The sequence below is a fragment of the Atractosteus spatula genome, chromosome 9 (genome assembly GCF_055471065.1).
Source record: "Atractosteus spatula isolate fAtrSpa1 chromosome 9, fAtrSpa1.hap1, whole genome shotgun sequence".
NCBI classification, from domain to species: Eukaryota; Metazoa; Chordata; class Actinopteri; order Semionotiformes; family Lepisosteidae; genus Atractosteus; species Atractosteus spatula.
In genome coordinates this window covers 27943836-28088014 of record NC_142714.1, presented here as the reverse complement: position 1 = coordinate 28088014, position 144179 = coordinate 27943836, and the positions used below count along the sequence as shown (strand labels likewise).

Sequence of the window (144179 nt, the reverse complement as noted above, 5' to 3'; positions counted from 1 at the left end):
TTTATTAATAAGAACTAACAATTTCAAACTGCTACTGTACTGCCACTATTGCTAATTATAAGTAATAATGTCATTATTACTTATAATAAATATTATCGACACTATATTGAATTTGTTGGTATTTCTAAATATCACAAAACGTTCAAAGTTCACATCCTTATGAAACAATCATGACGTTCTCATGCAATCTAAGGTTTGATGATTTTTTGTTTTGAAACTGTGATTTTGACAAACTCGCTCAGAGCGCCCTACATTATAAACTTTCTTTGTGAAATTTATTAAGTTAAAAAAATGAAGGAAGAAGGGTTATTTTTACAATTGGCACTCTGAGATTCTGACTGATTTAATTTCCCTCATTTAACTGAAACGGATAAAGAAAGCATGCAGTAGTTACAGTAAGGGAACAAGAAATAGGTTTATTCCATGATGAAAAGAGAAGAGATAAAACACAACGTTTCGGCTGTGAAGCCCTCTTCAGATATTGGCTGGTCAGTATAGTACATGTTTATCTGTACTATTTGTCGGGACAGACAACGTACTGCACTGTAGCTTTGGTAAGGAGATGGACTATGGCCAAAATCAAGAAGACTCTCTCACACCAAATAATGAAGATGAAAAGAAATGGAAAGTTAACAAGAGAGAGCTTGTGAAAACTGGGAGAATTTTAGCTGAATCCCCAGATTTAAATCCAATAGAGGTGGTATGACTCAAACAAGTGTTGTACGTGGGTAATAGCATCCCAATTAAATAATGTGCTTATAGCACAAATCCTGCTAAACTAAATATTAGACACAAGAAGAGTATTATTGGACAATGTTGTGAGGCTCTTGTGGAATTTCTCTGTAAACTGAAGAGTTATAGAGGAGACATGTTGTGTATCGCCTCTTTTTACACTTGTAAAAAAGAACATTCCAATGTTGATGCGACACGAAAGATATTATTAATAACGTAGTGCTTTCTGGCTCACGTGGGTATGCACCCAACACCGCTAGAGGATCGAACCTGGGCCTCCGGCATCACTCAACAATTAACCAGCCAGTTGAGCTAAAGGGAGATCTCCTCTCAGCCATGCGGCTCAGGTCCCTGCTATTCACAGGGAATGGCAGTGACATCACCACACTGGCAAGCTGGCAGGCCAGTTCGCACAACCTGTAATTACAATAACAATTTTAAATCTCTGCGTTCCTATGGTCATATGTCGCACAAACTCGTATTAAGCAGTATTTATCGCATTTGTGAACGTAGGTACACAGCGGTCCTGCAGTGTTCCAGTTAGTGTGTAATTACGCCTTGATTAAACTTTTTTATGAGGTTTACATAAAGACAATTAGCTCACTGATAGTTTTATGTAGAGGTTGTGAAGATTTTCACAAGTCGAGGTCTTTAAAATTTCTTTGGTTTGAAGGCTTTATGTGTTTCCCTTGTGAAGATATAGACATAAGACTATTTGTGTATGGTAAAAAAAATGACGTAAAAACGACAAAGTGAAGGCTGTGAAAACATTCACAATCTACTTTATACACAAAGCAAGTGTTTTCGTAATTCTAGGAGGTTTTATGAAAACACTACAAGCGTGCCAAAATTGTTTTCGAACTTCAAGCTAACTTAATCGCGGTCGGTTTTCATAAGCTTCGCTTATTAAAAAGCCTGTTTATGAGACACGATGCATTATGCATCAGTTGAAGTCTTCTGAAGTCTCTCAAAAACATAAATTTGAATGGTATGCTTCAGGGACTCATTATAGTATTGTAGCGAATACAATTCGCGCAGGAAAATCAAAATACCGTCCTCCCTCCCAACCGTTTATCACCGCCCCCTGTTCCAAAGGTGTATGGTTTCAAAGTATGTGTGAAATATTTTTTCTTACTCCAGTTATTAATCGAATCTATTTTTACTCATCCAGCTATGTAAAAAATATAGCCAAAAAGGATCGCAGTAAAAGTTTAAATTCGAAGCTGAAAAGACAAGACTCAACTTGTCTTCTCTATCTCTGAATTTGTTTCAACGTTATTAATAATATATTCCATATTGCATTTAAATTGGAATGTTTTTACAAATATAAGAAGATACACTACGTGTCTACAGAGAAATTCCGCCAGAGCCTCACAACATTGTCTAATAATACTCTTTTTGTGTCTAATTTTTAGTTTAGCAGGATTTGCGTGATAAGCACATTGTTTAATGGGGATGACATTACCAACGTACAACACTTGTTTGAGTCGGGAATGCCATACCATCTCTATTGGATTTAAATCTGGGGATTCAGCTGGAGTTTTCACCCAGTTTTCACAAGCTCTCTCTTGTTGACTTCCCGTTTCTTTTCATCTTCATTATTTGGTGTGAGAGTCTTCTTGATTTTGGCCATAGCTTACCAAAGCTACAGTGCAGTAATTTGTCTGTCTCGACAAATGGTACAGATAAACGTGTACTATACTGACGAGCTAATATCTTAAGAGGGCTTCACAGCCAAAATGTTGTGTTTTCTCTCTTCTCTTTTCAGCATGGAATAAAGCTATTACTTGTTCCCTTACTGTAATTACTGCATGCTTTCTTTATCCGTTTCAACTAAATGAGGGAAATTAAATCAGTCAGAATCTCAGAGGGCCAACTGAAAAATAACCCTTCTTCCTTAATTTGTTTAACTTAATAAATTTCGCAAAGAAAATTTGTAATGTAGGGCGCTCTGAACGAGTTTGTCAAGATCACAGTGTAGTAGCAAGGCTTATCAAAGTACAAGAATTAAGTTTTCTGCTCTCTTGCCAGTCCCTCTCTCCTTCATCTCAGTGGTGTTTGATACAGAGAGGCCATTCCATTTGGTTCACAATTAAGGTGTTTTTCTAGCTGATAGTGTCCTGATAAGGAACAACTCCCAAAGCTGAGACACATCAACCACCCTAACAAATGGTCATCTCTAGCGCCTTAAAGTCTGGGATTCCAAGGGAGAGTCTTATTCAAAGTTGGTTTACGACTCTAAGGTCAGAGGGCATGGTTACTCATCATCAGCCAATCAGAAACTGGTAGGGCAGGTTAACCCCACGTGGGTCTTGAATGCCCATGAAACTTTCAACCAATGAACGACCGGTAGGTCCTCCAGGTTAAACAGGCAGCGCAGAGCCCCTCAGAGAGCCTGCTGGACATTTCATCAGACTCAGCGTGCGCCTGCTGGACATTTCTCAGACTCAGAGCTCCTCCTGGACTTTCTCAGACTCAGCCCAGACCACCACATAATGGCCAGTGTGTCTGAGTGCAGGACTTTCCTTTGTTCTAAGAGTCGAGAACGGAGGTAGCCAGCGTGCAACCAGAGGATCCACCCGAGGTTAGCCCTCGTGAACCCACCGTGAAAGCTCACCTGATCAACAAGTGAACTACGGTCGGAACTGTGGACAGCTGAATATAAGTATTTAGAACTAGAGCTTCATGAGGAATGAACCGGTCTTCTTCCTGACCTACTGGGACCCGCAGTCACTTTTCTCCTGTGCACCAATTCTGCTAGTTTCAGCCAACACTAACTAGCTGGTCTTCAGAGAGCATCAGCAGCACATCGCAGTAGGAATCTCTCCCACCACGTCGCACGCAGCAACAGCACTGCCTGGCACGGAGCCAGAGAGCACTGATTGGACAGCAACAAGCCTGCCACTGTTCTTTGTGTCCGCAGGAGATCTGAATCCACACAGATTGGATAAGTATTCAACATTCTGCATTACTGCTCGAGAATTCAATTGTTACCTTAACCTGAGTTGATATCAATTTAATTCCTAAGAGTGATGTACTTGCTTTTGAGTATCTAGTGTAGAAGTTGTAACCAAGTTAATTTACAAAATGGTCTAAATGAATGATATACTGAACATATGTCCCTCTTGGTATTTGTACAGATGCAGCCATTCAAAGTGCGCGGCACAGACACGTACCGGAGGTAATTGGCTACGGCCTCGCGCATCGTGACACGCGATGACGCAAAATACCGCGGTACGTGATTGGTTGACCGACAGGGGCACTCGTGGTGTGTTGGTCAATCGTAGAAAGATTTAAATGTCTTTACTGTGCCCGTTTTAGTATTGAATATTTATATGGAGTTTTACCACTGAAGGGAAATCTTAGTAGCTGAGCATAAAAAGAATAGGAGTGTAGCGGCGAGGCTTAATAATAAGAAAGAATTGAGTGTTTCTGAGCTTCCCAAATGAGGCCCCATTTCTCTGTTCATCTCTGTGGTGCAGCCACAGAGAAACTATTCATGCAGGCTGATTTAGGATGTTTTTTTTGATAAGGTTTCCTAGGACAGCTCCCAAAGGGGGGTGCACTTAGCTAAGTCTGGCTATCATGATCAATGGTCATCCATTGGCGCCTATCTGTCTAGGGAGTGCCAGATGGACATCTGGACTGCATTCCTAGGTGTCAGGAGTAAGTGACTCATATCTCACCTTGATCAACCAATCAGGGACTGGTAGGGCTGAGTAACCCACGTGGGACTCTGATGCCCATGGAACTTTCAGCCAATCGACGAGCTGAAGTTCCTCCAGGTAAAAACAGGCAATACAGAGAGCCTGAGAGATTCAGAAAGATTCAGTAAGATTCAGTGGACTTCTGTGGACTTTTCTAAAGGGAATTCAAAGGAGAATTCCAGGGCAGGACGGCCCAGGAGCAGAAGGCTCCCAAGGGCAGGATATTCTCGCAGCGCGCCTCCTGACCATCCTGAGACTCAGCCCGGACAACCACGGAACGGCCAGTGTGTCCGAGTGCCAGAACTTTCCTTTGTTCTAAGAGTCTAGAGCGGAGGTTGCCAGAGAGTAACCAGAGGATCCACCCGAGGTTAGCAGCAGCAGTCTTCGTGAACAGGTCGGAACTGTGGACAGCTGAATCACTATTCAGAACTAGCGCTTCATCAGGAACGAACCGGTCCTCTTCCTGACTTGCTGGGACCCACAGTCATCTTTTCTCCTGTGCACAAACTTTGCTAGTTAAAGCCAACACTAACTAGCCAGTCAGTGAGCATCAGCAGCGCACCGTCGCAAGCCGCACAGCACAGCCTGGCACGGAGCCAGAGAGCGCGGATTGGACAGCAACAAGCCTGCAGCTGATTGTTTGTGCCTGCAGGAGATATGAATCCCCAGAGATTGGATGAGTATTCAACTTCAATGCATTACAGCTCGAGAATTCAATTGTTATCCCAACCAGTTGATATCAATTTAATTCCTAAGAGTTATGTACTTGTTTTGAGTATCTAATGTAGAAGTTATAACCAAGTTCATTTACGAAACGGTCTAAATGAATGATATACTGAACGTATGTCCTCTTGATGTGTAACTCTTCGTAACTGATTGAATATATACCTTTTGTATTCTGATAACCCTCACGATAAGATCTGTTAGGTTTACATGCATATTCTATGTATTAATAAATGTATCCTCGTCTATTAGTACCTGTGTGTGTGCGTTGTTTGAGTTATGTCGCATGGTTGGATTCTAAAGCCATCAAAAGAATCAACTTTGTGATTTACTGCTACAATTAATAATTGTCTCAGTAAATGCCCAAACCCTACAGAACTGGTGCCTTCAGAGAGCCACTACATTACATTTTGGCTATGGCAACGTTACATATTTGGCGTCCCTGAACGGCTATGAATCATTACAGGAGCATACTGTAACGCGTGTAAAGGCCATAAACTATATTAATTTTGGAACATAAACATACAGTATATGGCTGGTCTCGGTACTTTAAAGAAAAAATACACACCAGTATTCCATTTCTCCCTAAACATTTTAAGCATCGAAGTCTTTAACTAACGTGATACCGGAGTCAACATGCATACTTTTAGAATTTGATTAAAAGGGAATATAATAAGGAATCGCGTATCTAAAGAAATTAATAACGATATAATTATATTCATGTACCGCAACACAAGAATAGTACATGCTGTACGATGTCTGTTGATAATGTTTCTGTAGGGCTTTTTCAACAGTCCTCATATGACCTTGCCGGTGGCGCTGTGGGTTAGGTTCCTGACTCACACATCACACGTTGGGTGTTTGAATCCAGCCGGAGCCATGACTTTTTTTTTAACAAACATTTCTTTGAAAAAATAAAATGTTTCCCTGGGTCAGAGATTAAATAAAACTTCACTCGCACCAAACAAATTTATATTTCTAAATATCACAACATGATCGAATTTAAGTCATTTTAATAAAAATGAATAGTCACCTATGCGTTACAATATAAACATTTATATTGATTTAAATCGCGTTTTGATTTAAATTGCAAACGCGTGTTTAAATATATGTGTTTTTTGATTCACAATCAGACAAATGCAACATAAATTGATATCTTTGTCTTCTAAGTATCTTAATAAACTTTCAGCATAGCTTTCTCCCCGTTTAGATTTATTTTTCTTGGGATCTTGGGATCAAACGTGGAAAGATTAGATTGTAATCGTTTTTATTTTTTAAATACATTTTAGAAAAGTGTAATCTATACTAAAAAGCTGTACACCACCTGCTATAAAGATACATATTATAATACTTTCGGGTTCAGATAGGACGGACACAAGAACTCAGACTAAAGAGTTAAAGCAAGTTAAAGCCTTGATTTTATATATCACCTTTAAAAGTGGCATCTCAAAGCAATACAGTAGATGTAAAAACAGTTAAAAGGACCACAGATTACAAAGTAAATACCCAACACTAATTCTACCCATCTGTCATGCTAATAAAGCACCTTGAATTGAATTGAATTGAATTGAATTGAATTGAATTGAATTGGGAGGGCGAGCGAGAGAGCACAGCCAGGACAGGCAAATAAGATACACTCCACAGACATTCACAACAGCGACATATCATAAAACTTTTGCACATATTGTTAAATTATTACTTGTTTTTCAGGAAGTTAAAAAAACACTTGAATTACTTATCCAGTCTCTCGAAATAAAATTATTTTTCAAGCAATGCAACTAACGTCAGGCAACGTGTTTTGTTTAATCCAACATTGACAGCCACATCTTAAATCTTGTCAGTCAGTTCTTTTTTCTCTATTTGAATTGTGGCGATTCAAACAACTTGGGATAACAAGTGGTCTCAAAGTCACCGAGCTCACAGAGCTTCAACAACAGATGACAATTTCCTTAGTCCTTCTTTAGTCTCCCTGAAATTGTCAGAGTGAATAAAAGCATTTTATTAAAAACACGTTTGCGTTTGTTTGGGAGCTATATTATGTATTTTTCATATGTAAGATATAATGATGTGTTTCTGCTTACACATCGCACGACTTTAAAAGCTAGAAAAACAGGTTTCAATTCACATTATCTTGTTTTGTCAAAGGACAGCACACTCTCTCTCGCTTGCCCTAAACAGACAATACACAGGGGGGAGGGCAAGTGAGGGGGGGGGGGGGGGGGGTGATATGTGAATATGATAATGTGAATTCCATCAAGTCAGGCACCTGTGAATTTGTAGTATTCCCAGAAAGAGCCACATCCCATCCACTGTTCCTCCAGAAAGCTTATGCAGAAGTGAAGGAATTAAATATGGAATTAATATGGAATTTAATATGGAATTAAACCGGTTTCACAGGTATTTTCAAAGTAGAAGGGGGTGAGATTTCCAGCGAAAGACACCTCCCCCCCCCTCCAAAACCCAGTAAGTACAGTAGTTACTAGTTAAGAAAGCTAGGTGTTAGCATAAATTATTAGTAATCAATAATATTAAATGTAGCACTGTAATACAATTGTGCTAATAATAAATTCTATTCTACTCTGAGAATGTAGGGGGAGGAAGAATGCCCGTGGTCTTTTCACTTACTGCAATATTATGGACACTCAATTGACTTTAAAAAAAAAAAAAAAACTTTTTTTTGACAGCTGGTACAGCACCTCACCGCGCCCATGCGCCAGCATTATATTCTCATGTACGGGTAGAATATGTTCATTATCTTCCAATGAAAGAAGGGTTCCTTTCGCCGTAGTCAGGAGACATTAGAAGCTTGCCACGCCCGGACTGTTACACCAACGCATTAGCATGTTAAAGCGATTTCATTGAGGAGCCTAGCTTTCTTAGCTAGTAAGTACTGTACTTACTGGGTTTTGGAGGGGGGGAGGTGTCTTTCGCTGGAAATCTCGCCCCCTTCTACTTTGAAAATACCTGTGAAACCGGTTTAATTCGTCACAGCCAGCACTCCTGCAGAGAGGGGGGTTGTACTTGCAGTGCATCAGTATAGATGGGAAAGCCAGAGCCGACCGCTACGCCGCCCCCGTGTTTGCGGTGCTTATAATTCTCAGTGCATAACAAGGAAGATTAATAAACATAAACATAATCTCATGGTTAAATAGTCAAGTCTAGCCATGTGTGAGTCTAGTCTCACAGAGCTTCAACAGCAGATGACAACTTGTGCGTTCGATTAAGAATGAATAAAAGCATTTCATTAATAATGCGTTTGCGTTTGTCTGGGTACTGACAAAGTAAAAAACAATTACTTTTTGACAATGAAGAATGTGTGTGTCTCTCTCTCTGCTGGCGTTTGTAATCGTTTTTATTTTTAAATACATTTTAGCAAAGTAATTTACCATAAAAGTATTGTGAGACGTATTTGGGTTAACATGTTCAGTGTTCAGTGTGTGGTAATTTGTTTGGTGCGAGTGAAGTTTTATTTAATCTCTGACCCAGGGAAAAGTGTGGTGTGGATGGCTGAGGAGAGAATGCAGGCTCGCGCTGTGTCAGTTATTCTTTTTGTCTTCTTCTGGCTTGGTCGGATAGTTTTTGTTTTTGTTTTATCAATAAAGTTTGATAATCGGCCAGTGAAAGCTCTGTTGTCCTTCACATGAATGCCTGAAACATTGTATTGAACCCAGAATTTTACAGTATTTTTTCTTTAAAATACCAATAACAGCAACATACAGTTTACATAATATGTTGATGTTCCAAAATTAATATCGTTTATGACCTTTATGACCTTCGTTATGCTCTTCGTTAATGTCTAAGCCGGAACACATCATTATATCTCATTTTGTATTTCTTTAAAAAAATAAATAAAAATAATTTGCCCAGCCTAACAGTATTGTTGTTATTGTTTTTATCCTGTAAAGCGCTTTGAGGAGCCACCTTTAAAGGCGCCATATACAATAAAGTTCATTATTATTACTATTGTTAATTTGCTGGACAGAGAGGTGAACATTATTACGCAGAAGACAAAATATTCAATACTAAAACGGGCACAGTAAAGACATTTAAATCTTTCTACGACTGACCAATGCACCACGAGTGCCCCTGTCGGTCAACCAATCACGTACCGCGGTATTTTGCGTCATCGCGTGTCACGATGCGCGAGGCCGTAGCCAATTACCTCCGGTACGTGTCAGTGCCGCGCACTTTGAATGGCTGCATCTGTACAAATACCAAGAGGGACATACGTTCAGTATATCATTCATTTAGACCGTTTTGTAAATTAACTTGGTTACAACTTCTACACTAGATACTCAAAAGCAAGTACATCACTCTTAGGAATTAAATTGATATCAACTCAGGTTAAGGTAACAATTGAATTCTCGAGCAGTAATGCAGAATGTTGAATACTTATCCAATCGGTGTGGATTCAGATCTCCTGCGGACACAAAGAACAGTGGCAGGCTTGTTGCTGTCCAATCAGTGCTCTCTGGCTCGGTGCCAGGCAGTGCTGTTGCCGCGTGCGATGTAGTGGGAGAGATTCCTACTGCGATGTGCTGCTGATGCTCTCTGAAGACCAGCTAGTTAGTGTTGGCTGAAACTAGCAGAGTTTGTGCACAGGAGAAAAGTGACTGCGGGTCCCAGTAGGTCAGGAAGAAGACCGGTTCGTTCCTTATGAATCGCTAGTTCTGAATACTTATATTCAGCTGTCCACAGTTCCGACCGTAGTTCACTTGTTGATCAGGTGAGCTTTCACGGTGAGTTCACGAGGGCTAACCTCGGGTGGATCCTCTGGTTACACGCTGGCTACCTCCAAACAGTATCAGCTTTATTTATGGGTTTTAAATAAAGGCGATTTAAACGCGATTTAAATCAATATAAATGTTTATATTGTAACGCATAGGTGACTATTCATTGTTATTAAAATGACTTAAATTCGATCATGTTGTGATATTTAGAAATATACATTTGTTTGGTGCGAGTGAAGTTTTACTTAATCTCTGACCCAGGGAAACATTTTATTTTTTCAAAGAAATGTTTGTTAAAAAAAAGTCATGGCTCTGGCTGGATTCATTAAATATACATATACATACTGTATACAGTAGAGTTTGCATACAGTAATATGTTTATGTTCCTAAATCAATCTCTTTTATGAGCATGTGAAAGGCATGGTGAAACGGAGATTCTCAAAAATTACTGTACTTTGCATGATTGGAAACAAATGCGTGATTGCGAAATGCTGTGGTGTTACTTTTACAAAGACGGTCAATGAAAAAAAGAATGTGGACCAGAGCAATACTTTGAGTTTACAGCTTGTCCAAGGTCATTCATTATTAATACTATTAGTAATATCTTCGTTAAAGACTTTGATGGCGACAGCTCAAACATGAGAGGTTGAGCTTTATTAGCTCCACCTTGCGGAAATTCCGGATACTATCATTTTACTTGCGGTACCACGTGGTATTATGAGGTACTATACGAGAATTTACGGTAACTCACAGTAGGCTGCGTCAAGCGCACCACAAAATAATGCGGTATCGCCCGCTTGTTTTGAATGGCTTCATCTGTAACTCTTCGTGACTGAATATATACCTGTTGTATTCTGCTAACCCTCACGATAAGATCTGTTATGTTTATATGCACATTTTATGTATTAATAAATTTATTTTTGTGTATTAGTACCCTGTGTGTGCGTTGTTTGAGTTATCCCGCAAGGTTGATTCTAATAGCCATCAGAAGAATCATTTTGTGACTACAATTAATAATTGTCCCAGTAAATGCAAAAACCCTTACATTTACTGGTGCCTCGTGAGAGGATGCCTACAACGGTTTCAAAATAAAAAAACATCAAACCTTACATTGGATGAAAACGTCATGATTGTTTCACAAGGATGTGAACTTTGAACGTTTTGTGATATTTAGAAATACCAACAAATTCAATATAGTGTCGATAATATTTATTATCAGTAATAACGACAGTAGTGGCAGTACAGTAGCAGTTTAAAATTATTAGTTGTTATTAATAAATCACTTAGCTTCGAACAAGTTGTGATATTTAGAAATATCAAAGATATCAATATAGTGTCCATAATATTTGCTATTTTAATTTTTCAAAGAAATGTTTTTTTGTTAAAAGAAATCTCATGGTGACAGCTGGGTTCCAACCCCAGACCTCAGGCATGCAAGGCACCCGCTTAAGCCATTACGCCACACACGTGAGAGAAAGCTAAACTGATGCAGACATTTCCAAATAAAATTGTACTACTGTGATAATTTGAGCTATAGTATATTAATATAATCATATCATTATTAATTTCTTTAGATACGCGATTCCATATTATGTTGCGTATTAATCACATTTTGAAAAGTATGCCTTTTTTTACTGCGATAACAAGCATATTTACAGAAATGGTTAAAACATTATAACTTTTTATGAACTATATAAACTTAATATAGTCAGAAGGAGCACCTAAAAACTTTTCCAAAATAACCACTAAATAACCACAAACAAAACAACCACATTAACTGAATGAAAGACTTGGATGCTTAAAATGTTTAGGAAGAAAGTGGAATACCGGTGTGTATTTTTTATTTAAACTATGAATACCAGCCATGTATAGTTTACATAATATGTTTATGTTCCTAAATTAATATCGTTTATGACCTTCAGACGCGTTATGCTCCTCTTATTTTTATGCTCAGCTACTAAAATTTCCCTTTAGTTGTAAAATTCCATATAAATATTCAATACTAAGCAGATTAAAACATGCACAGTAAAGAGATTAAAGTATTATATAATTTCACTAACAACCAATGCACCACGAGTGCCCTTGTCGGTCATTTTGGCCAGCCAAATTACGTACCGCGGTACAATGCAGTGAACTGTGGGTAATTTCAGACGGTATGTGATTGTACCGTGCATTTTGAATGGCTGCATCTGTATGATGTTGAAGTTTCTCAACATATCCATAAAATGTGTGTGCTTCACTCTGTAGTCGGGACCAATTTTTTTTTAATTAGAAATGTTCTAATGTTGGAAAGGTGTTGAAAATAGAAGCATCTTGTATATTTTGGTTGCCCTTTCTAAGTGGACTGTTTTTGTTCTGTCTGCTACAATTCTACTAACTTGTCCACAATGCTTAGTATAACTATCTTCCAGCATCTTCCTGTGTAGATCACTTTGTAATTGTCAATGTTAAATTTTATTTATCATGTGAATGTTTAATTCCTGATTTTGTCAAAGTCAGTTTATAAATACCTTACCATTTCTTCTGTGTTTTCTCCTTCCTTATTTTACTAAATGTAACTATTTTGTTAACAAGACCACACTCATATACACTCATATACAGTATATATACACAAGAGCAATGGGCCAAAAAAGAACAAACTAATTTTCCGCCAGACATAAGTATGTCAATATTAACTAAAACATCAAGTGACTCTTAAGGGCTAAATAAATCAGACAATTAAATAAATTTCATTTATAAAATTGAAGGAAAAATATTTAGTCTAAACTAGATATCCTAGTTGGTTTCAATTACACACACACACAAAACATCACCCACTTCATAATGTTTTGCACCATCAAAACTCTCTAGCTCAAATGTATGTGTGCTTGTACTATTATTGAGTTTCACAAGATTTGAACACATCAAGAAACATTTTACTCATATACTGGAACTCTTTAAATCATTTTGGTTTTGGTATGGTATATGAAAAAAAGAGCAGATGGACACTTTAGACAGGTAAATTAGATAGATCTTGGGTGTGTAACTCCTGGAGAACCTGAAAATGATTGTTTTTGCAACAACCAAGCTCTGTTACATAGTAGCTGTAATATTTAATCTACAGAATATTTTAATATACTACTTCTGTCCTCTGAGGTTCATTTTAAAAGTAACTGCCTTAAATGAAGTGAAGGTTTCAAGTAATCAACTGTAAAGGAGCATCAGAAAAAACTTCCGAAGTGCCTTCCAGATTAATTTAATGAAATTAATTAAATTAATTTATGAGATTAATGAAACTGGAGGAAACATAAAAATGACTTGATTGGATAATGTTCCTTGATTAAAACAATTCTAAAAAAACTTAATACTGTATTCATAATAGTCCTGCACAGAGAAAAGTCATATTTGTAATAAATCAAAGACTCTATGATCACAATGATTTACACTGCTAAATAATCTAATAAATAAAACCCAAGAACAAATACACAATTACATTTTGCTAGAAGTGCAAAGGTAGGAACTGCAGCTATATTGATGCCTCTGAAGATTTGTCTCCCTGGATGTGGTGAATGTTGACCCCTGGGCCACAATATGCAACAGAGCCTACATATCATCAAATTATGATCACATGTTTGGGTGGAATATCACTTTTTGGCTTGCAGAACCCCTCTAGCTTCCTCTGATATACTGGTTATCACCTTTTAAATAAGCTTGCTCAGTTCCAAAATAAAAACAGTTATTCACTTAGAGTCATTAATAGCACCATCCAATTAATTCTTATCTTCCCGCAGAAGAGTTCTTTGACCATAAAGAAAAACCTGACCTTCTCTTTCCAGGACATCTGCCACAGTAAACTGGCCTAACTTACTGTATTTATGACCAGTCCTTCAGTTAATCAATTCAGAAGCGTGTCCCATTCTCCAAAGAGTCATACTGTAATGGTGCAATTTACCAAACTCAACCATTGGCATCCAATTGCCAACTATAATCAAGTACTCTACAAAGACTTAGAAGTAATCTAGAAATACACATCTAAAATATCCTTAATTCATTTTGGATCCATTCTGGATCTCTAATCCTTAAAACCCAGGGGTCATAACCTCTCCAATGTTAGCAAAAGCCTCAACAGTTCATATTGTTACTTTTCACTTTTTAATAAAATGTTATTGATACAAAGACAATGACAATTTACAGTATTACAACATTCTACATACCCTCAAAAAAATAAGAAAAAAGTAAAAAAAAGTGAAGAATAAAAACACTCTAAACTCCTTGTGAAAGGAAATAGGCATCACATAATAACCTACAATAATCTAACCTAACCTGCTAAAACATAACTCCGACACATCACAAACTGATTGCAATATACTTGGGTCATAAAGCCAACTTCCAAAACCTCTCAGTTTCTCTCTCCCCAGATTTTCTCAGATGGATAAGGATGTAGTCCCTCAAATAGAACAAAGAGTTCTGCATCACTTATAGAGGCGATATTTTTTCCATTCTGTACACCAGCTTTCCATAAGGCCCCCCATAGGCAACAAATGCCAGGCTCTGATTTCTTCCATTTTTGTTAGCTTCTCCAGTCTATGTCCATAGAGCACTTTCTGGGAGTCACACAGTTCAGAAAACACCTATTGGCCATTGTCCATACCTCTTTTGCAGCTCCACACTCCCATAGCATGTGATGCATGGTTTCTTCTTATTCACATCCATCTACTGGGCACCTTGATATCTTCTCCATGCCCCTGGAGTGAATCACAGCCCTTGTTGGTAAATCCCCATACACACTCTCCCAGGACATGTCTCTGTGTCTGTTCATCAGGTGAGGGTGACCAACTCTTTTCCAAATATGGGTGCAGCGCCCAGCTATGAGGCCACAAATTAGACACACTTGCTCCCTGCCCTGCACAACTAGTTCCTATCTCCTTGCATCTGTCATCCAGTGTCACATTTTCCAAATTCCATTTCTTCGGAAAGGTCTCTATTATGGTATACGAATATGGGAGGTTAAAAGCAACAGGTACCATTGAAGGAATCTCCAAAACTTTAATTGTCTTCAAATAAAAAGTACACAGAAAATGAGACATAAAGGATACCTACCCCCTATTTCCCACAGCTAAAGACAGAGGCATCGACATATACTTGTACATTACGAAACCTCCCTAACTTCCCTCCTCACACTCTCCCACTTTGACCTCTGAAAAATAAAAAAATAGCCCTCTTTTAAACCAATAAAACAGATCTTGGTGCCATAAAGGCAACACCAATAAACTATAATAAGGGTAAAATTATATCTTTAACTACCAAATCGTACCCTCCATAGACAATTTCTACAAACTTCACAGTCCAATCTTCCTTTTGACCTTCCCCACCACCCCCTCCCAATTCCTGCTTTCCATCCCATTACTGTTAAATTTTACTCCTTTATTTCATCTCTACGAACTGTAACTCCCACATGTTCCTCTTCAAACCAGTTTCTGAATTGCTTTAACTCACATTTACTCTTATTCAGCTTAGCCACTGATGCTCTGCCGAACTCATTTGTTACATCCAAAGTTTTCTTAACCTCCATACAATCTGTACAAAAAACATTTACATCATCCATGTACAGTACAGTTCTCACCTCTGAAGAAAGATGTGAAGACAGGTTTAAATTAAATCCTTTTCTGTATGAGGTTTAGACTTCTAAACAACAAGCAGGAGTTTATGGCAGGAAAGGGGGTTAACCGATAAGGATTCCAGATGCGAGCTAAGAACCCCCTGGGGATGTAATCTTAAACTGACCATTTGGCCAGGGTCTCTTAACTGGCCAAATACCATGACCCCCCTCTTTACCATAAGACCGAGTGACGTCAGAAGCAGAAAGAAAATACTATATAAACTAAAAGTTTGTACCGGCACATTGAACAATACTTCGGTTTTGTTGTTTCTTGCGGGAAACAAGACTTCGGCTTTATTGTTCCTGGCATGCAATAAAATCATCTGTTTAACTTCATCTCGGGATCCAGAACCTTATTCTTTCTGTTACAACAATTTTGGCGTAGTCGGCAGATGCTCCAGAAGGCGCAGCACGATCAGCGTGCACATTACTAAAAGGTAAGGACTCCTCTTTTTAAAAAAAAGTCAAGACTCTCTCGTCTGACCGATTGGCAAGTCTCTGCTCCCTGCGAGAATCGCCCAAGATCACGAAGTAAACGTGAGTTCCTGGATTCCTCTGGCCCAGGGAAGACACCGGTGTATGTAATGGGTGGTTTGCTGTAAGCCCAGAATCTTGGTCTGGCAGGCAGTCCGCGGTATTGTGCACAAGCGTTCGAAACTGGTGTATGCCTTAATTGCGTGTGGAGTTTTTGAACGGGTTTGGACTGTTACCACGGAGCTCAGAACTGGGTTGGGCCTTAATTGTGCACAGGAGTTCTGAAGCTGAGTTGTGCCTTAAGGTAGGCACGTAATCCAGAACTGGTTTGGCCTTAATTGCGTGCAGGAGTTCTGGGGCTTAGGACTGGGTTGGGCCTTGTGTGCCCAGGAGTTCTGAAGCTGAGTGGTGCTTTAAATGCACGAATAATTCAGGACCGGTTTGGCCTTAATTGCGCTCAGGGGTCCTGAGATTAGCTACGTCTTGATCGTGCACGGAGTGGCGTGGCGTGGTTTTTTGTTTTAAAGGGAACAGGAGAGAAGTAGATGATATATATATGTATGTTTTTGGTATTTTCCTTGTTTGTGAATACATATACACACGCACGACACTAACATAAACACACCTCATAATAAAAGAGCAAAACACTAAGTAGCAGGATTTAAAGGACACTGAGATCCAAGAATAGCCCTGATTGAGCTCAGTGCTTAAGTCCACCCCGGGGCAAAAGCAGCGATGCTGGCATTCTAGGGATGGTGAATTACTGATCAAGGAAGGGAGTTCTCGAGGTCTCGTTTCTTGCCTGTGAACAGTGCTGTGTAAGTCCTCTCTAAACACTCTGAGAGGCATTTAGATCTGGAGGTAACAGACGCCTTAGCTGAATGAGTGCAGGAATGCACAGGATATCCAAAGTGAAAGCATCCCCCTACTGTATGAGCTGTTACCTCACACATGACAAAGTAACTCTTAAAGAGACCGAACATGTGTGCTAACTGATGGTCTGAGAAAGTAGTGTAAGGGTCCGTTTATATATCGGAAAAATGTAAGTTGACGGAAAAGAAGGAGAAAAATATGGGAAAAGCTGAGTTTGGCAGAGGGAGTTTGGGGCGAAGACGCCTGTAAAGAAAGCATATGAGTATTGGCAAAAGCACAAGCATGTAGCTGCCACCCTGGTGCACGGCCTGCATCAGTGGTGGCAGATACATGAGAGAAAAAAGAAAGAGAAATTGGAATGTGATTACTTAAAAGTGTGTTTACAGGAGAAAAAAAAACCCGAAAGAAAAGATACTTAACTCGCTACAAAGAGTATAAATCTTAGAAACAAATAGACAGGCTGACCAGGGGAAATCTCCGGTTTACAATTAGTGTAAACAAGAATATAAAATTATTTATTAGAATATATAATTAAAAGAAACTGCAGAAAGCACATGCAAGATGAACCCTGTGGTTTAACTGACAGGGAAGAACAGTGAAAAATGTATTACCCTTCTAAGAGTTCTGTCTGGGGAGAATAAACAGTCTTGTGAGATTTGTTTATCTAACGATTAGATCCTGTAAATCCCTTGTAGCCTCCCCAAGTCTGTCCCAGTCCAGTGCATAAAAGGAGTTAAACCTAAAATGTACTGTAAATGGGGTGTCAGTTTCTCTGTTATGGGATACTGGAGCACTACTGTCATGCTTGTTTCACTCCTCTGTTCAACAGTGTGCTATAGAGTGCTATAGATGGGGAGACGGCAGGAGGCCACAGGAGTATTGAGGCAGCGAGTTTTACTTGCAGAGTACCAGATTTTAACATTGATTTTAACATTCACGTGCACTTATCACATGAATGTGGGTGGTTTTATCCCAGATCTATTGGATTGAGATGTTATGCAGCATTACAAGGAATGACTATCCAGAACAGGGTAACACGTGGCTTCAACTGACTGTGATCACTCAGTATGTTGATGGTATTCTGAGTGCTTCCCCTGATGAGGAAACCCACAAGTCTGAGTTGCTTCAGGTTTAGAGTGTCTAATATTAAGCAGTTATGATAAGGCTCTTTTGTGTCTAGCAGTGTGTAATTTTAACAGGGCCTGGGTGCAATGTTTTTACTGGGTGAGCACAACTTTTAACAGATCTGCTTAAGGGGGGAGTGCAGTACAAGGACAAGATTGCCTTGGTTCCAGCAGCAAAAGCAGTAATAATTTGAAACAAGCTCTCTTACAGGTGCTGAGACTGGGGTTTCCTCAGATGGATCAACCATTCCTTTGTATGTAAGTGTGGAAAAAGGGTTCTGGGCAGCTGTGCTGATGCAGGAGCATGGAGGTAGGCACTATTATACCATTAGATGCTGTAGACAAAAGGTGGGGGACCGTGAAAATTTTACAAAATGTAATACTGTTTACTGATGGGTCCTCTCTGGTGCATGAGGGAGAACAGAGAACAGGCTGAGCTGTTACAACAGAATTCGAGGTGCAAACGACCGGAAAATGCCCCTCCACTGCCTCAGCGCAGCAATCCAGTTTAGAGCCCTTATGGAAGATTGTAAAAAGAAAAATGTTAAAGGGTTACTATATATGTACTGTATATAATGTATTTGTTGCATGTAGGCCACAATTCTGGATGGCTGGATCTCTTACAACGGCAGGGACTCCAGTTAAGAATACTGGGCTTGTCTCTAAACTGATTTGTAGTTTTGCAGCTGCCGACTGAAGTAGCTGCAGTAAGGTGTAAATAACACAATAAATGAAGAATTCCAGTAACTCAAGGTAACAACCATGCAGATGCAGATGCCAGACGAGCGGCACTAGGAGAGCAGGAGTCTGAGACTCCTGTGAAACCTCTATTGGGGAAAAGGGAGAATTCAGGTTGAGGCCTTTAATAGATGTTTAATAGTGGTTAGAAAAAATATGTAAAGAATGTGGGGTTGTATGATGATGGGGTGTGGGCTGGCGGATACCCAGGTGTATGACAAAGATGATCCCATGGTGCGGACTGCCCTGCCCCTTGGATACTCATCTAGGGCCATACTACACTGGGAAGGTGTGCCAGGCTGTAATCGCCTCACTAGGGGTGAGGTGGAAATTACATTGCCCCCATCACCCACAGTCTAAAAGACCAACAAAGGAAATATCAACCGAAGGAACACCGTGGGTAGATGCTCTACCTGCAGTCCTGTGCAGTCTGTGGGCTGGGGAAAACGGAACTGTGAGACTAAGCCCATTTGAGATCATCACGGGCAGCCAAAAAAACTCCCTGGAGGCCAAGTTTGGCTAACGGACTGTTGAATTTACTAACTCTCTATTACAGTATTGTAGGTTTGTTAACTGAAGCGGTGCACAGGGCTCGTGAACAGGTGCTGGACAATTGGGGACCTCCAGTAACAATACCGGATACCTGGCGAGTGGGTGTAGGTGAAGAAGAGATACCCTGCCAGACGTTGCAATTCTGCTGGGAGGGACCATATCAAGTGCCACTAACTACTGACTGTGCCATCTGAGTGACAGGATGAGATCGCTGGACCCACGCATCGCACTTTCACCAAGCCACGGCACCAGAGTCTGAGTGAACAGAAAGAAGGATGTTGTTACCATTTCTGTGTCTGATGCTTCCTAAGGTGGACCAACAGTGTGCTTGTTAGGCCTGAGGAGCATTACTGGGGATATGGTATCAATACATTCCAGGCGTTGGCATATGTATCAGCAAAAAAATCAGCGTTTGGGTCCTGGGGTGGAACTTCATTACAGTGTTTATTTGTAGGAATAGTATTGCTCATATGTATGATTGTAACCATCACGTGCACAAAAACATGTATCACATCTTGCTATAATCGTGGAACACACAGTGTCATGGCAATGCATGCCTGTTCACCTAGAAAGGAAAGATCTGCCCTGACATTGTTTGTGTAAAAAAATAGGCTGCACTGACGTATGCCATATTTTATAAGGGGGGAATGAAGAAAGATGTGAAGACGGGTTTAAATTAAATCCTTTTCTGTATGAGGTTTAGACTTCTAAACAACAAGCTGGAGTTTATGGCAGGAAAGGGGGTTAACTGATAAGGATTCCAGATGCGAGCTAAGAACCCCCTGGGAATGTAATCTTAAACTGACCATTTGGCCAGGGTCTCTTAACTGGCCAAATACCATGACCCCCCTCTTTACCATAAGACCGAGTGACGTCAGAAGCGGAAAGAAAATACTATATAAACTAAAAGTTTGTACCGGCACATTGAACAATACTTCGGTTTTGCTGTTTCTTGCAGGAAACAAGACTTCGGCTTTATTGTTCCTTACATGCAATAAACTCATCTCTTTAACTTCATCTTGGGATCCAGAACCTTATTCTTTCTGTTACAACACCTCTAAACTCCCTCTCCCAGGAATCTTAATCCCATCAATCCCATCCTCCATTCTCAAGGCCTGTGCCAGTGGTTCTATACAACAAACAAAAAGGAGCGGAGATAACGGACAGCGTTGATAGACTCCGCAGTTCACATTTACAGCCTTTGACTTAAGTCTGATAACCATTATCCTACTTTCTATACCCTCATGTAAAACCTTACCCAAGCAAGAAACCTGGATGAATCCCCCATCTTTTGGGGTACTCTAAACATACTCATGTGAGACACAGTCATAAGCTTTCTCAAAATCCAAACTTAGAACAGCTAACCTAATGTTCCTCTCCCTCGCATAACAAATTAGATCTTTGATCAGTATCAGGCTGTCCGTGATCTTCCTCTCTGCCACACCACAAGCTTGATCTGGATGAATGACCTCCTCCAAGACAGATTTCAATCTAACTGTTAGACACTTAGAAAACTATCACAATTCAAGGGAGTTATGGATCTCCAGTTAGCCAGGCCTGTCTGATCAATTTTTTAAAATAATAAAATTGTAACCCCTGTTCTAAAACTATCTGGCAGACCATCTGAAAACACAAATTCTTTAAAAATATCCAAAAGATCCAATCCTAAAATATCCCATAAAAATGCATAGAAAACTCAATGGGTAAACCATCTAGCTCTGGAGTCTCCCGTTTTAAAAGTCTTCAAACTTTCTATTATCTCATCCACAGAAAAAACCTTTGAAAGAATTAACTTACACTCTTTAGAATCACATTCACAAATATTTCTAACTCACTTGACACTTGTTTCTTTCCAAACAATTCCCCATAAAAATCCTCAGTTACAGTCAGCATGTCTTCTGTCGAAGAAGACGTCCCTTCCCTTCAATTCTGTCATTAGACCCCCCTCCACAACAAATTTCTTAAAAAATAATATTTTTAATTCTTAAACATTTTAAGAACATTTTTTGCCCTCCTCTAACTCTTTCACTTTGCTTCGAAACATGATTTTCTTAATATTTCCATAGATTTTCAACAAGTCACTCTGTAATTCTTTCATTTCCTCACTGAAGTCCCACCCCATCCATTAATTTAAAATACCTCTGTAATCTCTTTTACAATCCTTTTTCAACCCTCCATAACCTCTCCCTTTGTTCTCTCCCCATCTCTATGAAGAAAGATTCTGTGCTCTCCTTCACCTCCTCCCACCATTGTACTCTTGTATTCTTCCTGTTGTTTTTAAAAGGTAAACCACACTCTTGTAACAACACAATATCAGCATTCAAATAACTCAGAAATGATAATATACTGTAGTCATTGCCCTTAACTTGGAGAGAATGCTTCTCGCATTTATTGACACAATATAAGAGCCTTAATTAAAACAGGATTAAGGGAGACTAAACCCTCTGGTGTAATCCTACAATCAACAATGACATCTACTATTCAGGGCCTTTTCTTTTCCCACTTTCTTTCTCTTTCTCCACTACCCAAAGCACAGCTCTCTACCTGCCCTCCTTCAACATCTGGCCCTGTAACCTGGTCAGCAGGACTACACACATATGGGTCCTCCGACTCCGTGAGAGAACCTGCCATGGATTTTGGATTCTGGATTCCAGACTATTCTGCCAGCTATCTTGCCTCACTTGCCTCACATTCCCACTTGGTAGTGAATCTTTTTCTAAATCTGATGTCTCAGCCGGATCTTTTAGACTGCACCTTATGTTCTGTAGTTTCAATTTGCTCCCCTTCAGTCACCAAAGATATCTATCAGAAGAAATACCACCAGTCAAATCCAATTCCACCTCACTTTCCACATCACTACTATCCTTTTCATCTACATTCTTTTCCCCCTCACCACCTCCTGAACTCTTCACATCCTTTCCATTCTCACTACTGTCTCCATCATCTCCCACCACCAATTCCTGTTCTTCATCCTGTTCCATAACCACTATTCCAGTTCTCAATGCTTCTTCAAACAGGTCCTCTGACCTTTCCAAGCCTTATTTTGGCTTATTTGGTGAAACCTCTTTTAGTTTTTTTAATGATTTTTTTCAATATGGCACAATTAGACATGCGATACACTGGGATAATGGGGTCTTCTTCATGACTCAATAGCTTTTTAAGCACAACACCCACAGTATTGCAACTAATTGTTTTACACTCTAGACAGGCCCTCTGACCTTTCACAACCTTGTGTTGGTTTGTGAATCTTTTCTGTGATGTTTTAGATTTTTGGAATACTGCACCATTAGACAGGCAATACACTAGCAAGTTACAACATCAAAGAGGCTAAGGAATTTCTACGGCTGACAGCTCCACATAATCTTCCTTTTATAACTAACCTCATTAGATCTCTCAACTCTAAACTCGACCAGTTTCTCACTACAGAGAAGGACAAAAAACTCATCTACAGAAGAAACCATCTACACCCAAAACACCTTCACCAATCCTAACTTTGTTGTCACTATACCCGACCTTTCCCTCTCACAGGATGAGCGATCCCTCCTCAGCAAAGGCCTCAGTTGTGTACCAGTTCCCAGGAAGCTGGACATCCCCCAGACCAATGTCGACCACAACAGCTTTTACCGCAGGATCCGTCTCAGAGCACCTTTTGCTGACGATTCCTCTTCACAGGCAGCTGACAACAATCCGGTTATTGATGTCATTAACAACATTAATCCCAAACAGAGCTGTTGGACTCCCCCCTCTGGCCGTTTTCCACCAGTCGATTATTTCATTAACCAGTGCACCAGTCAAGCTCCCAAGGCACTCTCTATACCCAGTAAACACAGGTCCAACCTCACCGAAGGAGAAAATCAGGCGCTCCAGTCTCTCCGCAACAGAGATGATATCGTCATCAAACCAGCAGACAAAGGAGGTGCTGTTGTGGTGTGGCGTAAGGACCTATATATCTTTGAAGCCTCTAGACAACTAACTGACACTTCTGCCTACCTCACTCTCCAACAGGACCCTACCACTGACTACCAAAAGGAAGTGGTATCCACCATTTCCTTTCTTATCAGCAGTAATGAGCTCCCCCAGGAGGCGAACCGGCTCATCATTGAACATCTGCAGGTATCTCAATTTTACCTCCTCCCCAAAATCCACAAACCGGACACCCCTGGATGCCCCATCGTATCAGCATGCAACTGTCTGACTACTTACATCTCAGCCTTTCTCGACAGCCTCATGAGACCGCTGGTTGAAGGTCTTCCCTCATACATCAAGGACACCAACCACGCGCTCCAACATTTTAATGATTTCCAATTTCAGGGCACCAAATGCTACATTTTTACCATGGACATCACATCTCTTTACACCGTCATTCCCCATAATGACGGCCTTACAGCTCTCAAGCACACGCTGGACAAACGCACAGTGCTTGATCCACCCACCCACACCCTGGTAAGCCTTGCAGAATTGGTCCTCACACTGAATGCATTCTCCTTCAATAATCTTTTTTACCAACAGGTGAGTAGAGTTGCCAAGGGCACCAGAATGGGACCCACCTACAGTATGCAAATATTTTTGTCAGCTGGGTAGAAGAACGCTTCTTTGCTTCCTACACTGGCTATATCGCTGACCTCTACAAGCAATACATTGACGACTGCGTCGGTGCCGCCACATGCTCCAGAGACCAGCTTGAGTGCTTCCTGCATTTTTTCACCGACTGTGTTTCAAATGTTTGATTAAAAAGTAAAAAAAAATTACAGCTTACACAAAGATTCTAAGATGATCACAAGGAAGTGTACTGCATGTCTAATGGTCTAACCCCATTACCCCCATTTTGATTAAAAGTGCAAACACGTGTTTAATTAACTGCCTTTATTGATTCACAATCTGACAATGCAATGTAAATCATCTTTGTCTTCTAAGTCCTTTAATAAACTTTGAGAATAGCTTTCTCAGCATTTAGATTTAATTTTTATACCATCATTAAACAAAGCAGGAGCATATTGTATTTCCTCAGGGGATCACACGTGAAAAGATTAGATTGTAATAGTTTTTTTAATAAATTTTAGAAAAATCTATACAAAAAAGTTTATTTATTTAATACCAACTTATAGTTATATTAATAGAGATAAGAATTCAAGTTGTATACTGTTCAGACTGTATTACACTGTATTACAGTTCAAGGTGTATTTACATAGCTGATAGTATTACTGTATTAAAAGATACAGTATACAATTGGAGTGAAGGCCGTGAAAACATTTGTCAGTCTGTCCGTGGGGGGAAGGGGGACTGTCTTTCATTGGAAGGTTCACCTATTCTACTCTGAGAATGTAGAGAGGGAGGAAAAGTCCCCGTGTTCATTTTTTTCACTGACAAAGCTGTGTTGTGTTAACAAAAACTAACAACTGACCTTCTAAACTTACGAGACTATTTGGTTTATGTTCAGGTAGATCCAGATTCAAAGCTGATCACGAGGAAGAAAAATCACCCTTTTTTCGCGCATAAAAAGTAACTTTTTTCTGTGTTTTCTCACGATTAGGGTTTTAATAAAACATTAAGAAAGTGGAATACAGTAATACTGCCAGCTATATAAATACATGTACAGTATTTAGATCCTTAAATTAATATTGTTATAATTTCTTTAGATACTAGATTCCATACGTGTGTAGCGGCAATGCTTGTTAATAAGACAGAATTATTAACAATAATAATTGTGGTGCTTTCCCAAATGAGGCCCCATCTCTCTGTTCATCTCTGTGGTGCAGCCACAGAGAAACTATTCATGCAGGCTAATTTAAAGATGTTTTCTTTTGATAAGGGACAGCTCCCAAAGGGGGATGCACTTAGCTAAGCCTGGCTATCATGATCAATGGTCATCCATTGGCGCCTATCTAGGGAGTGCCAGATGGACATCTGGACTGCATTCCTAGGTGTCAGGAGTAAGTGACTCATATCTCACCTTGATCAACCAATCAGGGACTGGTAGGGCCGAGTAACCCACGTGGGACTCTGATGCCCATGGAACTTTCAGCCAATGAACGAGCTGAAGTTCCTCCAGGTAAAAACAGGCAACACAGAGGGCCTGAGAGAATTCTGTGGACTTTTCTAAAGGGAAAAAAGGAGAATTCCAGGGCAGGACGGCTCAGGAGCAGAAGGCTCCCAAGGGCAGGACATTCTCGCAGCACGCCTCCTGACCATCCTGAGACTCAGCCTGGACAACCACGGAACGGCCAGTGTGTCCGAGTGCCAGAACTTTCCTCTGTCTAAGAGTCTAGAGCGGAGGTTGCCAGAGAGTAACCAGAGGATCCACCCGAGGTTAGCATCAGCAGCAAGCCTCGTGAACAGGTCAGAACTGTGGACAGCTGAATCACTATTCAGAACTAGCGCTTCATCAGGAACGAACCGGTCCTCTTCCTGACCTGCTGGGACCCACAGTCATCTTTTCTCCTGTGCACAAACTTTGCTAGTTAAAGCCAACACTAACTAGCCGGTCAGTGAGCATCAGCAGCGCACCGTCACAAGCCGCACAGCACAGCCTGGCACGGAGCAAGAGAGCGCGGATTGGACAGCAACAAGCCTGCAACTGCTTCTTTGTGCCTGCAGGAGATCTGAATCCCCAGAGATTGGATGAGTATTCAACTTCACTGCATTACAGCTCGAGAATTCAATTGTTATCCCAACCAGTTGATATCAATTTAATTCCTAAGAGTTATGTACTTGTTTTGAGTATCTAATGTAGAAGTTATAACCAAGTTCATTTATGAAACGGTCTAAATGAATGATATACCGAACGTATGTCCTCTTGATATGTGTAACTCTTCGTAACTGATTGAATATATACCTTTTGTATTCTGATAACCCTCTCGATAAGATCTGTTAGGTTTACATGCATATTCTATGTATTAATAAATGTATCCTCGTGTATTAGTACCTGTGTGTATGCGTTGTTTGAGTTATATCGCATGGTTGGATTCTAAAGCCATCAAAAGAATCAATTTTGTGATTTACTGCTACAATTAATAATTGTCCAAATGCCCAAACCCTACATCTAATTTGGTGTGCCTGGGTGGGCGTGACACTACACGTGATACTAGATCTTGTTTATATTAAAGTTATATCACTGGGCAGTGACTAGCCTCAGAAGAGGACAAGGACAAGCTGTAAGCGATTCGGGCACAGAGGGGTTACAAAGAGATCAGACAGGCAGAGGGAATGGGGGGGGGGTGAAACTGTTACCTGTCCTGGATAAAGAGTTAAAAGCTTTTAACTCTACTTCAGACGTGCACATCTCCATACCTGCATGTAAAGATCATGGTTCATGATGGGTGAATGAGTCGGATTAAAAATAAAATGTGTTTACAAAGAAAGCAGAATACAGTAATCAGCTGGGGATTCAAACCCTGCCCTCCAACGTCACTGCCAGCTGTGTTAGCCAGCTGAGCTAAAGGAAGAGCTCTCCTCAGCCCTGCAGGTGAGGTCCCTGCTAACTATTCAGAGGGAAAGGCGGTGACATCACCGCGCTGGCAATCCAGGACTTTAGATACGAGCGAACGTATTCGCAGAAAAGGTTAAAACATTATCACTTTTCACAAAGTATATAAACTTAATATGATCAGAAGGAGCATGTAAAAACGTTTCCATAATAACCACATGTAAGACTTTGATGCTTAAAATGTTTAGGAAGAAAGTGGAATACTGGTGTGTATTTTTTCTTTAAAATACCAATACCAGCCATATACAGTTTGTAATGTATGGATTTCTATATTTATGTCTTTATTTAGTGGTTACATTAGTGACAAATGCTAAACTTTTAGCTTCAGTAACGCGTACGCTGTATGGCCGACATTACATACATGTTTGTAATGACAATATAGTGTTGATAATATTTACTGTCAGTAATAATATCAGTTGCAGTTTGAAATGATTCGTTGTTATTAATAAATGACTTAGCTTCGAACATGTTGTGATATTTAGAAATATAAAAAATGTCAATATAGTGTCCATAATATTTGCTATTTTAGTTTTTCAAAGAAATTTTTATTTATTAAAAGAAAACCCATGGCGACAGCAGGGCTTGACCCACAGACCTCAGGCTTATAATGTACACACTTAAGCCATCGTTATTAATTTCTTTAGATATGCGATTCCATATTATATTCCCTATTAATCAAATTCTAAAAGTACGCTGTGTTTACTCCGATAACGAGCGTATTTGCAGAAAAGGTGAAAACATTATCACTTTTCACAAGGTAATATAAACTTAATATGGTCAGAAAGAGCATGCAAAGACGTTTACAAAATAACCACATGTAAGACTTTGATGCTTCAAATGTTTAGGAAGAAAGTGGAATACTGGTGTGTATTTTTTCTTTAAAATACCAATACCAGCCATATACAGTTTACATTATATATTTATGTTCCTAAATTAATATCGTTTATGATCATCAGATGTGTTATGCTCCTCTTCTTTTTATGCTCAGCTACTAAAATTTCCCTTTAGTTTTTTTCTTTTCACTACCGACCAATGCACTATGAGTGTCCCTGTCGGTCATTTTGGCCAGCCAATCATGTACCGCGTGACGTATGACGTGAGTAGTTGCGTGCAGTACGGGTTTGTACTGAGCACTTTGAATGGCAGCATCTGTATGTTGGGCATAGAAAGGTGAAGCTCATATTCAGAAAACACTCATGCCCATTGAAATATTGTAGTTAGTCTATTATGCTTTGGCCAGGAATGGACATTCCAGGATGACAATGATCCAAGATATTCATCCAAATCAACAAAGAGATAGTTTATTGCTATCAATATACTGCAATTAACCAATGGCAATAACCATTGCCATTAACATCCCAAACTCCAGACCTCAGTCCAGTCAGTTGTTTGTAAATAAAACTGAAGGCGGCAGTTGGCAAACAGAAACTATCAAGTTAATCCATATCCACAAGAGGATTTACAAAATAAATTTTTATAAGTATAAATTATAATAAATATAAATATGTATCTAATATTTTTACTTAAATTATGACACATTACTTTTCTCTGTGCAATATTATTACAATTACAATAGAACATTTTTTCTATTATTCCAGCATGATATTATCCAATCTGTCAGTAAATTGGTTAACTAACTACTCAGTCTACAACACAAGCCAGAAGACACTAGACCATCCAGGAATTAATTGAATTGAGACTCCTGAAGCTGGAACTTTAAGCCTTAAAAATAGAAAATAATTCTTCTATTTTTTGTGGTGGTCAACAGTAGTGCTGAATTTGGATTATCTTCTGATTCAGTATTTCTATACATTGTTTACTGCACATAAATTTATTTTGAATACCAGAAATTATGAATACACATTTCATTCATACCTTTATATTTCGTATGTATGGATTCATCAGTTTTTGTAGCCCAACACAAAACTCTTCATACTGTTGGAAGATGCCTTACCAGGTTTTCTTGTGCTCGAGTTGTTGACCAGCTGCTTAATCCACAGAGTTGGAGCAGTGATCTCTGCTAAGAAAAATGATTTTTCAGCACCTGTATAATTTTTAACCCAAGGAGACCATTTTCAAAATACAACAGGTTATTTAGTTATTTAAATGTGCAGAAGTTTAAATTTCTGTTTTCTTCATCACAGAATTTGTAGTGTTTTTAGACAACCCATGGCAAACATCCAACTGATTTAATCAGCTTTGGGGGGTGTCCCATGACCCGAAGTAAGATGGCTTGAGTTTGAGCCACGCTCCACCATTTCTTCATTTTACTAATTTCCCTCCATTTTATTTTACTTTATTACTAATTGTACGACTTATTCCTAACATGTCAGTGATGTAGAAGGTGCAGGCTTTTCCTCTATTTTCTAATGCATGAATGCACAGGAGCTCCTCAAAGAAAGAAAAACTTCCCACCACGGGGAAAGCCCACTGCCACCCACAGGCACTGGATCTCGTACTGGTTGAGATCAGGGTCATCTGCTCACGTTTGAGCACCATTGATGGTCATCTCAACTCAATCAATGTCTCAATGTATGCATTGCATGGGTCCATAACTATCTTAACAGAAAAAGCTAATAGAAATGAGGCATGGGTGGAAGAGGTGGAAAATTGGATTTCTACAGAGCATGATGCCAGATGAACCCATGAAATTCAACTGAATTCAACAAATGAGACAGATGCAAGAAAAATCCAGCTTTTTCTACCATAATTTCTTTAAGGTGGTCATGAGGAAGTGATGGGAGTTTGACCCAGTGAGGAAAACTCTTGACCATATCCAGAATATGTTCAGAGGTTTTGCTTTTCCTGGCTAGACTATGCTGTATTCACAATAGTATTTATTCACCTCTCCAGCTTCTATGAAAAACTTTATTTTCTTATTTATTTTTATTTTTTATTTCATTTTCAAGAATCAGTGGATTAAGGTAAATGGAAGAAATAAATTAGAATATTGTAATAGTATATGAAATGATCAAGCTATGCATTACAACATTAATAAGAGTATAAATCTTCTGCTTCAAAATAGTACAGTATCATTTACTTTTAATATGGTGTAATTTGTTATTACTTTAGTATGCTTAATATTTAATTAGTATTGCCTAGGGCCTGGTTATTAGATCTCTATTTTGTTTATGTAGCGTGGGAGTGTATTCATCTTTTGCACCATCATTTTTTGTGTGTTTTTTTGTGGGTTGTCAATGTGCACTGTTCACATATCTGTTAGTTTTTTTATTATTAGTTGGGTTTAATAACCTGTTCAGAACTGTGCATGCCCAGTCAACTGTGGACAGGGCTTGGGGTGTGGTATACTTATTTCTTTTTTTTTAAATGCTATTCTATTCTCATGTTTGCAGCATCATCAAAGCTTTTATATTAACAGATTAATCAGCATCTGCAGGCATGAAACTTAAGTGAGAATCTTGTCCTATGGTATAACAAAATGAGAGGAAAAACAGGACACTCCTACCTTCGCTATCAATGACATCATGGGCCTCCATGGTAGGAATCGGTCTGAATCCATCATCTGGAAGAAGGGCAAAAAAGAAACGAATAGGAACTACCATTATTGAGGTTAATACAATCTACTCTCTAGCACTGTTGAATGGTTTGGATTTGCAAAGGACTTGGCCAAGAGCAGAGAGAGAAAGATAAATAGATAGGTAAAGAGAGGAGGGAGGCACATAGGCCTCAGAGCGCACCATAACAATCCCCCCACCCCACCTTTCTCCCCATTCCACACACTGCCTTAGCCAGTACCCCAGAGCAGCCCTGAGCTTCTCTGGTGCTTCACACCGAACAAGGAACCATTTCTATATAAGCTGCATAATCAACACAGTGATTCGTCTACTGTTGCACCTCAGCTGCAACACCATAAACAGTGAGTGTAAACTTCTCATTTCTACTTTTTCCTGCATGGTTTTGCTGAGAGTTACCAGTTTATTCAGCAGTCTGAAATACAGACCAATACTAACAGAGTTACAGAGAATATAGATCAATACTAACAGTGTAACATACTCTATTAAACTAACTCTAGATTCACTAGATTATTTACTGTATATCCCAAGGCTCTTGTTCTTGCAACAACTAGATATAGACAACTCATAAATCATTTTTATTTGTTGAAAGCACATCATACAGCTCCAAAACTATTCAAAGCATTTTAAGTACTGAGGTTCACAACCACTGACTGAAGAAGCCTGCCATGTGTAACAGGGGTTAAAGAAATAGTGCATACTACAAAGAATGTGCATAAAGTCTTGATATAAATCCACGAATAATTTCAAAGAGAAGAAGTTAAAGCTCTGGAACAGTCAGAGCTCTGGAGTCATCACACTTGATACTAGCTCCCAAGAATAAATCTGTAGTCTGCAGGCATTCTCATTGACACTGCAGGATTGTGTTATCATCAGATTATTAATGTCATGTAATGTCATTTGCCAAACCACTTTATACCATACGGTGTCGCGGGAAGCCAGGGCCTACCCGGCAAGCAACGAGCGCAAGGCAGGGTACACCCTGGATGGGGCGCCAGTCAATTGCAGGGTAAGTGCAAGCCAGTCATACATGGGGACAATTTGGAGGCCACGGTAAAGGCCGAGGGGGGAAATTTGGCCCGGACGCCGGGATAACTCCCTACTCTTATTGAGAAATGCCTGGGGATCTTTAATGACCACTGAGAGTCAGGACCTCGGTTTAACGTCTCATCTGAAAGATGGCACCCACTACAGTATAGTGTCCCCACCACTATACTGGGGCATTAGGACCCACACAGACTGCAGGAAGGGCACCCCCTGCTGGTTCAAGTAAAACCACTTCCAGCAGCAACCATAGTTTCCCAGGAGGGGACTGGAGGTGTTACTGTACACGTAACAAAATTAATACATCTAGTAATCATGATAAAACTAAAGCTTTGTTCACTGGCTCTGTATTTTACAGTATTTACAGGATGGGCTTTGATCTCTGTTATACTGCACAATCTCTTTGTAGCACATACAGGTATGAAGAATGGCCTCTTGTTGAACTGGAAACATTGACCGAAGTGACAATAGTGCTAAGAGCAGGGGCCACCACAGACGTTATGCAAAAAGCTGTAAATTTGGTTTATAAATAGTTCACTGTTTACTAGAAGCAAGTACTAACTGGGGGTAAGTGTCAATTGGCTAGAATACCGAAATTGTCAAATGGGGTTGTGTGTATAAAAAATGCCATTGATTAATTTTGTTACTGAGCAAGCAGATAGCAGATACATTATAAACTGCAGTGATCACAAGAGCAAAATGCATCTATCTAGTGGGGCACCAACTGTTCCTTTAACAATTGTTTAGGGTTTTATTAATTTATAATTATAATATTATTTATTATATAAATACAGGTTTTTGGTACTGGATCAAAAAGGCTTACTGTCCTTGAAAATTACATCTATGGAATCTTCCATATCTATAGCATAAGCATAAAGTGCTCCTTACCTGGAGAGGCAAACCTGTATGCAAAACAAAAGGTCAACTATTAATTTCTACCACAGCTATACAGTATAATGCTTCTATACTTACAGGCATGCTGGAGCTACTGTTTCAAACCGTAGAAACTACAGTAGAAACCACACTTCGTTTTAATAAAATCTGCCTTAAAATATTTATCATGTATAAGCGGCTAAAACAATTTCTCAGAAGAAATTAACTGTTAGCATCAAAACATTGGATAACAGGATTAGAAAACCAGTGCCAATTAATTGATAAAAACAGACTGCAGGAAAGTACCTACTGTATACTGCACGGTAGGGCTGCCAGGTATTAGTAATAAAATACCTACCCTAATAAAATAAAATGTGGTACTTGTTTTCATTTATTAAAGTTCAGATTGCACAACAGCCACTTAGATTTTTAATTACCTGACCCTCCCAAGAGAAACTTTAAAAGAGGATTTAAAATAACCCTCGATTTCTCTTCTGCAGCCTGTCTCTCGTAACTTCCACTATTTGTCTATGAATCCAAAGTGATATTTTTTCCACTGAATCTGGAATACCATTTTTAAAATGTTAAAATGTGGTCCAACTCTGAAATTCTCAAATTGTTAATTCCACTCACTGCTATATCTACAAAATATTACGGATGTGGTCTGCAATCAGTGTCGGGTTTTGAAGTAGACCGTATGCAATGCGATAAGAGCTGGAGAAAACAGGATGCGTGGTACAGGAAAACATACAGGGTGCACAAATGGTGCACAAAATAACAGTGGCAGTACGTGAGACGGTGAGCGGAGACAAGAACGGCATCCAAATCCGAGCAGGTCCGAAGGCAGGTCAGGGCACAGTCCAAGAGTCCATCAACAATTAATCCACCCTCTGACGCGACAAGGTTAAAATCCCCGGGAAGAGTGAAAACACGAACACATGCAAAACATCGAGGTCCTAGGATGACAGGGTGAGTTCCTCCAGGAAACGGGAGATGTCGGGGATGAGGTTTATTCCCTCAGGAGACGTATGTAGGGTATCCTGGTGCTTGCAACATCTGCACCCAAATGTTTAGCCCCGAGGACTGGAGGAGCTAGTCTTTAAATAGCCGTACACATAACAGGGTACACCTGGGGAACTTAGCAACAATCACGAGACTAATGACAGGAGTAGTAAAGCGCCCTCTAGGGGAGGAATGTCGGGTGTGACATAAAAGAGGTATAAGCCATATGCATTATTTGTCCAAATAATGGGCCATCATTGAAGTACTCCCCAACAGGTTCTGCAGGGTGCTGATGCCACTACCCATATTTGAAGTAGGCAGGTCTGGATTCTAAAATATGGCTTACACTTTGAATGGATGTCTTTACCAATAAATGCCCTGGAAGACCAAAGCTTAAAAGATTAAAAAAGGAACAGTCTGGTGTGAGTGAAAATGATTCACTCACACCAGACTGTGCCTAACTTTATGCTTGACCATAAATTAAACTTTATCTTGCTAAAAAATAATAAACACTTAAATACATAATATTTTTCTTATAAAAAAGAAGCAAATGCAGAAGATAAAATCTCTAGTTTCCACATTTCATGCTATAAATTTATTCAACATCTTCCTGCTGAAATACTGTAACTGAAGGAAAAAAATCCTTTTTTCAATTTTTATCAACCTCATTGTGAACTGAGAAGAAAATCATCAAATAAAATTGTTGTTATTTGCAGATGCTTTAAAACAAAAAGAAGTCACTGCCCATGCCTGACAGAAACAGTGTATATATTTTCATGTTACAGCTATGTGAAAGATCCCCCTTTCTGATAGTGTGGCAAGTGGTCGCACATGAACTGTAACCGTATCTTCCCCAGATAGAACCTCTCTCGGTCGATTCCGGTTGGCCAGGTGCGCTCTTTAACCAGCTTCTTATTTACTGGCGTCCTGACTTGAAAAACTACAGAGGCTGCTACCAATATAAGCTTTTTCTGATTTGTTGTACCAAACGAAAACCTTTACCTCCGAATCGTCTTTTAAATGCTCACTGTTTTACTAAACCATTTGTAAAAAGATGACTTCTGACTGCCTCAGGAACTGCTTTTATAGGGAGCTCCAGGTGCAGCTAAATCAGTGAGAATTTGAAAAATATGACTCATCTAAATGAGATAACCCAGCCCTTGGTGATTCACCCGTGCTCGCAACACCTGCTTTGCTACAAGCTAGCTTTCATATATAAAATGCCTTACCATGCATATTCTGGTACATTATTCGATATACCATTGTCCACACTGGAAGTTCTAAAATCTCTCTGTGACATTAAAGTTTCCTGTAAACTGTGCTTACACTTTGTTTTTGAAACTTTAACTTCATTTGTTATTTATTATTTTTAGAGTAAAATGGTAAGCCATTACTAGTATGGCAGATTCTTACAGCATAGGTCTTAACGGTCTCCATTTTGCCACAGTCAATAGGAAATTCTAGCAACCATTAATGAGGCTCTGAAAGACCCAAGTGTTCTTTCATAAGAATAAAAATATTATCCAAAAGCAAGACAAATGAACTTGGGTGTATACAACCAGCACATTTCTGACATCTTTCTATGAAGCCCAAATAGAAAGCAGAGTACATTGTGTACCTAGAGCATAATGAGAATACCCAGAGCCATTCCTTCACTGCAAGCACCACAAGATAACAAAGTAAGTCAGAAAAGGTTACAAGCTGGCTTAAAACAACACAAATATGTAGTAAATGAGATCCATGCATTGCCAGGCTCTGCATTTAAATTTCATCTAAAGGAATTGTGATTTAACACTTAAAATGCAAATTTTCACAATACGGAAGTCTTTACAACATCTCGATCACATTTTTAGACTTCAAGCTGTACTTCCTCTGAAAAACTGAGGGTCACTAAGGTAAATTTACCTTTTCTGATGCCTGGGAATACAGTATCTCTGAACATTATTAATCAACTATTCTTTTGTTAACCAGATACATCAGTTGAGACCACCTGGCCAGCAAGCTCACACCACTGCAGCAAAGGAAACAAGAATGTCCCAATAAAACCAAATCAAGAGAAGAACACAAGAAAAGACACAATCATACAGAAGTGACAGTCAGTGCCTCCTATTTCTTAATGCACCAGAAGAATCATAGTGGTATAATTCTGACTTTTGTCACAGCTAATGTAACCAAGGAAGTAACCAAGAGCACTGTGGACATTGGAAACACCCTTTTAACAAGATTAGAGAATTTACAATAGTGCACAGATATTTCTCATTAAAGGTTCTGTAAATTACAATTAGCTTGTATTAGTGGAAATGAGGAATCTGACAATAAAAGGCCTAGTGGCAAATGAAATATGATATCAAATATGGCACCATGTTTTCATACATGAAGACTTAAATGTTTGGGTTTATCCTTTGTAGTTGTTTCTAGAAAGAATGATGAACTGGAATGTGACAACTCAATACTGGCATGTAATACAGAGACCTTGTGTCTCCATGCAGTCCAATTGAGATGCTTCACTGATGCGCAGTGAAATCCTGGAATAGAGTCTGAGCAGACTACCTCAGCGGTAGCATCCAGCCCAGGAATCTCTTCCCTGGTGAAACAACCCATCATCAGATAATGGGTAGCCTTGGCTACAGGGTGGAATACTGTGTCTAGCTCCCAGGAAAAAAAAGGAGGAGGCTCAAGTACAGATCCAGCCATTCAAAATGTGCGAGGTACACTCTGTTAAAACGTGGTGGGTGTGGCGTATCCAGAATCACCGCCAGGTGGAACTAATAAAGCTTAACCTCATACTATAGTAAGATCACCACATGCTGTTACTGTAAATAAAATAAAGTTGTACTGATTTTGAGTCATGTAACTAAGCAGTTAAAATATTTTGGAAACATATTTTGGACATTTGTTTTTTTTTTTTTAAAGCTTGTACTGTTCTTAAAGTGGTAATGGAAAACATACTGAACAGTATGTTGAAACCATAAAATGACAGTGAAGACATGTTACACCTTTAAGTAAGCCAGTGACTATTGTTTACTATGTTGAGACAAGGTTGTTTAACTCTGCAGAAATTATTCTGTAATAATTATAGAGCGGACACATTGTGTATCGCCTCATACACATGTTAAAATGTTCCAATGTTGATGCAATAAGGAATATATTATTAATAGTGAATGATTTTGGACAGGCTGTAAGCTCAAAGTATTACCGTGGTCCACTTTTTAAGTCTTTTTAAACATCTGCATCAGTTTAACTCATTCACCCGTGATTTTGCCTGCCCTTTTCAGCTACAGCTTAAGCTGCTAAGTGGCGCATTGGTGCAATGGGTTAGGCATGTGCTTTGTGTGCTGGAGGTCAGGGGTTCAAAGCCAGCTGTTGTCATGAGGTTTTCTTTTAACAAATAAACATTTCTTTAAAAAACTAAAATAGCAAATATTATGGACACTATATTGACATTTTTTATATTTCTAAATATCACAACATATTCGAAGCCAAGTGATTTATTCATAACAACGAATAATTTCAAACTGCTACTGTACTGCCACTACGGTATAGCTTGTGGGATGTATATTTATTTGTCCTGCATCAAAGTTTAACTCGTTCAGAGAGCCCTACATTACACACTCTAAGCATTTCATTTTGTTTATTGCTACGATATCAACAGCAATGAAGTTAAAGGAACATGTCAAAATGTTTCCAAAATAACCACAAGTGAACAAGTTGAGGGATTTGATAATAGCGAAATCAAAACAATGACCCCATGTTGCTAATCATGCATACCCAACTGAAAGGACACTTAAATCGACACATGATGATTTTGTATTTAAGCATTTCTTAATGGAAATCTTTAAGTTAAACAAGGGATTTTTTTTTTACAATTGCAGTAATTGGAGAACAGCCTATCAACACAATGCGCAAACGATTTTTTTTTATTTTAAAAAATGAAATTAAAAATAAGATACAATGACGTGTCCTTGCCCAACTCAAACATTGCGTGACTTTAAAAGCTGTAAAAAATGGTTTAGTTAAAAACCACTTTTTAATTAAACATTCGAAATACTTGGATTTCATAAAAGTTGTACTGATTTAATACCTCTCGATAGTAAAATTAATATGGAGTCATGTAACTAAGCAGCGAAAATATCACAATGGGACATTTTGAAAACATCAGACGTTTGTTTTTTAAATATATATTATTGTGCTGCACCCAGGCGGTTCAAGGTCTGATAACAGAATTACTTTCTTACATAGCTTAATATATAAAAATAGCCCACTATTATAGCTTGTTGTTGGCTACAGTGTGAGTATATCTGGATGAATTATTGTAAGTGATGGTTTCGTGATTTAGGATTTCTTCACGCAATTCTTTAAGTTAAAGGAGGGAAAAAAGAGGGCTGTAGTGTCACTGCGCTGACCATGGACGAGCTGTAAACTGAAGAGTTAGAGAAGACACGTTGAATCTTGTCTTTTCAGCTTGGAATTTAACCATTACAGCGATCCTTTTGGCTATATTTTTTACATAGCTGGATGAGTAAAACTAGATTGGATTAATAACTGAAGTAAGAAAAGATATTTCACACATACTTTGAAACCATATGGCTTTGGAACAGCGGGCAGCGAGACCTAGCTGGGAGGGGGGGGCGTATTCGCTACAATACCCAGAGGCATACAATTCAAATTTCGGAATTATAAAAAATAAACCTTTGTTGAGTTTGCACGAGAGACAAAAAGTACCTTTTGAGAAGTCGTGTACTGCTTGCAAACTAGCAGATTTTGACAAACAGCTAATTCTGCTTGAAGAATTTAAAAATCTGTCTGTACTGTAGCTTTATTTGATTGAGTAGAAAGTCACCTTGTTCTTACAAGCGGGTCTGTTAAGCAGAGTTTGTATTAACACATCACACCCTTTGAATGAGTTTTAATTAACTTTGTCAGTGAAAAAAATGACCGCTTGCACTTTTCTTTCCCCACTGATAAGAGGTTACAATGTGGGAAACAGGTTTTTTATTTTACTGGGAGTGCGAACATTGAGTGAGCACTGGGGTGTACAGTGAGACAGTGAGATTACAGAGATGGATAGTTTTAGTAAATATGTTGACAAATATCTGAATTTTTGCAAGATAAAATTGTATCCAGCTGTGAATCAGCTACATGACCTTGCTCCTGTGAAATTGTGGGAAAGAGGTTTAGTGGGCAGTGTAGTGATCATAGAGTGTTTTAATATACAGTATAACAGTATAACACTGTACAGTATAACAGTATAAAACAAGTATGTTTTTTTATGTTTATAATCGCTATTCTTGCAAGTACATTTTGTATTCAGTTTGCTTCTATGTGTTAGCTGGTGTGGCAGCTGGTGGGCAAACGTTCGAGGTGAAAATTCATCCACAAGGAGTGTACCTTTAAAGCAGAGAAGACCACACCAAACTTTTTCAGCTTTATATGTTGCTCAAGCCATTTCTCTTTGACACTTTTTTAAGTCATAGAGGTGGGAAGATGCCTCCCCCCTCTCCCTTCCCTCTGCCTGCCTCACCTGTTCCCATTTTAACCATTCTGTGTCCAAATTGCAGTGGGCGAGAGAGTAGGGAGAGAGAGAAAAAGTGTTTTTTTGATAGTCAGATTTAACGTATGTTCTAAAACAGTCTTGCAAATTAATGTTTTTACAAGATGTGGAAATGCAACAATTTACCACAGTGCAAATTTTGTTTAAATAAAAGCTGTGAAATTTTTCACAAATCGCAATCTTTAGACCTGTAGGTTGCATTTGTTCACTGAGTTATTGACATCTGAAACATCGTGTCTCATAAATAGGTATTTTAATAAGCGAAGCTTATGAAAACTGAAGAAAGAAATGACTGAAAAAGATACAAGAAGTTTAAAATTATTATTATTAAATTAATACTGTTAATAATGACCAGACACATTATTATAGTTTCAGTAGTATTTTTAATACTGCTTTGTTATTCTCGATTCTAATTACAATATATACAATATCGTTTTAAGGCTTGAAGTGTCTGTTATATTGCCCCACCGAATAAAGAGTTTTGAATTAAACCGATTGAACAGTTGACAGTATTCACATTTGCCAATTCATGTTTTTATTTCATTATTAATATAAATTAACATTGAATATGTTATAATATATATACAAAAAAAACAGTGTACATCCAGCCTCCAGCAGGAAGAGTCAGATGCCTAAGCCATTATACCAATGCGCCACTTGACAACTTAAGCTATAACTGAACAGGACAAGTTTCCAAGTTTCCAAGTAATCGCGGGTAAATGAGTCAAATTGATGCAGATGTTTAGAAAGAAAGTGTACTACTGTGATAATTTGAGCTATATGAACATAATTATATCGTTATTAATTTCTTTAAATACGCAATTCCATATTATATTCCCTATTAATCACATTCTTATACAGTGGTGTGAAAAAGTGTTTGCCCCCTTCCTGATTTCTTATTTTTTTGCATGTTTGTCACACTGAAATGTTTCAGATCATCAAACAAATTGAAATATTAGACAAAGATAACACAAGTAAACATAAAATGCAGTTTTTAAATGAAGGTTTTTATTATTAAGGGAAACAAAAATCCAAACCTACATGGCCCTGTGTGAAAAACTGATTGCCCCCCTGTTAAAACATAAATCAACTGTGGTTTATCATATCTTTGGAAAGCTGAGTTCAATTTCTCTAGCCACACCCAGGCCTGATTACTGCCACACCTGTTCTCAATCAAGAAATCACTTAAATAGGACCTGCCTGACAAAGTGAAGTAGACCAAAAGATCCTCAAAAGCTAGACATCATGCTGCGATCCAAAGAAATTCAGGAACAAATGAGAAACAGAGTAATTGAGATTTATCAGTCTGGAAAAGGTTATAAAGCCATTTCTAAAGCTTTGGGTCTCCAGCGAACCACAGTGAGAGCCATTATCCACAAATGGTGAAAACATGGAACAGTGGTGAACCTTCCCAGGAGTGGCCGGCCGACCAAAATTACCCCAAGAGCGCAGCGCTGACTCATCCAAGAGGTCAGAAAAAACCCCACAAAGAACTGCAGGCTTCACTTGCCTCAGTTAAGGTCAGTGTTCATGACTCCACCATAAGAAAGAGACTGGGCAAAAATGGCCTGCATGGCAGAATTCCAAGACAAAAACCACTACTGAGCAAAAAGAACATAAAGGCTCGTCTCAGTTTTGCCAGAAAACATCTTGATGATCCCCAAGACTTTTGGGAAAATACTCTGTGGACTGATGAGACAAAAGTTGAACTTTTTGGAAGGTGTGTGTCCCATTACATCTGGCATAAAAGTAACACAGCATTTCAGAAAAGGAACATCATACCAACAGTAAAATATGGTGGTGGTAGTGTGATGGTCTGGGGCTGTTTTGCTGCTTCAGGACCTGGAAGACTTGCTGTGGTAAATGGAACCATGAATTCTGCTGTCTACCAAAAAATCCTGAAGGAGAATGTCCGGCCATCTGTTCGTGACCTCAAGCTGAAGCGCACTTGGGTTCTGCAGCAGGACAATGATCCAAAACACGCCAGCAAGTCCACTTCTGAATGGCTTACGAAAAACAAAATGAAGACTTTGGAGTGGCCTAGTCAAAGTCCTGACCTGAATCTGATTGAGATGTTGTGGCATGACCTTAAAAAAGCGGTTAAGGCTCGAAAACCCTCCAATGTGGCTGAATTACAACAATTCTGCAAGATGAGTGGGCCAAAATTCCTCCACAGTGCTGTAAAAGACTCATTGCCAGTTATCGCAAATGGTTAATTGCAGTTGTTGCTGCTAAGGGTGGCCCAACCAGTTATTAGGTTTAGGGGGAAATCACTTTTTCACACAGGGCCATGTAGGTTTGGATTTTTTTTTCCCTTAATAATAAAAACCTTCATTTAAAAACTGCATTTTGTGTTTACTTGTGTTATATTTGTCTAATATTTCAATTTGTTTGATGATCTGAAACATTTCAGTGTGACAAACATGCAAAAAAATAAGAAATCAGGAAGGGGGCAAACACTTTTTCACACCACTGTAAGTATGTGTTTCTTTTACTGCGATAACGAGTGCAAGTATTCATAGAAAAGGTTCAAAGATTATAACTTTTGTATATATGTTTATGAACTTCATATAGTCAGAAGGTGCACGTAAAAACTTGTCCAAAATAACCACAGTATGTAACTGAATGAAAGACTTTGATGCTTAAAATGTTAAGGAATAAAGTGGAATACTAGTGTGTATTTTTCATTTGAAAAGAAGCAATTGTTTCACGAACAACCAAGACACCACAAGTGCTCCTGATGGTCATTTTGGCCAGCCAATCACATAGATAATTTCACGCGGTACGGGGTTGTACCGTGCATTTTGAATGGTTGCATTTGTATCTTGGTCTTGAAACAGAATCCAGTTGCCAAGCACTGAGGGAGAACAGGAATTCAACTTCAGAGAGGAATCCTGGCATTGAGAACCAAAGACATTGATGCAGGTGGGCTTCAGAATCCTGGGTGAGATGACCACCCGGAGAGGCTGCTGAGGCGTCTGCCCGGGGAATCGAAGATCAAGAGCCAACAGTATGGAGCAAAAAATAAAACGGAATCAAGAAAAAACTTCAGATGTGAAAACTAAAAGGGGGTGAAGAGGACAATGATGAAGCACTGATGAAGCAGGGAAAGGAATAATTGGTAATTAAATTTAAAACACCTGAAGGGTTAAGAAACTTTTAGGTTGCATTAGCTATGCATCACCATCAAACATATCTTAACTTAAATGACACATACATGAGACACACATCAGCTAAAGATAATTCTGCAGAGCTCTCAATCAAATCTGCACCAATAGAAGTGGAGAAGACTGTAGACTGGACTGTATGAACTGAAGTGAGTAATGCCTAAATCCCAAAAGTTTTCAAAGAAAAGAGGACCACAACTCACCTTTTCTCCCAGAACTAGGTTGCCCCAATGGCTTATCTGTTACTGACCCTTTAAAAAGAAAGCACAGCTTTTGCACAAAACTTTCAAATTTAACTTCAAGGGTAAGTTTGTGAAATCTAGGTGATAGCAAAACAAAGTTGTCAAATTTTTGTTCTTACAATATCAACAACATATTTATTATATCACTAGGAAGTGAGTTTTAATACTATAAAACCACTTCTCAGCACGTCACAATGTGCTCCAGGTCAAATTGCTCTGGACCTCCAGAATGACTGTACAAAGCACACCTGGTGAAATCGCAAAATAACACTGTTTCCAAAATTCTGCCTCACCAAAAATCAGTGCCTTGGTGTTTGGATTTTTCATCATTTATGAAGTATTTGCAACAATGCTCAATACAAATGTACATTCTCATTATGTTAAAATGGATCATTCAAGATTATTTTATAATTTGTTAAGAATTTTATTGAGTTTCACCAGACAACAAATTTTTCAATAATTCTCAGTGAATTCACTCTTCTTGGAGGAAAGCATCCTGAGTAAGGAGTTACCTGATATACCTATATATGTGCACATTTTCTATTTCATTTTTTCGTTAATGCTTTCTTTAATATGTGTCAAATGGACAAGAAATGTTATTTCAACTAGTTATTCTTATAAAAAGGAAACTTTTTATAATACCTGACAATCCACTTGTCCCAGCATGAGTTCCCATAAATTCTCGGATGTTTCCTGCAAATGTATGTTAAAGGATTCTTTTCTCAATTAGGTATTGATTGTCCTTTATAGCAATTGATTTAACAGTGTTAATGAGAGAGTTAATAAGAAATGGCCATCCTTGTTAAGATGAAAGGTCAGGGAATGTTAGTTAAAACTTTCAGTAGTACAGTAAATGACCTGGGACTGAGGGTTGGAGTCCTGGACACTCTTGTATTTAGATATAGCATAATATAAATTGTATGAAGAATCTGTCACCAATTATGAAGAACAAAAGTGAAAATATATCTTTGCATGAAACAAAAATGAAAAATATTAGACCTTATGCAGGACAGAAGGGTAACTTAAAGAAAGGATTTAACTAGAAACAATATGTATATTCTTAAAAACTTAATGCAACAGAATCTAATATACCTTTAAATATTATGTTGTTCAGCATATACTGTCATCATAAAATCTCACAATGATCCTGTTTGTATATATACTAAACATCAATGCACTCATGTTTGAATAGGCCTACTACCTACTAAATGTTATATAACAGATTTGATTGATAAGTGCCTACATATCAAGAACTCAGTTATTTGCATCAGTGTGCAATAAAAACTTTGGTTTTATGAGTGACTATTATAGTAAATGTAACACTGAGTTGAGTCCCCCCAACAAATAACACTTTTTAGGGACTTAATAAATCAAAATCTATAAATGTGTTAATATATTTTATATAATATATTAGAAAACACAGAAAAAATAAATGTGTTAGAAGAACAAAAATGTGCATTACCAATAAAATGTTTTTCATATTTTTTTTCACAAATATAATATTGCTCAACTTATGGTGCATTAAAGATTAAAGCTCAAAATGGTAACAATTATAAACCTTTAGTCCTTTGAGTTGTACTGTAACATAAAAATTGTTAATTTCTAATGAAATCTAAAAGCATTCTAACATAAGCCCAGAAGAACACCAGTTGTTTGAATCCAGAAATATGGTTAAGTAAGAATAAAGGTTCAGTGAGCATTTTTGTGGAACGCTAACAAAGCACTACTAGGTCTAGTCTCACAAATACATTTCTTTAGATATTCCCTGAAACTGAAATTATTGGGAAATTCATAATTCATTAAGAACACTTTCTTAATGAATTATGAATTTCCCAATAATAATAATAGCTGAATTCTCTAGGATGGAAATTACAATCAGTGGAGCTACGCTAGGAAACACAATACCTGAGCACACCGGTGTCCGGTTCTGCACAGAGGAACCACCTACTGGTTTCCCGTCCGGTGTCATACACCAGCAATACCCAGTCAGAGTGTGACACTGAACCTGAAATTGAAGGATATGAACTAGGTGTTAGCCATTAAGACAGTCATTTGCAGTGTGCCCACAGAGATATCCACAATCACCACTCTGTTACAGTATCAGATGAGAATCTTGGAACAATGTTCATATATAGTATACAGATGCAGCCATTCAAAACAGGTGGGGTATTTCGCGGTATACCCCGGTGGGAATGTCGCATCAAAACGCAGTTTCACACAGTATCACGCGGTGTATCGCGTCATTTGATGTCATACCGGAAAGTATCCGGATTCACCTTGTAAAACCGCCAGGAGGAGCCAATAAAGCTTAACCTCTCATGTACAGCATTTGAGCTTTTAAATTTAAACTGTGTATTACAGCATGTTAATCATCAGTCATTAAAAAGTTGGTATATTTTATGAAAGCAAGATTGCTCGGTTGGGCAAAAGTACACAACCTACCTTTATCATAAATATTTTAATTATGCAGAAATATTTTATGCATCAAAGGCTTTACCGAAGATATTACTCATATTATTAATAATGAATGACCTTGGACAAGCTGTAAACTCAAAGTAGTACGCTGGTCCACATTATTTGTAACTGTCATTTTAAATGAAAAGACTTTATTTTTTCATCGACAAAAACTAACACCACAGCATTTCATTGATCTAACTAACAAGGACGGGACATTAGCTAGCCAATAGGATATAGGAATAAATTACTTTTTTTGTTTATTTCTTTAGCACATTTATTTGAACATTTCCATCGATTGTACAAGCACTGAAAAACTGTCCAATCCCTAGTTCGTCGGGCATTTTCTTTTAGTATAACAGACATAAAAACTCCCTTGCTTTTAACAGAGCGTTTCATAATTTCTTACAACGAAAATTATTTAAACTGCGACACTTATCATTCAACCAGACCTCAAAATATCACAAGGATCCTCAAGAGCACAACAAAGACTGTTTTAAAAGATACTTGTACCAGATACATGAGAATCCAAGCTTTTTTATCTATGCTTTCTTATCTATGCTAAGAAGTACTCTTTAAAATTTATCACACAGTAACAAGTGAAATTTCAGGGGCGTCCGTATACCAGAGATTATGGTACCGCTTCAGAAGGGTGTCTGCCAGTCAGATTCCAGGACCGGAATTATCTGTTTTATAATCGAGAATATGTAAGCACGTATCTAAATAAATTAATAATGATATTAATTTAAGGATCTAAATTTCTAAATCTATATATCTATATAGCTGGTAGTATTACTGTATTTCACTTTCTTTGTAAACACGTTTTCCTAACACCCGAATCGCAGGTAGATTTTGTTTTTTGGTCTGTTATGGTCTGTAGCTCAAATCCTGCTTAACTAAAAATTAGACACGAGAAGAGTATTATTGGACAATGTTGTGAGGCTCTGGCGGAATTTCTCTGTAAACTGAAGAGTTATAGAGAAGACAGGTTGTGTATCGCTTCTTTTGACACTTGTAAAAAAAAACATTCCAATGTTAATGCGACACAGAAGATAATGTGGTGTATTGGTCGTTAGTGAAAAGATTTAATCATTTAATCTCTTTACTGTGCACATTTTAATCCGCTTAGTATTGAATATTTATATGGAATTTTACCACTAAAGGGAAGTTTTAGTAGCTAAGCATAAAACGCAGAGGAGCATAACGAAGGTCATAAAGGTCATAAACTATATTAATTTAGGAACATAAACTGTATGTTGCTGTTATTGGTATTTTAAAGAAAAAATACACACCAATACTCAATTTCTCCTACAGTATATTGACATTTTTTATATTTCAAAATAATGTTCGTACTGTATGTACAGTACACAGCGGTACCGCAGGTTGAACTGTAGGGCGCAAATCCACCCGAGCCCAAAACCCCACATATTAATGTGCATTCGCCTGGCGCTGCGCGGTTTTCATCACTCTCTGTGGGAGTGCTGGCTGTGCCGAATTAAACCGGTTTCACAGGTATTTTCAAAGTAGAAGGGGGCAAAACACCCCCCCACCCCCAAAACCCCTTTTTTTTTGCTAACAGTAGTAGTACTTCAGTACAGTACAATAAGTACAGTAAGTACTTACTGTACAGTACTTAATTACGATAGTACTTCTCGCATTAAGAAAGCTAGGTGTTAGCATAAACAGTAATCAATAATATTACATTTAGCACTGTAATAAATTGTGCTAATAATAAATTCTATTCTAATCTGAGAATGTAGGGGGGAGGAAGAATGCCAGTGGTCTTTTCACTGATAAACTTGTGTCAAGCTGTCAACAAAAACCAGCTGTCAAAAAAACGTTGTTTTTTTTAAAAAGTCAATTGTGTGTCCATAATATTGCTATTCTGATATTGCTAATTGCTATTGCTACTGAGTATCTGTGTACAGTACATTGTTTGTGAACCAACCGGTTTCACAGGTATTTTCAACCCCCAACCACTGTTGTTTCATCGGTTGTTACCCTGTAAAGCGCTTTGAGGAGCCACCTTTAAAGGCGTATATAAAATAAGGTTTATTATTATTATTAATATTGATCATATTTTTCCTCCCAGAACTAGTAAATTGTTGTTGTTATTCTTGTTATTATCCTGTAAAGCACTTTGAGAAGCATACTGTCCAGCTTGTCAGATGCATTCTCTTGTAAATTAAGAAGTAGAGCTTTGGGCTTATTAGTGCTCCACTTACAGCAACCCAATGTAAATACATTTTGTCTCCAAATCCACCACCACTTGTATGAATCATAGCCCTGCCAAAAGATGCAAATTCCGCTGCAATATGGCATCTCCATGTTCAAGTAAACACTGCTCTGTGTGCAAATGCAAATGCATTTAAAAAATGTTTTTTTTAAAAAGCCACCTTTAAAGGCACTATATAAAATAAAGTTTATTATTATTATTAATATTGATGATATTCTTCCTCCCAGGACTTGTAAAATTGTTGTTGTTATTGTTGTTATCCTATAAAGCGCATTGAGAAGCATACTGTCCAGCATATTGTATTTCACTACACTTTGACAGATCGTCTTCTAATCACTTGTTGTTAGAATATCCCCCAAGAGGACATTCCCCCCAAGAGGATATAGAGGATCTCTCTCTCTCTCTCCTGGGTGCGGGAGTGCTGTTGGCGGGTGGTGACGGAGAAGACATAAAGCGCAGTTTTTAACTCCACAGGTTTGAGTCTCTGTGTTCGTCCTCAACGAACCCAAATTCATTACATTAGTGTCAGAAGCGGGAGGATGGACAGTGAACAGCCGATGATGTCGGACTCAGAGAAGCGCCGGTTCTCCCAGCAGCCAAGTGACCCCCTAAAATGCCTTTTGGGGGCTAGCAGCAGCCGCCAGGGGCCGGGACGACCCCTCAGCACCGCCAGTGGCCACAGCCCTTATCAGGGCTACCCCACGGTGACCTACTCAGCGGAAGGGGGGCCCTTTCCCAGGTCGTCTCAGGCCGTGTGGCAGGAAGGAGACGCCAGACCAGCGGGGTCCAGCCCGCCACCCCTGCTGCACCCTGCGCCGGTGAGACTGAGCCGTTATAATGGGGAGATCCCATGGCAAATGTTTGAGGCCTAGTTCCAGATGGCGGCCTGGGCAAACGGCTGGTCTCAGGTGGAGATGGTGGGCCACCTCGCCGCCGTCCTGGAGGGGAAGGCCTCCCAGGCATTGCTGGATGAACCCGGGGACCAGAGGTACAACTACGCGGCGTTGGCGTCGGCCCTCTGGAGGCGTTTTGGCAGGAGAGGGGAGGTGCCGGGAATGCTGCAGGCAAGGTTGGCCCAACGCTGCTGCCTAGCAGGAGAGCCACTGGGTCCAGTCGCCGCAGACGTGGCCTACTTAGCCTGCCAGGGTTACCCTACTCTCCCGGAGGAGGCCCACTGGGAGATAGCGCTCAAGGCGTTCCTCTGGGCCCTGGTGCCGACTGAGGTGCAGCGCCACGTGATGCAGGCCGCGCCGGTCCTCTTGGAGCAGGCCCTGGCTCTGGCTGAGCAGGCTGATGCCGTATTCGAGGAGACCGGTGGGCACCAACGGAGGGACGCAAGGGGAATCAGATGGGGAGGAGGAGACGGCCAGCGCGGCGATACTGGGGGAGCGACAACGGCTGGTCATCTGCCACCGCTGTGGGGAGAGGGGGCACATCGCCCAGGAGTGCCAGGCGCTGGATCCGCAGGGACTCCGGAGGCCATTGGGAAACGGGAGCGGGGTGGCCTAAAGGGGGGAAGGCCGCCCTTGAGCGAAGCTACCCCCGCTCCGGAAAGCCAGAAAGAGTGCTTCACCCCGCCTGCTGTGGGAAGGGTTGGCCACAGCCGGGGCTTATTCCTTCCCTGCCTCACCGAGGGCAGACCCTGCCAGGCCCTCGTCGACACCGGTTTGACCATCACCCTGCTGCGGCCTGGTGTCCTGCTGGGCACCGAGGCAGCCGGACCCCCAGGGCGCCATGCACTTTGGGGCTGCGAGGGTGAAAGACCCCTTCTACCTTGCCCCAGTTGGACTGGTTGCAGCAAGTGGGTGATGAGAGGTGAGGAGATGATTCACCTGGGCGTGAGAGACGGGGTGCTGCGCCAGGGGTGGCGGGTGCCCTCCAGCGGCGAGGGCACCCGCCACAGAGCGCCTTACAGACTTCGGGTAGGGGCAAGCTTATCTCACCGTCCTGAGAGTCAGCTCTGGCACGCTCGCCCCGACACCCGTGGCTCCGACAGGCCCAGGCGACGCCTGCCGCTGCCACCTCCGCTTCCCGCTCCGGTTAACCCACACACCCCAGACACCTCCCGCACCGCCCACAGCGAGACTGATTCATTCCCCCTGCCCCACCAACTCTCGCCGGACCAAGTCAAGGCAACTACCCACTTGCTGCAACCAGTCCAACCCCAGGATACAGTCCTCGCGGACTGGGGCAATGTAGAAGGGGTGTTTCACCCTCGCAGCCCCAAAGTGCATGGTGAGCACCCTGGGGGTCCGGCTACCTTGGTGCCCGGCAGGACACCAGGCCGCAGCATTGTGATGGTCAAACCGGTGTCGACGAGGGCCTGGCAGGGTCTGCCCTCGGTGAGGCACGGAAGGAATAAGCCCCGGCTGTGGCCAACCCTTCCCGCAGCAGGCAGGGTGAAGCACTCTTTCTGGCTTTCCGGAGCGGGGGTAGCTTCGCTCAATGTTGGCCTTCCCCCCTTTAGGCCGCCCCGCTCCCGTTTCCCAATGGCCTCCGGAGTCCCCGGGATCCAGCGCCTGGCACTCCCGGGCGATGTGCCCCCTCTCCCCACAGCGGTGGATGATGACCAGCTGTCGTCGCACCCCCAGCATCAGGGCCCAGAGGAACGCCTGTAGTACTATCTCCCGGTGGGCCTCCTCCGGGAGAGTAGGGTAACCCTGGCAGGCTAAGTAGGCCACGTCTTCGGCGACTGGACCCAGTGGCTCTCCTGCTAGGCAGCAGCGTTGGGCCAACCTTGCCCGCAGCAGTCCCGGCGGTTCCCTTGTCCTGCCAAAACGCCTCCGGAGGGCCGACGCCAACACTGCGTAGTTGTACCGCTGGTCCCCGGGTACATCCAGCAATGCCTGGCAGGCCTTCCCCTCCAGGACGGTGGCGAGGTGGCCCACCATCTCCACCTGAGACCAGCTGTTTGCCCAGGCCGCCATCTGGAACTGGGCCTCAAACATTTGCCATGGGATCTCCCCATTATAACGGCTCGGTCTCACCGGCGCAGGGTGCAGCAGGGGTGGCGGGCTGGACCCCGCTGGTCTGGCGTCTCCTTCCTGCCACACGGCCTGAGGCGACCTGGGAAAGGGCCCCCCTTCCGCTGAGTAGGTCACCGTGGGGCAGCCCTGATAAGGGCTGTGGCCACTGGCGGTGCTGAGGGGTCGTCCCGGCCCCTGGCGGCTGCTGCTAGCCCCCAAAAGGCATTTTAGGGGGTCACTTGGCTGCTGGGAGAACCGGCGCTTCTCTGAGTCCGACATCATCGGCTGTTCACTGTCCATCCTCCCGCTTCTGACACTAATGTAATGAATTTGGGTTCGTTGAGGACGAACACAGAGACTCAAACCTGTGGAGTTAAAAACTGCGCTTTATTTCTTCTCCATCACCACCCGCCAGCAGCACTCCCGCGCCCAGATGAGAGGAAGACACAAGACAAACCCGCCAAGAGCGCGGGCCCGAGAGAGAGAGAGACCGACACCAAGGGGTGCAGAACCAGGGAACTATTTACATAGAAAATAGGCGATCTCCCCAGACTGTACGCCCGTTTCACTGTTACCTGGATACCTCTTAGGGGATATCCTCTATATCCTCTTGGGGGGAATATCCTCTTGGGGGATATTCTAACAACAAGTGATTATAAGACGATCTGTCAAAGTGCAATGAAATACAATATGCTGGACAGTATGCTTCTCAAAGCACTTTACAGGATAACAACAATAACAACAACAATTTTACAAGTCCTGGGAGGAAGAATATCATCAATATTAATAATAATAAACTTTATTTTATATAGTGCCTTTAAAGGTGGCTTTTTAAAAAAAAAACGTTTTTTAAATGCATTTGCATTTGCACACAGAGCAGTGTTTACTTGAACATGGAGATGCCATACTGAAAAATTCCTGCACACAACCATTGCAGCGGAATTTGCATCATTTGGCAGGGCTATGATTCATACAAGTGGTGGTGGATTTGGAGACAAAATGTATTTACATTGGGTTGCTGTAAGTGGAGCACTAATAAGCCCAAAGCTCTACTTCTTAATTTACAAGAGAATGCATCTGACAAGCTGGACAGTATGCTTCTCAAAGTGCTTTACAGGATAACAACAACAATAACAACAACAATTTACAAGTTCTGGGAGGAAAAATATGATCAATATTAATAATAATAATAATAAACCTTATTTTATATACGCCTTTAAAGGTGGCTCTTCAAAGCGCTTTACAGGGTAACAACCGATGAAACAACAGTGGTTGGGGGTTGAAATACCTGTGAAACCGGTTTGTTCACAATGTACTGTAGACACAGAGTGTTACACCAACGCATTAGCATGTTAAAGCGATTCCACTGAGGAGCCGGGCGCGATAATTGTATGGTTCCTTGATATCTGATCTGCAAGGCCATTTGGCTGCAGCAAATGTGAATTCTGTCTGAAAAAATAAAAGTATTTTAATCAAGATTCTCTTATAAAATTAACGTGAAACAAAACAAAAACTAAAAATAAGATACAATCTACAGACATTCACAACATAAACATATCTTAAAACATTTACATATATTGTTAAATTATTACTTTAAATATATACTTTAGGTTATGAAACAGCCAGTTAATAAAATCGTTGCAATTTTGTTCTTGTTTGGAGGTGGGGATATTCTGACAACAATTGATTTAAAGACAATCTGTCAAAGTGCAATGAAATACAATAATTACGCTGGGTAAGCGTTCCGAGGTCAAATTCTTCCGCGACAGGGGTACCTTTAAAGCGCAGACGACGGCACCGAAAAATTTTGGCGCACCCTCTCTTTAAAGCCCTGGCCAAATACGAAGACAGTACGTACAGTTATAATTCAAACTGAATTAAAAACTACTCCTAATTGGCATTTTAGTTATGGAGGCGGAAAGACGCCCCCCCATCTCTGGGTGCCTGAGTTGTCGCCATCTTTAAACATTCCGTGTCCAAGTCGCAGTAGGTAGAGACACGTTCGAAAAAAAGTTCATCCCAGCTACAATACATTATTTGTAATATTTTTGTGGTAAGAGGGAGCAAAACATCAGTATTTACTACTAGTAATTAGTGTACAATCTATAGTTGAAATCTGAGCCTAAATAAAAAGAAAAGGCATTTTCAGAGAGCAATTACGCTGTGTTTATGTAGAATAAGTGATTAGGTTTATGAGCAATCTAATTACTTATTCATTTAAAACGCTATATAAAATAAAGTTTATTATTAATTTGCTGGACAGAGTGGTGAACAGTATTATGCAGAAGACAAAGATAACGATTTACGTTAAAAGACATTTAATTAAACACGGGTTTGCGATTTAAATGGAAATGGGGGTGACGGGAACTCTTAATCTAAATAAAAATAAAATAAATAAAACAGGTTTTGATAGTTAATAACCACTTTTTATGCATGAAACACGGGTGATTTTTCTTCCTCCTATTCAGCTTAGAAATCTGTGTACGCTGTAAGGTTTTTACTTCTTAATTAAACTTTTAAAATATGCCTTTCGAATAGAAACAACATATGTTTTTAACTTCCTGGTGTGTAGAGCAGATCAGCACGTCTTTTTTCCCCAATCAGAGGAGTGTCAGATGGTGTCAGCCAATCACCATTCTGAAGCCCTATCGTAATCTCTGGTATAGGGAAACCCCAGAATTCTGTCCCATAGTTTAAATAGATAATGATAGATACTTTATTGATCCCGTGAGGGAAATAAAGTAAATCATTTTCATTTTAGGAAATTATGAAACGCTCGGTTAAAAGCAAGGGAGATTGTCCCTTATAGTGGACATAAAAACAAGAGTTTGCTGCGGCGTTATTGGAAACCCAATTTTAACACAAATCGCTGGCATTATATCCTAGAAGACACAGACCGGCACCAGACCGGGAGAATGCCCGGAGCATAAAAGAATTTCAGACGAACTAGGGATTGGACAGTTTCCAAGTGCTTGTACAATCGATGGAAATGTTCAAATCATTTATTCCTTTATCATATTGGCTAGCTAATGTCCTCTCTTTGCTAGTTACCTGTGGCTTTGTTTCTGCGTTGCGTAGCAACGAGTGACTATATTCTCAGGCGGAGGAACGTAAACAGCTTAATTTTCGTGTTAAATATTTTTTTTAATTAAAATTCATTCTATATAGCAATCGCATATTTGGGGACCGTTTCATAAAACTTTGATGCTTAAAATGTTTAGGGAGAAATGGAAGACTGGTGTGTATTTTTCTTTAAACTACCAAGACCAGCCATATACAGTACAGTTTACATAATATGTTTATGTTCCTAAATTAATATCGTTTATGACCTTCAGATGCGTTATGCTCCTCTTCTTTTTATGCTCAGCTACTAAAATTTCCCTTAAGTGGTAAAATTCCATATAAATATTCAATACTAAGTGGATTAAAACGTGCACAGTAAAGAGATTAAATGATTAAATTTTTTCACTACCGACCAATGCACCACGAGTGCCCCTGTCGGTCATTTTAGCCAGCCAATCACTTACTGCGGTAGACTGCGGTGGCTTGTGGGTAGTTGCCCGCGGTATGGGTTTGTACCGCGAACTTTGAATGGCTGCATCTGTATCTTTACCATCAATTGTGCACAACTCAAGTGCAGGAGGATTGCAGTGTTTTCATTCCAACTGCTCTTGTATGACCTCATTGAGTAAATCATTAGTTTGATTGTACCAATTTAACACTTTTAAAATGTCACCTTTTGATTTAAAAAGGCCTAGAAAACCTGCCAGAACCTCACTTTTTAAGATTGTAGTTGTTAGGAAATAGTAGTGAGGACCCTATGCAGAAAACCAGAGCGATCTCCAGAGGCGTAGTCGAAAGAACAATCCGAGGTCTGAAAGCCGAAGGTAGACAAGCAAAAGTAGAAACCAGAAAACAAAGCCGTAAACCGTGAGGAAGCAGAGAGTTGAAACCAGAACGAGAATCAAAGGACCAAAACCAAAACCAGGAGATGTAGTCACAAACAAACCAGGATCAGGAAGCCAAAAACCAAGTAGTAAAATAATCGAGAGGATCGAAGTAGCTCTACCCAGGAAGAACCCTAATACTGAGCACAGTGAAGCGTGTGAGGCAGCATTAAATAGGCAGGGGTAAATGGGCTAATTGGGAACAGTGCTGGAATGCAAGGTGAAATGCCGATTCCTCCAGGGGCATGGCGTAACGTTACCCCCCTCCCCAGGGGTGGCTCCCGATTGGAGAGATGCGGGCAGAAATCAGCAATTAGTTGTGGGTCCAAAACGTTCTTTTCAGGAACCCAGGACCACTCCTCGAGTCCGTAGCCCTCCCAATCAAGATATTGTAACTTGCCACGGAACCAGTGAGAATCAAGGATCATATTAACAGTGAATGCTGGGAGTGCATCAATGATCTGGGGGGGGTGGGGGCTGGGGCTGGGGACTAGAAAGGGGTGACCCGTGGAAAGGTTTGAGAAGAGAAATGTGAAAAGTGGGGTGAATCTTCAACGAACAAGGGAGGGCTAAGCGATATGTTACCGGGGTGATTTGTGCCAGAATACGGAAGGGACCTAAAAGCAGGAAGCAAGTTTGTGGGATGAGCGACGAAGGGGAAAGTTGCGGGTAGACAGCTAAACCAGTTGCCCACGCCTGAGCCGGGGTGCAAAATTGCAATGTATATTTGCAGATGTCCTTTGGCGGATACTGGTGCGAAGGAGAGCCGATTTTGCCATTTTCCAAATTTTCTGGAGGTTGCAGACAAAATCTTGTACAGACCTGGATCTCTGGAAGGGTATCCGGGAAGAGAGAGGGTTGGTAGCCAAGAGAACGCTGAAACGGAGACATACCAGAAGCAGAGGTGGAGAGGGAATTGTGAGCATATTCCGCCCAGGGGAGTAGGGAAACCCAGTTGTCCTGCATGGTAGAGATGTACTTGATTGGTACGTTCTGTTTGCCCGTTAGCTTGTGGGTGGTATGCGGAGGTCAGGGAAATGGAGGCTCCAAGAGTTTTACAGAAGGCATGCCAGAACTTGGCAACAAACTGAGGACTATGTCCCACAAAGCGGGAAGCGTGTGCCCACTGAAGGACTGTGGACCTGACCGAGTTGACCACAAAGTCTATCCGGGGGACAATGTGGGGGTATAGTGTGGCCCTCCAGAGCGTGTCTTACCGTCTGTTCAATATCCCATCTTAAGGAAGCCAAAATCCTGCTGGGTGGGATGATGTGCTCCAGGGATTGTTGCACATTAACAGGTTCATGGAGGCGCGAGAGGGCATCTGCTTTGAGGTTCCTGGTACCTGGGGTGTAGGTGATGATGAAATTAAACCTTGAGAAAAATAAAGACCACCTTGCTTGCCTGGGACAAAGACGTTTAGCCGACTGAAAGTAAGACAGGTTCTTATAGTCAGTGTGAATGAGAAAAGAATGTTGTGCCCCCTCCAACCAGTGTCTCTACTGTTCAAGTGCCAACATGATGACTAGAAGTTCACGATCTCTGACATCTTAGTTCATCTCAGCTGCGGTCAACCTTTAAGAGAAAAAAGTACAAGGGTGCAGGATGCCTTTGTCCCCGTGGTGCAGAGAGAGAACGGCCCCGATACCGTGGCTCGAGGCGTCAACTTCTACAACAAAAGGAAGGGTGGGATCCGAGTATTTCAGAAGAGGGGCAGAGGTAAAAAGGTCCTTTAAGCGTCGAAAGGCATCATCAGCTTGAGGGGTCTATTTACCCTGCTGCGGGCCCTTCGGAGTGAGTGCCGTAATAGGAGCCACTAGGGAACTAAAATTACGCATAAACCCAGGAAACGTTGTACCTGTCTTAGGGTTTTGGGGGTTTGCCAATCTGTTATTGCAGAGATCTTGCTTTGGTCCATCTTGACCCCTTATGGTGACAGGAAATAACCCAGGAATTGGATCTTGGACACATGAAAAATGCATTTTTCCTCCTTAACATAGAGTTTCTGATGAATGAGATGAGACAGGACCTCTCTTACATGAGAGATATGTTCCTGCAGGTTAGTAGAGAAAATCCAGATATCATCAAGATATACAAGGAGACATTTCCGAATGAGATCTTGAAAAATATCTTTCATAAAAGACTGAAAGACCACAGGTGCATTCACAAGACCAAAAGGCATGACGAGATACTCATAATGTTCATGGGTTATTAGAAAAGCAGTCTTCCACTCATTCCCCTCCCGTATTCTAATTACATTGTATGCCCCCTGGAGATCCAGCTTGGTAAAAATTGTAGCACCCCGAACAGATTCTAAGGCTGAAGGAATGAGTGGGAGAAGATAGTGATTCTTGACTGTGATGGCATTAAAGGTCTCGATAATCAATGCAGAGGGGGAGGCCACCGTCCTTCTTCCCTACAAAAAAAAATCCTGCACAAGCCGGAGAGGAACACGGCCATATGAAACCTGCCTTAAGTGCCTCCTGGATGTATTCTTTCAGGGCCTCAGATTCCCCATGTGAAAGGGGAAAAATTCTCCCCTTTGGGGGCAAAACACCCTGTAGGAGATCAATGGCACAATCACAAGCCCTGTGGGGGGGCAGGGACAGTGCCCTTTGTTTGCTGAAGGCTTCAGATAGATCAGAGTAACATGCAGGAATGTCAAGAGAGCTACCTGGAGAGAGTTTAACGAGGCGGTGACAACACAAAGTTAAACACTGAGGACCCCAAGCTAGCAACTCACCCCTAGTCCAGGAAATCTGAGGATTATGTTTTTGCAACCATGGGAACCCCGAGACCAGAGGGTGGTGTGGTGTTTCCAGGAGGTAAAATTGTATATGTTCCTGATGAAGGGCACCGACCTGAAAAGATAATGGTGAGGTCTGCCAGCTAATGACACCCGGGGAAACAGGGGATCCATCAAGGGTCTACACACGAAGAGGGGGTCAAATGGGAATTAAGGGAATATTCCAGGAACGAGCCAAGGAGAGGTCTAGGAAATTTCTGGCGGCCCCTGATATCGATAAAAGTGAGAAGGTCAAGTTTAGACGAGCCCCAGGAGAGTGAAGAGGGAACAGATAAGGCATTAGAAGAGGTAGGGAAATGTTTACTGCATCCCACCTGTGGACTGGGTTTAGACAGATGGCGCCGTGGAGGGCGGAAGGGACAGTCCGAACTGTAATGTCCTAGATGACCACATTAAAAACAGCAATTCTCCCGTATGCGCTTCTGTTTCTCCTGTGGAGTGAGGCGGGAGTGAGCGTAGGTTCCGTTAGTCTCTGTCCACCCCTTCGGCGAAGGCTGTCATCCAATTCGATCACTAAGGAAATTACTTCTTTGAAGGACTTTCCTCTTAGAGGCAATAGAAACAGATTGACTTCTTCCGAGAGCCCTTGCTTAAAAAGGGGGATCAAGACCTCATCATCCCAGGTTAGCTCCGCTGCAATGACCCGGAATTACAGTGTGTAGTCCGCCACTAACCTCAAAGCCAGTCTGGAAGGTACATCCTGAGATGGGGAGGGATGGTGAAATACTGTTCGCAAGGTCTCTTGAAAAACATTAAAATTTGAAATTTCAGGAGCTTGTCGCTCTAAGAGCACAGTCACCCATTCAAGAGCTCTTCCAGAACAAAGGGAGACAATAAAAGCTACATTAGCCAAGGGAGAAAAAAAATTCTTCTGGATGTAGGTGAAAGACCATTAAATACCGAGCTAAAAAGCCCCTACACTTGCTAGGATTTCCGTCAAACTTTCCCAGGGTGATAAACAGTGCTACTCAGGAAGAATGGGATGCTGCGGGGGCGGGAACGTCCTCCGGTAGCACTAGTGGGACTGCCACTGCTACTGCCTCTGCAGGGGCTGGAGCCGCTGCTGCGACTGGCTGTGTTGACATATTAGCCAAGTGACCAGTAATCTGCTGGATTGAAGCCTGCAGCTGAGTCAACCCATGGGAATGTTGTGAGAGAATGCTGCACAACTCATCACCTTCTGCGGGATCCATGTTAATGGCTCGGTATTCTGTTAGGAAATAGTAGTGAGGACCCTATGCAGAAAACCAGGGCGATCTCCAGAGGCGTAGTTGAAAGAACAATCCGAGGTCCGAAAGCCGAAGGTAGACAAGCCGGTGCAAAAGTACAAACCAGAAAACGAAGCCATAAACCATGAGGAAACAGAGAGTCGAAACCAGAACGAGAATCAAAGTACCAAAACCAAAACCAGGAGACGTAGTCGAAAACAAACCAGGATCAGGAAGCCAAAAACCAAGTAGTAAAATAATCGTGAGGATTGAAGTAGCTCTAGCCAGGAAGAACCCTAATACTGAGCACAGTGGAGAGTGTGAGGCAGCATTAAATAGGCAGGGGTAAATGGGTTAATTGGGAAAAGTGCTGGAATGCGAGGTGGAATGCCGATTCCTCCGGGGCCGTGCCATAGCAATAGTGTCTTGTCTGGCACTATATTTGCACTTTGAATTAAGGATGGTCACCTTTTTGTATAATGTTTGTTTTATCATGTGGTGACACAGATGGATCTGGCAGTAAACTAATTATTGTATATGTTCAGCAGGTGTCTGTCCTAATATTTCGGTTCTTTCTTTTTGGAACAGACTAAAACAAATGACAAAATGGAATGTCCACAAACTACAATGGAGAAGAAATGCCCATAGACAGAAACTAGTGCGTCATCTGTAAAGCATGGTGCAAGTAATATAAACTGTTCAAGCATCACTTAAAAACATTTCTTAAAAGAACTTATAGTTTAGGCCGGGAAGCCTCTTCAAGATAGCCACAACATCTTGTGCTGTTTCCTTTTTTCTTTCCAATTTTGACCCCTTGTCCTTTTTTCACTACGTAGTTTAAAGTAGTTCTGTTACCCTATCTATAGCATTGTAAAGCTTAAGCATAACCTCACTGGATTTAAAGTCCATTCATTTTGCTAAGTACACAAGCATTCTGTTTGATTGTTATTGCTTCACCCACATTCTTTAGAAGAAAGAAGGATGTAGAAGAATCTATACCCCTTTAAAAAACAGATCCCTTTCTATGTGTATACTCTATATGTAGTGGCATACAGATGCAGCCATTCAAAATGCACGGTACAAACCCGTACCACGGGCATCTACGCATGTGCCACCGCGCTGTACCGCGGTATGTGATTGGCTGGCCAAAATGACCAACAGGAGCACTCGTGGTGCATTGGTCGGTAGTGAAAAGATTTAATCATTTAATCTCTTTACTGTGCACATTTTAATCCACTTAGTATTGAATAGTTATATGGAATTTTACCACTAAAGGGAAATTTTAGTAGCTGAGCATAAAAAGAATAGGAGCATGACGCATCTGAAGTTCATAAACGATATTAATTTAGGAACATAAACATATTACTGTATGTAAACTGTACTGTATATGGCTGGTCTTGCTATTTTAAAGAAAAAATACACACCAAAATTCCATTTCACCCTAAACATTTTAAGCATCAAAGTCTTACAGTACATGTGGTTATTTTGAAACGTTTTTACCTGCTCCTTCTGACCATATTACTGTACGTTTATATAGTTTGTGAAAAATTGATCATTTTAACCATTTCTGCGAATACGCTCGCTATCGGATTAAACAAAAGCATACTTAGGGAATAGGGAATATGACATGGATTCGCTTATCTAAATAAATTAATAATGGTATGACTATATTTCTATATTGATATGTGTATTGCTGTTTCAGTGTGTGTCACATGACTTGCCTTGGTGGTGTGACAGCTTAAGTGACTGATTTATAAGCGTGAGGTCAGGTGTTCAAATCCAGCAATCGCTATGAGTTTTAACAAATAAACATTTCTTTGAAAAACTAAAATTGCAAATATTATGGACACTACAGTATATTGACATTTTTTATATTTCTAAATTTCACAACATGTTCGTACTGTATGTACACAGAAGTACCACAGGTTGTAGGGCGTAAATCCACATGAGCCTGAAAGCCCTACATTAATGTTGTGTATTCGCCTGGCGCTGCGCGGTTTTCATCTCTCCCTGCGTGAGTGCTGGCTGTGCTGAATTAAACCGGTTTCACAGGTATTTTCAAAGTAGAATAGGACGAGTCTTCCAGCGAAAGACACTCCACCTTCCCCCACGGACATGTTTTCTTAGAAAAACAGATTCACAGCGCGAAGCTGTGTCAGTCATCTGTGTAAAAAAAATCGGTTTGAACACCATGGGGTCTGTTTTTAATAAGCTTTTTAATAATAGTTTTATGTACAGGCTGTGAAAAGTTTCACAAGTAGAGGTCTTTAAAATTAGGCTGGGCAAACGATTATTTTAATTCTTAAAATATAAATAAAAAAACGAGATATAATGATGTGTTCCTACTTAGACATTGCACGACTTTAAAAGCTATAAAAACAGGTTTCGATAGTTAATAACCACTTTTTATGTGCGAAAAATGGGTGATTTTTCTTCCTCGTGAAGGAAAAAATCATATTCTGTTGTCTTCCTGGTATGTAGAACAGATCAGCAGGTCTTTTTTTCCCAGTCAGAGGCTCTGAAAACAGCGTGTTGCCCACCTCGCTGTGTCAGAGGGGGAGGCAGCACCGAGAGAGGAAGGGAGCTCGGAGCTCAGTAATGCACAATGGCTGTAAAGCAGCAATTGCGTTTATAACTTAGTGTTTAAAATTAAACAACATAAATCATTTTCTTTTACTTCTAAGTCCCTTAATTATCATTAAGCACAGATTTATTTTTTGATACCATCGTTAGTCAAAGCAGGAACTTACTGTATTTTCTAATGACATTACACGTGGAAAGATTACAGATTTTAATCGTCTTTAATTTTGTTATACATTTTAGAAAAGTTTCATCTATGCATACACCACAAAACTATTTTTGATTGTATTTCTGAATGTTATCTATAAAAAAAACTTGTAGCTTACTCAATGATTCCAAGATGATCACGAGGAAGTGTACTGCATGTCTAATGGTCTAACCCCATATTCCCCATTTTGATTAAAATCGCAAACGCGTTTAATTAAATGCCTTTATTGATTCACAATCTGACAACGCAATGTAAATCAATATCTTTGCATTCTAAGTCCCTTAATTCACTTTAAGCATAGCTTTCTCACTATTTAAATTTATTTTTCATACCATCGTTAAACAAAGCAGGAGTGTATACTACTTCCTCATGGGATCAAACATGGAAAGATTAGAGTGTAATCATTTTTTTTTTCTAATAAATTTTAGAAAAGTGTCATTTATACAAAAAAGTTGCATTTAATACCACTCGATAGTTATATTAATAGAGATTAGTTCTCTATTAAAGCTCAGATCAAAGATCAAACAGCAATATCTCATACACTGGGACTGATCTGTGATCTGTGATGTGGTTGAGTGTGAATTGTGGTGCTCTAGCAGGCTAGCTGGTGTCTGTGTGGTTCAAGCTGTGCTGAAAAAGAAAAACCGGTTTAACAACCCTTAAGCATACTGTAGTTTTTGTTAGACCATTAGACATGCAATACAGTTCCTCGTGATCATCTTAGCGCCCCTAAGATGAGGGGCGCCCCTCTGTCCTCAACGACTACAGACCAGTTGCACTGACTTCTCACATCATGAAGACACTGGAGAGGCTGGTCCTATCCCACCTGAGACCCCTGGTCAGCTCATCACTGGACACCCTACAGTTTGCCTACCAGCCCAGTGTTGGTGTGGAGGATGCGATCATCTACATGCTGCAAAGGGCCTACTCACACCTGGACAGGGCTGGCAACACTGTAAGGATCATGTTTTTCGACTTCTCCAGTGCCTTCAATACCATCCAGCCCTTACTTCTAAGGAGGAAGCTGGAGGAGATGCAAGTCGATGCCTCCACGACCTCGTGGATCACTGACTACCTGACAGGCAGACCACAGTCTGTGAGACTTCAGAACTGTGTGTCTGAACAGGTAGTGAGTAACACAGGGGCACCTCAAGGGACAGTTCTTTCTCCATTCCTCTTCACCCTCTATACTTCGGACTTTAAGTACAACTCAAAGTCATGCCACCTGCAGAAGTTCTCAGATGACTCTGCAATTGTGGGATGTATCAAGGGTGAGCAGGAGGAGGAGTACAGAGGACTGGTCAGCAGCTTTGTGGAGTGGTGTGGGGTGAACCACTTGGAACTGAATGTGACGAAGACAAAGGAACTGGTGGTAGATTTCAGGAGGAAAAAGGTCAAACCTACTCCTGTCTACATCCATGGGAGTGGCGTGGAGATGGTGGACTCGTACAAGTACCTGGGAGTGCACATCGACGATAGACTGGAATGGTCTAAGAACATCGAGGCCATCTATAAGAAGGGACAGAGCCGACTCTACTTCTTGAGGAGGCTCAGGTCCTTCAATGTGTGTAGTAAGATGCTACACATGTTCTATCAGTCGGTGGTAGCGAGTGCCATTTTCTACGCAGTGGTGTGCTGGGGCTCTGGGATTAGAGCAGTAGATTCCAAAAGGCTGAACAAGCTCATCAGGAGAGCAAGCTCTGTCATTGGGTTTGACCTGGACTCCTTGGAGGTAGTGGCTGAGAGGAGAATGAGGTCCAAACTAGAGGCCATCATGGACAACTTCTCCCATCCCCTCTTTGACAGGCTGGCAGGAATGAAGAGCACGTTCAGCAATAGACTGATTCATCCACGGTGCGACAGGGAGCGCTACAGGAGGTCATTCTTGCCGTCTGCCATAAGACTGTACAACGCATCCACCTTGCGTCTTGGCAGAGGCAACATCGACAGTGACCTGTTTCTGGACTAAACGCATCTACACATCTACTGCTACATCTGTTCTCTTTCTTTTTCCTTTTCTTTTTCCCGTTTACAACCACTTTTTGTGCAATATATGCCAGGGACCTGTGCAATACATTTATATTTATATCTATAGTTACATCTATATTTATATTCATATGTGTGATATGAGTGTGATACGATTTTCTGTGTACTGTTCTGTTCTAGTTTGTTCTTGTGCGTCCGGACTGTGAGTAACTCTTGTATTGTATTGTATGTATTGTACTATTATTATATAATTCGTTACACTGTGGCTGTGTTGTGTGTGTTAAGCTGCTGTTGCACTGCAATTTCCCTCACGGGATCAATAAAGTATCTATCTATCTATCTTAGAATCTTTAAGTAAACTGCAAGTTTTTTTTTATACATAGCATTCAGAAATACAATCAAAAATAGTTTTGTGGTGTATGCATAAGATGAAACTTTTCTAAAATGTATAACAAAATTAAAGACGATTAAAATCTGTAATCTGTAATCTTTCCACGTGTAATGTCATTAGAAAGTACAATAAATTCCTGCTTTGTCTAACGATGGTATCAAAAAAGAAATCTGTGCTTAATGATAATTAAGGGACTTAGAAGTCAAAGAAAATGATTTACGTTGTTTAATTTTAAACACTAAGTTACGAACGCAATTGGTGCTCTATAGCCATTGTGCATTACTGAGCTCCGAGCTCCCTCCCTCTCTCGGTGCCACCTACCACTCTGACACAGCGCGGTGGGCAGCACACTGTTATCAGAGCCTCTGATTGGGGAAAAAAGACCTGCTGATCTGTTCTACATACCAGGAAGACAACAGAATATGATTTTTTCTATTCAAAACGTGTGTTGTTTTTATTAAATCTGTGTATTTTAAATGTTTAATTAAGAAGTAAAAACCTTACAGCGTAGACAGAGATTCTAAGCTGATCACGAGGAAGAAAAATCACCTGTTTTTCATGCATAAAAAGTGGTTATTAACTATCGAAACCTGTTTTTATAGCTTTTAAAGTCGTGCAATGTCTAAGTTAGCAGGAACACATCATAATATCTCATTTTTTATTTCTTTTATAAAAATTTTAAAATTGTTTGCTCAGCCTAATATAAACGTACAATAATATGGTCAGAAGGAGCAGGTAAAAACGTTTCAAAATAACCACATGTACTGTAAGACTTTGATGCTTTAAAATGTTTAGGGAGAAATGGAATACTGGTGTGTATTTTTTCTTTAAAATACCAAGACCAGCCATATACAGTACAGTTTACATACAGTAATAAGTTTATGTTCCTAAATTAATATTTTTTATGAGCATTTGAAAGGTGTGGTGAATCGGAGATTCTCAAGACTTACTTTGTATGATTGGAAACAAATGCGTGATCGGATCAACGAAATGCTGTGGTGTTACTTTTTGTCAATGAAAAAATAAAGTCTTTTCGTTTACAAAGATGGTTACAAAGAAAGTGGACCAGGGTAATACTTTGAGTTTACAGCTTGTCCAAGGTCATTCATTATTAATACTATTAGTAATATCTTCGGTAAAGACTTTGATGCATAAAATATTTCTGCATAATTAAAATATTTATGATAAAGGTGGTAGGTTGTGTACTTTTGCCCAACTGAGCAATCTTGCTTTCATAAAATATACCAACTTTTTAATGTATAATGATTAACATGCTGTAATACACAGTTTAAATTTAAAAGTCTAAAGAGTATACAACTTAAATTCTTAATTGAATAAAGATTGTCCCTCAGCAGCGATCGGGATTCGAAACATGGTGTTTTCTGGCGACAGCTCAAATGCTGTACATGAGAGGTTAAGCTTTATTAGCTCCACGAGGCGGTGATTCTGGATACTGTTATCTTACTGCGGTATCATACGGTATGACGTGTTATGACGCATTCTGATGCGACACGCGGCGTACCCCGCTTGTTTTGAATGGCTGCATCTGTACCACTGGTCTAACTAAAGGTTTTGCAATTATCAGTATTAAATTTAATTTCCCAATGTGTTTATCCAATCCCTGATTTTGTTGAAGTGTTGCCTTGTAGTGCTGAGGCCCTGGGTTCAAATCCAGACATGGGATGCTACTTGCACATTTGTATGTGCATGTTTCAATGGGTTTGTTTGTGATCTCCGTGTTCATGTGGGGTTCCTCTGAGTGCTCTGGTTTTCTCTCACAGTCAAAAACTATACTGGCCCTAGGTGCGTGTGAGGCTTTGTGCTTGTGTCTGTGTGTCTGCCCTGCGATGGACTGGTGGCATACCACCTGTCAAGATTAGATGTTATATATACTTCATAATCCATGCATGTAAATTAATTTGGAGTCCTATGGTTTTTAATTTGAGCATCAACTTTTATCAGGGACTTTAACAAAAGATTCCAGAACTCTAAATATATAATGTCACGTGTTCTTTGACTTAAATCCATTTTTAAGATCTCTTAAAATGTGATTTGGTCAGCATTCTTCTATTTTAACTTTAAATATTGTTTCTTAACTTTAGCTAACAAGGTAAGACTGATTGGTCTAGAGTTTCCTGGTTCAGCTTTCCCCCTTCAGTGGGTTTAAATCCAATTCTGTTGGAATATTGTATTTAGGGATCAATAAATAACAGCTGTCATTTTCTTAAATATGACTGTGAAAATACCATCAGGACCTGTTGATTTATTGCTCAGTGTCAGCTTCCCAAAACTGAAAGATTGTTGTATAACAATGGGCATGTTTTTGACATTTTCTATTTGAAAAGAATTTGGTAGTTTTCTCAATAATCCTGCACTTACTGACTGATCCACAGTAGTTCTTACTATTTTTTTACTATAGTTGCTGTTACGGTCAGAAAACTACAATCCACTACTTCTAATATATTTTCCAAATATTTACTGTTCTTAATACCTTAATTTTTACAGTTTGCATTTAAAAATATCACATAAAAACACTAAAAATAACTACACTCACACAAGATTTATTTTTGCACCATAGTATTACAAGTTATAATTTTTATTGTTTTGCCTGGAAAAGCAACTAGCTTTGGCATACTAACCTGTGCATAAGACCCATCCTCATTGCACTCGGGGATGAAGATGGCCTCCTGCGGCCTCTTGGCCTGCTCCAGGGCTTGGGACCTCTCAGCTCTGCATTTTGTCAGCCCTGCATCTATAATACAAGCAGACCTATACTGACTTGTAATGGATCATCTGCCCCTACAAAAGCTGAGCAGCCTAACTCTTAATAGCAAGAAACCAGGAGCAGTGACCCTCTCAGTGCAGCCCCAGGAAATCAAGCAGAATTGAATCTGCAGGGAAGCTGAAAGCACAGCTACATGGAGGACATACAGACTAATCTCCCTTTCTCTAGAGTAAACACATTAACTTACCATATAACATTAAAATTGCAAAGCAGGACTGAAATGAACTTGTTTGTTCAGATTGATATGTGTACTGATGTTCACTAATCTGTTATTTTTTGCTCAAGCCCACACAACAGCATCAGACACAGCTGATTACGGACACATGCCTAGAAACAAATGGCAGTATCTGTACTCTAGGAATACTCTGAATTTGCTCTCCTCAATCCCTTTACAAATTGAGCAACTTGGAATATCCAGTGTATTCATTTTAACCTAACTAAATGGTCCTCCACTTTTCTAGGATTTTTTTTTGCTTTTTAACAAATACTTTCAAGAGAGATAAAAATAAGAAAATATCAGAATGTTCTTCAGCCTCACTAGCAAATTATTTAAATTTGGGCCAAATGTGGAGGCCTTTGGAGGAATCCTTAAAAACATTGTAGTCCTGAGACTGTGATGGCAAGTACACCAAGGGTTTCTGAATATTGGTCTAAGGATCAATAAGAAGAGAACATGACCACTGCACTGTCAAGGAGCTTCAACATATTGCTGTGATCCCGGAAGAAATTGAAAAATTCCTTGACCATACTTGACCATTATGTATGACATAGTATGACACCATACTTGACATCAAATATTAAGTCATGCCAAGATTTTAGATCGTTTGGCTGTTTTTAATAAGACATTTTACACTCATTGGTCCTTAGTGCAGGTCTCTACATATCTAAAGAAATGTATTTAAAATTATTTAAACAGTAGAATGTAGAAGTAACAGTTTCAAGTAATGCAGAAAAAAAAAATCTGGCAGTAGAACTTGTCACTACTCATTCTAACCTAGTACTGGTCATATTTTTTTGTGGATAACTGGATGTCACTTATTTTTAAATGAATTACAGGAATCAGGATTGTTTCTGTGGACAGAGGAAAGAAGCTTTAGTGCAGTTAAAACTTAGATTATCTAAAATTCATTGTAAATTGAGCATCTTGAAATGAGAAACCTGTGACAGACACGTATCACTTTCCTTGAAATAGCTGGCAGGCATGACAATATAATTGTGAATCATGAAACTATATAGCCTAAAACATGTCCCAAGTTGAAACACATTGTAATATTCCCTTTTTTACCCTTCTTCCAAATCACACACTGACCAGACCAGCAGGGAGACATATTTCCAGTGGACAGGGTATATAAATATGCTCTTCCACAGAGGCTGTTACCTCTATAGATCTGATTTCCTGCACACTTGACACAAAATAGAATAATGGTTAAATATTAGCATCATACCAAAATTTATAATGCATGAATCAGCTGATAGACCATATTTTCATATTCCAAGAATATTGAGGTCCGAGAAGACCCCAAAACTCTTCCAAACGCTTTTTAGTTTTGAATTATCTGGCAAAGTGGGTTTGCAATGTTTTAAACTTAACTTTAAAGTAAATTAAAATAAAAGAAAACAGTCCTCGGGATTCATGGGACATTCCATTTATGGGGCCATTCCCACTATTGGAGAGTGTATCTATGTAAATCATTCTCATATATCCACACATTGCCATGTTTCCATGTTTCTTTACCAGCCTCGTTTTCCAGCAGTAATGCAAAGTCCTTTAACATCTCAACTACATACCTCTTAGCTCCAAGTCTTTGCCTTCAGGTGGTAGTTCTGTGGCTGCGGCACTTGGTGAATCAATGCGAATCCAGTTTTTTCCTGAAATATTCCCAACAATAGATTTTCTTACAAAACCATTAGGACAAATAGAAAATTAATTGAAAAATGCATATGCATGCAGTACAGAACAGTACACAACAACACTCTCTCTGCAGCCTTACTGGTTAAAGCAGATTACCCCTGAGAGGAAGAATCAGGAGATAGCCTTACCTTTACAGCGGCCACGGTGTGCAATGGAGAGTGAATGATTCTTACAGCGTGCCTTCTGGAAGTCACAGCCAGTGTCATAACTCCATCCATCAGAGCCACAAACAGGTTTGCCCTGTGTCCGCAAGCAGGTAACACTGCACTGAGTTTCCCGGTCCCCAATCAGCCACTGTTATCGGGAAATGCACATTTAGTTTAATCCATTACCTGTACCATTAATGACCTATATCAGTCAGTCTTGGAATAAACCTTAAATTTTTGAATATGTGAGGGAATGAATAACGAAGCATACAAACATTGGAGTTTATCCTCATCTGGGAAATAAAATTAATGTTTTTTGTAAACTGTACAAACATGCTCAGTATAAAATGATCAGCTGGAGATATTTTTGAGAATATATTTAGCTTTTTTTGAAAATAACAAATTAAATACACATTTCATCACCTTCATGACCCAGCAGTGGGGGAACACCAAATCCATAAAATCTTAAAAAACTGTATCAAATAATGTAAAGAAATAATAGTCATAATAGAGGATGCCAATCTCCAAAATTTAATCAAATCTACACACTACCAAAATGTGTGTATAAGGTGGACAGAGTATATACAAGGGATGAAACAAGTTTTATATGATAAAATCTACAATGGACAAGTACTCTCTGTAAATAATTTATGTGAATCATTTAACAACTGAAATAACATGGATACTGTACATACCTAAAAAAAGAAAACCAGTTATCTTATACTGAGATTGCAAACAAAATGCAAGGAAATTTCTCAATAATAAAGTATACGCTATAATGTGAATCCTTTATTTCTGCAAAATGAAAAACGGAAAGAGAAAGGGGATTTAATGACTTATGCTATTTTTAAATCTTTCAACAAAATGTCAAGTTGTTACTTATGTATTGTATGTAATCATGGGGCCAAAATATCATTCAAAATGTCTTAAGGGACATTAGCATAAAATATTTCTTGACATCTGTATGGAAAGACTGGACTTGCTTTTATGGGGTGCCAAGATATAGGATTGTCAGGATTAAACCAAATTTAACTTAAACCAAGAAACAAATTAAAGTTTGGTTGAGAAGGGCCAGCCCATAGTTCTCTCATGCTTCTTAGTGGAGAATATGCAGTCAGTTATTTTCCATTATAAGTTGGAAATTGTAGCACATAATATATCCCATTCTCATACAGGGGGAGAAAATAGAATTTTAAAATTAAACACAGGCAGGTGGAGAAGCTAATTGATGTTCATTATGGAGATGTAAGTTTGACAAATCCATCTGTAGTCAAATCAGTGAATGTTTAAAAATGTTATTAAAGTTGTTTACTGTGTTAGCATGCAAAGGAGAATAAATTTCAATACCACTGTATTCGTATTTGATTGACCAGAGGAACCACAATCAGAGGTAGGAAAGAGGTTTAGTAATGTAAACTTAGAATTAATATTTTTAAATATATACTTTATAGATAAAGTACTGAAATCATTGAAAATAGACAGCAGATGAGGTACAGACATAGTCTACATATGACAATATACTAATATCAACATTGAATTGCATAAAATGTAGTGTATTATTAACACAACAGTAGATTGATAAACAGCCTGAGCTAGAAGGTCCAAAGACAAGGTAAACAACAGAGGCTGATCAAATTCTTGCTAGTCCTCAAGAGGGCATGGGCACTAGGGGTGTCGAGGCCTGTGAAAGAGGTGCCTAGGCTCCTAGTAACCAGGGGGACTCCTGCTGAGCTAGCAGGAATTAAGGACTGGGGAAAGGGAAGAGATCAATGCCAGGGATATGACTGTAGTGGGTTGCTTGCCTGACAGTGAAACCGGGCAGAACCTGGGAGAGACAGGGAAAGAGAAAGCATTCCCTTGAAAGGAGAAAGAGGAGAGCAGGAGGGTGGAAAGGAATTGGCCTCTGCTGTTTCAGAAATCTAGAGGAGTGAAGAACTCAGCAAAAGCTGGAAGAGAAGAAAAGACATCATGGGACAGCAGAAAGGTGACTGGTTTTCACACAGTTTGGAGAATTAGAGCTCAAAGAGTGAAAAGGTCATTTCTAACCCTCCATGGAGGAAGTGAACAATGTCCAGTCAGGCTGGAAGCCAGTGAATGCAAAAGGATGATCTAACGTGAGTAAAAAAATGTGTGATGGACACATAGGAACAGTAGAGAAAGTTTTCTGGCAAGAGCAAGCACTGATTGTGAGAAAGAAGCACAAAAGGTTTGTATCTATTTGTAGGAGAGATGTAGGTGAGATTAGGAATTTAACTGTGACCTCATCCTGAATTAATGATTTAAAACACCATTGGTTGGGATGTCTCCCATTAAAGTAGTAAGTTCGCATATATGTATTTACAGCTACAGATGCAGCCATTCAAAATGCACGAAGTACGCTGTGGTAAAACGCGGTAGGCGTGGTGGGTCATAACGCGTCATACCGTAGTTATGATAATAGTATCCGGAATTACCTTGTAAATACTAATAAAGCTTAACCTCTCATGTACAGCATTTGACCTGTCGCCAGAAAACGCCTGGTTTCAAATCCCGGTCACTGCTGAAGGACAATCTTCTTCCAATTAAGAATTTAAGTTGTATACTCTTTAGACTTTTAATAATTTTAAACTGTGTATTACAGCATGTTAATCATTAAACATTAAAAAGTTGGTATATTTTCTAAAAGCAAGATTGCTCAGTTGGACAAAAGTACACAACCTTCCACCTTCATCATAAATATTTTAATTATGCAGAAATATTGTTTGCATTGAAGTCTTTATGGAAGATATTACAAATAGAATTAAAAATGAATGACCTTCAACAGGCTGTAAGCTCAAAGCTTGACACCTGAAGAAGGCTCCACGGCCGAAACGTTGTGTTCTCTTTCTTCTTTTTTTCAGAATGGAATAAACCTATTACTTGTTCCTTTGTAAGCTCAAAGTAGTACCGTGGTCCACTTTCTTTGTAACCACCTACATCAGTTTAACTGTTGCAACACGCAAAGACATTATTTTTCATTGACAAGAAGTAACACCACAGCATTTCGTTGATCCGATCACGAATTCATTTCCAATCGTACAAAGTAAGTTTTGAGAATCTCCGATTCACCATGCCTTTCACATGCTCATAAATTATATTAATGTAGGAAAATAAACATATTATGTAAACTGTATATGGCTGGTATTGGTAGTTTAAATAAAAAATACACACCAGTATTCCACTTTCTTCCTAAACATTTTAAGCATTAAAGTCTTGCATTCGGTTACATACTGTGGTTATTTTAGAAAAGGTTTTACGTGCTCCTTCTGACTATATTAAGTTTATATGCTTTGTAAAAAGTTATCATGTTTTAACCTTTTCTGAGAATATGCCCGTTATTGCAGGAAACAAAAGCATACTTTTTAGAATTTGATTAATAGAGAATATAATATGGAATCACGTATCTAAAGAAATTAATAATGATAAAATTATATTCATATACTGTTGCTCAAATTATCACACTTTTTTTGGAGATGTCTCCATCAGTTTCACTCCTTCCCATGTGATTATGTCTGTGGCGTAATGGGTTAGGTGTGTGCCTTGCACGCGTGAGGTCAGGGCTTCAAACCCAGCAATCGCCATGAGTTTTCTTTCAACAAATAAACATTTCTTTGAAAAACTAAAATAGCAAATATTATGGAAACTATATTGACATTTTTAGAATTTGATTAATAGGTAATATAATATGGAATAGCGTATCTAAAGAAATTACATTTGGAATAGAAATTATATAAAAACTAAAAATCAGAGGTATATTTACTATAGTCAATACAAAATGTATATCCTAAGATAAGAGACAGGTGAGTTAATTTCGCGCGGTACGGGGTTGTACATAGAGTGAAGCTGCCACAGAGACAAAATTGCAGCTTTAACCGTTAATCAAACTAGGAGAAGCTTAAATAGACAAAGAAGAACCAAAACAATGAAATAAGACTATTATTATGGTCTAACAGAATGTGAGACTAAATTCAGATTAAATACTTTACAGGAGAACCTAATAAGGAAAGTTATAAAAGCACATATGTTACAGAGAGAATTTTGCTTGAGTTGAACTGGTTACTAACAGTATAGGAATTGTTTTAAATCTAAACTATAGTAAAACTCAATCTATTATAGTTTGGTACTATAATGGACCTTTGCAACAAGAGTATTACCATTGTGAGTTAAATATAGGGCAAGATTTGTTTAGAAGATATATACAATATTAAAGAGAACTCACCAATGTGTACTGATCGATCCTGTAGCTCAGTTTGATTGATAATTATCACTATGCTGTATGTATAGATAATGTATTCAGGAATGCTTTTAAGTGAGATTTACTGTACCTTGATGGAAAAAACTAATTTAGAATCACCAAAGCTGTAATAGTATAACAAGGTTACAACTAGTAATAGAACTAAGTGCCTTTTACCAATATCATTAATCGTGCATTTCTTGTTCTTACAGGAACAAATACAAGGAGCAATCCAGAGAACTAATATGTTTATATTTTACAGATAATCGTGGGGCATGCCTGAAATGTGCATTTAGAAAAAATCTTTAAAATTGACTAATGTTTGTACACAGGAAAAAAAATGGTACAAAAAGAAATTGAAATTAGACTGACAGCATAATTCACAGAGCACAAGAAAAATAATTTATCATTAGGTCTCAAGCCAAAACGAGAACTGGGATTAACAAAAATACACACAAGTTTCAACTAATTCAAGTGAATGGACTGATTACATAAATCATCAAAACACACGAAACTTAACGGGAAAAAGAACTTATCAAAGACTTGATAAAAACACAGCTGGACTGTGAAGGACTTTTTAACACAACTGAAGTTGGATTCGAATCATGTCTATAGACAGATGAACTTTAAGGACTGTGTCCTAACAAATCCGATACTCTGCAATTGTTGCAGTATGGCAAATTCATATTGACAGTGAATAGCACCTGAAAAGTGCTAAAGTAAAATTTAGCTTAGATATTTGAAATCTGTTTGTCAGAATACAAATTTAGCACAGAGAATACAAATAAATATGTGGACTGGATGGCCAAGAAAATATCAAAAGTCTGGATTTGAGTGCGAAGAAATAAAAGTATGTTGAATGTGTCAAAAAGTGAATGAGATTCCAATGAACTAAAAAATTTAAAACCGTTAAGAATTAATGGGGGAAATGATAATACCACACTTAATCTTATTCCTTAGAATGCAGAAAATATATGGAAAGTTATTAAGATTTGACAATTCCACACAAAGATGAAAGGATGGTCCTCAATATTGGAGGATATTACTAACACAAAAAGTATGAAATTGCAGATGATAATTAACTACTTAAACATATTATGGTCTATGTACAGCTGCAGCCATTCAAAACGAGTGAGGTACACCACGGTACCATGCGGTGGGCATGTCACATCTTAACGCGGTATGATGCAGTGTAACGCGTCATATGATGTCATATCGGAAAGTATCCGGAATCAGCTTGTAAAACCGCCAGGAGGAGCCAATAAAGCTTAAATTTGAACATTTCCATTGACTGTACAAGCACTGAAAAACTGTCCAATCCCTAGTTCGTCGGGCATTTTCTTTTAGTATAACAGACATAAAAACTCCCTTGCTTATAACAGAGTGTTTCATAATTTCTAACAACGAAAATTATTTAAACTGCGACACTTATCATTCAACCAGAGCTCAAAATATCACAAGGATCTAGCTGGTAGTATTACTGTATTTCACTTTCTTTGTAAACACGTTTTGTTAACACCCGAATTGCAGGTGGATTCCGTTTTTTGGTCTGTTATGGTCTGTAGCTCAAATCCGGTTGTGTATCGCTTCTTTTGACATGTAAAAAAAACATGCCAATGTTAATGCGACACGGAAGATAATGTGGTGTATTGGTTGTTAGTGAAAAGATTTAATCATTTAATCTCTTTACTGTGCACATTTTAATCTGCTTAGTATTGAATATTTATATGGAATTTTACCACTAAAGGGAAATTTTAGTAGCTAAGCATAAAACGCAGAGGAGCATAACGAAGGTCATAAAGGTCATAAACTATATTAATTTAGGAACATAAACATTATGTAAACTGTATGTTGCTGTAATTGGTATTTTAAAGAAAAAATACACACCAATACTCAATTTCTCCTACAGTATATTGACATTTTTTATAATTCAAAACAACACATGTTTGTACTGTATCTACAGTACACAGCAGTACCGCAGGTTGAACTGTAGGGCGCAAATCCACCCGAGCCCAAAAGCCCAACATATTAATGTGCATTCATCTGGTGCTTCACGGTTTTCATCACTCTCTGCGGGAGTGCTGGCTGTGACGAATTAAACTGGTTTCACAGGTATTTTCAAAGTAGAAGGGGGCGAGTCTTCCAGCGAAAGACACCTCCCCCCCTCCAAAACCCCTTTTTTTTATAACAGTAGTAGTACATAAGTACAGTACAGTACGTACAGTAAGTACTTACTGTACAGTACTTACGGTAGTACTTCTCGCATTAAGAAAGCTAGGTGTTAGCATAAACTATTAGTAACCAATAATATTAAATTTAGCACTATAATAACTTGTGCTAAGAATAAATTCTATTCTACTCTGAGAATGTAGGGGGGAGGAAGAATGCCCGTGGTCTTTTCACTGATAAACTTGTGTCAAGCTGTCAACAAAAACCAGCTGTCAAAAAAAAGTTTTTTTTTAAAAAGTCAATTGTGTGTCCATAATATTGCTATTTTGATATTGCTAAATGCTATTGTTACTGAGTCTCTGTGTCTACAGTACATTGTTTGTGAACAAACCGGTTTCACAGGTATTTTCAACCCCCAGCCACTGTTGTTTCATCAGTTGTTATCCTGTAAAGCGCTTTGAGGAGCCACCTTTAAAGGCGCTATATAAAATAAAGTATTTTATTATTATTATTAATATTGATCATATTTTTCCTCCCAGAACTTGTAAATTGTTATTGTTATTGTTGTTGTCATCCTGTAAAGCGCTTTGAGAAACATACTGTCCAGCTTGTCAGGTGCATTCTCTTGTAAAATAATAAGTAGAGTTTTGGGGTTATTAGTGCTCCACTTACAGCAACCCAATGTAAATACATTTTGTCTCCAAATCCACCACCACTTGTATGAATCATAGCCCTGCCAAACGATGCAAATTCCGCAGCAATGGTTGTGCGCAGGAATTATTCAGTATGGCATCTCCATGTTCAAGTAAACACTGCTCTGTGTGCAAATGCAAATGCATTTAAAAGAAAGTTTTTTTAAAAAAAGCCACCTTTAAAGGCGCTATATAAAATAAAGTTTATTATTATTAATAATATTGCTGATATTCTTCTTCCCAGGACTTGTAAAATTGTTGTTGTTATTGTTGTTATCCCGTAAAGCACTTTGAGAAGCATACTGTCCAGCATATTGTATTTCATTGCACTTTGACAGATCGTCTTATAATCACTTGTTGTTAGAATATCCCCCAAGAGGATATTGCCCCGAAGAGGATTTAGAGGATATCTCCCAAGAGGTATCCACGTAACAGTGAAACGGGCGTACAGTCTGGGGAGATCACCCGTTTTCCATGTAAATAGTTCCCTGGTTCCGCACCACTTTGGTGTCTGTCTCTCTCTCTCTCTGTCTCTCTCTCTCGGGCCCGCACTCTTGGCGGGCTTGTCTTGTGTCTCTCTCGTCTGGGTGCGGGAGTGCTGCTGGCAGGTGGTGACGGAGAAGAAATAAAGCGCAGTTTTTAACTCCACAAGTCTGAGTCTCTGTGTTCGTCCTCAACGAACCCAAATTCATTACATTGGTGTCAGAAGCGGGAGGATGGACAACAAACAGCCGATGATGTTGGACTCAGAGAACTGCCGGTTCCCCCAGCCCCGGGGACTCCGGAGGCCATCGGGAAACGGGAGCGTGGCAGCCTAAAGGGGGGAAAGCCGCCCTTGAGCGACGCTACCCCCGCTCCGGGAAGAGTTGGCCACAGCCGGGGATTTTTCCTTTCCTGCCTCACCGAGGGCAGACCCTGCCAGGCCCTCGTCAACAACGGTTCGACCATCACCCTGCTGCGGCCTGGTGCCTGCCGGGCACCAAGGCAGCCGGACCCCCAGGGGTCCAGGCAACCCTTCCCACAGCAGGCGGGGTGAAGCACTCTTTCTGGCTTTCCGGAGCGGGGGTAGCGTCACTCAAGGGCGGCCTTCCCCCCTTTAGGCCTCCCCGCTCCCGTTTCCCAGAGGCCTCCGGAGTCCCCGGGGATCCAGCACCTGGCACTCCCAGGCGATGTGCCCCCTCTCCTCACAGCGGTGGCAGATGACCAGCCGTCATTGCTCCCCCAGCATCGCCACGCTGGCCGTCTCCTCCTCCCCATCTGATTCCCCGTGCGTCCCTCCGTTGGTGCCCACCGGTCTCCTCGAATACGGCATCAGCCTGCTCAGCCAGAGCCAGGGCCTGCTCCAAGAGGACCGGCGCGGCTAGCATCACGTGGCACTGCACCTCAGTCACCGCCCAGGCCCAGAGGAACGCCTGGAGCGCTGTCTCCCGGTGGGCCTCCTCCGGGAGAGTAGGGTAACCCTGGCGGGCTAAGTAGGCCACGTCTGCGGCGACTGGACCCAGTGGCTCTCCCGCTAGGCAGCAGCGTTGGGCCAACCTTGCCCGCAGCAGTCCCGGCGCCTCCCCTTTCCTGCCAAAACGCCTCCGGAGGGCCGACGCCGACGCCGCGTAGTTGTACCGCTGGTCCCAGGGTACATCCAGCAACGCCTGGCAGGCCTTCCCCTCCAGGACGGCGGCGAGGTGGCCCACCATCTCCACCTGAGACCAGCCGTTTGCCCAGTCCGCCATCTGGAACTGGGCCTCAAACATCTGCCATGGGATCTCCCCATTATAATGGCTCAGTCTCACCGGCGCAGGCTGGACCCCGCTGGTCTGGCGTCTCCTTCCTGCCATACGGCCTGAGGCGACCCGGGAAAGGGCCCCCCTTCCGCTGAGTAGGTCACCGTGCGGTAGTCTGATAAGGGCTGTGGCCACTGGCGGTGCTGAGGGGTCGTCCCGGCCCCTGGCGGCTGCTGCTCGCCCCCAAAAGGCGCTTTAGGGGGTCACTCGGCTGCTGGGGGAACCGGCGCTTCTCTGAGTCCGACATCGGTTCACTGTCCATCCTCCCACTCTGACACCAATGTAATGAATTTGGGTTTGTTGAGGACGAACACAGAGACTCAAATTTGTGGAGTTAAAAACTGCGCTTTATTTCTTCTCCGTTACCACCCTTCAGCAGCACTCCCGCGCCCAGATGAGAGAGAGACACAAGACAAGCCCGCCAAGAGTGCGGGCCCGAGAGAGAGAGAGACAGAGAGAGAGACACCAAGGGGTGCGGAACCAGGGAACTATTTACATGGAAAATAGGCGATCTCCCCAGACTGTACGCCCGTTTCACTGTTACCTGGATACCTCTTGGGGGATATCCTCTATATCCTCTTGGGGGGAATATCCTCTTGGGGGATATTCTAACAACAAGTGATTATAAGACGATCTGTCAAAGTGCAATGAAATACAATATGGTGGGCAGTATGCTTCTCAAAGCGCTTTACAGGATAACAACAATAACAACAACAATTTTACAAGTCCTGGGAGGAAGAATATCATCAATATTAATAATAATAATAAACTTTATTTTATATAGCGCCTTTAAAGGTGGCTTTTTAAAATAAAAAAACGTTTTTTAAATGCATTTGCATTTGCACACAGAGCAGTGTTTACTTGAACATGGAGATGCCATACTGAATAATTCCTGCACACAACCATTGCAGCGGAATTTGCATCTTTTGGCAGGGCTATGATTCATACAAGTGGTGGTGGATTTGGAGACAAAATGTATTTACATTGGGTTGCTGTAAGTGGAGCACTAATAACCCCAAAACTCTACTTATTATTTTACAAGAGAATGCACCTGACGAGCTTCTCAAACCACTTTACAGAATAACAACAACAATAACAATAACAATTTACAAGTTCTGGGAGGGAAAATATGATCAATATTAATAATAATAATAATAAACTTTATTTTATATAGCGCCTTTAAAGGTGGCTCCTCAAAGTGCTTTACAGGATAACAACCAATGAAACAACAGTGGCTGGGGGTTGAAAATACCTGTGAAACCGGTTTGTTCACAATGTGCTGTAGACACAGAGTGTTACACCAACGCATTAGCATGTTAAAGCGATTCCATTGAGGAGCTGGGCGCGATAATTGTTTTGTTCCTTGATTTTCTGATCTGCAAGGCCATTTGGCTGCAGCGAATGTGAAATCTGTCTGGCATTACCAGATTGTGAAAAAATAAAAGTATTTTAATCAAGATTCCCTTATAAAATTAACGTGAAACAAAACAAAAACTAAAAATAAGATACAATCTACAGACATTCACAACATAAACATATCTTAAAAAAATTACATATATTGTTAAATTATTACTTTAAATATATACTTTAAGTTACTGAAACTGACAACAATTGATTTAAAGACAATCTGTCAAAGTGCAATGAAATACAATATTACGCTGGGTAAATGTTCTGAGGTCAAATTCTTCCGCGACGGGGGTACCTTTAAAGCGGAGACGACGAAAATAAAGTTTATTATTAATTTGCTGGACAGAGAGGTGAACATTATTATGCAGAAGACAAAGATAACGATTTACGTTGCATTGCCAGATTGTGAATCCATAAAAATATTTAATTAAAGGTTTGCGATTTAAATGGAAATGGGGGTGACGGGAACTAATCAAAATAAAAATAAAATAAATAAAACAGGTTTCGAAAGTTAATAACCACTTTTTATGCGCGAAACACGGGTGATTTTTCTTCCTCCTGATCAGTTTAGAAATCTGTGTACGCTGTAAGGTTTTTACTTCCTAATTAAACTTTTAAAATACGCGTTTCGAATAGAAGCAGCAAGTGCTGTTTTCTTCCTGCTATGTAGAACAGATCAGCAAGTTTTTTTTCTCCAATCAGAGGGGTGTCAAATGGTGTCAGCCAATCACCATTCTGAAGCCTACCGTAATCTCTGGTATAGGGACACGACAGAATTCTGTCGCATTTTCATTTTAGGAAATTATGAAATGCTCTGTTAAAAGCAAGGGAGATTGTCCGTTATAGTAGACATAAAAACAAGAGTTTGCTGCGGCGTTATTGGAAACCCAATTTTAACACAAATCGCCAGCATTATATCCTAGAAGACACAGACCGGCACCAGACCGGGAGAATGCCCGGAGCATTAAAGGAAATGCAGACGAACTAGGGATTGGACAGTTTCCAAGTGCTTGTACAATCGATGGAAATATTCAAATAAATGTGCAAAAGAAATTAAAAAATCATTTATTCCTTTATCATATTGGCTAGCTAATGTCCTCTCTTTGCTAGTTACCTGTGGCTGTGTTTCTGTGTTGCGTAGCAACGAGTGACTATATTCTCAGGCGGAGGAACGTAAACAGCTTAATTTTCATGTTAAAAAATTTTTTAAATTAAAATTCATTCTATACAGCAATCGCATATTTGGGGACCGTTTCATAAAACTTTGATGCTTAAAATGTTTAGGGAGAAATGGAAGACTGGTGTGTATTTTTTCTTTAAACTACCAAGACCAGCCATATACAGTACAGTTTACATAATATGTTTATGTTCCTAAATTAATATCGTTTATGACCTTCAGATGCGTTATGCTCCTCTTCTTTTTATGCTCAGCTACTAAAATTTCTCTTTAGTGGTAAAATTCCATATAAATATTCAATCCTAAGCGGATTAAAACGTGCACAGTAAAGAGATTAAATGATTAAATCTTTTCACTACCGACCAATGCACCACGAGTGCCCCTGTCGGTCATTTGGGCCAGCCAATCATTTACCACGGTAGACTGCGGTGGCTTGTGGGTAGTTGCGTGCAGTACGGGTTTGTACTGTGCATTTTGAATGGCTGCATCTGTAGTTACAACAAGATGTTGATAATTGATGTCACTGTTAGAGGACCTCCTTAACTGTGAAGACTGTCAACCACACTGTGGTCTCATGTGGAATAGAGACACCCAGATAAATGGGAATCTGATATAATCAGAAACTTTACACTGTATGCAAGTAACAGTGTGCAGACAACATTGGAGAAATGAGAAAACTCCACATTCAATCTCATGGGGGTAAAAATAATGATAAAGAAATTACTGTGCCTGCCAGAGAAAAAGAGGCTGAGGAAATACACGATACACACGATATCACACGATACCTGAAGAAAACAGGTGAAGGAGGTGAGACTGATGGTGAAACTAATACAAAAGAAGCAGAAATGCTGGAAGCCTTTCACAGTGGTAATGTGAAATTATGGATGTTTATAATTGGACATAATACAACTGACATCCGCATAGCATAGCATCAACATGTATCTAAGCATCTCTCTATATATCTATGATATTATTGATAATATATTTGTGATGGAAATGTCAAAATTAGTTTATGTCAAGATAGCTAAAACTGTATATTACTTAGTTGTTCCAATTGTACAATTTTAGAACTTGTTCAAAGGGAACAAGAGGGGGGACAACAGATATCTGGCTCTGGACTGGGGTCATTGACCTGGTCTCCTGACCTGGCTTCAGAGAATTTTAAAACAGACACCTGCTGTTGTATGTGACACCACAGAAATAGCTGAAAGGTGGGACAACATCAACAAGAATAGCCATTTGACCACAAGTAGAATGTGGACTCTTAAACCCCCATTCATGTTAACATGGCGGGACTCAAGACTATAAAAACCCTGTGAAATTGTTGCAATCTGGGGCACTGTGGGAAATACACCTTATGTGTGTCTCCTTCAGTGTTTATCTGGAAGTGGTCATTTTTGTTACAATTAAACTCATTTTCACTGGACTATGCTGGGACTCCTTGCACCCGTACAATGAAAATAAAAGGAATTGGCAAACATACAGTAGCTAATGCTGATCCACAGATCCAGCATCTTAAGGTGTTTAAACAAATTCCCTCTAAATATAAACAACAAATGAGTTATGGATACTGATTTGCCAGAGAAGTGGAAAGGTTGTTTCCTTAAGGCTGTTTCCTTTCAAATTTATCTTCAGTGAGTAACTGCTGCCATCTCATAGTGGGTTTCTTTTTTTATAATGTATCCACTTGTAATGTCATTAGGAAGTTTAATGGTTTGTTTGTTTAAAGGTGGTTTCAAAAAAATTACTCACTGGTGAGAAAGGTATGTTTAATGATAATTAAAAGACTTGAAGTTAAAAGAAATTATTTACATTGCATGATTAATTAGTTTTGAAGGCAGATGCACTCATTGCTGTAAGCACTCCAGGCTACAGAATGGTCTTTCTGTATTGCTGAGCTCTATGTCTCCACTCTCTCTCGGTGCTGCCTCTTTTCTGACAGAGCTCAGTGGGCAGTGTGCTATTTTCTCAGTGACCTCCTGATCTCCTTAGCACCATGGGAAGACAGGAGAATGTGATTTTTTTCTATACTAAATGCATGTTGCTTTTACAAAATTAAAGTGTTTAAAATGTTTAATTAAAAAGTAAAAAACTTACATCTTACACAAATATTCTAAGCTGATCACAAGACAGAAAAAATCACCTGTTTTTTGCACATATAAAGTATTTTAACTATCTAAACCATTTTTTTATTGCTCTTAAAGTCATCCAATGCAGAGTTAGGCAGGGACACATCATTGTTTCTTATTTTTTATTTTCTTAAAAAAAACAAAAGAATTAGTTGCCCACAGTGCAGTACGCTATTACATTAAATTTTTTACGTTTCGAGAGACTTTAGAATGCTTCGACTGATGCATCAAAAATGTAGCAATTGAGCAAAGAACATCTTTCCTCCTGTCAAAAGAATTTCATATGTAATTTACTGTTAATCTGAGTAAAAACAGAAAATAAAGAAAATTAAACTGAAGAGAGGTTTGTGCTGTTATTCTGCTTTATATGGTCCAGTTACTAGATATTGTTAAAATAGAAGTTGTGATCCCAATCTTTAAAATGCCTGTGGTATGAAGGCTCTGTGTCATTTGTTCGCAAACTTATTAACATCTGAAACATTGTGTCTCATAAATAGACATTTTAAACATAAATGATAAATAGAAACCAAAGGTTATGAAAACCAAAGAAAAATGACCCTGAACAAAATACAAGAAGTTTGAAATTATTATTTATTATTAATAAATTAATTAATATTGTTAATAATGATCAGATACGTTATTATAGTTCAGTTTCAGTGGGTTTTTTTTATATGACTGTTATTCTCAAGGCTAAACGGCTGAAACGTCGCGTTTTCTTTCTTCTCTTTTCAGCATGGAATAAACCTATTACTTGTTCCTTTGCAGCCTACGCATGCTGATGCAGCTACCCACCTGAACTATAATTATAATGTATAATATTTTGTTTTAAAGCTTTTTGTAAAGGCTTGTGTTAAACAGCCTTAAGGTGATGAATAAATTATTTTGAATAGAACTTAATTAAACCGGTTGAACTGGTTTTTACTCCCACTGTTGACAGTATTCGCGTTAGCTCATTCATGTTTTTAATGTCATTTAACTTCGAACACATTGTGAAATACAAAAATAGTAAAGTCAATATCGTGTAATACTATTTACCATTTTATTTTTAAAAAGTCTTTGTCAGAAGAAAAACTTCTGCCATTAGCAGGAATCGAACCCAACCCTCCTGGAAGGGGAGCCATCCACCAAACCCATTCTACCACCAGCCACTTGGAAACATAGCTGAAATGGACAGGTCAAAATGTTTCCAAAGTAATCACGAGTGAATGAGTTTTAAAAAATGATGCAGATGTTTACAAAGAAAGTAGAATACAGTAATACTACCAGCCATAAAAAATTATATTTAGATCCTTAAATTATTATTATTATTATTCAATTACATATTCCCTATTAAGCGGATTCTAAAAAGCACACGTTTTTTTACTGCACTAATGATAGCAAGTATATATAGAAAAGGTTAAAACATTATATCTTTATAAAGCATATAAACTTAATATAGTCAAAAGAAGCACGTCAAAACTTTTCCAAAATACCCACAGTAAGTGATCGATTTAAAGACTTTAGGAAGAAAGTGGAATACTGTTGTATATTTTTATTTTAGCTACCACTACTAGCCATGTACAGTATGTATAATATGTTACATTCCTAAATTAATATCATTTATGACATCTAGAGACGTTATGCTCCTGTTATTTTTATGCTCAGCTACCAAAATTTCCATTTAGTTGTAAAATTCAATACTAATATTCCATATTAAGCAGATTTTAACATGCACAGTAGAGAGCTTAAATGAAGCAATCGTTTCGCAAACATCTAATGCACAAGTGCCACCTTTCGATCATCTTTGGCCAGCGAATCATATGCTGCAGTAAAGTGCAGCCCCACTAACGTGTTATGGGGTTTTAACACACATTCTGAATGGCTACAGCTGTAGCAACAACATAAGAACATTAGAACATAAGAGAGGCTACAAATGAGAGGAGTACATTCAGCCCATCTGGCCTTTCTTGCAGATCAACTTATTGATCAAGGATGTCATCCAGCCATTTCTTGAACAAAGCTAAAGTATGGACTTCAAAAACATGGTGGGTAGTTTATTCCAAACTACTACAATTGTTTGGATAAAGTGATGTCTTGTGTCTTCAGGACTATATTTTACTGTTCATTTTGATGAACTCCATTGTGTTGACTTTGTCAATTCCTTTGAGGAGTGTAAAAGCTTGTATAAAGTCACCTTGTAGTTCTCAAGCTCAAGATTAAGAAAGATTAAGAAAGTTAATTTATTTTAGCCTGCAAGTGCATGTGAGATATTCTTCCAAATAGTAGAATGTATTTGGTTGCTCTATCTTTTTTGCAACTTAGAGGGCAAAAAATACCTGAAATTAAGCCTAAGTATTGTATTGTACAATTTTAAGATGGCATACTTTAATTACTTTTTTTTATTACTTGACTATATAGCTTAACATTTTCTTTGCCTTTTAATTATTCCCATTATGATACAGAAGATATCAACATAAACACAAAATTCTACCCAAGTTACTTCTTCTAGCTCAGTGTTTCCTATTTTGTATTTAGTTATCAGGTTATGTCTTTACTATCTGCTTGCAAAACACTGCCTTGTCAGCATTAAAAGTAATCTGACCAAATGTTGTATACATCTTTCTGAATTTCTTTTGGTGTTTCCACAATGTTTTTTTTTTCTGCATTGTCATGTTTGGTATACAGGCTCTGTGTCAAGGCTTCCATGAGTGCCAAAGAACACTGAAGTAGCCAGGCTCTCAGGGCAGCCACAGTTTTGTAGAATCAAGGGTGTGTGTTGCCAGAATCACACTCAGTTCACATAAACTGCTAAACAGCTGTTAGAGTGATAGGAATGGTTTTCATAGAGCAGAAAGTTCTCTCAAATTGTAACAAAATATCTTAAAAACAGCAAAAGGACTTCTTAAGCTTAAACGTCATTAGAGTAAGCTAGTTTCTCCCAATTACCTTTATACAGTATCCTTATTAAATTCCACCTTGGGTTTACAAAGACTGGCTTTCCTAAAGTTTCCCTTAATTAAACCAATTAAGCAGTTCCTCACTTCTTCACCTGATATGTTGTGTAGTGGGGCTGCTGGCACACAAATGGCTGCCAGGTGGGTGCTGCATTTCGGTACTGGCATTAATGGGTTCCCTCCTATACAGTATATGAGCTTTGCAGTTCTTTGAGATGATATGAGCTGCATGACTCACAACTAGTCACAACAGAAACCACTTTTTTAGCTGAAGGTTGTTCGATTTAAAAAATAATAATAATACCTTTTAATATCCTGCTGAAAGAAAAGACCATTAGTCAATAATTATTAAAATATACTACTAAGATGAAAACAGATAACTGGCAGGTAGAAACGTAAGAGCACAGAATGGGAGACCATGTCAACCACAGAGAACAGTTAAAAATAAATTATGGTATAATGTTTCTACATAGAAGGTGAGCCAAGAAAAAATACTAGACAAATTCTGGCAAGGAATTTAAAATGCAAGGAATTATTTTAGAAACAGCAGAAATGTTTTAGTGTAGCCTTTACTGTGTAGTAACATTCTAAAGAGATTCCAAAGTAAGCTTTTTATACGGGGAAAAATAAAGGCTCTGTTTAGAAACAGAAAATGACAAAGCATTTGTGGACTTTGAAATTTCTACACAAAACAGATAGTGTTCAAAGATAAAAAGGTAATAATCTGAAAGTGGAAATTTGGGATAATCTGTGGAAAGATTTGAAAAATTGCTATCCAGAAATTATCCCAGTATCCTCAACAAACTTGACAGAGTTTGAGCAAGTTTGCAAAGAGTATGCATCTATCATTAATCTTTGTTTTACAATACTATTAATAATTATACATACAGTATATATGAATACAAACTGTCTAAGAGAAAGGGGTCATCCAAATTAACATATCATGTATACTGTATATACCGTTACAGCTACAGGTAAGTAGGAGTCACTTAGGAGTCTAGGAGAAAAGAAACTAGGAGTCTAAGAGTTTGCCCTGTTTTGCCCTGATCAAAAACAATTACAAAGTTTACCTTGGTGTACCTAGTTAAATTGTGGGTTAATGACTGTTAATGAGCAGTCTAGAAACACACCATATACTGTAGGATCACAGAGATGAGAGAAAGAAGGTCAGACCACAAGAGAGGAGTCAGGAGGAGTTGGAACTTGAAGCTTGCGCCATGCAAGAGCCCCTACTTCACGATCATCCAAACAAAACCTGACTGGAGCTCAGTATCTGAACCTTGCTAGAAAGAGCTTTTTTAGAATAGAAAGATAGGCTCTCATTTATTTTGTGGCATCCAGGTTTGCAGAGAGAGAGAGTTAACTGCAGGTTTTATTGCATTTATTAAGAAGGCAGCTTATCTCTTATTATGGCCTCTGTGGATATTATTTAAAGTGTTCAATACTTGGTAGCAATCTGAGGTTTTCTGGGTGAGTACGATCTTAGGCCTTGTCAGAACATATTATATATATATAGTAACTTGTGTGTTGTATGTTTTGTTGTGTGTAGTGTAGTGTTTGTATTGTCATCATTAATAAACATTTCACTAAGTGTGTCTGGATTATTACTTTTTCCACCAAAGCTGTGCAAAAGAACAAGAATTCACATGGCTCTAATTATACAAACCGCTTGAGTATAATCTGGAGAAATCACTTACAAATTGGGGTTAAGAATATTTGTTTTACTTATTGACTAAACCACTTGGTTAATTCCTAATCTTCACCAATTTCATAACTCTCCATAAAGTATTATCTATTTGTAACAATACAGTATACTGTATATGTATGGTCACTATACACATATGGATGGAAAAATGCATTGATTCTGACTACTTCTGTGTACTGTGTGTTTCTTACGGTTATACTAACTAAATTAAAGCTGTTGTACTGAACAGTTAAGTTCAAGAGATGGTAAACTGAAGGAAGCAGGAAAAAGGTGTTGTAATGCAAGAAAAGGTAAGATGAAATACTTGTGATTTTGGATTGTATGGACAACCAAATGGGCTAGATGTGCCATTGGCCTAATCTCATTAATAACAGCTCCTATATTATTAGGAAAGAGTTGGCAAGCTTGCAGTTTCGCAAAAATCATTCATTCAGAAAGTCTCTTTTTTTTAAGAGACTGCAAAAACCCCAACAGCTGTGTAGCAACTTTCTCTTCTCCCTTCAGCTGGAGAAGTGTGGTGTTTTTTTCTTCTTGGTTTGCTTTGTCATGGTACTGTCTGGCAAGCTTCATCTAACGTGTGAGAAACTTATTAGGCCTTGAGGTAATGGGCAGAAAAATCTTGGCACATCTTTGTATCATTTTTTTAAGTACCACTGGCAGACCAAACACTGTTCATAATCAAGAAAAGTATCCTTTAAAAATGAACAAAGTCAATAAATTAGCAAAAGTTACCACATTTCATCTCTCTTGGTCTTAGGCAATTGACTTTTTAATGCCGCATCTCATTATTTTCAGAGTTTTAGTGGGTGAATTTAAATGACCTTTGTCCAGCAATTACTGTTCTTGTTTAAGGAAATCTGCAAACTGCATTCCATCTCTCACATTGTTTTAATTAATGGTCTTTGCTAACCTTGTTATAGAAAAGTGAGAATAGTAAAGAGGAATGCTCGCAATGCCAAAAAATGCAATTAGGTTCATCTAAACCTGTAATTTATTTGGCTCCATCCTTCTCAAATTAAAATCAACCCTGTGTTGGCAAAGGGCAAAGCAAGAGGTGCAGTGTAACAATCAGGTGTGAAGTATAAAGGCTATCTTGTAATAGCAACAACAGAGACTGTAAAGACCCTCTGATAAAGAGGCCTTCATGACAGGAACCATCCACGTTGATGCCTTTCTGTTCATTTCTGTCTGAGATGTCAACAACTGACAGGGGGGTCAGTTTGCCTAAGACTTCTTAGACACAATCTGCCCTTTGTTACCCCAACTCCTGTGCTCAAGTAAATGGCATCAAGACAAGTATTCTATTGGTCAGAAATGACAGCCCTTTGTGAACTACAAGACAAACTGCATGAGGCTACTCTATACCATTACACACATTGCTGAATAAAAAGAAGGCAACTGCTTTTCATGTAGAAATTTCAAAAGATCCTACCTGAGCAGTGAAATTTGGTATTATGCAGCAAATTTATAGGAAGAAAAATTTAATGTTCATAACCAAATGTGGTAACTGATGGCAACAAATTGTTTAATTTTTAAAGAGGAAACAAACATGTAATATCAGTAAAGAAAATTGTCCCTCAGGCATAATTATGAAATATAGTTATAGATGTAGTATTTACTGTTTTTTTTACTTTTTATTTAGCGATGAAAGGGTTTACAAACAGAACATAACCAAAATAGTAGAATAAACATTTACCTGTGTTTGATAAACACAACAAACAACAAAAAAGTCCACACATAGATATCACTGCATATTTTCTCATAAACTAGAATCAGTTCCCTGTAGGGAGATACATTTAATCCATGTTTCCCAGTATTTGCTAAAACGCTCTGCCTGCAATCTGAGAGAAAAATTAACTTTTTCCATTATATAGATCTCATTCACAACAGCAACCCATTCTTCATGTGTTGGAGGTTCTTTTATAAGCCATTTTTGTGCAATTACTTTTTTACTTGCTGCTAGAAGAATCCCTAATATATATCTTTTACATCGATATCATTTAAATTGAAATTGCCTAAGTAAATAACAGATTTTTTTTTAATTATTCACCTTTATTAAATTATTTCCAGTATTGTTGAATTTTTTAATACTACTCTACAGCTTTGATATTTTTTTTAAGAACCTTACTGATATGGTGGTTTATTAGATTTAAGATTATTCATTTTCATCTCATTAATTACTCTAGTTAATGTGTTATTTTGTTCCTCATTTAAAATAGGCAGGTTAAGTGACTCTAATAAAAGAACTATATGTTGTTTATTTTGAGTTTTAGAATTGGAATATAAATTTTATAGCATTCTGTAAAGACTGATTGTATTTTAGTTCGGAGTGTATTTGGTTGGTTACTGGATTAACTATTTTGGAGAATATTGATTTAGAATGTTGTTTAGGTAATCATCTTGCTAATATTTTCATTGATTTTGCTCCTAATTCATAATAACTTTGCTTTAGAAATTTTAGTTTTGTTTCTACCTCTATAATTTGTAATTTATTTATTTCATCCCTAATTTTCAGTCATTGTTTACATATTGCACGAGTAGATGTTTTTTTATGTTTTTGTTCTATAATTTTTAATCCAGACAGTAATTCTTTTAATTTGGCTTGTCTTTTTTTCTTTTTATATGAACAAATGGAAATAAGTTTCCCTCTAAGTACTGCTTTAGCTATAATCCATAATATTGCTGAGGAAACCTCTCCCATATCATTATTCTTTAAAAACTATTCAATTTAATGCTTAATTTGCTCTTTAACATCATTATCATTCAATACACTACAGTTAATCTTCCAACCAGTATTCTTTTTTACCAGATTTAAGTCTAAAGTCAGATAAACTAGTGCATGGTCAGACAAATCCAAAGTTCCAATTCACAGTCCTTGCTCTGTCTAATTTATACATAAGAAAGTAGTCTATTCTACTATATGAATTATGAGGTGCAGAAAAATGTGTATAATCCCTTCCTGTAGGGTATAGATCCCTCCATACTTCAACTAGGCCTAAATCGTATATAGATCTATTCACATACTTCTCTAAAGGTTTAAGTATCTAAATTTTGATTTGTTAAGATTAAAATCTCCTCCGAAAAACAGCCCTCCTACAGTTTCTGCAGCTATTAAATCAAACACTTAAAAAAAAAAAGACGTTTCACTTGCTGGCAGTGCATAGGTATTAAACAATGTAATTAAAGAGTCTTCTATTTTCCCTCATACAACGATGAATCTACCATCTTTGTCCTTGATCTTTGATAAATACTCAAGTTAATACCCATCAAGTCAACCGTTGATGGGATGAGTATACTGTAGCTACTCCCCTTTTACATCCCGTTTTATGAGACGAATAGACAACTTTATCAAAACCCATCCTTTTCAATTTAGCATGTTCTGCGTCAGATAGATGAGTCTCCTGGAGAAACACTACCTGGGCCTTATCTCGCCTAACTTTTATTAGTGTTCTACGTCTTTGTGTCGGATTATGCAGACCATTTACATTAAAAGAAATTACTTTACTATCCTGTGAAGACATCATTTAGATGAGGAATTCCGCATACAAACCTCCCAGTCTTTCAACCATGCTGGCATTTTAAACTATACTACGAAAACAATAATAAACAAAAAATAACTGTTTTTCTTTAAATTTAGAGCTTTAAATTTAAATGGGGGGTCTAAAATACAACCCCACCCTTTATCCCCCCGATAAAAATCTCGGGAGATTAGGGAACAAGAATAAAATTAAACCTCTTGTTTTCTAAGAGGGCCCTAAATAAATATACTACTGTTTCTTCACTTCTCTCGGTCTCTAATCTATTTTACTTTATTTAACGATGCCATTTTCATCATTAAAAAAACTAACATCATATTAAATCTTAATTTGCAAGATTAAGTAATTTATCTACATCAACCAAACGTATATTACAAAACACAAATAACTCCATAAATGTCTTAGTTACTTCACAACTAGTGGAATCTAGTCCTTTTGGAAGGGAGTAAAAGGGGTGGAACCTTACGGTACCTTATAACATTAATCCAGTAGATAAACAGGCACTTTAGTTCTGAGAAAAGTCATACAGTCCTAGTAGTCTGGTGAAGTTCAGTGGTGGAAAGCCTGAAGTGTCTTGTACTGCTCCTCTGTCAGTGTCTCCTCTTTGCGTCTCCCCCTGCGGCTGTCCGCCCGCTGCCAGGATCCCTATCTAACCCACTCCTCCGCGGACCTCACTGTAGTCACTGCTCTGGCCGCACCCGCAATCAGACCTCAGCGTATCAAGTCCTTAGTAGCTTCCGCAGCACAGTTATATGTTTGGTCACCCGAGTCAAAAACATTTTTTTAACCCACCTTCACCCCCCCAACTTTGGAGGACTTCTTTATTTATTTATTTTTTACTCTCTCATTTTTGTTCTCATTAGACAATAACAGAAAAATTACATTCACAAAAAAAATAATTAAAATAACGTCCTACTAATATTCTTAACATCCAGTGCCATTTAAGTATGTCTCTAATGGGCCCCAAACATTCCTATACTCATTAAGTCTCCCCTGTAAATTATATGAAATTTAACTTGTGATACAGCCTCTTTAATCCATTCTTTGTACGAAGGTCCTGTACTGTCCACCCATTTCCGCAATGTTATTTTTTTAGCAATAACACAGTCAAAAAAGTATTTTTAGATTGAATTGCTTCTTTAACCTTTGATAAATCACCAAAGATACATGTAATGGGAGTAAGTGGAACTGAGATATTTAGGTGCCCGAGAGCTTTCCCTACTGTGGAGGTCCAGAATGACTGTATGTACTGACAATACCATAATAAGTGCAATAGTAATCCTTTATGTGTGTTACATTTGGAACATACTCCTGTATTATGCCACTTCATCTTTTTCAATTTTTCTGGGGTATAATAGAGTCTTTTTAAAATTTTATGATAAAGCAGTTTGTTACGTATAGCTCTAAATGGATAACTAACATTAAGCCACACAGTATCCCAGTCTATGTCCTCTGATCCTACACAGATATCAGCTGTCCACTGAGATGCACACCTATCAAAAGACTGTAATTGACTGTATTTCAGCATGGAATAAACCTATTACTTGTTCCTTATCAAAAGGATGACGTTGCATTAAGAAGGTTGTAAAATGTTCGAGCCTTCACTATATATAAGTCTGCAATAGTTTATTGCTGTAATTATCCAGTTCTTGTTTTAATTCACTTAACGGAAAGGTTTTAGACAGTAAACTTTTAAGTTTTTAGTAATTTAAAAATTATTTTGCTGGAAGAGATGTTTGATGAGATAATTCAGAAAAGGACAACAATTTGTTATATCTAATCTAATCTAATAAAGAGATTTAACTAATTCACGCATGTGCACGTACAAAACAATATTCCAGAACTATCAATACAAATGTAGAATATCCATCACCTCTGAAACAAAATGAGAAAGTAGTTGGCAAAACAAAACAATTTATTTTCAATGTCAATGTTTTGTTATAGTGTGTTGATAAGTAAAGATACAAAAGTGGAACAGTACCAAGACTCATCATAATAAAGTAAAAAATAAAAACATAGATAAAAAATAGATAAAACACTGCAGCATTTGCACTTGAGTAGTTCGATCAGATCCTAATGAAGACACAAAAAGTCCCCAAAAATACACTGAATGTTTAACTCCTAATTGAATTAAATTCTGCAACATTGTTAGTCTGGCCGGAGCATTTCAGACATACGTAACATATACTTTAGGAGATCATCAGTCTAGTATTTTGGTGATTGAGATTGGCATTCCATTGTGAGCTGTGGAAGATGTGCATTGACTCCAAAAGAGTAGTTAGAGAAGTGAACAGTGCTGAAACCAGCTTAGTTAACATGCTGAGGATGTTGTGTCGAAGCTGGTGCAGAGTAATGACTTGCTGGTTTTCATCAATGAACAAAGAGACAGATAAGATGGACAAGACAACTGATCGGGAAGAATAAAGAATGCTGTGCAAAGGAAAGTATACTGTTATAAGATTCTATGATTTTACATATCAAGACATATCTGACCTTCATCTAGTCTTCACCAAGTCCTAACAGATAAATCTAACCTTATGTGACAACACACAAATTTTACTTTGTCATTATTTATTCAACAATAAAATCAGCCACCATTCTTATTTTAAGGTGGTCAGTATTTATCATGAAAGCAGACAGATCTGTCTGAAAATGGGGTGTAGTCAAGAGTGATAGGTATGGCTGATAGCACTAATCTGGCATGCCACAGCAAGAACTGGATCTTTAGGAGGCAATCTATGAGAGGGGAATGGCAGCTGCTTTGTAGAAATCTAGTGCGGCCTACTTAGAGTTCATTGGTAATCATTAATAACAGTTTATTGGTAGTGGAGGTGATTATATTGAAATGGCAATTCAACTTTAATGGTAGCTCAGAGTTAAGGTTGCAGTGCTTGGAAAATAGCATTCTGAAAAGGTGATGAAAGGGGTGCAGAGAATGGGTCACAGGTTTTGAAATGGAGATCGATGCAGCAACTTGCTTCCTGACCAGAGTATAGATCCAGAATACCTGGAACTGAAAGCTAGAAGTGCTCTGGTTTGAGAACCCAGGGATGTGGGCAGCATAAATTCTGAATTGAGCACCCTGGAGAGGTGTATTGATTGCATAACCAAGAGATGGAAGACAAAGCACTCTGTAGCATAACTGAAGTGACTGAAAGAGCAAAAGCTCACACTTGTAGGAGGGTGATAGTGAAAAGGTGGAAAGGACTGTGTTGCAACCAAACTGGGTTGTGGTAGGATGCAGTTCATGAAGTTGAAAATGATCTTGTGAGTTTGTAAACGTTTCAGTTCATTGTACTTTATGAACTAGGAATTTTATTAATTTGGGTTGCATCCAGGAGTGGGGCACACAATGCAGTGATTTTGTTTAACATGTCCAGATGAGCTATTATAATTCAATTTTTAGATTCTCTATAAGTGTCAGTCCAGTCAAGATCTTGAGAAAAGCCTTCCTGAGTACAGGAGTTAATGTTTCTTCAAAGACACTAAGATACAGTACACAGTAGCACAAAATGGTCACAGCAGAAGTATTGCTGCTTAGAAACCCTTTTGGCTTATTTCCTATCCTCAGCAAAGTTTTCTAAGTAGCTGAGGCCTTGAGACCATGTGAAACAAAGAATTCATAATAATGTTGCATGTCAATATAATAACATCTCACTTTTACACAAAAGCTGTTAATTTGTTGTGTATAATTTACATTAAGTACCTTCTTTTTCCTTAGTTTCTATAATTATTTCTAATACTATATATTGTATTTACCACTTCCAAAGGCATGATGGGAACTAATTTAAAAGCTATGTATTCAAATGATTTAAAGCCAGCAACAGAAAATAGCAATACTTATTTTTTTTTATTGGAGCCTATCAGACAAACATGAATAGCCTAAAGAAACATACCCTGGAAGACAAACCTAATTAACCAGATATCTGCCATAATGAAGATTCCAGTTAAACAACAAAGGTCTAGACTCCTTTCAATAACAAAATCAATTAACAATAAGACATTTCGAAATAAAAAAAATATAGCAATGCCACACTGTAGTTACTGGAATTAATTTCACTGATTGCTAGCAGCCAAGCCTAATTTTTAATAATTTAATTTAATGAATATTGTCACGTGTGCTGAGGGAAAAGGGAAATAGACCCTGTGCAGAGTCAGAGAGAGAACAACCGAATTCCTAAGGCAAGCGTAATCCAAATCGTCAGGCTACAGCATTGTCGGAGATCAAGAGCAAAGGGTCAGAAATCCAGAGGGTCACAAGAAAAAGAGAGATCGGATTAAGTCGCAAACTGGATGCGTAGCTCTAGCTGAGGAAACCTCAATAGTGAGCGAGGACAAGTTGCAGAGTGGGAGTTTAAATAGACAAGGTGAGTGAAGTTAATTAGTGAGTGATCGGGTGCTCATGGGAATGCGACGGTGTCTGCGTGTGGTTTGTGACAAATATGCCTAAATTGTTTTAAGTTTTTTTTCTGTAATTTTTTTTCTGAAAATATCAAACAAGCAGCAAGTGCCTGGTAAAATTTAAATAAAATGTAGAGAATGAGTTTCAGATTGTGTATTCACCACAGCAGATGTTTTTTTGATTAACTCTTGCTTATTTAGTCAAAAGGAAAAATAAAACATGCAACACAGACTTTGATACCACCGAACACAAGTATCATACAGATGCAGCCATTCAAAGTGCGCATTACAGACACGTACTGCAGGTGGCGTCCCGCATTGTGACGCAAGATGACGCGAGGCACCGCAGTACGTGATTGGTTGACCGACAGGGGCACTCGTGGTCCGTTGGTCTGTCGTAGAAAGACTTACAGTAAACGTCTTTGCTGTGCACGTTGTAGATATTGAATTTTACCACTGAAAGGAAATCTTAGTAGCTGAGCATAAAAAGAATAGGAGCACACTGTAACGCGTGTGAAGGCCATAAACGATATTAATTTTGGAACATAAACATACAGTATATGGCTGGTCTTGGTACTTTAAAGAAAAAATACACACCAGTATTTCATTTCTCCCTAAACATTTTAAGCATCGAAGTCTTTAACTAAAGAGATACCGGAGTCAACAGGCATACTTTTAGAATTTGATTAAAAGGGAATATAATATTGAATCGCGTATATATTTTATGAAAGCAAGATTGCTCAGCTGGACAAAAGTACACAACCTACCTTTATCAGAAATATTTATGCATCAAAGCCTTTACCGAAGATATTACTAATAGTATTAATAATGAATGACTTTGGACAAGCTGTATACTCAAAGTATAATTTCTTTAGCACATTTGTACAAGCACTTGGAATCTGTCCAAGCCATACTTTGTCAGGCATTTTGTTTTACTTCAACGGGCATAAAAACTCCCTTGCTTTTAACAGGGCGTTTCATAATTTCTAACTACGAAAATGATTTAAAATGCGACACTTATCATTCAACTAGAGCTCAAAACATCACAAGGATCCTCAAGAGCACAGCAAAGACTGTATTAAAAGATACTTGTATGAGATACATGAGAATCCAGGCTTTTTTTATCAATGCTTTCTTTTCCGTATACCAGATTTTATGGAACCACTTCAGAAGGGTGTAAGCCAGTCAGATTCCAGGAATCGGTACTTTAAAGGAAAAACACACCGGTATTCCATTTCTCCCTAAACATTTCAAGCATCGAAGTATTTAACTAGCATGTGAAATAGCGTGTGAAAAAGTGGTAGTTTTAAGCTTTTCCGCTAATATAATATGGAATCGCGTATCTAAAGAAATTAATAACGATATGATTATATTCGTGTACTGCGACAGGGCTGTGTAGGGCTGTTTCGCCTCCCTGTTCATGCAAGTTGTCTTGTAGCCTACTGGTCTACGTGCCTGATTAACAACTTGCAGGTTGTGTGTTCAAATCCAGCTGGTGCTGGACTTTTCTTTTAACAAACATTTCTTCGAAAAAATAGAATAGCGATATTATGGACAATCAATTGACTTTTATATTTCAAAATATCGCAACATGATCGATTCTAAGTCATTTTTGATAACAATGAATAGTCACCTTCTTCCCTTCTGACAACGGTCCCTGCTTCTGCTTCCTGCTTCTATTGTGTGTGTGTGTAATAGAGTAAATTTTTATAGAGAAATGGAGGCTGGACAGTATGCGATACAATATAAACATTTATATTGATTTAAATCGTGTTTTGATTTAATCGCAAACGCGTGTTTAATTATATGTGTTTTTTTAATCATAATCAGGCTAATGCAACATAAATTGATACAGTATCTCTGTCTTATTTTTAGTAAATAAAGTGCATTTTTGCACACTATATGTGCAAACGTTTTATGATATGTCGCTGTTGTGAATGTCTGTGGACATGTGCTGGCTGGACAGGAGGCTCCACTGTACACAGAGAGCTTAGAAGACAAAGATATCAATTTATTTTAGTCAAAAATTTATATATCACCTTTAAAAGTGGAATCTCAAAGCAAAGTAAATACCCAACACTGATTGAACCCATCTGCCATGCTAATAAAACACCTTGAATTGAATTGAATTGAGGGAAAGAGGGGGGGAGGGTGCGCGGCAAATAAGATACACTCCACAGGCATCCACAACAGCAACATATGAAACGTTTGCACATATAGTTAAGTTATTACTTGGTTTTCAAAGTCGGGAGACATTAGAGGCTTGCCACACCCGGACTGTTAAACCAACGCATTAGCACGTCAAAGCCCATTGAGAACTCGGGCGCAATAATTGTTTTGTCCCTTGATTTACTGATCTGCATTAATTATGGAAATCGAGTTCCTGCTCTGTGCAGACGACCTGGTCCCGCTGTCGCCCACAGAACAGAGGCTGCGCCAGAACCTGGCACTGCTGGAGCAGCACTGTCAGACCTGTGCGCCGACAGTCAATCTGGACAAGACCAGTTATGGTATTCCAGAAAAAAAGCCAGACCCCAGGGAAACAGCTACAAATTCACACTTAACAACACATTAACACCTAACAACGGGAGCAGGGACGAATTAGGCCAGTACCCACTATTGTTAAACATACAGAAAAGAATATTAAAGTATTGAATATTAGTATTGGCTTTAGTATTAGCCATACAGAACATTAAAGTGCCCCTTTTCCATTCAGCGGGTGCCTGAGCCGCTGTGTCCTATCTTCTGACAGTCGCCGTTGTGAACAAACATTTCTTTGAAAAAATGAGACGTTTCCCTTGGTCAGAGATATAAATATATAATATATAAATAAATTAAATTTAACTAACATGTGAAATAGCGTGTGAAAAAGTGGTAGTTTAAGCTTTTCTGCTAATATAATATGGAATCGCGTATCTAAAGAATTTAATAACGATATGATTATATTCGTGTACTGCGACAGGGCTGTGTAGGGCTGTTTCGCCTGTCTCTTCATGCGACTGTACCAGGAAGAGGATTTCTTTCTATTCGAAACGTGTATTTTAAAAGTTTAAGAAGTAAAAACCTTACAGCGTACACAGATTTCTAAACTGATCAGGATCGTTATCTTTGTCTTATGCATAATAATGTTCACCGCTCTGTCCAGCAAATTAATAATAAACTTTATTTTATATAGCGTTTTAAACGAATAAGTAATTAGATTGCTCATAAACCTAATCACTTGCTTTTTCTTTTTATTTAGGCTCAGATTTCAACTATAGATCGTATTATTAATAACCATAATAACAACCAACCAACAAAAACAACCATATAAACATAATACCAACCAAAAACATAGATAACGACCACAATACAAAATCAAACATATCAAACCATTATACTCTCGCAAATTCCTCCAATTATCATAATCCCGCCCCTTATGCAAAACCAAACCCTCCTCCCATCCCAGTTTCTCCTCTTTATCATAAACAAAATCCACCTCAATTTTCAACATAAAGCCTTGCTGCTTACTGGGTTTTTGAGGGGGGGGAGGTGTCTTTCGCTGGAAATCTCGCCTGCTTCTACTTTACGAGTACAACCCCCTCTCTGCAGGAGTGCTGGCTGTGACGAATTAAACCGGTTTCACAAGTATTTTTAAAGTAGGAAGTACAGTGTTAACTGGTAGCTGGGCACCTCAATTAAGTCGCTTTAACATGCTAATGCGTTGGTGTAACAGTCCGGGAGTGGCAAGCTTCTAATGTCAACTCGACTCGATTAGAAGACAATGAACGTATTTTAGCCCTAAATGAATTAATAGTAAACATGGTTTACATAAAATACATTTTTCCAAGAAAGTTTATAATAATGCGATCTATAGTTGAAATCTGAGCCTAAATATAAAGGAAAAGCATTTTCAGAGAGCAATCACGCTGTGTTTATGTAGAAAAAGCGATTAGGTTTATGAGCAATCTAATTACCTATTCGCCTAAAACGCTATATAAAATAAAGTTTATTTAGAGATGAATGATCAGTGTCGCAGTTTAAATAATTTTCGTAGGAGGGCTTGGACAGTTTCCAAGTGCATTTTTGCAATTTACATTGTAATACAGTTTAGAATACAGTTAGTCTAAGCTTTATCAGCTTTATTTATGGGTTGCAATTTAGAAAAAGTCAAAAACCGCACTCAAAATGCAATTTAGAGCTTTCTGGCAAGGGGAGACACCCAAATTATAATGTAACATGCCACTGTTTGTGCATTAAAAAAGTTATACTGCAATTTTCCTTAGATACGCGATTAAAAAAAATAATTTTTTTGAATCCCCGGCGGAACACATTCCATAAGAATCAGCGCTTTTATACAGTATATCGCCTTTAAACACATATTTAAACACGCGTTTACGATTTAAATCAAAACGCGATTCAAATCAATATAAATGTTTATTTTGTAACGCATAGTTGACTATTCATTGTTATTAAAAAGACTTAAATTCGATCATGTTGTGATATTTAGAAATATAAATTTGTTTGGTGCGAGTGAGGTTTTATTTAATCTCTGACCAAGGGAAACGTTTCATTTTTTCAAAGAAATGTTTGTTAAAAAATAAAGTGATACTGTACAGTAGTTCCATGGGATTCAATCACAGACCATGTGACATGGGAGTCAGGAAACTAACACACAGCGCCACCAGATTTGATAACGCTATAAAAACGCTATAAAATAATGTGACTAGGCACAGAACAAGTTTACAGCACAGTACAATAATAAATGCTGACCATGACTTTAGAAGCATAAATTACCTTACACTCAATTTAAACACAAGCTGCCTTTAGCCCTCTAAGCTGGTTCATACAGAAATGTAGAGATCCAGGCTCAGAACACACAGCTTCATTAGCGAATACATATGCAGGACAACTAGAGAAGACGTTTTACAGAGGATGGATTTTTAGAAACATCCCATCAGTGACATCACTGAAGTCAACTCCTACTGTGGGTAACTGTCGTGTGGATAGTTTCACAAGAATCAGACAAAGGTTTAAGCATCGCTTGTTCTAGATAAAACTGCAAAAAAAAACAACAACCCATAATGTACTTCTTTGCGGCTCTGTTTGCCCAAATCATATATTCACAACGTGAAATTAGAAAATAATATTACGTAACCAAAATCCGCAATATGGAAACAGAACCTGTGTAATTGTTGACAGATGATGTTCTCGTAACATTTTTACAAGACGAACTACAACAATTAAAAAATGACTTGTATGTACTTGATATCTCTAATCAATCCACGGCGATATAGTTAAAGCAGTCCCCGCACAAAACGAAACTAAAACGCCCTGGGCATACCGTTTCGCGCTTCTTATCAGTTGCTCAAAAGTAATTTGACCGTATGAAATGCATAATATAAACCTAGAAACATATACAGTACGTGAGCAGTACTTACGTAGTATCGGTGTCAAGACATACCTCTCAAATACTGTAAATCAAGTTAAAAATATCTCAAGACCGATTCTGGTCATAATGAAACCATGTTTCGTGTATGTTTTCTTTAAAGTACCGAGACCAGCCATATACTGTATGTTTATGTTCCAAAATTAATATCGTTTATGGCCTTCACACGCGTTGCAGTATGCTCCTATTCTTTTTATGCTCAGGCACTAAGATTTCCCTTCAGTGGTAAAATTCCATATAAATATTCAATACTTAAACGGGCACAGTTAAGACATTAAATATACATATACATACTGTATACAGTACAGTTTGCATACAGTAATATGTTTATGTTCCTAAATCAATCTCTTTTATGAGCATGTGTAAGGCATGGTGAATCGATTCTCAAAAATTACTGTACTTTGCATGATAGGAAAAAAATGCGTGATTGCGAAATGCTGTGGTGTTACTTTTACAAAGACGGTCAATGAAAAAAATGTGGACCAGGGCAATACTTTGAGTTTACAGCTTGTCCAAGGTCATTTATTATTAATACTATTAGTAATATCTTCGTTAAAGACTTTGATGGCTACAGCTCAAACATGAGAGGTTGAGCTTTATTAGCTCCACCTTGCAGAAATTCCGGATACTATTATTTTGCTAGCGGTATTTACCGGTAAGTTGCGGTATTTACCGGTAACTTGCGGTAGACTGCGTATAGCGTACCGGAAAATAATGCGGTATCGCCCATGCATTTTGAATGGCTGCATCTGTATCTCATGATTGTTAAGCATTAACTTTTTACTCAAATAGCTACTTTTCCCACAGCTAATATGCATATCATTTTAACTTTGAGGGTTGTGCCAATTTAACTGACAATTTTCTTCTGACTGTATTGCGGATAATTCTATAGGAATGCCACATTTAAATTTGAAATTGCAGAATTGACCTTTTGCCCAACACTAATGCTCAACAAAACACTCTTGTTTCACTTGCTGCACTCATAATTGCTTCTTTGCTCCCAGAAAATATTCAATATTGAATTCCTTCAATAAAAATGTTTTTATTATTCACTTCCTTATTTACAAAGAAAGTTTACTCTTTGAATATGCTAAAGACTAAAATTGAAAACCAAGAGTCCTCAAAGCCAGGAAAGCACTGTAATATTTTCTGAATAGTATATAAACTATTGTTCAGCTTGACAAACTCACACAGTGTTGATAGGTTGCTGTATTTACAAAACTACACACTGGTTTCCAGGTCTTGGAAACACACAAAACACAAGTCTTGGAAAAAGTCTTGGATGATAGCAACAATATATTTATTATCTAAGTTTCGAAGTATATAGTATGCTAGTTCATTTAATGTTAAGATTTACTAAGGGGTTAAAAAGAAGTTGTGATGAAACATTATGCAATTTAAAGACATTTTTACTACAAGAGAGAAGTTGATAGAGTCAATAGCAGGTGCAGACGCTTAGAAACAGATGGCAGTATTTTAACTCTGGCAGATAAAAGGTCTGGACTGCAGTTCTTTAACTAGTTCACTTCAAAGTCCCCTGCTTGACAATATTCAGAACAGATGTATGGGCTCAGTATGCTTAACACAGGCTGTGTAAATCTGTCTTTTACAAACACAGGATTTGACACAAGACATTTTCAGACACAAAACATACAATCTTACAACAGGTAACCTGCTTGCCAAAATGATTAAAATGTATAAGAATAAAAAATTAATAAAACGTTTAAGAGCTGTGATATTTGTGTAGATGAACCTTTTCTAAAATTTATTTTTAAAAAATTAAAAACAATTAAAATGTATAATCTTTCCATGTGTAATGTCATTAGAAAGTACAAAAGGCCCCTGCTTTGTTTAACAATGGTTTCAGATATAAAACTAACTGGAGAGAAAGCTATGTTTAATGATAATTAAAAGATTTCAAGTTAAAATAAATTATTTACATTCAATTATTAAGTTTTAAAGGCAGACACGCTCAGTGCCATAAACACTGCAAGCTGCAGCCGGCTTCACACCATGGGAAGACAGGAGAATGTGATTGTACTGTATCTGTACGAAATGCATGTTAGGTTTACAAAATTAAAGTGTTTAAAATATTTAATTAAAAAGTTTTTAAAAAACTTACAGCTTACACAAAGATTCTAAGCTGATCACAAGGAAAATTACCCGTTTTTCGTGGATTTCGTGTTTTTAACTTTTGCAATTTATTATGCAATGTCTGTTTTTTGGCTGACACGTTATTTTCTTATTTTTGATTTTCTTTAACATTAAAAGAATTAGTTGCTCATCGTGCCAAACAATATTATGTTACAATTTTGTGTTTTTGAGAGACTTGAAAAGGCTTCAACTGATGAATTAAAAATATAGTATAATGCCTTCTCGCGTTATGAAGTCACTTGCATCTGGGATCCGCTTTATTCAAACTAAGGTTTCTAAAAATGCAACCAGGTACTATATTGTTTAAATAAAAGCTGTGAAATTTTTCACAAATCGCAATCTTTAAACCTGTAGGTTGCAGACTCTGTACCATTTGTTCAAGTTATTGACATCTGGAACATTGTGTCTCATAAATAGGCATTTTAATAAGTGAAGCTTATGAAAACCAAAGAAAAAAATGACTCTGAAAAAGATACAATTGAAAATAATAATTAAAATTATTATTAAATTAATACTGTTAATAATGACCTGACACATCATTATAGTTCCAGTGGCATTTTTAATTGTACTTAGTTATTCTCGATTCTAATTAAAATACAGTACACATACAGATGCAGCCATTCAAAGTGAGCGTTACAGACACGTACCGCAGGTGGCGTCGCGCATTGTGACGCAAGATGACGCTCGGTACCGCGGTACGTGATTGGTTGACCGACAGGGGCACTCGTGGTCCTTTGGTCTGTCGTAGAAAGACTTACAGTAAACGTCTTTGCTGTGCACGTTGTAGATATTGAATTTTACCACTGAAGGGAAATCTTAGTAGCTGAGCATAAAAAGAATAGGAGCATACTGTAACGCGTGTGAAGGCCATAAACGATATTAATTTTGGAACATAAACATACAGTATATGGCTGGTCTTGGTACTTTAAAGAAAAAATACACACCAGTATTCCATTTCTCCCTAAACATTTTAAGCATCGAAGTCTTTAACTAAAGAGATACCGGAGTCAACAAGCATACTTTTAGAATTTGATTAAAAGGGAATATAATATGGAATCGCGTATCTAACAAAATTAATAACGATATAATTATATTCATGTACCGCAACACAAGAATAGTACACGCTGTACATTGTCTGTCGATAATGTTTCTGTAGTGCTTTTTCAGCACTCTGCATGTGGCGCTGTGGGTTAGGTTCCTGACTCCCATGTCACATGGTCTGTGATCGAATCCCATGGAACTATGACTTTATTTTTTAACAAACATTTCATTGAAAAAATGAAACGTTTCCCTTGGTCAGAGATTAAATAAAACCTCACTCGCACCAAACAAATTTATATTTCTAAATATCACAACATGATCGGATTTAAGTCTTTTTAATAACAATGAATAGTCACCTATGCGTTACAAAATAAACATTTATATTGATTTGAATCGCGTTTTGATTTAAATCGTAAACGCGTGTTTAAATATATGTGTTTAAAGGCGATATATAAAAGCGCTGATTCTTATGGAATGTGTTCCGCTGGGGATTCAAAAAATTTATTTTTTTTAATCGCGTATCTAAGGAAAATAGCAGTATAACTTTGTTCATGCACATCATTATACAGTATCTCATTTGGTATTTCTATAAAAAAAATCATTTGCCCAGCCACTATCCTGTAAAGTGCTTTGAGGAGCACAGCTTTCTCACCACTTAGATTACTTTTTGAAACCATCCTTACACAAAGCAGAAACTGATTGTATTTTCCGATGACATACTGTACAAGTGGAAAGATAACAGATTTTAATCGTCTTTTTTCTGAACCAGGGAAAATCTGATCATGTTTCTCTATAACAATAATAAAAAACTTTATTTTACATATCACCTTTAAAAGTGGCATCTCAAAACAATACAGTAGATGTAAACCACAGATAACAAGGTAAATACCCTTAATCGTTTATTAAATTTAATCGTCTTTTTTCTGAACTGGTTTCACAGCGAAAGACACCTCCCCCCCTCAAAAACCCAGTAAGTACAGTGCTAGTTAAGAAAGGCTAGGCTCCTCAATGAAATCGCTTTAAAATGCTAATACGTTGGTGTAACAGTCCGGGCTTGGCAAGCTTCTAATTTCAACCCGACCAAGGCGAAAGGAACCCTTCTTTCATTTGAAGACAATGAACATATTTTAGCCCTGAATGAATTAATAGCAAACATGGTTTACATAAAAGACATTTTTCCAAGAAAGTTTAGCCTTTGTCACTAATGAAACCACTAAATAAAGACATAAATATAGAAATCTTAAGATTTTTAAAATACATGACTTTGCTAAAATTTATTTGAAAATAAAAACGATTACAAACGCCAGGGGAGAGAGAGAACAGGGGAGGGATGTTGGTTTTGCATAAGGGGCAGGGCTATGGAAATGAGGTCTGTTTGGGAATGTGGAGTTACATGTTCTGGCTGTTTGTGAATTATCGTTGTTGAGTATGGAGTGTTGAGGTATTGATTTTGTGTAATGCTTTATGTTGAAAATTGAGGTGGATTTTGTTTATGATAAAAAGGATAAACTGGGATGGGAGGAGGGTTTGGTTTTGCATAAGGGGCGGGAGTATGATAATTGGAGGAATTTGCGAGAGTATAATGGTTTGATATATTTGATTTTGTATTGTGGTTGTTATCTATGTTTTTGGTTGGTATTATGTTTATATGGTTGTTTGTGTTGGTTGGTTGTTATTATGGTTATTAATAATACGATCTATAGTTGAAATCTGAGCCTAAATAAAAAGAAAAAGCAAGTGATTAGGTTTATGAGCAATCTACTTACTTATTCGTTTAAAACGCTATATAAAATAAAGTTTATTATTAATTTGCTGGACAGAGCGGTGAACATTATTATGCATAAGACAAAGATAACGATCCTGATCAGTTTAGAAATCTGTGTACACTCTAAGGTTTTTACTTCTTAAACTTTTAAAATACACGTTTCGAATAGAAAGAAATCCTCTTCCTGGTACAGTCGAATGAAGAGAGAGGCGAAACAGCCCTACACAGCCCTGTCGCAGTACACGAATATAATCATATCGTTATTAAATTCTTTAGATACGCGATTCCATATTATATTAGCAGAAAAGCTTAAAACTACCACTTTTTCACACGCTATTTCACATGTCAGTTAAACACTTCGATGTTTAAAATGTTTAGGGAGAAATGGAATACCGGTGTGTATTTTTCCTTTAAAGTACCGATTCCTGGAATCTGACTGGCTGACACCCTTCTGAAGTGGTTCCATAAGATCTGGTATACAGAAAAGAAAGCGTTGATAAAAAAGCCTGGATTCCCATGTATCTCAGAGAGCGAGTGATCAGAAAAAGGAACAGCTGTTACACCCAGGTTTTACGCTCTCTCTCTGTTGAATGAATGAAAGCATTTTATTAAAAACGCGTTTGCGTTTGTCTGGGTATTTACCTTGTAATCTGTGGTTTACATCTACTGTATTGCTTTGAGATGCCACTTTTAAAGGTGATATGTAAAATAAAGTTTTTTATTATTGTTATAGAGAAACATGATCAGATTTTCCCTGATTCAGAAAAAAGACGATTAAAATCTGTAATCTTTCCACTTGTATGTCATCGGACATTAACGAGTAGAACCCCCTCTCTGCCAGAGTGCTGGCTGTGACGAATTAAACCAGTTTCACAGGATTTTCAAAGTAGGAAGTACAGTGCTAACTAGTAGCTAGGCTCCTCAATGAAATCGCTTTAACATGCTAATGCGTTGGTGTAACAGTCCGGGCGTGGCAAGCTTCCAATGTCAACTCGACTCGATTGGAAGACAATGAAAGTATTTTAGCCCTAAATGAATTAATAGCAAACATGGTTTACATAAAAGACATTTTTCCAAGAAAGTTTATAATAATACTAATAATACGATCTATAGTTGAAATCTGAGCCAAAATATAAAGGAAAAGCATTTTCAGAGAGCAATCACGCTGTGTTTATGTAGAAAAAGCTATTAGGTTTATGAGCAATCTAATTACCTATTCGCTTAAAACACTATATAAAATAAAGTTTATTTAAAGATGAATGATAAGTGTCGCAGTTTAAATAATTTTCGTTGTAGGGCTTGGACAGATTTTTGCAATTTACGTTGCATTGTCCAATGTGCTGTTGTAATACAGTTTAGAATACAGTAAGTCTAAACTGTATCAGCTTTATTTATCGGTTGCAATTTAGAAAAAGTCAAAAACCGCACTCAAAATGCAATTTAGAGCTTTCTGGCAAGAGGAGACACCCAAAGTATAATGTAACATGCCACTGTTTGTGCATGAACAAAGTTATACTGCAATTTTCCTTAGATACGCGATTAAAAAAAAAAATTTTTTTGAATCCCCGGCGGAACACATTCCATAAGAATCAGCGCTTTTATACAGTATATCGCCTTTAAACACATATATTTAAACACGCGTTTACGATTTAAATCAAAACGCGATTCAAATCAATATAAAAGTTTATTTTGTAACGCATAGGTGACTATTCATTGTTATTAAAAAGACTTAAATCCGATCATGTTGTGATATTTAGAAATATAAATTTGTTTGGTGCGAGTGAGGTTTTATTTAATCTCTGACCAAGGGAAACGTTTCATTTTTTCAAAGAAATGTTTGTTAGAAAATAAAGTCATAGTTACATGGGATTCAATCACAGACCGTGTGACATGGGAGTCAGGAAACTAACCCACAGCGCCACCAGCGCGGTCACATGCAGAGGGCTGAAAAAGCTCTACAGAAATATTATCGACAGACAATGTACAGATTTGATAAAGCTATAAAATAATGTAATTAGGCACAGAACAAGTTTACAGCACAGTACAATAATAAATGCTGACCATGACTTTAGAAGCATAAATTACCTTACACTCAATTTAAACACAAGCTGTCTTTAGCCCTCTAAGCTGGTTCATACAGAAATGTAGAGATCCAGGCTCAGAACACACAGCTTCATTAGCGAATACATATGCAGGAGAACTAGAAAAGACGTTTTACAGAGGATGGATTTTTAGAAACATCCCATCAGTGACATCACTGAAGTCAACTCCTACTGTAGGTAACTGTCGTGTGGATAGTTTCACAAGAATCAGACAAAGGTTTAAGCATCGCTTGTTCTAGATAAAACTGCAAAAAAAAAACAACAACCCATAATGTACTTCTTTGCGGCTCTGTTTGCCCAAATCATATATTCACAACGTGAAATTAGAAAATAATATTACGTAACCAAAATCCGCAATATGGAAACAGAACCTGTGTAATTGTTGACAGATGATGTTCTCGTAACATTTTTACAAGACGAACTACAACATTTAAAAAATGACTTGTATGTACTTGATATCTCCAATCAATCCACGGCGATATAGTTAAAGCAGTCCCCGCACAAAACGAAACTAAAACGCCCTGGGCATACCGTTTCGCGCTTCTTATCAGTTGCTCAAAAGTAATTTGACCGTATGAAATGCATAATATAAACCTAGAAACATATACAGTACGTGAGCAGTATTTACGTAGTATCGGTGTCAAGACATACCTCTCAAATACTGTAAATTAAGTTAAAAATATCTCAAGACCGATTCTGGTCATAATGAAACCATGTTTCGTGTATGTTTTCTTTAAAGTACCGAGACCAGCCATATACTGTATGTTTATGTTCCAAAATTAATATCGTTTATGGCCTTCACACGCGTTGCAGTATGCTCCTATTCTTTTTATGCTCAGGCACTAAGATTTCCCTTCAGTGGTAAAATTCCATATAAATATTCAATACTTAAACGGGCACAGTTAAGACATTAAATATACATATACATACTGTATACAGTACAGTTTGGATACGGTAATATGTTTATGTTCCTAAATCAATCTTTTTTATGAGCATGTGAAAGGCATGGTGAATCGATTCTCAAAAATTACTGTACTTTGCATGATTGGAAAAAAAATGCGTGATTGCGAAATGCTGTGGTGTTACTTTTACAAAGACGGTCAATGAAAAAAATAATGTGGACCAGGGCAATACCTTGAGTTTACAGCTTGTCCAAGGTCATTTATTATTAATACTATTAGTAATATCTTCGTTAAAGACTTTGATGGCTACAGCTCAAACATGAGAGGTTGAGCTTTATTAGCTCCACCTTGCGGAAATTCCGGATACTATTATTTTGCTAGCGGTATTTACCGGTAACTTGCGGTATTTACCGGTAACTCGCGGTAGACTGCGTACAGCGTACCGGAAAATAATGCGGTATCGCCCGTGCATTTTGAATGGCTGCATCTGTATGATTTCGTTTTAAGGCTTGAGGCGTCTGTTAAATTGCCCCACTGAATAAAGTGTTTTGAATTAAACCAGTTGAACAGTTGACAGTATTCACGTTTGCTAATTCACGTTTTTATTTCATTATTAATATAACTTCACATTGAATATGTTAGAATATATAAAAAAACAAAAACATGTCAATATAGTGTACATAATATTTACTATTTTAATTTTTAAAGTATTTTTTAGAAGAAAAACTTGTGCCCTAAGCAGGTATTGAACTCAGATCACCTATACAGAACCCCTATTGGCAAACCTGCTGTACCAATGGGCCACTCGGAAACACAGCTGAGATGAACAGCTTAAAAATGTTCCGAAATGAATAATACGTGAATGAGTCTAATTAAAAATAAATGTTTACAAAGAAAGTGGATTATAGTAATACTACCATCTAAATAAATACATATATTTAGATTCTTAAATTAATATCGTTATTAATTACTTTAGATAAGCGATTCCATACTATATTCCCTATTTAGTGGATTCTAAAAAGTATGAGTTTTTTTACTGCGATAACTAGCACAACTATTCATAGTAAAGGTTAAAACATGGAATACAGAGGGAGTTTCAGAAATTAAACAATTAAACTAAAAAATAGACGTTTAGTAAATTGAAGGTTGTGAAAACAGTGACAAATCACCTCAAATTACAATTTTAAAATACAAGCAGTTTGAAATGATTAGTTGTTATTAATAAATCACTTAACTTTGAACGTGTTGTGACATTTAGAAATACCAATAAATTCAATATAGTGTCGATAATATAAAATAAAATATAAAATACTAAATATTTTAAGTATATAATCCAAATTTAAAGTTAAATTACTCGTTGATTAAATTTATAAGAGGCACATGCCCCAGCGACCTTCGAAAGGCTGATGGAGAGGGTGCTGGCATCGGTTCTGCTGAACCAGTGTGTGGTGTACCTGGACGCCCTCCTGGTCCATGCCCGGGACTTCGACCAGGCCTTGGCGAACCTCCAGACAATGCTGGCCTGAAGCTAAACCCCCGCAAGTGCGAGCTCCTGTGGTGTGAGGTAATCTTCCTAGGGCACGTTGTTGGACCACGAGGGGTGGCTACAGACCAAGGTAAGGTCGCCGCAGTAAGGGCTGGCCGACGCCCTGCACAGTCGCGGAGCTGTGCAGCTTTCTGGGGTTGGCCTCATATTACCAGATGTTCATCCAGGACTTCGCCAGCATCGCTCCCCCACTGCACCACCTCACCGAAAAGGGCCGCCGTTTTGACTGGGTTTCCGGCTGTGAGACGGCCTTCGGCTGGTTACACAAAGCCCTGGTGGGGGCTCCTTGGCTGTCCTACCCCGACCCGCAGTTACCTTACATTCTGGATACGGATGCGAGTGACTCAGGGGTGGGCGTGGTGTTGGCGAAGGAGCTGGAAGGGCAGATTGCGCAATGGATAGAGGTCCTGCAGGAGTACGACTTCACTGTTGTGCAGCATCTCACCATCGCAACCCCGATGCCCTCTCGCGGACTGCAGCTGGTGGGAGCAGCGTGATGGGGCCATCCACACCTTGGCAGAAGCGAGTGTCACAGCAATGGCCCTAGAGGACCTGGCGCAGCAACAGGCAGTTGATCCTGACATGGGGCTGGTGCTCTGCTGGAAGACAGCAGGAGCGCGGCCTGCACGAGAGGAGCTCGCCTCGTACCCAAAGTCTGTCAAGGCCCTCTGCTCCCTGTGGGAGGCCTTGGAGATGAGGGACATGGTGTTGCAGGTACCCTCCAGTGGTGAGATCCAGTGGAAGCTGGTGGTGCCACAGTTGCTCCAAGCGGTGCACGGCCAGCCGGGGCGTGGGGCATTTTGGCTCTAAGAAAACCCTGCAGCGTCTCCAAGGTCACTTTTATTGGGGTCTCTGCCAAAGGAACGTGGAGCGGTACTGCCGAATGTGCGTGGTGTGCGTGGAGCAAAAGAGCCCCCCCAAGGGCTCTTGGGCACCCCTCTTGGGATGACAGCCCAAATGCTCCACACACCAAGATCAGCTTTCACAGCTCCACCTGGCGTTTTTACAAAGTGGCACACTCACATAACTGAAAAGTCTAAAAACAAAAATGTCAAAGTTAATTCGGCAGCCAGCAGCCATATCACTCTGCAACTCACAACTGGCAACCCACTGAAGCTAAGAAGGTGTGTGCCTGGTCATTACCTGGATAGGAGACCTCCTGGGAAAAACTAAGGCTGCTGCTGGAAGAGGTGTTAGTGAGGCCAGAAGGGGGCGCTCACTCTGCGGTCCATGTGGGTCTTAATGCCCCAGTATAGTGACGGGGACACTATTCTGTAAACAGGAGCCATCCTTTGGTGCCTCTCTGTGGTCATTAAGACCAGGGCATTTCTTGAAAAAAGCAGGGGTGTAACCCCGGCATCCTGGCCAAAATTACCCTTGGCCTTTACCAATCATGGCCTCCTAATAATCCCCATCTATGAATTGGCTTCATTATTCTGTTCTCCTCCTCACTGATAGCTGATGTGCGGTGAGTATTCTGGCGCACTATGGCTGCCATCGCATCATCCAGGTGGATGCTGCACATTGGTGGTGGTGGTGATGGAGGGGAATCCCCATTACCTGTAAAGTGCTCTGAGTGGAGTGTCCAGAAAAGCGCTATATAAGTGTAAGCAATTATAATTATTAATTGATTCTGACTGCTCATAATGCAACAACAGTGATCCAGATCTGCTAAAACATCACTATTTTAAAGAATATACCTATGTCAGATCTGAAACCAGCTATTCCTTAACAATCAAATACACATTTGAACTGCAATGTGCCAACTTGTCTGCTACAATTATTAAAAAACAGAATAAGTGACCCTTAGACTGGTTGTTTTCAATGTATTTTTAAATATTACCAGTAATCATGTTTGTTTTGGCCTGGGTTCAGTACTGGTACCGACTGCCTTTTTGTGGAGTTTGCATGCCATGTGTGTGCTCTCTGGATGCTCTAGTTTTTATCAATAGCCCCAAAACATGCTGTTAGATCAACAGGTATATCTTCATTGTCCCTGTAAGCATATGCAAGTGCCTGCTCTGCAATGAAATGAACTTTAGTCACTGGGCTTAAGATGTTTATTTACAAATTTGATACCCACCAGATATGGAATGCGCAATTATTGTGTTTATGTCTGAACATAACAAAACCTCACAATTTTACACAGAGAAAGGTTGGTAAACTTCTCTGTCCTACCCAACTTCCAGCCATTCATCTTTTAACACATCACAGGTGCCACAGACCTGTACCAGAGGATCAGTTTGAGGGAGAGGCACATCCCTCATCAACAGTAGCATATGCCTGCAAGTATTCAGGAGGCCACACAGGTCACTGTGTTGCTGAAATCCAAGAGAGCTATATCTCCACCCTACCCTAAGCAACGCTTAGCCAATTGTGCATCATCCATTACAGATTAATTGTCACTGTCAAGCTAGTAACCAAGGCTTGAGCATGTCATCATAAAGCTCTACTTGTCCTCGAGTGAATGCCTTTACTGATTTAAGCCACTCACGAGGCCAAAGAAGTCAAATCCAATCTGGAAAAAATTGGTATTTTATTACACTGAAATCAAAGTATTGATTGAAGGTAAAGTTAAAGGCTGGAAATCTTCTTTCATAATTAAGAGGTTTCTAACAGGTACCTCCCTCATTTCAGTGACACATACTTAAAGGGGAGAATATTCAGACTCGCTTACAGCTCTATCTAAATAGCTATCATTGAGCCTTGATATACATTAAAGAGATGTCAGGAATAACAGGAAACCTGCAGATGATAAAATCATCTCCTTTCATTGTCATACTTTTTAGAGCAGGCATATGAAGTCTGTTTCAAATAAAAAATGAAACATTTCATCCTCACTTCCCATCATCTCAGGCCTGCTTATATGATGTGTTATAGCCTCAACAGTCACCTTAAGATAATATAGCAGATACCCACTAAATAAACCAGCGAAAAAAGGATTTCCTACACACAACTTTCATACCAGGCACAAAATGCATTTAAAATTATGTACAGAAACAGGTTCCCTGGTGTGTCTACACACTCACCTCTAGTATTCTTTGGTTATCATTATCAAAATACCTCTGGATGGTCCTCAGATCATCAGCAGACTGTAAGGCACTGGACCCTTTAGAATGTCCTTGTGTCAAAGTGAGTGAGTTTCTCTTTCAAAGCTCACTTTAGCAGGCTCACCCAAGTTTAGCATTAAGTACTGTTGATCATTGATCTCTGTTCTTTTTCCAAGTGCAATTAATATAATAATAATACTCATATTTTCTCTTTTAAAAATATTTAAATATTATAAACAACCTCTGATTTTTTTTGTGTTTTAAGATACACAAGCAGCAGTCAATAGAGCAATATTCATACTATATACAGTTATGTACTGTACTTTTAAATTTTCAGCATCAGCTCTGCTTTATACTTTGCCATGTTTGATCTTTGCTTTGTTTTTCTCCAGTCCGGCTTGTTTGCAAATCAATATTCCCAAGCTTTCAAATTATAATCTCATTATGATCCTAGATTCACATCTCATTTACTTGATAGCCTTTACTTTTTTCTACTGGTTTATTCACTCTTCTTTCGTCAATTGCAGACTGCTACCTTTGACCCTGAGCCTACAGACTTTTTGCTCATGGCCCAAGTCAACAATGGCCTTATGATCTACCTTTCATTTGCTTCCTTTGCCCATTTACCTTTTTTATATTAGCCCCATCAGGGATGCCAGATGCTAATAATCCAAGCATTTAATAATCTGTCAGCACCCCATAACTCATATGTTCTTAGCACCAACTGCCTGAATCCTAGGTCAGATTTTTCTTCCCATTATGTCACCATAGATCATGTCATTTCCATCATTAAAGTGACAAAACTGGGAAAAAGCTGACATTTGCAATGCAGTCAAAATTATGCCCTGCATCCTTAATCTTTGGCATCTCTTTATAGTATATGCTGGCTAGAACAATTTCATGTTGCGGTAACCCTTGGTTGTAGAAACAGTCCAAATTTTCAACAACTCTTAAATCTTTCTACTTTCTACACTAGGGTGTCAAATAAATCACGTAAAATAACTAAATTTCCCCTCTCTTCTTTTTGATGATTTTCTTATAATAACTGTGCTTTGGCTCATTGTCTCACAGAAAAAAGAAATTTGATCCTCCCACTTTTACTGTTGGTCTTTAACAGATTGAAGCATCTTTTCTCTGTATGTTTCTCTGTATACATTTCCTGTATGTTGCTCCACCCATTACCCACACAGTCTTAACAAGCTTTCTAGTAACTGAAGATGAAAAGCCCATATTATAATGCTGATACTACCAAACTTGCCAACAAGAATGGCATTGATTGAGTGAAAAATATTGGATTTTATGTCAGAACATCCTGAATTTAGTCATGTATGTTGCAATTTTGTTTCATCTGAACACAAAAATCTTGTGTGGCATGTTTGCAGTATCACTAAAATTCTTTATAGCAAAATACAAAATTGGAGACAGATTTACCTTTCTGCTATACAGGCCAGTTTTGTGGAGTTTCTGGGATATTGTTAACTCATAAACATTTCTCTGAAAAGAATCTTGGCTTCACAGTGGCACCCCTAAATAGCTTTCTCCTTGAAACAGTTTAGAGGAAAAACCTAACTTAAACAGTATCTGAATTCTACCTTCTTAATCTTGATAATCAACTTCACCAAGATCAAAGGGATTTTCAGTGCCGTATTTATACCCTTCTCCTAATCTGTGCCAATCTACATCTTTACCCCTGAATTGTTCTGAAAGCTCCTTGGTCTGCCTAATTGAATATTTTCTTGAAATTTACTACTTGACTAAGAGACTTGACACATACATGCGTATTTATTCTGAAACTCTGAACTTCTATTATTACCAGTATTCAGTTCCAAACTTTATTGCCATTTCCATAATTTGCATATAGTTAATTGAGCTCATACTATTAAAAGACATCAATACAAGTATACAACATAATAATAATAAACAGCATCCCCCCCAACATATCTAAACACACCATTCTAACACATGAGTAATTAGATAAAAACAGTGAGGTCAGATAAAATAACAATAAGCAGTGCAAAAATGTCAAAATAAAAGTAATGTTTGTGCATCTCACAGCCTCCAGGTAGGTACTGTTAAAGAACCCAGAAGTCCTTATCTTCCTATACCTAAGCTGCTTACCAGAGTGAAGGAAAGTAAACTGAGAATAGGAAGGGTGGGAAGGGTCAGTGAGGATCTTTAAAAGCTTTGAATTTCAATCTAAAGAAGTGAGTCCACAGAGGGATGTAGTATCCTTCAATGTTAGAGGCAACATACACTACCCTTTCTAGCTTCTTTTCATGGGCAGAAGTGTTGCAATACTACAAAGTGATGGAAAAGGTCAAAACATTCTCAATACCAGATCTGCAAAAGAGGGTGAGGTCAAAGAGCACTCCAACCACTAAAGTCCACCACAAGTTATTTTGTTTTATAGACATTTCATTCCAGGCTATTTAAGCTACACCATTCAACTAATTCAACTGATTTAGCTACTTCATTCCTGTATACCAACTTGTTGTTTGTGATGAATCCTATAAGAGTAGTATCAGTGAACTTGAATATTTTGACTGAATCTGAATGTGAGATACAGTCATTTGTGTACAGTAAGAAAAACAGAGACTATAAGACTCAAAACTTACGAGCTCCTGTTCTCAGAATGAGAGGCTTACAGATGGGATCCTTCAGCTTCACCACCTCCCAGAATAAAAATCCAGTAGCCAATAACACAAAGTTTGATTAAAAACCAACTCTGCTCGTTTATCAAAAAGCAGGAGAGGAATGATTGTGTTAAAAGCAGAATTAAAATCAACAGTGGGTAACAGGACATATGTGCTGGGTGATTCTAGATGTTAAAATATATCATGGAACCCCAGGGAATATGTCATTCACTGATCTGTCTACATGCATGTGAGAAAGGAAATGGGCTATGGGTCGCTCAAAAACCTTTATAATAACAGACATGAAGGCTACCAGTTTGTAGTCAGTGAGGCAGCTCAGTAGTTTTCTTAGGTACTGGTATTATAGTAGACATCATAAAGCAGTGTGGTATCTTTGCCTGATTAAGGGAAAGACTTAAAATATCTATAAAAATACAAGCATGCTCACTGGCACAATATTTCAGTGTAGCTGCTGAAACAAAGTTGGGCCCAGATGCTTTCCTGCTGTTTTGTATGCAGAAATATCTTAGATCATGCTTCTGAATGACAAAGAGTGGCTGGAGGGATGCCAATGGCTATCTGGGTGCTGTCCACTGCATGTTGTTTTGCACTTTAAACCTGCAGTACAGTTCAATCAGTTTGTCTGTGAGAAAAGGATAGTCAAGTGGAGCAATTTGTTTCAGTATGTAGTCAGTGATTAGTAGAAGTCCTTGCCAGTTGCCTTGGCTGTGAATGGTACTTAATTTATTTCCTAACTGGTTCCTATATTTAGCTTTGACCCTGTTTTCTACATTAATTCATATTTACTAGCGTTTAAGTCTGCATCATCTCCTTCTTTGAAACCCCTACAGAGTTTTAATTTCTCCGTTGAACCAGGGCTTAGTATTATTGCACACAGTGCCTGATTTGCAAGGGATATATACAGATGCAACCACTCGGATTGTACAGTATTTTTTTCAAATGCCTTACCTGTAACACAGCAAGTTGTTTTATGTAATTCACTGGCCAAAGATGATCGATAGGTGGCACTTGTGGTGCATTAGTTGTTAGTGAAACAATTGCTTCAATTAATCTTATTCTCTACTGTGCACATTTAAATCCACTTAATATGGAATATTAATTTGGAATTTTACAATTAAAGGGACATTTTAGTAGCCGAAAATTAAAACAGAAGTATAATGTAAAATATACCTAATGTACATAAAGTAGATGGTAGTGGTAGCTAAATATAAAAAAAACAAAGTACACAACAGCATTCCACCTTCTTCCTAAACATTGTATGCATTAGTCTTTAACATTGGAACTTATTATTTTGGTTATTTTGGAAAAAATTTGACCCGCATGTTTTAACTATATAAAGTTTATACACTTCATAAAAAGCTATCATGTTTGAACCTTTTCTAATACATAATAAGAAACTGTATGTGCTGTTGTTATCATAAAAAAAGTAGTACTGATTTAATACCATTTGTTAGGGAATATTAATATGCAATCATGTAAGAAATTTTGGCTAAACTTGCGGATATTTTGGAAACATTTTTACACGTTCGTTTTACCAATGTACATTTTACTTCCCTTATAGTTGTAATGGACAATAAAACACTCATAGACATTGCACTCAAGCAGCAGTTTAGTACAGTGGTTAAGACACTCGCCTGCTACTCAGAAGGTGAGGAGATTGATTCCTGGACAGACCATTGTTTTGTTTTTTTTATACATAGCCAGATAAATAAAAATATTTTATTATAGCTTGTTGTGAACACGATGTGCCTCTTTCAGGTTCACATCTGCAATGAGAAAGTCTATATTTTTCTTTATGCTAATTTCTGCAAATTTAACCAGGAAAATTTTAACTTTAAATTTTTATTATGAAAAACATATTTCCCACATACTTCATTGTAGTGGCTTTAAAACCATACAGTATCATACTGTACTTGCTGTATATACAGTATACTTATATAGCATTGACATGTACGCTATTGTATTGAATATGACTTCATACGATTGTGAAGAAAAATTCACTAACGATTAAGGTAATAGAAAAAATTCACTAACAATTCTCTAACAATAAAACATTATGTAAATTATATTCATATTTCTGTATATTAAGTAATAACATGAATTAACCTCCAGACCAACAATTTTGAGGTTCCTCGAAAAAGAGAATTTATAGAGGCCTTTAAACAGAAATCGCTTATGAGTTTTTTACATTTACAGTACACAATACAGCATTTAGTTTTCCAACACAAATTTTAATGTCACCATATACATTTCTAAATCTATTTTTTTATTTTATGTTTTTTTTGCTGCCCTTTTTCCTTCCTAGTAGTTAATATAATTATAGGCGCTGTTCCCTTATGTTACCGGGTTACTCCCTGGAAATGTCTTATATTTAGTTACCACTACCATCTACTGTATGTACATTATGTAATGCTGCATCCAGTTACAGTTGCAAGGGTAGTGATGCATCAGAAATCAAGCACAAAAGTACGGAGAGTGTCAAAACAATAAAGGAGACCAGACTGATTGAGGGCTAGGACGCTCTGGAAGAGAAAGTGAAAACAGAAAGGTGATTATAGAATAATTCATTACTGGCCAGCAGGGCAAAATCAACCCAGGCCAGACAGTAATGGAAAAGAAAACAGAACTGGCTGGCGGAGCAGGGAAGGCCCCAGAAAGAAAAGAAACAAAGTGAAGTGCAACGGTTCAGGAGATGCTGGCTGTCCGCATCCTTGGCGACCAAAGAGAGAGCCTGATGTGTTAAAGTGCCAACCCCAAATTAGACTGCTCATCCCAGCCCGCTGACTGGAATGCGGGACCGAATCCGGAATGGAACTGGCTATCCAGCGCCCAGAAGGAAAAGGGGGCCACACAGATCTGGGGGGCAGCCCTGCAAATAGCCAGGGGTGCAGGCTGGCAAACCCACAAGCTTATGCACGGGAAAGGGAAAAAGGAGTCTCCTCAGGGCATGGCTGTGCTTTGCCCCAGGGGCTGTACTAAGAGGAGAGGTCTCACCTAATTGGTGAGACAGAAAACCACTACACAGTGGTCAAATCAGAGGGCCAAGGCGCAATTAAGACGCAAGCCCTTATGGGGGGTCTCCTCCATGACCAGACCAGGAGTGCACTGTCAGCACGTTCTCCCAGGTTCAGTCTGACTGAGGTGCCTGGGTGCGAACAGAATTGGATACACAGGCTTACTCTGAACCAACTGTGGGAGACACCTGCGAAGGACTGGAGGCAAGGACCCGTCCTACATCCCTCTCAGCTTTCAGGGCAATGGGGTCAGCACAGCTGCAGGGAGCGGTCCCAGCCAAAGTCAAGGAATAAGGCTAACCTCAATGCTCTCCAGACAGAGCAGACACACAATTTCTGGCTCCCCAGGAAAGAACCAATGGGATCCAGCCTGGGGATCTCTACCTGGCAAATCAGCCTATCGACAAGAATCGCAAAGAAATGGGCAGCCTTGGCTTTGGAGCAGAATTCTGCGCCAAGCACCCGGGAAAAAAGGAGGACACTCAGGTATCTCGTTCTTGGAAGAGGATCCTGTTGCTGAGCCCCGAGGGAGAGGCCACTGAGGCATCTCTCCAGGGAACCAGAAACCAGACTAGATCAGATAGGACGTGGTAAAAATAAGAATGCAATGGAGAAAAATAATGCAGACATGAAATGCACATTCTGAATGGCTGGATCTGTCCGCTCTCACAAAAGTGAATATATAATATTACTGTATCAGTCAGCTCATTAACATCACAACAGGCTTCTTTAAACATACTTCAATCTGTAATATCAAAAGAATCCCTTAGCACTTCCTCAGTCTTAGAAGACCACTGTTTTACAGTTGTTATAGTTATAGTTGTTTTACATGTTTTGAATCTTTGTCTATATCTTGGGACAAGAAATACTACATTATGATCTGACCGGCCAAGAGGGGCGGGGACCAATGGCTGGTATGCCTCAGAGAGAGCAGTATTATTATTCTTCGATTCAACTACTGGGTAACTTGTCACAGTAATTTAGAGAGTAATAAAGAGTATTTTTTTTCTTGTACTTTGTAGTTAACAGTCAATAATCACATATCATGTGATATGTGATTGTTGTCCTACCTTCCAAACATTTTCAGAACATTGTATTTGGCTATGCCCAATTGTTGTAAAACTCTAGCTGCCAATTCTTTTTTTTATATATACTGCTCAATAGTGGTTCATGTTTCACAAAGATGAAAAAAATGAATCATGTATCTAAAAATGAAGAATATTGATAGAGGGCCTTGCCAGCATTAACACAGAAGTTTACAAAATGAACAAAACACTTAGAATGATGCAGATACACACAGCAGTGTCTGGCAGCTTATGTCAAATAAATTATATTCATACCACAGAAGTGAAAGTTATGGAATAATTGCAATTGCTTTGGGAGGAAATTATTTTAATATAGAAGGGATCTGGCATTCTTATAAATAGAAAATATGGAATTTTAGATTTGAGAGACAGAAAAAACCCATATGCAATAAGATACAGAAGCAATCTGTGCTTCTGCACTGAAGTAATGACTCCGCTTTATACAGCAGGTATACAGTACCACCAACAAAGAATTCCAGAGGTGTTAGTTGTATAACTAAACAAATATTTTTATTTCATAATTGATTAAATGATGATTAAATGATCATGTCATCATTAAAAATTATGACCTGATTAACTGATCAACAAAATGGTTTTAAATGCTCAAGGCTTATAAAAAATTACACATAAAAAACAATGAAAAGGTATATTTACAGTGAACAGCTAGCTTATATATTTGATTGTATGTATTTAAAGTGTGTATTTAAAGTTAAACTCCTCTAACATATTTTAGATTGATATGCTTTAAATAGAATCATAATAAAATACATGAGTTTCAGGCACTATTTCAATCATTGGTGGTCAATGGTCAAGGACCTTCCATCACTCACTGTTGATTCCTATCATTTATGAGCAAACAGCACAAACAGGAGGAGAGGCATCTTCTCTTTGCGTTTGATAAAGTCTAGCTAAAACAAAGTTTAATATATATTTACCTTTTCAACACATAGTGTGCCAGAACGCTCACCCCACATCAGCGGGGAGGAGAGCTGAGTAATGAAGCTACTTCATAGATGGGGAGTATTAAGAGGCCATGATTGGTAAGGGCCAATGGGAAATTTGGCCAGGACACAAGGGTTATACCCCTCCTCTTTTCAAGAAAGGCTCTGGGATTTTTAATGACCACAGACAGTCAGGACCTCGGTTTTATGTCTCATCCGAAGGACGTCACCTGTTTATAGTATAGTGTCCCCGTCACTATACTGGGCCATTAGGATCCACATGGACCACAGGGTGAGTGCCCCCTGCTGGCCCCACTAACACCTCTTCCAGCAGCAGCCTTAGTTTTTCCCAGGAGGTCTCCATCCAGGTACTGACCAGGCTCACACCTGCTTAGCTTCAGTGGGTTGCCAGTTGTGAGTTGCAGAGTTATATGGCTACTGGCTGGCTAATATAATCTCCTAATATATCTGATCTGCAGTATTGTCTGTTTTAACTGGGAGAAAAAAATGATAACACCTGTTTCTCTTCTCGCTTATTTTTACCCTGTACGCAAAGCCTGTAGTCAATGTCTGGCTGTCTGGGCTAAGGAACAACTCAGTTCTTCTCTAGGTCTGTATTGCAACTGCATGTTGAAAAGCTATGATGAATCAATCAGCTGGAAGGAACAACATCAAAAGCAGTGACAACTCTGTCCTGTGGGCAATGTGCTGAGTGAAAGAAGGAATGTTTTCAAAGTGTGGAAAACTAGAGTACCAACAGTTACTGAATCCAGAAAAATTTGCAGAACAATTTACAGCATTCCAAAAAATTCCCCTCTGATACTATAAAATTTTTGGCAGCATATTATTCCAATGTTTTGACAGCAAAGCAGAGGGCAGCTGCATTTGACCTGCACAAAACAATGTGTGTGGTGGATTTACAAACACTTCTCTTAAGTTAACAAATAAGCGATCTGCCAAGATTTATGTCAATTATCTTAATGTCAGGATATGTTTCTCAGTTTGAAACACTTGTTGGGTTTAGCCTTTCTGAAATTTGTTAAGGATCTACTGAAAGAAAAATACTTTTGTTTCATATTTTTTGGTTTTCAATAGAACTAAGTTGAACAAATTAGCAATCATCCTACAGGATGATCCCTCCATTGGGGCCCTCTTTTCTGACCGCCCCATCATCTCATATCGCCGATCACCTAATCTGCGCAACCTTCTTGTTCACAGCTCCCTTGACCGCCCTCAGCAACCAGGCACTTTCCCTTGCAACAGAGCTCGCTGTATCACCTGCAAGTACACATCCAACACCACACTCATTCAAGGCCCCTCAGGACAATTCCGGATCACCCAGATGGCATCTTGTACCTCCAGCAACCTTATTTACTGTATCACTTGCAGTAAATGTCCAGCCATCTACATTGGAGAAACAGGAAGGAGTCTCGGAGACTGCTTCAGAGAACACGTCAGGGCTGTGAAGATTAAAGATCTCTCCAAGCCCATTGTTTCTCATCTCACCTCTGATGGCCACTCTAATCTCTCTGTCTGTGTTCTCAAAGACGGTTTTCCAAACCTCATACATCAGAAAGACTACTGAAACCAAAATTATCCTGCAGCTAGGATCACACCTTCCCCCTTCTCTTAACGACAGACTACTCTTCTTCTAAATTTTCTCCATTCATTGGAAGTTTCATTTCACACCTCACTACACCTATTCTGACTTTACACCTCGATTGGCCTCTCTTTCTGTCCCCTGCTCCTGCCTCTCACTCCTCCTCCCTCCCAGCCTTTGTTCTCCCGCTACATTACCTTTGCCTACTGCCTTGTCTCAGCTTTTTCCTATAGTCAGACAAGACACTGCTATGAGGGAGTTAATTTAATTATTTAATAAATAATTAATGACTAATATGTGTACCTGCACCTGTTGCTTGCTGGGACAGGCTCTGGCTCTCCTACAACTTTGTATTGGATAAACCTGTTAGAAAATGCATGGATTGCAGTTGGGTGATGTGGAATAAAAATAAATAACTGAAATGTGGATAGGTGTTGGGTTTTGTTGTTAAAAAACCTGGAAGAACCCTGCAATAGAACTTTCTGTACTTTACTTTGATAGCCATTGCCAGCTTTTCTCTCAAACCATCCTAGAACCTCCATAGCCAAGGGTGTCATCTGTCACATATTGATGTTGAGATCTGACAGGTGTTACTCTAGATTTATTTAGTTTCTTTAATAACGCGGCAAGATGATAAAAGCAACATGTGACTGAGAGCTCACAAGCAGGTTTCAGACAACAGTGAGGTGGGGAACACCTCAAAAAAAGGGAAAAAAGGGAACCAAAAACAAAAAGAAAGACACAAAAGTAACCCAACACTCAGGGCTGCAGAGCGGTAGAACAAAGAACAGAGAACAAAGCATTGAATATAATTAAGTAAGCGTTAAACCACAGAGGAAAACATAAAACTGGCATAAGGAAGCTAGGAAGTATCAATTGCACAGTAGGTCAACTAATGACAGTGCCCTGAGTAAAGAGCGAGGGAAGTATTTAAAGAAAACTGGAACTAATAATTAAATAATAAATTAATTAGCCGCCCACTGGGAAATCATGTTCTAAAAGCTTAGGGAGGTGTGCTGTCCCGCGTCACATGTATGTGGGTCTAATCACCAGTGCTTGCTCAGGTATGACATTTTCATTTTTAATTTTGAGAGCTGCATGATGGCACCATGAGAAACAAATTGTGCAAAACCTGGGCACTTTTATAATCCTGGAAGCTTTGAGGAAGAAAGGGAAGTTCCAAGCACAATGAGACCCAAATCTTTATTATAAGCAGTGTGGCAGTGCATCAGAAGGGACTGGCCATCACCACTGACTGGACCACAACCCAGAGAGTTGGATTGTGTGAATGCTGTGGTGCTTCCACTCAATACTAGGTACAGTATTCTAAACCTAGATTGATGTGGCAAGGTCTGCTACCCAGGTATGAGGAAGAAGGCTCAGAAATTTACATCAAGATTTCAGTCATCAATAGACACAAAGGATGTATGGGAGAGGCACAACCAAACCCCAGTGTGCCCTGGGCTCACAACTTAGTAAGAGTTCTTAAAGCACATGAAAAAAATTGAATGGGAAAGTTCCAGCACCAAAGTCTGCCCAAGAGTCCAAAAGTCCAAACAAAGGAGCCAGTGAGCACATACTGACCAAGAGGTCAAGCTACACAGGCCCATGCAATCCAGCAGCAGGGACGAAGTGACTGAGGTCCAGCGTCTATTTAAAGTGCAGAGCTTGCAGCAGCTAAAGGATTATAATATGCTCTATTGAACCTTCTGCAGTTTGAAAAATGTTACTCTAAATCAGAACTGTCACTGACAGCAAAATGCGGAGCTAGAAAACTGCATCAAGAGTGTATTTAATTGACCTATGAGTTGAGAGATAATATGCATTCCAAAGTCAGCTGCATTTAAGCCAGGCAGAGAGTGAAATAGTATAAGAAACCGAAAGAAGTTAGCAAAAGGAGCTGGAAAAGTCTCAAGGCTGCAGTCACACCCTACAGTCAGAGCTGGAAAATGACCAGAAAAACCTAGTCTTTCTCTCTGAGCTCCAGTCAAGGTTTTTAGTGTAGAGGTGAAACATCCACAGTACCAGCTCTGCCAAGTAGTTGTTAAAAGGAAACAGTTAGAGGATAAGTCATCTCAACAGAAGGCCTGCTAAAGACTAGCCAGAAGAAAGAAAATGTAAAACTGAAGGAGATGCTTCAGGTAGAAGAAGAAATTGATAAACAAATGAACCAAGTCCAATTTTTTTTCCTAGATTGTCTGAAGCCACTGAAGTACTGGAACCTGCTGAAAAGGAATACATAGAGCAATCGAATTCTGTCCAGGCTGCTGTCCAAGGGTTCTGTGGAACAACAGCTGAGGCAGTGGCAGTGGATGATGATATTTTCAGATGATTTTCCCTCAGATTTCCATTGACACAAAATGACTGGACTTAGGCATTTAAACAGAAAGCACAGGATGAACAAGAAGTTGCTCAGAACCCAAGAGCCTCCAGAGTGCTAGAGGCACATAACAATGTGCCCTGGCCTGAGCCTCAAGAGGAGGAGGTAGACAAAGTGCATTGTTTTTCGTACTGGAACCTCAAGCCAAGGATGGGGTCTGTCACACTCTCTGTTCAATTTAAAGTTAATCAGGTGAGGAAGGGAGAACAATGTTTTCAAAACAAGTTTAGATTATAAAATTGTATTTCTTATCTTAAGAAATATTTATTATCTGAAACTAAGTCAGAAGAAACCTTTTTTTATTTTGGATTAACCAGGACCCTTACTACCCAAGATGATGTACAATAGATGACCTACAGAGAGTTATTATTGTCCCATTCCTAATAAATTCTATATATATAAAATATACATAAAATTCTAAATATAAATATAGATAAATTCTATATATAAATGATATAATTCTATATACAGTATGTGCACACACACAGACTTGAGACTTAAATGACTTAATTGATTCCTCATGATCAAACAGGATTTATTGGAACCTATCTGAAGATGTACATTTCGCTGTCTCCTTTCTGTACATTACCCACACTGTCTCATTCACTTCATTGATTTCTTTAGATGCTTTCTTTAGATGCCTTGTACGGAATAATTGTATGGAATGGGACTATCTTTGTTTAAAACATGTTTTTATGGACTGAGGTCATTAAAATGACAAATTATTGGCTAAGGTGCTTTCAGGCACCAAGTGCCCTTCACATTTGCCTGACTCTAGGGGAACTCAACAGGGGTATTCTCTCTCCATTCTGCTCTTTGTGGAATGTGGTAGCCTCTGCGTGAGCACTTTGATAATCTCATACTTTTGTCCATATCATCACATTTTATACTGATGAAATCTTATTATTGTTTGAGGCACTTAATTTTTAATTGGTCACTTCTATGATTACCTGCCCAGATTATTTTTAGTTTTTTGCATTTTCAAAGCGAAATATGACTACATACCAATGCTCTAGCATTTTAAATATTCTGGCCTTGCAGTCTACCCAACCTTACACATGACAGTGTCAACTAAATTTATTACCATACTTTGGTAAAAAAAATCAAGCTAGACCTAAATAGATAAACGCAACCTCCAAATTCACTGCATGAATGAATTTGTATCATAAAAATGAATACACTCCCCACATTTTTTTTTCAAATAAAAAATTCCACTCCCTCTCCCTACATACAGTATTAGAACAAATTGAACCCAGTAACCTTAAAACTCTGTGGAAGGGGAAGCAGAGAACTCCGAGACATTGCACTATGAGATATCTTTGTTTGAATTTATGTACCAAACTTCAAGCTCTACCACTGGTAATTTTTATTGCACCCAGTCAATTTGGTTTTATGTTGATGGTCCTTCTTCATGGTATCAAATAGAAAAAAGTAGTCTTTCCTTACTGATTAAAGTCATAATGCTACCCTTATGCCTGGTGGCTGTGTCTTCACATTTCCCTTGTGGTCTGATCTGGGAATTGACACTCTGGCAGGTGTCAGGAAAAATATCTATCTTTGAACATTATATAATCTCCAGGCACTCTAATTTACTTGGTTCATCTTTCTTTTTTCACTTCTCTGTGCTAGGTAATTCATGCTTATTGTATTCCCTGGTGCACAGATCTTCTTTTTCACCCCTTGCATACAATACTGTGCAAAAGGCAGAACAACTCTATACTTACTTATCAAGATCCTCATATAAACCACTTGTTGATTAGTGCTTACTGGAACGGGGACAACAAATGATAAATGAAAAACTTTCCCTGGATATGATTCAGAATAATTTTAAATTAGCCTCTAAATATCCTGACCATCAATTGATTCATTTTAAATATATACACATGGTGTAGGAGTGTTCACATTTGTCTGTGTTTTGGGGATGCTAAATCAACTCTTTCTTCTTTTTTAGGAGAAACATCCTTTGTTCTCTGGATTTTTTTAAAGGATGACTGAATGAGAGAATGTTAGTGCCACAGAAGTAGATTTCACCGACTGGTTTTACTACTGATAAGATGATGGCACACAGCACTCAGCTTTTACTTACCCCTCTCTTTCTTGATTTTGTGCACAATGAGCTCTGCATTGATTTGTTCCACTCAGCTCAGATGTTTGATGCTAGGAAACCTAACAAACATAACACTGCTACTTTCAATACCCAGACGTATGAGAGCACTACTTAAAATTTGTGATTGGTAACTGGCCAGCTGTGAGGGAGAGCCAGCAGTATCATTAATTTAAAAAGAATTTCAACAGCTCTTGTAACACACTGAAGAAAGAGCAAAAGTGCACTGTTTATGCATATTCAGTCTCCACTGAAAAGAATGTACAGCAGAGCAACAACTCACATCAATGCCTCCCTTCGATTCATGCGGAGACCACATTTGAAAGTTCCAGACAAGTCACTCTGCATGTGGGTATATGTCATAACTGGCTTGGCAGGCTGTGTCATGAGTCAGAGGAAGAGCTCTGCTGTTGCTGGGTTCTAGCTTTATGGACTGCACTGCACATGATGTTCTGGCAATAAACAGACACACATCACCAGACATCTGCCATAGAGTCTACCTCCATATAATCAATTCCTCATTTATTATGCTTAACCCAGAGCTGGAGCTCCTACCCCACAGAAAGTAGCCAAAGGACCACATACCATTTATTTGATATTGTGGTAGACCATGAACATCTTTGCCTTTTACACTGCAAATCCGAATAGCCAGAGTAAGCCCCAATAACACAACCTCAAACCCAGAACTCTAGAGCTGTAAGGCAGCTATTCTAACTGCACACTACTGTGCCACTCAGCTGTATTAAATAATTTGAAAATGTACAGTATAACCAGGTTTCTTCCACCAAGCATATCTTTTTGCATATCAAAACAAATCCTCATATTTTTATATGTCCCACTGTACAGATAAACACAACTTGCTTTTGTCTTATTAAATACTGTAAATAGGTGAAATACAACAACCTTGATAAATCCAACACCGAGAACATATCAGAAGAACAGATACACAAAACATGTAGGTCATGTCTGTCAGGAAGGTTTCAAATACCATGGTTTCGAAAGAAAAAAACAAATAAATTTTCAAGTAACTTCGATGCATCATTTAAAGATTCTGAGGTTTGCGCAATTGTTTTGTAAGAACAGTGATTTACACTAACCTCTAAAGCAAAGTGTTGCTAAGTAGTTCATAATTTTCCCCACAGGAAAATTACTTTATTCTGGTTTTAAATTATTTACACTATATTAAATAGATTTGTTCATTATATCATTTAATAAGCAGTTGTGTGAGCCCAATATTTTATCAGTAACTCCATTACTGCATAACTACTGGAATTGTACATCCTTGCCAATTATAATATGAACACAAGGAACACAATGCAGGATTCTGAGAAAGAAAGCTCAGATATATTAGATTATAAGATTGAAGAGCATTTGGGCAAATGTAATCTTTTGTGAGTAAGCAAAAACATTTGAAATTGCTACATACAGTATTTTGTATACATTTTCTGCATACAGGCATGTCAAAGTCTAGAAAAAACCGTCCCTGTGCCATTTAAATTATTAAAAATGTTTTCAGCTGAATAAAATAAAATAAAATGAAATATATAAGAAACACTGGATTCTCACCGATTAATTCTTTGCCTTTCCTTTTAGAATATTTAAAAAATAAATCTCTCTGGATCAGAATACAATAAGATTTCTCATAGAACAAGAAGATATCTCATCCATGCCAGGCTGAAAGCCAATCCTCACAAACCAGCTCTCCCGTCAATTTTTCTTTCCAACGCCCATTCTCTGGAGAACAAACTGGACTATCTAAGATTACAACTGGCGACTCAGCGTGAGATGAAGGAGTGCTATGCCCTTATTCTTACGGAGACATGGCTAAACGACAATATCTTAGACACGGCCATTCACTGAGGCAAACTGACCTCCTTCCGAGCAGACAGGATAGCCACAGTGACTAGTAAGTCTCATGGAGGAGGTCTGTGTGTTTATATAAACAGAAAGTGGTGCACTAATACTGCAGTAGATTCCAATCACTGTTCATCACTAGTAGAATTTATGATGGTGAAGTGTCAGCCCTTTTATTTACCAAGGGGGTTTACTACTGTTACGATTGTAGCCGTGTACATCCTGCCCAGAGCCAACTCAATAGAGGCACTGTCCTTTACGGGGCCATCAGCGATTTACAAACTGCTCACCCTGACTGTGTTATTGTTTGCCAGCGACTTCAACCACAGGGATCTTAAGACAGTCCTCCCTAAATTCTACCTATATGTTAACTTTGCAACCAGAGGGGCGAACATACTGAATTTGGTTTATACAAATATCCACGATGCATACAAGGCTGCCCCCCGCCCCCACCTGGGCTACTCTGACCACATTTCTGTGATGCTTATTCCAACATACAGACCAATGCTCAAATGTTCCAAACTGGTTTTGAAACAGATCAGGGTATGGCCAGAGGTAGCCACCTCAGCATTACAGGACTGCTTTGAGCACACAGACTGGAATATGTTCAGCAAGGCCACTATCTATGAAAACCATTTCAATCTAGAGAAGTATGCAGAAACTATGTCTAGCTACATCAACAAGTGCATAGATGATGTCACTGTCTCTAAATCTATTATCACACAGGCCAACCAGAAGCCATGGCCGAGGTTCGCGCACTGCTAAGAACTCGCAATGCAGCATTTAGATCAGGTGACAAGGAAGCCCTTAGGACTGTGAGGGTCAACTTGTCTCATGCCATCAGGGAGACAAAGCGTAACTACACACGGAAGATTCACGGTCACTTCTTGGACACCAGAGACACACGACGCATGTGGCAGGGTATCTAGGCCATTAGTGACTACAGGACTACTCCAGGCGCCTGAGTGACGGAGATGTCTCCCTTCTGGATGCGCTGAATAACTTCTATGCATGAAACACTAAATACACTGCCTGCAAGAAAGACCTTACCTCCTCCTGATGATCAGGTGCTTTGCCTGTTCGCAGCTGATGTGAGAAAGACACTACCAAAAGTTAACCCACGTAAGGCTGCTGGACCTAACAATATACCTGGTCACATGCTCAAGGAATGTGCAGCACAGTTAGCTGATGTTTTTACAGACATTTTTAATATCTCCCTGTGCCAGGCAGTCATCCCTGTATGTTTCAAGACCACCACGATTATACCAGTGCCGAAGAAGACTACTGTGTCCTGTCTCAATGACATGGTCATAGTCACGGGCCATATTAAGTCCAGACTCCCCACCTCTCTGGACCCCCTCCAGTTTGCGTATCGTCCCAACTGGTCTACCGATGATGCCGTATCCCTCACCCTTCACCTTGCTCTGTCCCATCTGGATAAGAGACACTTAAGTAAGAAAGCTGTTCATTGACTTCAGTTCAGCATTAAACACAGTCATCCCCCAGAAATTGACAGAAAAACTGTTGCTGAATCTCAACACCTCCCTCTGCAACTGTTTTCTGGACTTCGACTGAGAAGGGCAAACCTCCTCACCCCATACTATCCACATTCTATAGAGGTACCATCGAGAGCAAACTGCATCTCGGACCGCAAGTCCCTGCAACGAATTGTCAGTACGGCAGCAAAAATCATTGGAACTTCCCTTCTGTCTATTCAGGACATCTACCACAAACGCTGCACACATAAAGCCTCCAGCATTGTGGACGATCCCTCCCACCCCTCCTGCAACCTCTTTGCTCTCCTACCATGTGATAGAAAAAAATCGCAGTATACAGGCCAGCTCCACCAGACTCCGTAACAGCTTTTTTCCCCACAGTGTACGTGCACTGTGTTTAGCAGTGCAGTCATGAGTCATTAGCGTGAACAGGAGCGGGCTGGGTACACAGCCCTGGTTCAGTATAGTGGTACTTACCATTTCAGTGAGAGGGGTGAGCCTGTTTAGTTGAGCAAAGACTTGCAATGTCAGGGACAAGGGCAGTGAGCTTCAAACCCAGATCTTGGCTCAGCATCCATTTTGTTGAGGTATTTTGTCTTGATTGCAGTGAGAGCAACAAAGGTAGGTAGTAGCAAAAGACATCAAAAATCACACAGCCTTTTTAATGAGAGTGCTGGGTATTCACTCTGTCTTTGGATCCAGAAATCCAACACTGACTGTTATTTCAATTCCAACATCAACAGTAAAGTGGTTTCTCATCCATTCAGGTGCGGCCTCAACTGGAAAATACTCTGAGAACTGTTCTTTCAATAACAAGAGTTGCACTGTAATCACATCACGAACAGCAGCATCAAGTGCCACACCATATGTGTGCAGATAGTCATCCAAAGTTGGGAAAGCAGAGACATCACTTGCGTTGATTTTATTAACAAAAAGCTGCAGCTTTTTCTTCATAGCAGTGATCTTGTCAGACACGTCAAAAATTATTAAAGAAAGCTCCTGCAGTCCCATATTCAGCTCATTCAAATATGTGAATATATCAGCCAGGTAGCCTAATTTTACCAGCCACACTGGATCATCAAGTAGACTTGCCAAGGGAGATTGCTGGTCATGCAAAAACATCTGTAGCTCAGATTGCAGTTCAAAGAGCCTCATGAGCACTTTCCCCCTTGATAACCATCTCACTTCAGTATGTAGCAAAAGCTGCACAGGTTCGCTGCCCATTTCATTACAAAGCACACTGAACAGATGTGAATTCATTGGTCGAGCCTTGATAGAATTCACAACCTTGACAGAAGAGTCTAACACATTGTACCACCTTGTAGCCATTTTCCAACGCTTGCCAACACTAGCAGGTTTAGCAGCAGAGCTAGTGTCGGTGGCCGATGTATAATCCTCCTTGTTCTCAACCGGTGTGCGTGATCTATCAGAGCTGGCATCTTTACTCTTGGTGTCTATTCCTTTCATTCACGACATAATCCTTGATTTTTGCGAGGTATTCATTTTAGATCAATTGTTCTGTTGGCAAATGTGGCGCTGTTGGATAAATTTTTTCGTCATTTCCCTTTAAAAGGCAGTCAGGTGTCCGTCTCAGAAGTTAAAAGAAGTTTTTATTTCATGAGCATGGGATTGAAACGGTGATGCTCGGTGTATTTTTCTCAAACTAATCTAGAACAGTCTTTAAATATCCACTCCTTAGTTTTTTTTAATGTTTGTTGAAGATAACTTTTTTTAAATACAATTGGTCACTTACATTCGTAGCACGCATTCCATTCCATTGTCGTTCAGGGGCATCTCAGGTATCACCAGTCAAAGAAAAATTTTATTATGAGCAAAGCCTGCTGTTCATGCACACCGAATGAAACATTAAAGTAACATGACACTTGGCAAGAGAGTCAGCAGTCTGTAAGCAGCGTATCAGTTAACCGTGGCTTCGGTGTTCCATGTTTGAGTGGTCATTTTGTGAGCTTTTTGTCACACTATCGCAATTGAGAGGTTTTTAAATATGAGTAAAAAACGTGACACAGAGCCTAGGTCTAAAGAGAAATGGAAACGCAAATACAGAAAGTATGACGACAGTTTCTTGAATTTCGGTTTCAGGTTCACAATTGTGGACACTGAAGGCTGTCCTCAGTGTGTTGTCTGCCTTAAAGTGTTGGCTGCTGAGAGCATGCTCCCCAATATATTGAAACATCATTTGGAAACTGTTTACAGCTTACACAGATTAGTAAGCCTTGTGAGTATTTTTCGTTAAATGAAGTTAAATGAATGAACAGAAAGCTGCTTTTTCTAACCAAACTACAGTCCCCAGCAAAGTTCTTCTTTCATCATACAAAGTTGTGTACCAAGTAGCGCAATGCAAAAAACCTCATACTATTGGAGTACCAAGGAATAAGCAACAGAGCTCTGTGAGTTCTGCTTCCCTTTGCAATATCCTGCCTTTGTGAAGCTAGGTTTTCAGCACTTGCGGTTATCAAATCCAAGTTCAGATCAAGAGTCAATGTTTAGAAGGAGATGCACGTTACCATTTCAAAAATACTACCCAGGTTAATTATGTTAACATAATTTAGGCAACAAGCCCACCTACCCATTAAGAGGCACAAACAAAAATACATTGTTTTTAAAAAAAACATTGATGTTGAATTTTTACTTTTATTTGCATTTTACAAAAGTGTTGACTATTTTTAAATTTTTTCAAATAGTTTTCACATTCAGATAATTTCAATAAACTGTGATTCTCCGTTCTTTGCACCAGGTAAGCTCTTGCTGATTTGCCATATAACATGGCAGAATTAACTGTTCGTCCACCTCTACATTAGGTGCTCACCCACTGCCTGTAGTCTTTTAATCTTATCCTGAAGGTTAGTTAATCATGTGCAACAGCTTATTCAGTTTTCTTTGAATAAGACTGAAACTATTTTAATTTTCAAAGTACAACAAAATGTATATTTTAAAAGTAGGATTTAATAAATGGACTGTTTTCCATCTTTGAGTTTTGAAAATCAAAAGTAATAATCAGAAAAGGTTCAACTAGTAAAGCGAGAAATCAAACAAATCTCACAGATTTATCACATTACACATTACATTCTTGGCACCACGGAAAAGCTACTACATTGTATAAAAAAGGCTAAAATGACCTTGGTATTTTTTCCCTAAAATAACTAAATCGGTCACCATATAAAGTTCAGCCAAGTACACATGAGAAGAAATTGCATTTAAAAGAAAAAAAAAGTTAATCTTTTATAGCACATTACATTTTTGTACATTGCTATAGTAACAGAAAAAATATCACTTCAGAGACACATCATATTGTATGTCTGTTACTAGAACATTATTCTGTAATATTGTATTCACTACCACTTACTGTAATTTATCGTACATTGCTGTACCTGCCCTACAGTAATGTAAACTTTTGCACTGTTTGATCAAATTTATACTTGCTAGATATTGTATTTCCATGTCCGTATAACGCATTGAATTGTATACAGTTCTCGTAACATGTTGTGATTACAGAACAGAAAGAAAAAAATAAATAATAGGAATACAGGAAAATCAAATGAATTAAGCAAACATTCCCCTCGACTTTTTCACAACTTTTGCAAAGCTTCGCACACAGTCCTGAGAATAATTATTTTCCAACTGACTTTCAGACATGTGCGTTAAACATTTCTGTTTATATTGCCATGTCTACTTTTGTTTATCTTGCATTACAAAATTGAAGAAATCGGACATTTTCATGACCTTGTAAACGAAGAGTTTTTATAAGAAAATATACAAACGAGATGAAGGCATTTGGCCATTAGGAGGTAAATCTGTGGAAGATCTCATCCGTTTTCCTGAAAGACGTCAAGGTGTCAGCCTTCAGACCCCCAGAACATTTAGTTAAGAAATGCCTCATGATCCTCCTTTTAAATTTCTCGTTGTTTCATCTCGGTGTCATCTGCTTCACTGTATTCTGATTGTTTCTGAAGCAGTCAATTGGGTTGATTTTATCAGTGCATTTGATATTATAAATCCTATTTTTTTTCTGTTTGAATAAAGTTATCAGAAGGTAGTTGTCTACGCTCACATGTTGGAAGGCATTAATCATGTCATTTAACAAGCTTAATTCCGCTGCTTTGGAGCTTTGTGTGTACAGTATATTTCGCCTGTGCACCTAAAAATCAATTCCTCAAATCTGTCACCCCTCTATACACCTTACTACCTTCGGTTAAATTTTAAAACCTCCACTCAGATATGTTTCAGTACTCATCTCTACCCATCACACGTTATTTAATAATATATTGACTTTGCTTCATTTATTAATTTGTAAAGCAACAACCTTTAGTTTTGTTAGCCCCTGTCATCTCACCATTTTTATAAAGAACATCCCCACGAACAAGAACCAAATAGTACTTATTTTCAAGGCTTTCGACAAAAGTTAAACTGATGTGGTAAATGTTCGTTATCATGGACTCTTTATGGTCTCTTTAATTTCCATAAAATCATTTCTTTGAACGTAAACAGTATGAAATGTACCAGCACAAATTCCACAGATTGGGTTTACGGATACGAGGCTCTAACGCAGATGAAATCTATGCTTTTTCTAGTTAAAAAAAAGCAATGGGTTGATTTATTAATGCATTGCATGCAGCCATTAGCCTTATGCACAAAAGCCACCGTAGTAGACTAGTTTTTGAAACGAAAGAGCGACTCAGACACGTAACAATTTTAAAGCCCATTTACTCACCCGAGCCGAAGATCTCTGCCCACGGCTTTGAGGAAGATGTACCACCAGCAAGAGAACAAAATATAAAAAAATGTAATATATGAAATGTCTGGAAAACATTGCTTGCATATTGTTTATAGAAACTAACTTCATATGTAAGCTTCTCTTAAATTTTGCGCTTTTCTTAAATAATACAAACGACCCTGTTAAAGTTTGATTTAAAGTTACAATGTAACCATCAGAATCCTCAGACGTTTGTTTTAATTTATATATGTTTGTTGTATACACTGTCACTTAGGAGCAGGTTTTTTGAAATTCATGGTCTGAGCGATTAATTCTATCCCAGAGCCGTGAAGCAACAACCCTCGCAGGAGCTACAGGTTGTGGCTGAAATTCTATTCGGATCCATTTAAGACCTATGGGAGGTGGGCGAAGCCGAATCACTGACACGACTTTAGACCAATGGCGTTTCAGGGTCCTCTAACCGTTCCTTTTCGTTCAACGGCGAGTGAGAAGAGAGGGCATTATTGGCTAACCGGATTGTATTTTAAATTCACGCCACCTTTATTTTTATCAATATTGCAAAGTTTAACTAAATTAAACTTGATCTTCCCTTCAGTTCCTCGAGCATTTTACTTCTTTCTAGCATTATTTGTAATGTTCGACTGGTGTGTTTCCGTTGAATGTTTTTCTTGTGTAGAAAAAGATAAAGAGTTTCTAAAAGTCTCTTTTACTGTTTTGTAACGAAGGTGATTTAATGCTTCCAAGTTTTAGCGCTGATTGGAATGGTATAGGTAGAAACTGGTATTGTCTCTAAGTTCCTGACCACTAAGGGAAGGGGTTCAAAGCACAGCAAGTAAGGTTAGAGGCTTGGTAACTGCACCAAAGGTAGAAATAATGTGAGTTACTCTACAGCACCACCATCAAGACCTCTCACCACAGTTACAATTGTAAACAAACACCCAATGTCAGGAGTTCTCATGTGCTCTGCTGGAGCTCAGCCTGTGTATTTGCAGGCTGGGGGTAGGGTGGGTGAAAGGGGCTGAGCAGCAGGAGTGGAAAAAGGCTGTAGTCCACCACAACCGTCTGGCATTACAACATCTTTTACCCTGTCTGCTGGCTTTGCACTTGCTTTGCGGTTTTCACGGTGGTTAAAAATTGAAAGGGTAAGCAGAACATTTTAAACATTGAAGACTGCAGCAATGAAGAGACCAATCTGGAGCTAGTGACCAATGAACATATACAATTTATCTTACACTGCTTCAATTCAATATGTTTAGTCACACATAGTTATTTAAGGACCTTTTCTTTACTGCCCATAAAATACTAGACTAAGTTGTAGGATTTACAAAAGTGTCTTACGCAATCCTAATGTCGGCGTGCTGAGGCTTGAGATTTTTTGTACAGCATAATTTTGTAGGATTGACTTTAGCATTCTCAGTTAGGATCTACAAAAAAGGTCTTAGTCTGCGGTGTGTTTCTGAATTTACATCTATCTCAAATTCACTATTCTATGATAGATTTCTGAATCTGTATAGTTTGCAATACTATAGAATTTTGGAGTTCATCAATAAAACAATTTTCACATATGTGCTGTGAAAACCTCCTTGAATGTTAAACATTTGTTGTTTTAGAAACATTTGGCAGACAAAACTGATGAGCAGAAAGGGTGGGCTAGTATACACAGTATACTTTATGGGCTACTTTCAAAGACTGTGCTAAATAACAGTTCCAGATTACATGAACTTAACTAAATTCTAAGTATTAGGTCCAGTATTTATGGTTATTGAAGTGTGTGAATTCACTGGGTTATAAATTAATAAGCACAAGATAGTTATGTATTAATTTTACTCTTTTTTGTTAATGTTGGTTTAAAAATTTACATGAAACAGCTACCTTAAATGTAAATTAGAGGCAGCTGGAAGCTGCCTGTTCTGGTAAATATTAACAATGCACAAAGAAATGACAGTCCAGCAAAATTAAGATATTAACATGCAGAGGAAAACCACATGCATTAGACTTATGCAAATATATCAGTAGTTCTACATTTTCTGACAAATTAATTAATCACTTTGATTTTAAGTAAAAACACAATTGGCTTATTTGCAGGAATAAGCCATCCATAATTTAACTAATGAGCACTACTGTAATTGAATACATTCCTCAAACATTAAGAAAATAATATGATTTATATAGCCTTTTGGACAAATTTGTTTTTTCACATGAAGATAACTTAAAATACAATTGCATCTGTCTTTTTCATACAGTAGCTATGAAGTTTCCTACTAGATCTGAACATTTAATCTTTTGTTTTAAAAAGAATATGGAGCAACTTGGGCCTTGGAGCAAGGGTCTACTGAAAATCACTTTGAAGAAAGCAACTTAATCTTAAATGTAAAAGATGTAGATAAAAAAACATTTAGAAATAAATTTATTATTTTTCTCTTCTTCAGAGCATATCCACAACATGTAGTACATTAAGCAAGGCTGGACCTGGTCAGCACCGGGATAGGACACCTCCAGGGAAATCTGGTGGACCAGTAGGTGGTGCTCTTCTCACGGGGCTTGCATTTTCAACCCATTTCCCTGTATTGTAAATGGGGACAATGTGCTGTGGGAGGTGCCATCCTTCAGATGAGTAGTTAAAGTGAAGTCCTGACTACTTGATTATTAAAGATTCGTTGTTACTGTAAGGGTGTCCTGAGGCTCTGGGCCTCCTAAACCTACCCTTTAATTTCACCGGTGAAGTACATTCTCACTTCTCTGCCTGATCTGGCGTAAACTGGGGCTGCTGGTACATAATGGCTATAACCCAGGTGAGTCCTGCACTGCTGTAGTACAGGAAGTGAATCTCCTCATGTATGTGTATTTTGGAATCGTTTGGAATTAAAAAACATATTAGTATTTATTTACTTAAGATGTTAGTACCCAGTTATTATGATATGTTGCTACAACAAATATGAATGATACTTTTGCACTTTCCCATTGTACCTAAATCAAGTATTTAGTTTTGTAAGTTCCATGGTATTTAAATTTATCACTGTTCTCACGTGGTTTAACAGTTGTTATCAGGTATATTTCAAATGGGGATTCTTGTTGTTTTTCTAAATACACGACGCTGCAAGTATTCTACAATATTTCATGCAACTATAGAAAATATTCAAATGAAGACACAATTGCATTTTTTTCTGAAAAAAAGTTGATTTCTTAAAAATACCTTTATGTTTTGAAGTAAAGATAACTTTCCTTTGTGCTATTAATAAAAAAATAAGAGAAAAAACTTTAAAAAAATTAAAAGTGCAGAGAAAAATAAAGTTTTAAAAAGAACAAGGGTTTGTAACTTAGGAAAATTAATCAAGTTTGAGTTCCATAACTGTTCTGAGATAAATGGTAAGACTTTAACAACAAAATAACATCTGCTCACTTTTGCTGTTGCAATAAAAAAATAAATGATTGGAAAATATTTTTTAAGAATTTGAACATCTTTGTTCTTACAAATATATCCTTAAAATCAAAATAGTTTCCATTATTCTTCATCTGAAATGTCTGGTACAGGAAAACTTATTGAATCAGTCTTCTTGTACTTCTACTGTATAACGCCATACAGGCATGTGCACCTAAACAAAGAAGGAGCAGTTCAAAGCCACCAAAATTTTCATGGTGACATTTTTAAAGGTGGCCCAATGATTCCCCTCGACACACGCAGACCGCCCACCGCTTAACCCCCTTTACCTCCGCCCTTGGAATGCCTCTGATCTTCCACTTAAATGTTTTTCTGACAAAAAGAGAGAAAAAATATGCAACCAATTAATGTAATTACGTTGTTATGTATGGTGGACAGGAAACCCCAAAATCAGCCCTGAGAAGCTCTCCTCTTCACGGCCCTCACAGATGTGGAAACCACCGCCTGTGACACTGCTACACACAGCTTAGACTTTGCAGGTGTGCGTCTCCAATTCAAAAGGGCCCACTTCACACAGCGTACTCAAAGCTGCAGCTTGAAAATCTCATCTGGCACTGAAAAGAAGAGGCCATTCCCTCTTGATCTGTTTGTGACCTTACTTGGAAAAAGGAAAGAAACAAAGTACCACCCAACTACCTCCAGCCCCCTTTTTTTCTGTGTAGATATTATTTAATTGTCAGCTACTGTATGACAGTTTCGTTACTCTTGAATGCTCTAGTGAAGGGAATTTTAATTAGAGCTATTGATTGCTTTGAATTGGCACAATTAGGGTCAGCATTAATTATTTCTGTATGTGCTGGTTTCAACAGTGGAGCCTTTTTATAAGTGAGCAGCTGATGGGGGCAGAGAGGATTTAGAAAAAGGGAGGAAAGGAATAGAAGAGTATGCAGGGAGAGAGAAGATAGGAATGAGGAAACTAAGAAAATTAAGGAAAAAAAGTACTTATTGAGAAAATTATAGTGACTAACAATAATCAGTTTTTTTCTTTTATTGTGTATTAGAAAGAAAATGTTTTCCCCTGTTCCTAATAATTAGTTGCCTTTTAACCATGTTTAAAAGTACAGTACTATTTTAGTTTACCTAGATACTGATCAATAAGACATTCTCAGATTTGATATGACCACCATAGTAGGCCAGTCTTAAATCAGCAAGAGATTTCAATCAAGAAAACAAGTCCTGTAAACTACAGAATGTGAACTATGGCCCAAGACTAATGGGTTATCAAATTAATTACCAAACAATGTAATTCAGGTTCAAAAAGGGATTAATAATAATGGATTTCCCACTTTAAATTTAACACGATCTGCACCATACCCTCTTCTGTCTTGATCCTAATCACAAATATTTGCAGAACGGACAATGGGCAGAAAAGGTTGCAATAGTTTTCTTTTGTAAAGTGCTTTCAATTAGAAGTCTGCAAATTCACATTCATGTAGGGCATTGTGTTACAAGTAATAATTTCCACAACATAGAACATGTGAATGAGGTTCCAGTATTGCAGCATAACAGTAAAGCTCTTTCCACTGTTTTAAAATTAAATGAACCTGCCTAAATGGAACATTAAACTACAGTCCTGCCACAGAACTCAAAAACTTTATCAGGAATCAGGAATGTAGCAGTAGTAATTTTTCCAGTTTCAAGGACTGTAACAGAGAATAAGGACTGTATCAGAAATTAAGAATGTAGTAGAATCCAGAACTATACCAGGATTCGGGACATTTCCAGGGCTCAAGGACAGTATCAGGCCTCAAGGATTATACCAGAAATCAGGACAGTAATAGAAAATAGAATTCAGAACTGTATCAGATCTTTAGGATTGTAATAAAGCTCAAGGATTGTATCACAAATAGCAGTGTAATAGAACTCAGGATTGCACCAGGGCTTAGGACAGTAAAGGACTGTAACAGAGCTCAAAGACTGTATCACAAATCAGGACTGTACCAGGGTTCAGGATGATAAATGTGGACAACTATGAGTTCCAAGGCCTACTCTAACACTGATAATGCTGCAAAATTTCAAGGCGTGCTCAATAGGTCTAACAAAACTGTGTGCTTATAAATGTCTGTAGTTTCTGATGTACTGTACACAATAGTAGATAAACAAGTTTAAAGCAACTTCACAAGAATGAGTGTAGATCAATCTTATAACCTGTATAACTGAAAACCAATAAGGTTTAACAATGTTCTTTATACACAGAAATTTTTATAAAATTTGGAATAGTTTAAATATATACTACTAATGACCTATTTATCTATTAGCAAACAGACAAGAGTAATAAAATTGAATAAATATTTTTTAAGTTATACCTAAGAAAGACATCATTAATGTAGATCAGAATTTGAACTAAAAAGGACATATGGAAGTTTACAAATGAGAGACGGCTGGGCACAAGTGAAACAGAAGTGTTAAAAGGTCTTGGATCACTTTAGGCAAACAAATCTTAATTATGGCATCCTACCTTAATTCCGAAATCTGATTAAATTAAGCTACAGTATAATATTGTAAAATTTCTGTCAAGATAAAACAGGAATCTTGCCTACCAGACATCTTAAGTTCAGTCCATTCTATGCATTTATTCCACATTAATTTCCTTTAAGGCATCTAAAAAGTGCCGAACATTGTTCACGTTCACACTTAAAAACAGTATGTTTTAACAGTATGGATGATATGATACTGATCTATATTTTTGTCGGCCAATATGCCAAAATACTTGATCTGGTGTACGGACATGCACATACTCTTGCAATGACCTGTGTAAAGCCCACCTGTACATTTGCTACCACCTCCAATGCTGGGAAAATAACAGATTAAGTCCCACTAACCATCACACCTCTAGAAATTTTAACCAGAGTCCTCTGATTGTGTGTACATATTAGTTTTAACTAGAAAGTATACAGTACAATATATTATAGTGTTACAGTATATGCCACATATTTACACACTGAGTTGGTCAAAATAGTACTTTCTGAGCACAGTGCTTAATCAAAGTTATGATAAACTCCTAAAATCCAAAATGTTTATATGGTGATAAAATCAGTTTAGAAAAATCTTTAAATGCTTATGAGGAGATAATCCTGGATGTGGGAAAAGGAAATTAGTAGAGAACGGCAGGGTCTGGGACATAACTGCTGTGCTCATTTTCATGTGGGTCATTGACTCTGGTCTTTAGCAAACTTTTCACAGCAGAAGATAAGGGAGATTACATCAACACTCTGATGGCATCAAAGTAACTGACAGGACAGGAATTAGTGTGATATAATAATAATGGTTCACGAATGAGAAGTCCCCACACCACAAACTTCTCCTTTTCTTCTAGCTTCTGAAGTGTAATTTGAGTTTGTGATCTGTGGCTCTCTTACCAACAAACATTACCATCTTCATATGGTCCTATTCCTCATTTCAGCATCATGTGATCGTTCCTAAAAAAGTTGTCTTATCAGGTGGGGTCAGGAAGACCTCCAATCACTTAGCCCTCTTGCCACACACATGACCTCCTGGTGACTTTTTCTGCTTTAGAAGTTACAGAGTTATGATATGGTGGTAAACTGACTGAAAGCCCTATAGTTTCACCCCTGCTCTACATAATAGTGTATTTTTATCTTAATAAAAAATTGTCTTACCATAATAGTTAAGTATCTTGGAAGGAAGTACTTTAAAATCCACAAAGAAGCAGCAATGTGAAATTGCACAGAAAACCTACATTCAGAGAAAAAATAACAGACTTGAAACCATTGTGCATGTACATGTACATTTCCACTATGCTGTTCCTTGTATATTCAAATGTGACATTTTTTTACCACTCTTAGATCATTAATTCTCCAGCCGAGCACCGTGTCTATAAATTAGCTATTGCCACTTAACTGAAAGGTGAATGTTCACAAAAGGATAGGCTTTTCCGATCATTTCCCCTCTGAACAGGAGGGTTTTGTTTTAAAATATCAGTTACAGAGCTGATGCCAAGTCTAGGACGATCAATTTCACCTCACAAATACAGCAAGTTTGTCTTTATAAAAAGCAGCTGTGTAGTTTTGTAAAGAATTTTGCTTTCGATTTGTGTGGGTCTCAGATTTGCCTCCACCAGGACATACATTTTTTCAATGTTCTTTCTTGTATTTTTATACAGTAACTGACATATTTTCCTTCTTAAAAATGTAAAAAAGCATGAAAATGACAAAATGCTATGAAATTGTGTTAGAGTTTCTAACGATATTTTATATAGCCTGTCTTCCTCAAAGAGGTAAACACAGAATATCTCATTTTGTGTCCAGTTTCCAATTTTCACAGAGGACTTGCTTGTGACTCTGTAGCATAGGCTACCAGTATGGGTACAAATCAAATACACTACAATATTTTTCCTTGAGTCCTAACCCCTGTATTGTAATACAATTTACTGCTGCAGATAGATATTTTGAAGACTATAGCTCTTTGTGAGGGTTAATAAACAGTGCCAATTAGCGTCACAGGAATGTCACAGCTCAGGAGACTCTACTGGGCACTGATCCCTTAGTCTGTTTGGTCTCTGTGTCACCGGTCCAAATTTTTTTGGAACTCAGTGAGGTCTGTTCTGTGTAACAAAAACGAAAATACAAAAGAGACACAGAGAGAGAGAAATGCAAAAATTAACTTCAAACAGAAAAATGTGAGGTCAGAAGGAGAAAGTTCTTTTTTTAAAGTATCTCATCTGGATTTCATTTGGATAAATTCCACATCTTTCACATACACTGTCTGCAATTTTCACCAGCTCTCATATTTGGGGGTAGCTTTGTCCTGGATTCTCTGGGATAGGAGCAGCCCAGTTCATTCAGTTGCCCCCGCCACTGCCTTGCACCCCCCATAACAACGCTGCTGCACCAGCCCCTGCCTTTGATAGGAGGCGCATGAAAGAACAAGCAGTTCAGCAGCTTCAGTGAGGCAGAGCGGGTGTGAAAAGGGCTATTGAGACGGACTGCAGTGTCTCGCACCTGCACTGCCTATTCAGTGTCACTGTTTACATACTGTCATCCACAATTAATGCTTCCCATATGCCTCCATGGGGCTGCCCTTTCCTCAGGATGGGACCCCATCCTGAGTTCTTGTGGCTGTTTAATTGAGCATAGAGCGCTCCTGATTGAATTAACTGCTCTGTCTTTGGGTCTTCTAAATGAGGGGACAATCTGTGATTTGGCAGTGTTGGGCTGGCCATCACAGCCATTACTGGGGGGAACTCGGATCCGTCAAGAAAACGTGTCCCTTTCCCTTTGCGGCGGTGACTGGAAATGTGAACTGGGGGCAAACAGAGGTCCTGGCCTTCTCAGGAGCCATCACTGTCTCCAGGGTCCTAAACCCCGATGAATTCAATCAGTCCTACAGTCCTGCATAAAGAATAACACTAGAATAGTGTAAAACCTACTAGAAAAACTCAGGACAATGGATGTTTTTAATATTGAAAAGTAATTCCAATAACCATCTGTGGTAAAATGTCTGTTACCAGTCTCACCAGATTTTACCAGTTGTTATAAAAATAATTAGAGGATTTGGAATAAAATCATATGGGAGGAGACTAAAACTGGAAATTAAAACAATTGCCAATACACACAAATTTTGCCAACTCTTGTTCACGTCTCATAATTAATAAAATGTATATATTACTAATAATAAACAAATGATATTGTGTCAATGACAAATGTTTAAAAAAACTTAATTTTAATTTCTGCAAAACTCTGTTGAACTATAGTTATGAACTTCATTGATTGCTTTCCAACCTTTATAATACAACAGAGATTTTCAGTTCTGATTTGCAAATACTTATTGGTGACACTATGGGGTTGTCATCTGCAAATAAACTGTAATTGCAACAGAATGCTGAAACCTGAAAATAATAAACTGAAGATTGAAACTCTGCTTAAAATATAAAGTTGATGTGTTATGCAGAGGCCTTACCTCGATTTAATACTTTGGTTATTATTTCTCTTGCATATTTTATACTTTTTTTAAAGCTGTATTTCATTTTAACAAGTTCACGTTGGTAGCTGCTTCAGCATGCCTAGATTGCAAAGACACCAAATACAGGTGTGGAGAGGTGAGTTTTTAGACCAGTTTCATTTAACATGAGACAAACAGCAGCACTGAAGACATGTGCCTGTTATATTTAATACCTGAAAGTTATCGCTGTTCTGTTTTTATTCTGAGTGGGATTCAACAATACTCCACAAGATTTAAAAAAGAATAATAACTCTTTACTGGAAAAGACTTGCACACCATTGTGTTGTGTTACTTGCACAGTTTACACCACTTCCTCATTCATATGCGCGTATTCATTATGCATTTCTTATCAGGCCCATCTTAACAGGTTATGAATTTTTCAGGTTGTGAACAATACAAAAGCACAAAACAAATTTAAATAGCTGTAACAGCACTTGGTGATACAGAGCCCTGCTTTTAGCTGAAACAAAGAACATTTAATCTCCATACACCCTGAGAAGTAAAGTGGAACAAGAGGTAACAGTGGATAATTATTTTTCACTACATTTTTTATTTTAAGCACACTGTTAAACTAAGCATACTCTAAAACTACTACATTACTTTTAAGGGTTGGTATATAAAAGTACTTAAGGAATAATGAACTGGATTCATACACATGAAAGGCCGCTAGCTCCTTTTCCATCACCTGGATTGAGCAGCCCCACTTTATCAGATACAGACTTTGTGATTCTGATTCTCATCCCAGCTGATACACACTCTGCAGCACAACATTCAAGTGTGTCTATTACTGGAACACACCTTCTGGTTCCCTGTTTTAAAGAGTGCAATATAACCCCTAGCGCAGTACACAGGTATTGCAGCTATCATACATTGAATATTAAAGAGGCGCATTAACAATGAGATCCCCACCATAGCCAATTGTCTTCAACATCTCTGGAGAT

General features: G+C 38.7%; 1 protein-coding gene across 1 annotated transcript; it reads right to left on the bottom strand.

Annotated features, from left to right (window-relative positions):
* Positions 1 to 28675: 28675 nt before the first annotated feature.
* Positions 28676 to 134233, bottom strand: LOC148828483 (SPARC-related modular calcium-binding protein 1-like). The gene is made up of 9 exons (XM_088926037.1): positions 133836 to 134233; positions 67794 to 67959; positions 67542 to 67622; positions 65608 to 65720; positions 44092 to 44191; positions 42829 to 42879; positions 42148 to 42195; positions 30241 to 30297; positions 28676 to 28791 (listed from the first exon to the last, which is right to left on the bottom strand). Exons 1-9 carry the CDS (start codon positions 133965 to 133967, stop codon positions 28676 to 28678), a joined length of 864 nt encoding a protein of 287 aa, XP_088782163.1. The 5' UTR covers positions 133968 to 134233.
* Positions 134234 to 144179: the final 9946 nt, after the last annotated feature.

Bases quoted from the DNA above. Each gene is read 5' to 3' on its own strand.
- LOC148828483 (XM_088926037.1), bottom strand. From the start codon at position 133,967: ATGAAGTTAGTTTCTATAAACAATATGCAAGCAATGTTTTCCAGACAT. The intron at 67,623-67,793 runs GTAAGGCTATCT...GGAATATTTCAG, and splicing joins ACACCGTGGCCGCTGTAAAG to GAAAAAACTGGATTCGCATT. The intron at 65,721-67,541 runs GTATGTAGTTGA...CTTGTATTATAG, and splicing joins CAAAGACTTGGAGCTAAGAG to ATGCAGGGCTGACAAAATGC.